This window comes from Aythya fuligula, chromosome 11, assembly GCF_009819795.1.
Source record: "Aythya fuligula isolate bAytFul2 chromosome 11, bAytFul2.pri, whole genome shotgun sequence".
NCBI classification, from domain to species: Eukaryota; Metazoa; Chordata; class Aves; order Anseriformes; family Anatidae; genus Aythya; species Aythya fuligula.
In genome coordinates, this window is record NC_045569.1 from 1 (window position 1) to 131,114 (window position 131,114).

General features: G+C 38.6%; 2 protein-coding genes across 2 annotated transcripts; both read right to left on the reverse strand.

The window, feature by feature from the left end:
• Positions 1-9,838: 9,838 nt before the first annotated feature.
• Positions 9,839-55,710, reverse strand: TNFAIP8L3 (TNF alpha induced protein 8 like 3). The gene is made up of 2 exons (XM_032195036.1): positions 55,501-55,710; positions 9,839-12,848 (listed from the first exon to the last, which is right to left on the reverse strand). Exons 1-2 carry the CDS (start codon positions 55,550-55,552, stop codon positions 12,286-12,288), a joined length of 615 nt encoding a protein of 204 aa, XP_032050927.1. The 5' UTR covers positions 55,553-55,710; the 3' UTR covers positions 9,839-12,285.
• A 32,640-nt stretch (positions 55,711-88,350) lies between these two features.
• On the reverse strand, positions 88,351-105,553 carry LOC116493626 (aromatase). The gene is made up of 9 exons (XM_032195143.1): positions 105,385-105,553; positions 103,712-103,862; positions 100,217-100,371; positions 98,228-98,404; positions 97,397-97,511; positions 95,485-95,599; positions 94,750-94,912; positions 91,728-91,969; positions 88,351-88,768 (listed from the first exon to the last, which is right to left on the reverse strand). The coding sequence occupies exons 1-9, from the start codon at positions 105,524-105,526 to the stop codon at positions 88,517-88,519; spliced, it is 1,512 nt and encodes a 503-aa protein (XP_032051034.1). The 5' UTR covers positions 105,527-105,553; the 3' UTR covers positions 88,351-88,516.
• Positions 105,554-131,114: the final 25,561 nt, after the last annotated feature.

The following is a 131,114-nucleotide window of genomic DNA, read 5'->3' on the forward strand; positions in this document are numbered from 1 at the left end:
CAAAGATGGAAACCACGAAAACAGGCAAAACCCTAGATACAAGCCCCAAATCACAAACACGCAACCAAAACGCTACAGAAAAGCCCCAGATGCAGGCCCCAAACGCTACAGCTAGGCCTCAAAAGCTCAAGATGCATCCCAAAGAAAAAATGCAGACCCCAAATGTTACAGAAAAGCCCCCACACCCGGGCTGCAGAAGTCTACAAGCAGGCCCCAAACTGCTAACAGAAGCAGGCACCAACCACACCCAGTTGCAGACCCCAAATGCCCACAAGCAGCTCCCACCCCCCCACCCCCTCCCAAGAACTAGACTTCACCCAGACACAGGCCCCAGACACCCCCCCCCCCCGATACAGGTTCCAAAGGTGTACAAGCAGCTCACAAACCGCCCCTTCAGAGACATGTCCCCAACCCCCCTCCCCCCCAAGACATGGGATGCATAGGTGTACAACCAATTCCCAACTCCCTCCCCCTCAAAGGGAGGCCCCAAAGACCCCCAAATGGAGGCCCCTAGAGTGTACAAGCACCTCCCAACCCCCCTAGGCACAGGCACCCACCCCCCCAAACACAGGCCACAAAGGTGTACAAACAGCCCAGACCCCCCTCCGAGACCCAGGCCCCTATAGTGTACAAGCAGCTCCCAACCACCCACAGATGCAGGCCCCAACCCCTCTCAAAAGAGAGGCACCTAGAATGTATGAGCAGCTCCCAACCCCCCTGAACATAGGTCCAAAAGTGTACAAGTAGCTCCCCCCGCCCAGAGACAGGCCCCAAAGGTGTACAACCAGTTCCCAACCCCTGCGAGGGAGACCCCTACACTGTACAAACAGCTCCCAATCCACCCCAATGCAGGCCCCTGCAGTGTACAACAAACTCCCAACCCCCCGAGACATGGGCCCCAACCCCCCGACATGCAGGCACCAAGCCCCCCCAGAAATAGGCCACAAAGTTATACAAGCAGCTCCCAACCACCCCCAGATTCACGCTCCGAATTCTACAAGCTGACCTCAACCCCCGCAGACACAGCTCCCTATATTGTATAAGCAGCTCCCAACCCTCCAAAATGCAGGCCCCAACCCCCCCCCCCCCCCCTCCAGGCCCTAAAGGTGTACAAACAGCTCCCAAGATCCCCCAGACACAGGTCCCTACAGTGTACAAGCAGATCCCAACCCCGCCGCAGATAGATGCCATCATTGTACAAGCAGTTCCCAACGCCCCCAGATGCAGGCCCTGACCCCTCCCAGACACAGGCCCCAAAGGTGTACAAGCAGATCCCAACTCTACTCCAAAAGCAGGCCCCTACACTGTTCAAACAGCTCCCAATCCTCCCCCCAACATAAACCCCTACAGTGTACAAGCACCTCTCAACCCCCTCCAGATGCAGATCCCTACATTGTACAAGCAGTTCCCAACACCTCCCCTCAAATGCAGCCACCTACCATGTTCAAGCAGCTTCCAACCCTCCACCAAAGGCAGGCAGGCCCCAAAGGTGTACAACCAGCTCCCAACACCCCTGAGACACAGGCCCCAACCCCCCCTCAGACACAGGGCCCCAAATTCTACAAGCAGCTCCCAACCCCTGCAAGGCAGGCCCCCTACCCTATATAAACAGCTCCCCCCTACCCCCGAGGGAGGCCCCAAGCCCCCCCAAACACAGGCCCCTACAATGAACAAGCAGCTCCGAGCCACCCCCAGATGCTGGTCCCAAAGTTGTACAAACAGCTCCCAACCCCCGCAGAAACAGATTCCTACATTGTACAAGCAGTTCCCAACCCGCTAGACACAGGCCCTGACCCCCCACAGACACAGGCCCCAAAGGTGAACAGCCACCTCAAAATCCCCCCCAATGCAGGCCCTTACAGTGCACCAGCAACTCCAAACCCCCCACCCAGAGGCAGGCTCCAACCCCCCATGGACACAAGCCCTGAAGGTATACAACCAGCTCACAAACCCCTGAGACACAGGCCCCAAGCCCCCCTCCCAGATGCAGGCCCCTACAGTATACAACCAGCACCCAACCCCCTACCCCTGATGCCAGCCCCAAAGGTGTAGAAGCAGCTCCAAACCTCCCCCCCAACCCAGGCTCCAACAGTGTACAAGCAGCTCCCAACTCCCCCCCCTCCCCCCCCCTAGGCTCCAAAGGAATACAAAGAGCTCTCACCCCTCCCCCAGATGCAGGTCCCAGCCTCCCCCACCCTAGAAGCAGGCCCCAAAGGTGTACAGTCAGCTCCCAACCCCCTCAATGCTGGCACCAGTGGTCTACAAGCAGCTCCTCCCTCACCCCCAGACACTGGCCCCAACACCCTCCCCCCCCAAGACGCAGACCCCAAAAGCCTAATCACAGGCCCTGAACTCTAGAGGCAGGCTCCAAAACCCATGACAAAGCCCTAGTGTTTCGAGACAGGTCCCAAACGTTAAACGTATGCCAAAAAAAGTATTAGTGCTGGTGCCAAATGTTACGGACAGGCCCAAAAACCCAGGCAAAAGCCCGAGATGCTCAAGGCTGAGACGTAACTTGGCTTTCTGAATTACTGGAAAGCAGCTTTCATTCTCATACCCTTTTCATACACTTAACCTAACCATTACGCTTAACCTTACCCAAAACCTAACCCTTACGCTAACGGCGCAGGAACAGTCTGTCCCCACGTGCCCAAAGACAAGCTGGTGGGGAAGATCAGCCTGGCTGAACAGAGAATTGTGGCTTGAGCTTAGGAGAAAAAAGAGGGTTTATAATCTTTGGAAAAGTGGACAGGCCACTAGGGAGGACTATAAGGATGTTGCGAGGCTGTGCAGGGACAAAATTAGAAAGGCCAAAGCTCATCTGGAGCTCAATCTGGCTACTGCCGTTAAAGATAACAAAAAATGTTTTTATAAATACATCAACACAAAAAGGAGGACTAAGGAGAATCTCCATCCTTCACTGGATGAGGGGGGAAACTTAGTTACAAGAAATGAGGAAAAGGCGGAGGTGCTCAATGCCTTCTTCGCCTCAGTCTTTAGCGGCAATACCGGTTGTTCTCTGGATACCCAGTACCCTGAGCTGGTGAAAGGGAATGGGGAGCAGGATGTGGCCCTCACCATCCACGAAGAACTGGTTGGTGACCTGGTACGGCACTTGGATGTGCACAAGTCGATGGGGCCGGATGGGATCCACCCAAGGGTACTGAGAGAACTGGCACAGGAGCTGGCCAAGCCACTTACCATCATTTATCAACAGTCCTGGCTATCGGGGGAGGTCCCAGTTGACTGGCGGCTAGCAAACGTAACGCACATCTACAAGAAGGGCCGGAGGGCAGACCCGGGAAACTACAGGCCTGTCAGTTTGACGTCAGTGCCAGGGAAGCTCATGGAGCAGATTCTCTTGAGAGTCATCACGCAGCACTTGCAGGGCAAGCAGGCGATCAGGCCCAGTCAGCATGGGTTTATGAAAGGCAGGTCCTTCTTGACGAACCTGATCTCCTTCTATGACAAAGTGACGCGCTGGGTGGATGAGGGAAAGGCTATGGATGTGGTCTACCTTGACTTCAGCAAGGCTTTTGACACTGTCTCCCACAGCATTCTCCTAAAGAAACTGGCTGTTCTTGGCTTGGACTGGCGCATGCTTCGTTGGGTTAGAAACTGGCTGGATAGCCGGGCCCAAAGAGTCATGGTAAATGGAGTCAAGTCCAGTTGGAGGCCAGTCACTAGTGGCGTTCCCCAGGGCTCGGTGCTGGGGCCGGTCCTCTTTAATATCTTTATCAATGATCTGGATGAGGGCATCGAGTGCACCCTCAGTAAGTTTGCAGATGACACCAAGCTAGGCGCGTGTGTCGATCTGCTTGAGGGTAGGAAGGCTCTGCAGGAGGATCTGGATAGGCTGCACCGATGGGCTGAGGTCAACTGCATGAAGTTCAACAAGGCCAAGTGCTGGGTCCTCCACCTGGGATGCAATAACCCCAAGCAGAGCTACAGGCTGGGAGATGAGTGGTTGGAGAGCTGCCAGGCAGAGAAGGACCAGGGAGTGATGGTTGATAGTTGGCTGAATATGAGCCAGCAGTGTGCTCAGGTGGCCAAGAAGGCCAACAGCATCCTGGCTTGCATAAGAAACAGTGTGACCAGCAGGGCTAGGGAGGTGATTGTTCCCCTGTACTCGGCTCTGGTGAGGCCGCACCTCGAGTACTGTGTTCAGTTTTGGGCCCCTCGCTACAAGAAGGACATCGAGGTGCTTGAGTGGGTCCAGAGAAGGGCGATGAAGCTGGTGAGGGGCCTGGAGAACAAGTCCTACGAGGAGCGGCTGAGGGAGCTGGGCTTGTTCAGCCTGGAGAAGAGGAGGCTCAGGGGCGACCTTATTGCTCTCTACAGGTACCTCAAAGGAGGCTGTAGAGAGGTGGGGGTTGGCCTGTTCTCCTATGTGCCTGGTGACAGGACGAGGGGGAATGGGCTTAAGTTGCGCCAGGGGAGTTTTAGGTTGGATGTTAGGAAGAACTTCTTTACTGAAAGGGTTGTTAGACATTGGAACAGGCTGCCCAGGGAAGTGGTTGAGTCACCATCCCTGGAAGTCTTCAAAAGACGTTTAGATGTAGAGCTTAGGGATATGGTTTAGTGGGGACTGTTAGCATTAGGTCAGAGGTTGGACTCGATGATCTTGAGGTCTCTTCCAACCTAGAAATTCTGTGATTCTGTGTGATTCTGTGATGCTGTGATTCTGTGATTTTTAAGTAACAGCCTTCCCCACAGGGGCCAAACATTACGTTAACCAGCCCAGGACAATATTCATGCAATTTCATGCATGACGATAACAGGGAAGATGCTATATTTAATTTCTAAAGTGAGCAAAAGAAAACACTATTTTTTATTTTTTTAAACAATGCCAGGGTTGCTGCTTTCAAAGGCCTCTCTATCTTCTCTGATGAAGATATCTCTTATGTAATTATGGAAGCTGCAGCTGTTTACACTGACAAGCTCTCCAAACCCTGGGTTGCCTAATCTGTGACGGCCATAATATCCAATTGCAGGTGACAGAATATTCTAGTTCTGCTCATTTCCTTTGAGGCCTAGAAAAGCTCATGACTAAAAGGACAAACAGGTGTTTGTGGTGGTTTTACCATGCTGGGCAGCTAAACACCACAACTGTTCTCTCACTCCCACTCCTTAGATGAGGAGAGGAAGAAGCAAAGAATAACTCACGGGTTGAGATAAGGATAATTTAATTAAAGGGAAATAATAATAATAATTAAAGAAATATTATTATGAACTAAACAATTTAACTAAAGGGAAAAAAAGGGAAAGGGGAGAAGAGAGGGGGAAAGGAAAAAAAAAAAAAGGAGGAAAACAAACAAATAAAACAAATGAAGGCTATGTGGAAGTGCAGAGGAAAGAAATTACTCTCTATTTCCCACAAATGAGCGATGATTGACCATGTCCTTGAATCAGGGCCTCAACGCACGTAGCTGGTGTTCAGGAGGAGGACCGATGTTTTCACAATGTGAGCCCAGCCCTACCCTTTTCTTCCTATTTCCACCTCTTATTGCAGAGTGTGACATCACATGGTATGGAATATCCCTTTGGTTGGTTTAGGTCAGCTGCCCTGGTGATGTTTCTCTTCTCACTTTTTGCCCACCCCCTAGGAGGGTTAGAGAGAGTCCCGATCCTGTGCCAGCATTGCTCAGCAGTAGACACAACGCTGGTGTGATAACACTGCTGTTCCAGCTACAAGTGCAGAGTACAGCACTGTATGGGCTGCTGCAGGGAAAGTTAACATCCCAGCCAGACCCAGTACAACCAGCCGGGCCCTGGGGCGGCCAGCCTCCCCACCGCCACAGGCCAGACCGCCGGGCCCTGGGATGGCCGGCCCCATAGCCGCCCGAGGCCGGCCACCTGGAGCTTGGGAGGGCCAGCCCCCACTCCACCTGTGAGATATGTTCATCTGATTCGTGTCAGTATGAAACAATCCTAGGGCTGCATGGTATGATGAATGTGACCTTCTGTCTTACATACCCTTGTATAACCACAAGTCTAAGAAAAACAGAGTGGTTAATGTATATAATTATTGTATCTTGCAAAGGAATGTTTTAGCAATTTGTGTCAGTAGAGAGCTTGAAGGGAAATGTATTTGTAGACTTTTCCTTGGAGTCTCTGATATCTGGGGGGGGGGGGGGTTCAGAATAACTGCTAACTATTATGACTATTGCATGGGACACTATGCAAGTCTCTGCTATCTGGCCAGGAGATTAAGGAGTCGGGAAGAGCTGAAAAACAACGAAAAGACAAAGCTTGCAGGGGATGTTGCACAAGTCTCTGACATACAGCCAAGTTGGACAAAGGAGAAGGACAAGAGGGAGGAAGACTATGAGCCTTCAGCACAAGAAACCCCCAGAGGGACCACCGGAGACTGATACGCATGCTCCAGTAGGAGGGTTTGGATTCCGGAAACTAATTATAATAACCCTGTTTTTTTTAAAAGTAGTAATGAATATGTATCAGCCTAGGAGCATAAAAATCAGCTGCTTGATGTAACTGGTGTGCATCTTGGTGGAGCAGAGACTCCCGGCGCACCCAGCGCTGTTTGCTTACCTTTATTCCTTTAATAAATTGTAAACTTTGATTATAGTCCTATTTTGAAGACTGAGCCATTTATTACACGCCCGAGGCCGGACGCCCGCACTCCGGGACCGCCGGTCCCCGAACTGCCCGACGCCAGCCCCCCGGTTCACGGCACGGCCGGCTTCGCGCCACCCGAGGCCGGACCCCAGGTGCTCGGGCCTTCCGGCCGCCGCACCTTCCGAGGCCGTCCCTCCTGGCTCCGGGATGGCCGGCCGGCCGCCGCGCCGCCCGAGGCTGAACCCCTGGACTCCGGGACAGCCGGCCCACGTGCCTCCGGACGCCGGCCCCCCGGTACCCGGTCCGGCCGGCCCCCATGCCGCTCGAGGCCGGCCCCTTGGTCCCCGAGTCATTACACACGAGCGCTGTCCAAGACCGGTCCCCCGGGCCCCGGGACGGCCGGCTCCTGTGCGCCCGAGGCCGGATCCCCGGGCCCTGGGACCGCCGGCCTCCGCTCTGCCCGTGGCCGGCCCCCGGGATGCCTGGCTCCCGCGCCGCTTTAGTCCGGCCCCCGGGACAGCCGGCCCCTGCACCGCCCGAGGCCGGCCCCCGGGCTCCGCGACGGCCGGCGTCCGCAACGCCCCAGGCCCGACCGCCGGGTTGCGGGAAGGCCAGCCCCATAGCCGCCCAAGCCCGGCCCACCGGGCCCCGGGATGGCAGGACCTGCGCCTACCGAGACCGGGCCCCGCGCCGCGGGACGGCCGGCACCCGCGGCGCCCGAGGGCGGCCCCACGGACCCGGGATGGCCGGCATTCGCGCCGCCCGAGGGCGGCCCCACGGACCCGGGGTGGCCGGCATTCGCGCCGCCCGAGGCCAGCACCTTGCGGCTCAGGATGGCCGGCACCTGTGCCGCCCGAGGCCGGACCCCCGGGTCCCGGGACGGCAGGATCCCCCGCCGCCCGAGGCCAGCATCTTGGGGTTCGGGACGGCCGGCACCCGCGCCGCCCTAGGCCGGACCCCTGGCCCTGAGAGTGCCGGCCTCCGGGCCGCCCGAGGCCGGACCCTAGGGGCCCCGGGACGGCCGACCCCCACGCCGGCCGAGGCCCGCTCCACGGACCCGGGCCGCCCGGCCACAAGGGCCCCGGGACGGCCGGCACCCGCGCCGCAAGCACCTAAATTAACAGCTGTATTAACACCTGAATGTATAGGTTTAGACAACGTCTGAGAGCAGTTCCTGGCAAAAATGCAGCCATGTGGAATGTTGTTTGCAATTTTACTAAGTAGTGGGCTTTGGCATTCACTTTCACCCCCTGTTCATGTCTTGGTAAAGCAGTGCTTCAATCTACTTGTCTAGAATTTCTTGGGTTGGGAGATGTGAAATAGGCAGGGAGTTTGTTTAAACTTTAAAAGGGAATATGTGTGTTAGTTTCTTTTCTTTGTGACTTAGTAGGTCTTGAAGGATTAACACATTTTCTGGGAAAATGAAATAAAATGTGTGGAAGTAGGCTAGAGAGAACAGAGCACATAATCCTGTTGGCATGAAGGATTTCTCTTTCAACAAGGATATAGAAGCTGTTCAGAGCCTACTGACCTTTCTGAAATGACAGTTGAACAGTGTTTTGCATAAAAACCTAGGCAGCAGGAGACTCCACTGTTTTACTGCTGTGTACCATGGGCAGCTTGGAGTTCAGACTGTTCTGGAGTCAACAGATAAATTATCATACGGGATCAGTATTTTACCTGTTTTATTGATTTCCTCATTTTCTCAAAGTATTTTCAAATATTTTTAATGAAACATTTTGGTCTGAAAATTGGTGAAAGTGCAGCAGGACAGTATGATGCAGTGCTTTTTCCTAAACGTATATCAACCCTCCCACTTCCACAGTACTTTCTGTTGGGTATTCCAAACCCCTTCTCATCACGTAAGGAGCCAAGAGCACAAACTTATGTAACGCATAGCACTGTTTGGAGGTTCTATACTTGTGAGTAGCTCAGAAATGACACTGACTGATGATTCTAAATATTGGGAAGATGGTTATCTCATACTAATATTTTTTTTCTCCAGCATAAAACAGCATAAAAAGCTGTATTATCTTTTCTATGTGGTAAGAATCTGTATTGTCTTTTTCTGGTGTTGCTTGTATTGTAGCAGGTAAAAATGGATCTGCTGAAGTCATCCAGTTAAGACTTGCTTTTGCAATCCTGTTGCTGTGATAAGAGGTAATGGTGTTTTACCTTTTGGTTCTTTTCAGGGTCAGTACTTTATATGCCTTCCTATGAGAATGTTTTTCTAACTCAAGTGAGATTAGTTCAGTGCAACGTACTGCTCTGTGGTATGTGTAGAATTTCATTAGGATGCCAGAAGTGGTTACTCTTGAGAGTTTCTTGAATTTTCATGTTTTTATCTGTAGTAAAGTTGACAGTGGTGAAGCAGAGAATATTGTGTCCTGCCATGGTATGATTAATAAAATTAACCTGAGAACAGTGTTTTACCAGCAGTGGTACTTGAAGTACCACTTATTAAGGTCGCCTTAAACTTGCCTTTTAAGGTAGTTTGCATTTCTATTTGTTCTACTCTTTAATTGCTTCTGGTCTAATTGCCATGTGAGTTGTTTGCAAATCAGCTCTTTCAGCCAAAACTGTTTGCCTTTTCTGGGAATAAGGACAGAGGAATATATGCTCGCTGCTGTTAAAACATTCTGGTAAATTCCAGTATCTACCTTGTTTAGGGTAGGGATTTGAAAGGTGCCAGGGATGTGTCTTCTAACTGAAGTCACAGCTGAACAGGAACTAAATAAATAATGGAAAACTTGCAAGAAGGTGCTTGGTACAGAGCTAGATCAGGGTGTGTTAAAACTGCTCTGGCCTTGACACAGACTGTGAGAGTATCTTGGGAATGCTCAGGCTGTGCCTGGGGACAGTCAGGGCCCTGGAGGCAGAAGCTTGTGCACTTTCCTCCCTGGGATTTGTGCGGGGGGGTTCTGAACCCAAAACCCTTGACCATAGCGCAGAATACATGGAGCCAGCATCAGCCCTCAGGTCAACTGCTCAAGAACTTGGTGGAAAACAGCTTTCCTTTGTTGCTGATGCATGTTTGTGTTATGTGCATGTAATGCAACAGAAATGGGGGTTTCCAGTTTTCTTTTAAACATGTAAATTGTCTGCATACCTACCGCCTACTTTCACAAGACCTGCCCTTCAAAGACCTTTTAGGTTGAACAGTTGAAGGTAGAAAAAGTTAGATTACATCCATTCCTTCATCTTATTGTTTAATTTGAGTTCACATTGGATGGTAGAAAAATAAATCAAAAGCAAAAAGGACAGTAATCACACATCTTTAATCCACAAATATGATAATACATCATATACTTAAAGTGACCTGGACATTGCCCATTAGCAATGTCGTTACATACCAAACTACTAGTACAAAAGTAAACAATGAATATACCAGATAGGCAAATATGAGAAATGCTCAAAAACATTTTATTTCATTAAGGCTACTCAGATTTGTAAATGACAGATGTTCAGCTGGCCTAAAATATCAGATTTTGGATATTGATACTTGCACAAAAAGGAAGTCATATATAGGATATCTCTTTCCTTGTGGATATCTTCAATATTGAATAATCTCTTTGTCTGGCTTTAAAAAACATCTTATATTTGTTTGCCACAAGAGAAACAAACACACAGAATCTGACGTGCACTGGGGCAGGAATGTTGGATACAATAACTACTATTCAAAAGCATCAGTTGACAAGTACATGCTCTGAGAAAGAATGCAGCTAATGGTGCATGTAAATATGGCTCTGCAAATGTCTCAACTTGCAACCTTGTAAGGCAAATCTTAATAGACTTTCCATCCCAAAAGTTCATACGCTATTACTGTGCTGTGCTGCAAAGGAACAGTTTACCTTCATTGCTACTAAATGTACTTTTATGGTTGAAGGAAACATGAGGGAAAATTACATCATTACAAACTGCCCTGGTAATGTCTTGTGCTGCCATTTTTAGTGTTCCTCCTGTGCTCCAAAATGCATTCTCCTGGGAACAGATAAAAAACGCTTCTTGTACAAACCGTAGTGAATACGTGATCTGGGTATGTGTATTCTTACCTGTATGAAAGTCAGTAGAATGGTTAAAGTTGTTTTTGCAAGAGATGAGCTACAGTTTTTCTGGGATGAGGAAAGACAGAAGAATGAAAATAAAAATTTGAAAAGTTTTCTCCACCACCACATTATTTAAGAGTTTAAATGGGAAAATATAATTTTTTGTTATCTTGAAGTAATGGGTGATAACCCTTGGATGTTTTCTTTAGAGAGGAATGGCTTCTTGCATTTTGTAAATTTAAAGTACGTAAGTCTCTGCATTATAATATATGCAATATGATATCTCCAGGTAATGGGATTGTCCGTTCTCTGTGTCCTAGTAAAGGACTGAGGTGAATCTGTGGGATAAGACGCAGAAAGCGAGGAGAGAGGAGAGATTTCTGCCCATGCTCCCCCTACTTAGGGACAGGCAGCACCATCAGCTGAGCTGCGAGATCCAGCAAGCTGGAGTATCTGCTCTGCTCTGGTTCTCCCTTTATCCCAACAAAACTTTCAAGAAACTAGTATCTCTTCAAAATGTTTTTGGTTTAAAGACATCAGTATATTTCATTTAAAAACAAAACAAAAGCTTGTTTATGAAGCTTTCCAGAGTCACTGGAGCTAAGAGGGCTGTGGATATTCTGCACTAAGATGGCACTGCAAGCATAGCAGATGGAGCTCCTTTTTTGTCACAACTCTATTTTACTGTAGGCACAAATTCACATCATGGATATGGTAAACCATTTTACCTAGGCTGAATGTTATCTTTTGAGGATATGAGATGTTAATGTTGCTTTATAGATCCACTGATTTCTTCACAAGTGCAATTTCAAAATCTTTGCAGAGTGTTTTGCTCTGCTGGGCAAAACAGTAAGAGCACAAAGAGCAGCATAACCTTCAGCCTTAGCCTCAGCTATGTTACCAAATACCCAAAATCTGAGAGAGGGAGAACCAATGTTGTACTACTTTGTCTAATTTTCTAATTACCTTTAAGCTTGAAACACTGAGCTGCTTTTCAAAATTAAAGTGAAATCTTCTCTTATTAGAAGGTATAAACCAAAAATCTCTAATGAGAACATTGTTTCATGGAAAAGCTCTTTAAATTTTGTACCACTTCTACTCAATTTGTATTACTTTTTATCCCCTAGTAGACTTAAATACCATGTGAAATCAGAGATGCATTCTCACAATGATTCCTGATCCTTTAGAAAGGAGAGAGCTTAATCCATGAGAGCCTTACCTTCTAAGACTTTTCAGTTAGTGTGGGAAAACATACACACCAAGGGCAGCCTAGGGGTAATTTCCATGCATTGCTCTTTTTCCATCACCTATTTTTACATAGCCATGCATTGGAGCTTACATTCTTTCATGTGCTCAGCCTTGACCACAAAGCTAGTAAGATCGTGATGTATAGCAATCTATTTCTGAACAATATACGTCAGCAGCCTTGTTCACACCACTCCTTGGAAAAGACTCAATTATCTGGAACAAAACATTAACATTGATAGCTTTCTGATTTAGGTGTTCCACTTCATCATGAGCCAAGTGAGCACCTTCAGGCTCCTGCTGGAGACTGTATCAAGAACGGTACAAAGGAAGCTCGCATGCTCACCACGGCTCATGAAGGGTGGCCAGTTCTAGACAGAAGTTTTTGGTTGGTTTCTTGTTTCTGAGCGTACTTTCAGAGGATCTTCTCATCAAGTAGTTTGTTGATGCCATCGCAGATCTTTTTGAGGTATGGCCGACGATCCCCATCAAGACTGTACAGGGCAGTTAGAAATTCCACATCTGCAAAATGATTGAAGACGTGGTTGATACGCCCATGGGATCTCGGTGTCAGGTGTCGATCTACTAGTTCATGCACAAGGTCTTTACACTCATTCAGAAGTTCTGCAAGAACATTCCTATCAAAAGTGTATTCTACCTCATAGAAACTGACAATTGTCATGGCAGTTTGGTTCAGCTTCTTCCTGAACTTGTCTACGATTTCCATTTCCTCTTGGTTGAACTGATTATTTCGATAGAGGATCCCAATTTTTATTGCCACTTTAATCAGGTCTTTCATAATTTTATGGGCTTCCTTTTTGTTTCTTGTGTGTTCCTTTGTTACCTTGTACAGCTCATCAAAGATTTCACTGCTTGTGTCATCAATTAGCATGTTAGCCATGGTTTTAGTGGCCATTTTGCTCAGGAGCTTTTTCTGGGCTTGCAGTGCAAGATTCTTGGAACTGAAACAATCAGGACCTGTTTCAGGATAGCAGAGAAAAGAGAAAATGTTAATTTTATTTGGTGAATCATTTTCACAAACAGGTAGGAAAAGTAGTACCCATGTGTATAACTGAGGTAGTGCTTATTTAATTGATCGTTACATATGGTCATGATTTGCAGTAACAGGAACATTTGCAACACTGAATTCCCAAGTATATCCATGGGCTTTCAGACATCCATGTTTCAAGTCTTGTCACTGAGGATTTTTGTTTACAAGTGAAGAATAGGACGTTGTGGTGGGGGATACCTATGCCACCTCTTTTCTAGTCACTGGTTCAATAACAAAGCTTTTTCTATTCCGTAGTTCAATGTTAAAGCTTTCTTGGCAGAAAGATCCGTTGGGATGTGTTTATGAAGGTAACTGAGCTATCACGGAGAAGCAAAAAGCACAATACTGGCAAACATGTACGTGAACCTGAAAGAATTATTCTTTTGGCCACTAGGAGACACTGTTGCTCCTTGGTCAGGCAGCAGCGGCATAGACAGGCTAGTAAATCGGAGTAGGGCATTTCTTTTGCTTTCATCGCCACAGTTCCAGTTTGTTACCAATTTACAAAACTCTAGGCTGTGATTTTTGCAAAACGTTGGTGCTTCAGTGCATGCAGTTCCTGCCAGTTGAAAATACCTCAGCTATTTGCTGGACAGTTGTCAAATAAACGTAAATATCTTGGATTTTTCTGTCTCTTACCTATCTTCGCAGGTTCCACTCAGAATAGAATAGTTCTAGGATAGGATAGTTCCTTTGGAGCATGTGGCTACTGTTAATGAACTTTATCCAACGAAGCTCTACTGGTAGAGCTTAATTTGACCTTCCTCTGCTTTTCATCTTAACGTTTTTTAACTGACCCTATGTGACCAAACTAAAGGAAACAGAAACATTTCATATGAAATAACCACCCAGTTTAGTACTGCAGCAGTGGAGTCTCTGTAGGAGCTAAGGGCATTTTGTCATCGTACCAAAACAGTGATGAGTGTGTGTGTAGCTGGGCGAGCTCAGTCTGATGTGAGGAGAATGGAGAAATTGTGCCCTTTGCCAGCTGCTGGGGAAGTGGTCCACTAAGAGATTAAAAAAAAAAAAAAAATCAAATCTTCCTGTGCTGATTTGATTTTGGAGCCTGAGTGGGTTTTTGGCTGAGGCTCCTTCCAGCCATCAGGGCATGAACGTGTGGCTGCAGCAGCCACGCTGCAGTTCAGTTGTGCAACAGGGATTCATCACTGTTGTGGTAGGGCCTGGGGTATTGCACTCTAAATGTGTGCTTGTATCACAGTACTCTATATGGCCTTTGCTCATGCTGCTGTGCTCTCACCCCAGCCTTCTTTCCCTCTTGGTGCTTCCTACATTGTCACATGAGGCAGCATAAGTAGCACCAAGAATTTAAAGTCCTCTGTTTAAAAACTGTTATCCGCATTTGCTAGTTAAAAGTTGTCATCACGTTAAAGTTGTCATCTTTCCCTGTGTGGTACATCTGTACCACTGAGCAACAGAAAAGAGTAGCATTTAATTTCAGCTGAACCACCACCTGGAAAAAATAATTCAACATATTTAAAAGAATTGCCTGTCCTTTGGAGACAAAACTGTGGGCCTGATCTGCTGACTGGAGGAAATAGAAAAACTTGGATTTAATCTAAAAATGATAAAAACCAAGACAAAAGCTTTCTTTCACTTTGCAGTACAGGGGTATATAAATAGTATCTGTGATGAATAATTATGTGCATTAAACACAGTAAAATGGAAGGTTAGCATTAGTGTCTGTTTCTGTAGCAAGCGTTTGCTATTAATCAAGTGGATGCGGTTGTTCAGTATCTGTTTTGATCAGAACCTGCAAATAACTGCAGTAAGCTTTTAGAATATTAATTTGACTGGTATTCATGCCAATTCAGCCGCTGTGTCATATTCCCCAGTTGCCAACCTGGCTGGGTCCCTCTATGCTCGGACCTTGCAGCAGGAGTTGTGCATACGCGCTGCTGGGCCATGGCGTGAGGTAAAGCGAGGCCTGGGGGCCTGGCCAGGCCCCACACATGCACCCAGCCCCACACATGGACACCAGGGTGTCCATGAGGGGAGAGGGAGCAGCAGTGGCCTGGCCACCAGTGGGCTCCCAAAGCCCACAGGCGGTTAGCCACACCATTAAGGTCTAGCTTCTGTGTGGACTGCACGTTTACAGTGGAAGACATTTCTTCCTGCAGCACATTTCCCTTTAAACGTCATCACCTCCCACAGGCAGCACTTGTTTTCTGCTTTGTAGCAAAACAGATCACCAACAGCATTATAGATGCCATTAACTTTCAGGAACAGTACACCAAATCTGAAGAAGAAAATGCAGCCTCTGAGCATGCCACTTCACTGGGTAGTGGTTAGCCTCCGTTACAGAAATCCTGGCACCTGAGTTTTCACTAAAGCAGTGATGGGTTTTGCCTCCAGATTTGCACTCCTCTCTAAACCATCTGAAGTGTCGTCTATGATAAAAGCTATTCCAAAAGCCCATATGAAGGGATCAAGGGATCAATCCCACAGCAATCTCCCACCCTTCAGAAAATGCAGCTCCCCAGACCCGTATTTCCACAGCGGTGACAACAAACCCTGGCTGGTGCCAGGCTGAAGCAGCTGGGGTGTCAGAGGGCCTGGCGCACACAGTCAGCACCGTGCTCAACTCGACTGGCCGCAACCAGCTCCTGCACGCAACGCCGAGCGGGACAAGGACACCTCCCATCCACTAACCTTAATGACAGGCTTGCCTAATAACAGGCTTGCCTAATAGCAGAAGTGTGGGAAGAGTTCAGTGACTCTACAGAGGGGATATCTGAGTTTTATAAGTGTTTTCAGAGTTTTTGAGATTAAAAGGCAAGAGTATCTGTAATATTCTCAAAATGATGGCTGTGCCAAGTACAAATGGTTAGAACTAAATGCTCAGCAACTGTATTTTCATGTAAATAGCCATTCACCCAGTATATACATGACAGCAGAAACAGTACAAGCATGGGAGAGAGTGTGGCTGACTTTCTGGAAGCAATGACGTGGATGTGGAAACAACTACCCTGAGCAGATGAATCCATTTCACTCTCACTTAGCTCCTTTAGCCAAAGCCTTAAAAAAGTCTTGCAGCCAGGCTATTTTCTCCCTGGCAAAAGGCTGAAAAATGCATTGCTGTGAGCTCTGGAGGGAGCGCTTGTTCACAGGTAAAAATCTGCAGGGAAGGAGCTGATCTTCAGATTTGGTAGAGTTTGCCAACCACAGATTTTCTGCTAAGTGTATTAACAGGCTTGCTTTGAAGATAAGGAGATAAGAAGCAATTTATCTGGTTTTGTCCCACCTGTGGAGTTAAGTTTGCTTGTCTGACACTGGGAGTTGTTACTACGGTGCCTGCTGCAGCTTGTGCCAGTTCATCAATCAGCTCAGCCACTGACTGCCTCAGCTAAAGCCAAATGACGCTTGCAGCTGTGTGTGTTATCGCCCATTGAAACTGGGAGAATAATGCTGTGATGAGTTACACTACCAGCCTGTGGCAGCTGGTGGGGTGCTGTGCTTTTGGATCCATATTGAAGTGCATGTTTGTGGGGCACCTGGTGAGCCTGCATGTGTCCCACAGAGGTGAGGGGGGCTGAGGGCATTGAGGGGCTGGGGGAAGAAGAGCGTCAGGAAAGGTCCCTGCCTCTGTGCTGCAGCTGTCCTCTAAGTTAGCAAAGAGCTGCCCCTTGAACTGAACAAGAGGCATACTGTACATAAGAAAACAAAGATGATGAAGAGGCTGAATTATTTTTAATGTTCCTGAATCCTCAGTTTTCAAATGCAATGCAGTATCTGCAGCAAGAAGCAGGCTTCAAGGAGTCAGCAAAGCTACTGGAAATGTGGGCATCCATCCAGCTGCTAGCAGTGCTTGGGCCTTGGGGAGATGGACTAAGCCAAAGGACGGATATACCCTCCAAGTCTGCTCCTGTAAGAGAGATTGTGTTATGGAAACTGCTGTGGGAATGGGCACAACTGTGCACAAAAGGGATGTGCTGTGTTCATGATCTCAGTGATTCATGTGGCACAGTTTGAATGCATCTGTGTGTCTTAAGATCGTGCTACACCTGCCCCAGAGCCTGGGGAGTGCAGGTGCTTATGAGAATGAAGGAGGCAGTGATATTATTGTAAGCCATGGCACTGTATGGGCTGTATCATGAGTTGTGGCACTGAGGGATGTGGCTTAATGATGGGACTTGTAGGTCAGGGTGATGGCTGGACGTTATTATCTTAAAGGCTTTCCCAACCTAGGTGATTCTATACCACTCCTACAGGGAGTTAAATGAGCAGTGGATAACTACATGGCTGATCAAATGTTGCTGCTGTTGCTGAGAGCTTGCTTAAGTATAGCCTGGTTGCCTGTAATGTCTCTTTCTTGACATAAATAGTTTATAGAGCATAAATAACACTTGTGGAAAATAAATGAAGTTTTATTAACCTGTTAAGTAAAATTATAAGCACAAGAACAAGCAAGTGCTATTTTAGAAATAAGAATATGTAAAATAAATAACAGAAACCTCTTATTGCTCAGTGTGCAACCATCAGATAAAACATTGAGAAGTAGGAAGCAGAAAACTTGCGCATTGTACTTACCCTTCACGTATCACTTGTGCCATAAGATAGGTTAGAAAAAGCAAATGGTGGAACTTGGGATTTCAAAATAGCTCTAAGACCAGGCAGGGAAAGAAGCGTAGAAGTACTTCTCCCACAGTGTTTTAGTACAGCTTGCTGGCTGTAAGCGTGCGTATTGCTCTTGGACAGCTATGGGATCACTGCAGAAGAAACATTCAGTGTTTCCAGTAACTTTAAGCCAAGAAATCCAATAGACCAGATGGAATATATCGGCCTTCAGGGAGGGCCAATTTAAACATGTGTAAGCACAGGGAGCCTGGCGTGCTCAAACTGTTAGCACTTCTAAATGGTTACCATGAGTGTAAGAGGGCTGCTCCATTCTGCAGGGGAATGGGAGGTTCAGGAGTGATAATTACACAGCCCTGGGGCCAAATACCAGTATCCAAAATTCTGAAGTCAGGCTGAAATGGCAGCAACAGCCCCGAACAGAGGGAACGTGACTGAATGGAAGGTGGAGTGGGGGAAAGAACACTGCTCTCAGTGCTTCATGCAAGCAGCAATCACTCCCCCCCAAAAAAAAACACTTTTTAGTGACCTCGGAACTGGAGATGCCTAGTGATAATCTTATTTTCAAAACACAAGCCAGCTGCTGAAATACTTTACTAATATAATGTTGGTGCATAATGGAGTGAGCCTTCCAGTGCCTGGCAGAGGAGCTGAGGAGCATTTTCAGCAATGAAAAGCCATGCAGATGGAGCAGCTGAGCTGCTGCCAGTGCCTCTGCCTGGCCTCTGGGCTGCAGCCAGGGAGAAGCAGCTTAGTTGTTGCCTCCACCTGATCCGCTGGGGCTGGCCAAGTGCTTTTCCTGCTGCCCCCCAGAAGCTGGATGCGAATCAGTCTGTGCTGCTCTGTCTAAAGGCAGGAGCTGGCAAAGGGAGTCTGGATAACAGTGTTGTCCCATTGCTGGAACTGGGCCTTGGTGTGGCGGCCTTCAGGAGCTGCCTGGGCTATGTGACAGCTGGTGTGGTGCTGTGACTGCTTCATCTCCAGACAAATCAGGTGTTTCACCCCAGTCATGTCCTGATAGCTTGTGAGGCAGGAGCCAATCCCTGACTAAAAGGGCTCAGTGAGGACCATCCTCATGTGCCATGTCCCAGGTGGAGGGATGCTGCACTGACCATGCTGCTGCAGGGGTGTCTCTGGGGGCAGGCTGCAGAGGACAAGCAAGGCATGTGGGCAGCCAAGTCACAGCTCTGAGAATGGCTGCCAAACCCTTAATTTTACTAATCTGATAGCATATCAGAACCAAGATCTAAAGCAGGCTGCTAATGTCTAATTGCAGTGTTGGTATCTTTGAGGACTGATTTTCAAACACTTGGTTTAAGCTTTGCACTTCCTGTTTGGTGACACACAGGGACGCTGTGCCAAGGCAGCAAATGTCTGGCTGACTTTTGGGAAGTGTAAGCAATGCAGAGGCCTTGTGTGAGCCTCAGGGTGCTGCACACAGACTATGAACAAGCTTTTTCTTATCTGGAAATGCATAGGTATTGCAGAGATGAGTAAGTCTTACTGCCACAAGTGCTAATAAAATACTGGTGTTTAAGCTTTGCTATACAACTGCAAGTTTTTGATGAATTAATCGTATTTTATAAACAGGTTTAAAGACTTTTGATGTTACTCACGTTGATAGCAAGTGTGAAATACATCAAACAGACTGAACATCCATACTCGACAAAGTTTAACTCTGGTTGATGCTGCAAGACGAAACACACACTGACAGCAAGCTTCGATAAGGGGGATATTTGCAGCAGATGGAGCCATAACAAACCAAGACTTTGCTGGGGCTGAGCTTTAGGGAATGAGACTGCAGGGGGAAACTGCTCTTACTGGGAAACCCCAGCCCTGCATGTGAGTAGCTCAGGTCTGGCTGTGCAGGAGGACTGGCAATCATCAATTGCCATTGATCCTATTCTTATATTTTGAGATGGAAATAATTTATGGTTATAATGGCAATGTTTTTCTTTAAATGGTAACTTCAGCCGAAAACCTTTTAGAGAAGAGAAACATGCTGATATATCCACAATGCAAGAGCAGGTTCCTCAGTAGATATGGATAGCTTGGAAAGCAGCAGAGAGCTCTGTGCAGGCAGTAGAGGGCATCTAGAATTACTGGGGATTTTTTTCACCTTCAAATTGTGATTTTTTTTAATATCCAGCAAATCCTGTGCATCAACTCAGCGTTTTTACTACAGTCTCTGAAATATTTTGTGCTTAATTGCATCTTCCCCACAATTAATCACATTTCCTGTGATTCCTACGCCCTCTTCTTTTTAAAGATGATGTACTTTTTGTTAATCACAAAACTACCTTATTTTTTAAAAGTCTAATTACACAAGTAATTATTGCTATAGAAAATTAAGTTTGTTTTAATGTTAGTACATGTGACTTTCATAACAGGACAGTAGTAAGTTCCTTCTTACGTGCTAAGAAACTGTTTCCTGCTTAGACAGGACATGTTCTTTGGGAGAACATCTTATTTATAAGGAACAGTAAGACAATTTTCTTGTTAAGGGGAAAAAAACATGTCAGACTTGTGTGGAAAAATATGTTGGTCATATCCTTCTACACATGTAATGATTACCTAGAAAAGATCTTCTTGTGAAGGTACTATTTGCCACCGAGACTCTTATAATCCATGATAAAGCTTTCAAGATCTGTAACTACTCTGTGTTTACATATATGCAACTATTGTGGCAACTACTTGTATATGACTGGCAGAACATGCTTGCAGTGCTACTTCATGATCAGTTTCCAGGCTGGCAGATTCCATGTTGTGCAAAAACTTGGAAAATTAAAATTGCAAGCACTGAAAAATAGAAAACCTCCCTGCATCATCCAAGCATGGGAGATGCAGGAACCAGAATCACCTCACCTAAAGCTGTCGAGGCTTTCTGTGTTCAATACGCAGTCATTCTTGCTGCTGGAGTGCAGGTACAACTCGCCTCTTCAAAACAAACAGCCTGCACCTCCAAGAGGAGGAAAGAAGAAATGGCCCCAGGACTGACAGTGTTGAGCAGTGTGGCAGGTGCTTTATGCCTTTTGGGTCTGTGCTTTGAGCAGTTGCTTGCAGAGGCCCAGAAACAAACCTCCTGATTCAATCTCTGGCTGCTTTCCTGGTGTAGGTGAGGATTTGGAGCCTGGGAGCACCTACACCCTGCTCTGATGTCTGAATGCTGTGGTGGTTGTAATGGGTCTTAAGGGAACTCAGCCCAATTTCATGAATGACTTTAGGTTCTTTCTTGCATGTTCATTAATATCCTCCACTGGTAGTGCGAGAGAAGATGAGGGCTATGGAGTTATTTGGGATCCTGTGGTGTTTGCATTCAGTCATTACCATGCTCGTAACTCCTCGCTAACAGGACATGTAGGCTTTGCAGAGCATCTGTAGCTCAGATGATTTTTATTCCTTCCCCAGCAGTCTCTTTATCACATGGGAGCCACTGATTCTCAGTAGGAATATAGTAATATGTTAGGAGAGCAAGGCTTGGCAATATCATCTCTAAATATTAAATGAGGCCTCCATGCAGTATGTGTGATTCAACAGGCTATTGGTTTCTGTTTCACTGATTTTTCTTTCCCCCACTTCTCATGTGCTCAGGAAGAAAACTGGGGGTTTATTTTTGTGCTTGAAGCTGTTTCTTGTTGCAGTAACTGCTCCTTCTCCAGAGATACAACCCCCTTGCCTTTTACATGGAGTAATTCTATTTTTGACTCTGATATATTAAGAATGGCATGAAAAATAACTACATCTACGCTCTAGGGATGCACAGAATTCCGTGAGAAAGCAAGCAATCAGGACCCCAAGGACGGCTGGTCCAAGGATGCTGTGAAACTCAAAGATGGCATTGCTCTATAGTGTGGTATGAGGCTGCATGAAAATGGAGGAAAATGTATGTCTGAACAAGGTCAAGGTGAATAACTGATTAAAACTCAATAGGCTGTGACTGCAGAAGGTGCCAAGCAGCTGCTGACCAAGCAGGCTCCCCAGGTAGAGGTGAGGGTGCGTTGATGGCACCATGTCCCTGTGGAACTGAAGCAGCTGCTCTGCACAGCATATGGTTCTCGTCACCGTCCTCCATCATGCTGCTCAGAGATATCCAAAATAGCCCACCTTGTCCCACATAAGGGCAGCGATAGAAGGCAAAATGTATTTTCCTATTTTTAAACTGAAGATATGTGTGCAGTCCTGTTTGCTTGAAATGTTTTGAGGACTTTGACACAGTGCAAACCCCAGATGGGCAGGAGGAACACTGAACATTGGTGCGTGCATAAATGGGAAGAGGCCAAGGGAAGCAGCAGGGGAAAGGCTGCTTCAGCTTGGGGTTGATTTTTGTGAATGGCATCAGCATATCTGGAGAATGAGGAAGACATATTTGTGAACACCATATGCTGTTGTTTTACTTCCTTCATAACTGTTTGCTTGATAACTAGGTTTTGAATTAGGAAGGTGATGGACAAGAGGGAAATTAGATAATGGCATAGATGTGGTATATCTGGGGAGAAAATACTGTGGCTCTCTAAATAAAACACCAATTAAACTGTTGATGTTTTTTTTTCCACAATTAACTCCAGACATGCTTCCAAACTCAGCTTAAACTAAAAGTCAAATGAGGGGAAGATATCAGGCAACTTTCCTAAGATAGGAGTGGACACTCCAGGCTGATCATAATGTATTTAGAATTGTTGAGTCATACAGCTGGAACAGACATCTCATGATGAGACCTATCATTAAAGAAAACAAAGGATACTAAATCTGCTGCAAGTGTTAAGGCTTGCTAGGGGTATGAAGGAGCTTGAAGTCAAGTCTTTCTTGTGGCTTTTTATTTAAGAAAATAAATAGCTTTGTTGGAAGAGACTCAGCAGGTGTGTAAGTCAATTAAGAAAGAAATATTCTTTTGAACCTATATCTTGAGTCACGCTTAGTGATAGTATTTTGTATGTCTCATAAGGTATGTGGGTGCTGCCTATGTCTGTGTATTTATAAAATCTTTTCCTTCCAAGAATGTGAAGGCCTAGGTTTGCAAAGACGCTTAATGTATTAATAAGTGTAGTCAAAAATCTTAATTCCTAGTCTGGGAATATTCAGGGAGAGAAAAGGACTTCTTAAAAAAAAAAAAAAAAAAAAAAAAAAAAAAAGCTGGAGAAATTATTGAGTTATTGTAACTACATGATTTTTTTTCAGGGTGAACAAGTGCTCCAAGATAATCGGCTGCTTGCTGTTGTAGTGACCCTCCTGGCTGCAGAACCCCTCTTGGTTTTTGCCCACTTTCCCTCTCAGTGCCTGCAGGATGGGGTGCTTTGCCTTGGTTACTCTAACCTATGCTTTAAACCCTTGTACTACCTTTTCCATAATAGGCTACAAGACATCAGCCCATGCTCTGCCCTTGTAAACTGCAGGGAGAAATTTCATTGCTATTTGAAGCAGAAAGTTTTATTTTGCTCAGCAGCAATTAGCTGATGTTCTGTGCTGGAGCTTCGTAACAAAGGTGCAATACCAGATGGGAATGTTGCTTTTGCAAGTCCCTGAGACCTGAGGGCATCCTCCCTCTCTGAGTAAGAACTGATAATATCAGTGCTTGACTGGTGCCCAGTCTGCTTTCTTTTAACTCATTTTAAGTGTTTTTTTTCCCTGTACTGAAAGTTTGAAGATTCACTTAGAAGTCTACCCTGTGCTGAAACAAAACCTGCTTGCTACGTCATTACGTTACTCAGGATTGATAGCATAAAGTTCATCTTTAATGAGACAGTTCAGTGGTATAGTGACAAATGAGCCAATAGTGTTGCAATTTAAAAAAAAAAAAAAAAAAAAAAAAAAAGTCCTGCTTATCCTGGCTGAGAAGCCTATGAGTAAATTCCTTTTCCTTTTAGTTCATTTTTTTCCTTCAGTTGAGACCAGATTAAGCACATTATACTGAAATAGCTGCCCACACACAAACATGGGCACTATGCATACCTTTAAAAGTAAGATCTAAACTGAATCTTTCAATACTGTCAGCTCAGGGATAAATCAATGTCTTGTTTTTAGACTGAAACTTTTAGAAAATTATTTCTTAACAACAGCAGGGCTGAAATTGAAAAGTCAAAAGACATGAATGCTTAAAGAGAAGCTGCTATGACTGTTTACTCTCTTTCCCAAAAGGACAACAGAACTAGAAGTTTCTCCATTCACTTAGTGCTTAAAACAATACTCTACTGTTTGCCTGGTCATTTTTCTTTTTATTTAAAAGTATTTTTACTGTTACAGAATATTAGGCTTTGTGGAATCCTTTACTTTTTTCTTTTTAAACTGTCTCTAGAGAAGACTAGCTGCTGGGGAGATGGCCAACCCAGATTCTGGATGGAAAACTTCTGCCTGAAGGAAAAATTAATACTGGTAAATGCAATGCAGCTGGGATTCATCACACTCTCCATCTCTTACAAGTCTTTGTGCAAATGACTGGGGACTTACTGGTAGGAAGAAAGCCCACAGTGCTGTGTGCCTCAGATGTGATCTATAATCCTGTTCTCCTTTTAGATGAAGTCTGATCTGGACTTAAATGTGTCCTCTAGGTGATCTGTTCTGTGCTGCTCACCCACAGCATGGGTCAGGTGCCCAGTCAAGATGCACAAAGCACTGAAATGGAACAGGAGATGGCTTGTGGGGTGTGTGTAGAAATGTATGCTGTTACGTATCTATCCACATGAACTACACCACCTGCTAAATTATCCTAATTGTTCTCTGAAAAACTACACCACCTGCTAAATTATCCTAATTGTTCTCTGAAATCCTGTTATAAAGAAGGACCAATTTTATCCAGCCTTTTCTTTAATGTAAAGGATGTGAATTGTTACACCATGAAAACCTTAGTACACCCAAATGAAAATAAAGCCAAATCTAACAATAAGAAGAGCCAAAGATTATTTTCTGTGGAAGGATACAAAGCTCAGAAAGGTGGATTTATGTTGTTTCTGTTCCTCCTTGGTTCAAAATCTGCATGAATAATATCTACCAAAAGCTAGTGTCTTTTCTTATTCTAATGAAGGAAAAATCCTGAGTCTGTACTGGAAAAAGTGGGAGGAGAAACTAGACTACAAATGATGGTTTTCTTGTTATGGCTTTAAACTGAAGTGATAAGCATGGTATTGATACTGTCACAGCTATGTAACTGGCCCAAGTAACATAAATAGTATCTTACAGTCAGAACTCCTTTAGAGGATAAATGCAATCTGTTTTCATGCTTTTAATTTGTTCATTGTCTATATGTTGTAAAACATCATGCCAAGAGGAACATCCCGGTAACAGGGATGCTTCTTCTCTCATCAAGGAGACTCTAATAACAGTTTAACAGCAGTAGCTGGTTGGAAAGCTGCCAGGCGGAGAAGGACCTGGGAGTATTGGTTGATAGTCGGCTGAATATGAGCCAGCAGTGTGCTCAGGTGGCCAAGAAGGCCAACAGCATCCTGGCTTGTATAAGAAGTAGTGTGGCCAGCAGGGCTAGGAAAGTGATTGTCCCTCTGTAATTCGCACTGGTGAGGCTGCACCTCGAGTACTGTGTTCAGTTTTGGGCCCCTTGCTACAAGAAGGACATGGAGGTGCTTGAGTGAGTCCAGAGAAGGGCGACGAAGCTGGTGAGGGGTCTGGACAACAAGTCCTACGAGGAGCGGCTGAGGGAGCTGGGCTTGTTCAGCCTGGAGAAAAGGAGGCTCAGGGGCGACCTTATCGCTCTTTACCTTAAAGGAGGCTGTAGCGAGGTGGGGGTTGGTCTGTTCTCCCACGTGCCTGGTGACAGGATGAGGGGGAATGGGCTTAAGTTGTGCCGGGGAGTTTTAGGTTGGATATTAGGAAGAACTTCTTTACTGAGAGGGTTGTGAGGCATTGGAATGGGCTGCCCAGGGAAGTGGTTGAGTCACCATCCCTGGGGGTCTGTAAAAGACGTTTAGATGTTGAACTTAGTGATATGGTTTAGTGGAGGACTTGTTAGTGTTAGGTCAGAGCTGCTGCCTCTGTATCTGGTTAGGAAGTAGAATAACATTTCATCAGTTCTGTTAAAGTGTTCGTGCTTACTCAATTCCAGCAAAACTGCTACCTCTGAAGGTATTTGTTCTATTTTGCTGTTTCTAAACTCCAAAATTTTTAGATTCTCCAGTGCATGCTAAAGAAACCAAGGCTTTCTAAACAAACTAAAAAGCCAAGCACAAGCTGCTTTTCCTCCTGGGTGATTCTAAGTGTAGGCACCTACTTGAGTCTGACCTAGAAAGCTGCAGAGTTTGACCTGCCTGGTCTCTCCTGGATTAGGTATGGCATTCAGAGTGGCCACCCAGTGTGGGGCTTGTTTAAGACATCCCAGAAGTCATCTGAGGGAAATACTACTTGGTTTCTTCTGCTTTCAGGACTTGGCAAATCCTTCTTTCCTAAAGACCTAAGCTGGCATTTCTCAGTTCTCTTAAGGTTCTGCTGCCTCCAGGGCTCATTCTGCCAGAAGTGGGGCAATGCCTGCTTCTTAGCTCTCACCCACCTGGTAGAAACAAACTGTGTTCTGCCCAATTTCATGTTTCACCATCAACTTTCTCTACAATGAAGAAAAATACTGCTCCCTTTCTTGAAGAGGGGATTTCATGGTTCTGCTCTGTACTGCCAAGTACAGGCACCCTGCGTGGGGGGACTCTGCCAAGTAAGAATATGCCAGACCATGTGGGCCCTAATTCTGACAAAAGGCCTGATGCTTTTTAGCAGGAGGGTCTAGGGATCCATATGATTTGCCTGTCTAGAGAAAGAAGACTACCATGTTCATGTGCTTTTGTAGGTTTCAGCTTTTTGTGAAACGGCGTCTTTGTAGTTCCTGTGGTTGTCATAGTGGGATCCAAGGCCATGCAAACCTAATTACATAAACAAGGAGTAGAAAGCAATCACCGCCTGAGGAGCCTTCAATCAAATGATATATTTGTATGCTTTTAAATGGTGAATGGAACATTAGGAAGGAATGGCCACATAGGTGTCATTCATCACTATGAATTCTCATACCAAAATCTCAAGAGTTTCTTATGTTTGCACCACCAGTCCTGGAAAATAATAATCCAGCTCTTGTGCTCCACATATAAATATTTCTATATAGCTCATAGGGAATAAAATGTTAGCAGTAACATTTAAATAAACTATTGAGTAATCAGGTTGACTGATATTCTGTAATATAACAAATCACTTAAATAAATGACAATTGCTAGGAAAGTTCAAGAAACTTCCTAGGATGACATAGGCCAAAAAAGAAGCTTGCTGCCCTGCTCATACAGATATAGCACGCTATATATTCAACATGAGTTTAATGTTGGTGTGTAATAGAAGTCCTTTTGTTTTTTCTTCATTTTAATTATTGCTAATTTGTGCTACTAGTGTGATGTTATTGTTCCCCACCCTGCAATAGACTTGAGGTTTCCTGTGGCAAAGTGCTAAGCAGAAATATATCTTGGCTCCACTGAGGTGAGGCCAGCTATATTTGCTGCTAAACTCAAGAGCTAGCATGCTTTATTTTTATCCTCCCCCCACCTTCCAAGTCTACTTAGATGATTTCTTTTTGCAGCAGTCTGTTCTCTTCCTCCAAGCCTGGTGGAGCTGCTGAGGATCTCTGCCTCTGGGGTGAGCTCACCTGCATTTTGGCTGCTGGAAGCATCATGCCTTCCCCAGCTACAAGTGTCTCACGACTGGTTGGGTTGCTGCTGCCATGATGGTGCTCCCCCATCACCTTGGGGGGGCTGTCTGGCCTTTCCTCAAGCCAAAAGCCTGCAATCGATTTACCATTACCTGCTTTTCCATGTCCTTTCCCCAGATGTTAAACACTCCATCTTACACAGAAAATGCATGCAAAGCTCTCCATATTGCTTCACCTGTAACAACCTGCCCTCCTATAAGAAATAAGCTCATGATAAAGTGCACGTTTTCTTATGGCAAATGGGCACCCCCATGAGCCTCTCAGAGTAGCCTTCCACTATGTGAACTCTAATTAAGCACTGCCCAGTGGTGCTGGCATAATGTAGCATCAGTTGACGCTTACTTGACTTTAATATGTGTGGTAAAAAACTTGTGGCAAGTTTTTATCAGAGAAATAAAGCTCAGTGACAGAATGTGCTCTCTTACGTAGCGAGAGACTTACACAGTAAAATCCAAGCAGCGTGTTAGAGCTTGTGAGATTTCTGACAAATGGCATCAGTTGGGGTGAGGGTTAAAAAGAACCAAGACAGTTGTCTTTGCTTAAGTTTTGGTCCATGTTTGTGCTCACAGTTGGCTGACGCCTTTTTTTCCCCCTGGAATTTGCAAACAGGATACAAATGGCCCTTCAGTTACTGTCTTGGGATGTACTTTTGGTTAACTGTAAATATCAGTGCTGTTTATAGCAAATCTATAAATGTGATACTCCAATAATTTAATTGGGGCGGCACTGATTTTCTTAATTTGGACAGCTGCATTAATTGCATTGCTTTGTACACTGGACAAATGCAGGCTGATAAATCTTACTAACATTGTGATAAGTATGGTCCAGAAACTTCCAGCGCTGCTTGGCAATTCTATGACTGCCTGTTTTAACACAGACTAAAACCAACAACAACAACGAAAAAACAACAGACCAAAGCCATAAAATAATTTGGCAAATTTCAATACTGGAAAAATATACATCTGAATGTTTAGATAGGCCTATAATGCATTCTTGTGTTATTAAATTACCCTATTTGCATTTACATGTAAAGGATGTTTATTTAAAAACAAAAACTCAGCTCCCCAAGCATTATGTAATCCTATTTATTGACATAAGAATCAATGAAACTATATGCATCTGGAGGTAGCGCTCTCCTTCATTTTCTTTATGAAGATAATTTTAGGAAAATGGAAATAAATGTCTAAGATGCAATAAGACAGTTATCTAGATATCTCTCAGATAAACAACATGCTTAAAGAAAATATTTGTTCTTATTTTCTGTACAAAGGTTCCTTGTATATCATGCAGCACTTGCTGGATGAAATGCTTCCGAGGATCTGCTTCTGAAATACCTGTAGATTCTACAGCTGCAAACTAACAAAGAGATTTAGAACATTGTTCCACCTCCTTTTGAATGGACCAGAACTGTTTTGCTGTATTCAGTCTTTCATGAAATAGTGCTTGCTCTTGTCAATGGTAATAGCCTAAGGTGGCTATGTAAAATTCTGATATATGATAATAGGGAGATTATTTTTTCAAGGATGCTTCCCTATTTTCCATGGTGTGCTCAGGCTTGACTCCAACCACTTTTCATCCATGACTGATTTAATACCCATCTGGTGCTCTTCCCTAATTCTTTTAGAGGGAACTTGCTATTTAAAGGGGAGGCATTTCAACCAGTGTGTGGTTTATGTTTGTTATTCACTGCACCATATTTCTCAGACTATATCATCTCTACAGGATATTTGGTGTTCTCATTCTAATCTCCCACAGCTACCAGAGGGTAACCATGCATTGCACAGTGGCTTCTGCCTGAATTTATGTCCTGAATTCCAAAATCTTGTCTTTGGCATCTTTGGATTCTGATCCTCCAGACTGGGGACTGGATCAGTAAACACAGAGAAGGACTTTCTGGTTTCCTTTAGTTATGTTTACTTTTTACCATGGCAACTTCTCAAACAGAACAATCTTAAATTTTACGGTGCTTGTTCTTGTCTCATTCTTCTTGTTTTAATAAGATTATAATGCAATTAATCTGGAATACAGGACTATACATTACTTGTATCAGTAGCTGGATTAAGAGTGACTTTTAATGTTGTTGTCCTTCCTTTAGTTTTAAAGGCAAAGGGACAAAAGGCATGGGTGACCAACACAGCAGCAAATGAGAAAACTGCCTGAGAGATAAGAATGATGAAATGTCTTCAGTGGGTGATTTAAAACCAAACCAAACCAAAAAAACAACCCCAACAGCATAATAACAATTATAACAAATTAACAAAATAACATAAGGTAATTCCACCAAGCTCTCATGATTTACAAGATCTCTGGAACTCTTAGTTCTATGTTATTTCTTGGCTGTCATTCTTAACCCATATGTTAGTTAATATGTTTTGGTTAAATATGGGTGACTGTAATCACACTCTTCTTAAAGTCCTACTTGTGTAATCTTCTCCCCCTTTCTTTGTTGTAGAAAAAAATGGACTTTTTTTTACAAAAAAAAAAAAAAAAGTGCCAAAGCTAGTTGAGACCTCTTACAATGTCTTGCATGATCCAAATAATAAGGTTGTATTTCTATGAAATTCAGTATCTTGTAGGGAGTTGAATGTGATTTTTTTCTTCTATTTTCCTACTTGATTGTAGGACCACACAGATATTTGTTTGACCAGGAAAACCTTAGAAGCAAACAAACCGAAAACCATCCCTACTTGGATGAGGAAAGATTAAACAGTACTGAACAACACATAGTGCATTAGCTTGCTCTTTGTTGAATAGACATTTTGTATTGCATCAATAGAAGCATTTCTTGTTTTATTCATCCCCTTTGCAAAACATACCTGCTTTATTTTCTTTAGCTGCAAAGATGCAAGCTAAATGGATTTCTTCTTCCCATAGGCTTTCTACAAAATAATGTTCTTTTAGATTGCTTGTTTAATATTAATTATTCAGTATACACATAGTCCCCTGCTTCAGCTTTGATTCATCCCGCGATACCTGAGCAGCAGTAGTGCAGAGGTGGAAACAGTTCCAAGGTGGGTTTACAACTCTGACACCACAGCTGCTGCTCTTGTGACCACAGGAATGGGCTGTGCTACTGCTCCAGGGGCCAAGGTCAATTCAAGTGGCCAGGGACTGCTTTTTGGTAATTGGCAGCTAAATACAGGGCAGTTTGAGGCTTGTCAGTAAGGTATCTTTCATGAGGACCTCCTTATGCCATTTAAGCACTAATACATTGGCTGCTTCAGATAAGCAGCCAAGATATGGAGACTGCACAGAATTTAACAAATGGGGCTCGCAGTACACTTGTACCTTGATCACTGACACAGCAAGAAAATGCTTCGTTTTACTGGTAAGTAACTTGTACGGAAATGTTGGCATGGGAAACAGCAGATTTATAGATGCACCTTCCATCCTTGGGTTAACAAGGAAGTACAGCTCTCAATTCAGAAGGGTCATCACTTCCCTCTAACAACTGCATCTTTCTTCTCATGCAACACAGAGTGTGTGGTTTTCCCCTCAAAAGTGTTTGTAATTATAACAATTCCCAAAGTGTCTATCTATTACCTCTAGTTGCTGTCTTTTGCTGTATTTTTGGAGTTACAGGTAAGATAGCCACCACTGCCTGAATGTTTCAGACTTGATGTTTACTTGGGGAAGTGACAATGCTCAACTCAGTTTTATGGGAAGATACGTCTGCATGGAGTCTTTAAAATGCTCAGTGGAAAAAAAATTCCTCTGATTCATTGCAGAGTTTGCAACATTTGGGAGCAGTATGCTGTTAATGACCAAGTTCTGCAGAGTAAAGCTGTTTGGTGTGCTTTCCCTAATTGAGATGTACAGAACTGAATGGAATGAGCTGAGCGTGAGCGGGGCAAACCAAGGAGTGATGCTTTTGCAGCCATGACTAACTGCAAGAGGTTAGTAACACCAGCAAAGCCACCTGCACGTGGAAATATAAAATCCTTCTCCCCCAAACAGGTACAATAATGAATGTATTGTACTCCGTTAGTCCTGACTAACCCCCCTGAAGCGGGAAGAAAATGAATGAAAAGCCATTTATTTCTCCAGTGCCAGAGCACAGCTCTTAAAACCCTGCTTTGCAGCAGTGCCCTGACTGGAAAGACTGGCGGCTCAGGGGACTCTGGGTTGCCAGCCTTGGCACCTCGCTGATTTTCGGTAGTATTTGTTTCCTTTTTTAAACTGAAAGTTGAAACTAATCAGAACATACTGCTTTAACAGCCAGCGACTTCACAGCCAAGCCCTGCTTAAACTTACTCATGTAAATAGCTTTGTCATTTATAGGTTACTCTGAATGAAATGAGTAGAATTTAGTGTAAAATAGAATTTAAAAAAAAAAAAAAGATTTTTGTTCCCCCCATATCTTCCAAACGTGTCTTAATTTTTTGCCTGCACAAAGGTAACTCTTCATGCAAGCTAATGTTTAATTGTCATATTGACTAATATCCTGAAGATGAGTCAGAGCATTGCTGAAATTTGCACTGAAGTTGTAGGAAAACATAAACCCTGAATCAAAATGCATTTGCAGTTTTTCTTTTTTCTCCTGCCACAAGGTGCAGTCCCAGTCTCTGAAATTGTTGTTTGCTCTTCCTAAAATATGAAGCCAAGTCCTCTGATATAAACTGGCATGCTCGCATCTGTGCTGATAAACCACTACAGTTGTATAGCAAGGGAGGGAGCACTGCCCTCATCAGACTTTTAATTGATTCACTGAAGAATGGTAATTACTCTGGACCTAAAAGGACTTGAAACTGGACATACGTTATGGCTGTAACTACTTATTCAATTCAGCAGAAGGAAATTCATAAATTACAGGCTATCTTTAATATAAGCAGGGAACTTTCTTATTAAACTACTTTGAAAATGTGGAAGGGTTGACATATTGTTGGAAATGCATGTCTTTTGGACAGAATTCCATAGAATTTCTTGACATTCTCCCAGGCTGTCAGACAGCCCTTTCTTCCTGTGCCTATTGTTTGCATTAGCTTTGCTGCATAGATTTTGGCTGAAAAAGTGAGTTCATGTTGTGCAATTGGGAATCCAGCTCTTTGCTCCTCTTCAAACTAATAGAGGTGAAGAGCTGATAGTGACCTTGGTTTGAGGACTCAATGCCCTTTTGGCACACACACAAAGCTGTGCAGGTGTACGTACACATTTTATTTTGAATACATATGTATTTTAAATTTTCTCAGGAAACTTTCCATTCTTAATCAGAATGTAGTAGCATTAGATTTTGCTAGTTTTTCAGCAGTGTAAAGACTTTGCCTTTTAACTGTGTCTAATCTTGCAAACACTTCTGTAGATTTCCATAATCATATAATAACTTCATCTCTGTGCCACCACAGGACTGACAGTAGTAATTGCTTCAGCATTTATTATCCACTGTCCAAAGCCTTTGTCACCTCATAGGATACCAAATGCATTTATTGGGTTATCCTACTTCTAAAATAAACAATGGATAAATTATTGTTGTCATAAAATGTTTAAATGGCAGAAGCACTAAACATAAGTCCTATTTCTCAAGTACTGCAGGATTAAATCACATATTTTGGAAGAATTGTTGCTTATTAAGAAATTATTTATGAGTTGCATTATATCATTTCTAAATATATAAAGAGTTGGGATGGCTTCCAGCAATTACTAAAGAAGCCAGCCAAGTGATGCTTTCCAATTAAATCGGACTGACTTTTCCTTATTAACTTCTCAGTGTTCGGTGTTCATTCTTCTGTTGTTCATGATTCAAGTAGACAATGCATTAACCTTGTACAACAGAAGTCTCACACATCTCCTCTTTGGTATTCTTTCATGCAGTGGTGATCAGTAGCAGTCTCTGTAGGTGCTCTCTACATGAAAGGTTTCTTTCTTGTCCATATAACTGCTGCTGGTGATGCTTAAGTTCTTGCTTTTAGTTAGGACCAGTTATACAGAGCTTCAAAGCTTATAACTTCTGATGGCTCATTTATATCTGCATTGTTCAGCCTTTGATAATGACTGTGTTCAAAAAACTGCAGAACACAGAGCAGTGCGGAGGTGCTACCTCTGTGGTAGTACCTATACTGCTTAAGTTATGGAAGGAAATAGGTGTAACTCCATGACCTAATTTATTAGCAGGGGAATAAAGACTAATTAATTAAAAACAAAAGTGCCAAACACTAAAAAAGGAAATCCATTAAACCACAAAGCACTTCACAGAATCACTTCATTCCCACTTGTATTGGATGAAGTTCAGATGTTTACAGAGAGGTTTTATATCACCTATGCACCACAGCTCATGTGCTGTATAACACTTGTACCAACTCCCTACAGAGTAAAAAATAAATAATAATAAAAAAATCATAACTTTCTGCAGAGGTTTGGGTTTCAGTAAAGACTATTATAGAAAGTTACTTACCTAGGTAGAGTCCTAGACTGTAGACCTGAGTGGACATACCCAGACCAGAGCAGCTCGTGAACCTTTTCAAAGGTGTCTGTGAAAAAGGTGACTAAGAAATCCTAGCCAATTATTGGCTTAGTTTTACTATGTAAATGCTCTCAGCTGAAGAAAGGTTAAGTAATCTGCAAAAATTAAACAAAACATTGAAAATCACTGCAGTAGAGAACTGGGATGTTAGTGTTTACTCCTTGGCAGATCAGTCTTCCCATAGCTGGCTATAGTCATTGCTGCTACAGGGATCTTTGTTCTAGCTGAAGGAGTTTGTCTCCTCTGGCGTACATAAGGCCTGTCTTTATTGCTGGGTTTAGCCCATTTTAAGTTTGCCACTCAAAGAACTATCTCCCTTTTCCAGCACTTTGGAGTAGATAGCAGGCTTGCATGGGTACCTGGCACAATTACTTAGCTGCATTACTGGTTCATCTAGTTACTGACAATTGTTTTCAAGACTTAAAGGTTTCTCCTCCATTTAGCTGGAAAATGAAAACAGACTATGTTACTTGGAAAAATGACTTAAAATGATGGAAACAATTCTTGTACAAGAATGACAGAAATAACCCACCACAAGTGTATTTCTCAGTTGTCCATTGAAACAGCAGCTTATTTTGTGCTTTGCTTTTCACTGACTCGTTTCTGGGGTTGTTCTTTAAAAAGAATCTGCAGTTGGTGGGTCTGAACTGCTGTTTTCTGTCTGGAAACCAAGTGGCTATTCCATAGCCTGTTTTCCAAAAGCTCCTTTTGAAAGCTGAAACACTGGACCACAGAGACCTGCCAGAAAATGCCACTGGGAATGCAGGAATGTGGTCCTTGCCTAGTGTCTGTATGTCCTGCCAGCTCCTCCCTTTCTGCTATGACAATTCATCTGCTGTAACAGCGGCTATCGTTGCTTGCACCATACGTAGGAGTTTTAGCCAGTGGATTCAGGAAGCCAAATCCATTTGTCACACATCCACATCTCCACCAGCCATTATGAGAACTTCCCTGAAATAATGTTCAACAGTACTTGGACATGCAGGCATCGCACAGGTTTACTCAAACTGCAGTTCCTACTGACTGGAATTATCCCCTCCTGCTGTTCTGTGGGACCATATATTACAGGGTTGGAACTCACTGAACAATCTACTGTTTTCAGCATGTGCTTTTTAGGTTGGTTTCAGAACCTCAGGATTTCTGAGCACAGAACTACCACCTGAACTGATGCTTACATAAAAATGCAACTGTTTCCATATGGAGATTGTAAGTTGGTAGGCCTTGCAGAGACTGATGGAATTATGCTTGTGAAGGATGCACCCTGAGCAGGGGCATGGATTCTGATCATGTGCAGAGCACCTCTACTTTTCCCTTATATTGCATGTGGATAGCACAAACTATGGCTGTTCCCCACGAATGTAGTTCTTACCCTAAAAGAGCCTAGGAGCAAGCCAGAAGACAGGCGGTCTGTCAGGTATCACCAATTAGCACGAAGTCAGTGGATGAGCCTGTAATTATTGCAGCTGAGCTACTCTGACTCATAGTTAGTTTTGTTCACAGATCAGTCTCACAAAAGATATGTTAAAGCCACTATGTTAGGCTCAGTTAGGGCTGTCAGTCCCTTAGGTAACATTCCTTACAATCAAGGGATGCACAGATTTGGGGATCAGCAGCAAAACTCACCATTCCATTGAATTGCACCACACCTCACTACATCTCCACAATGACATTCACAGGGCAATGACATCAACATGCATCTCTATGTACTTTAAACACATGCCCTTAAGTGGAACACCCATTGTGCTTTTTCAAACTGCGGTCTCACAAGGCAGCAAGTTTCCATAAAACTCTTACCAACCAAGATCAACCAGAAACAGTCATTTATAGATAGAATTGAAGGTGTTTTTTTTGTTTGTTTGTTTTGTTTTGTTTTGTTTGTTTTTTCACTTTTTATTTTTAATACTGTATTATCTGGCAGTAATGGAACATGTAGACAAGCCCTGCAAAACTTCAAATTGCTTAAGGCCAACTTAAGCCCTTACTAGTATACGGACCTTAGGTCCTCACTGAAGCATGTCTAACAGAGAACCTTTTTTACCCCTATGAATTTCATGGTCACAGCTGGGACAAGATAGAGGAAGGAGTGGGAGAAGGGAAAGCCTTATCCCCCTCTCACCCCAGTTCTGCTCAATTCACTCATTTCATTATGTGCTGGGCCTGTGCAATATATCTTCCTCTGCTACCTCTAGGGCTGTAGCTATCCCATTGATTGTATGGTTTTACCTTCCTCTGCTGCTTTGACAACAGCTAGTTTTTCAGCTCACTTCCAAAATAGCACTCAGCAGCTCCAAAAATTATCATAGCTTCTTTTTGGGTCACTGCCAATGTGGCCTCTGTCAAACTGTTTATTTACAATATATCCTAAAAGCCCTTTGACATCCCAATCAGTAGTAAAATGAAATAATCATTGATTTCTTACAAGATGCATCAATCTTTGTACCTTTATGGAGAGGAAAGAAAACAGAGGCTTGACTGATAATGAATGATAACTTTTGAATAAGGATTTAAAACATTTTCTGCATTTTTATAATTTGAAAGCTCTCAAAGCATACTGCCCACAGATAGCTTTCATTTCTGGCAGAATGCATCCTGCTTAATAAGCTGTCACCACACAGCATGTTAGCTCTAGTAGATAGAATGAAGGCTAAAATGAAGGCTATCTAACAGAGTGGAGACCCAGCCAGCTATTAATGTTAACACTTAGCACCTAGATGATCTGAGTCTCTGCTCAGTGAGAACTGAGAAGTCCACTGCATTTGTGTTAGAAATGTCGTTCCGTACTAGCCCCATTAGGAAAAGAAAAATGAAACATAAACAAGTGACCTCCCTCCTGCCCTTAGCAGAAGTTATAAAAATTGTACACAGCAGGATTTCTTGTTTGATATCGTAGCTGGAATCAGAGCTACCTGCCTCTTCTACATTCCAATTTCTCAAACATTGGAAAGGTGATGTCCTAATTAAAACATTTCCTATAGGATTGTCCTTAGATAACATCTAAGATGAAGTGATTCCGACCTGTATTTTGGACTTCGCCCACAATCACTTTAGAAAATAAGTTACCTATCTTTACAAGCATTCATGTACAACACCTAACTTTTCTCATTTGGTAATCTCTCTGGACAGTAGCAGTCTGACACTTTATCACTCTTTTTAGATGCCATTAGAGACACCCAAGAAGTCCTTTGTGGTTGCTGCAGGCAGAAATCTGTCTGGCCCACAAGCAGCTATTCATTTTGCAGGATCTCATTAGACAAGTTTCAGTATTTTTTTGCAGTATTACAGTTATAGAACCTAAAGTCTGATTCACTGTATATGTCTTCTTAATGGTTATCTTTAAAGGCAACTGGTTTCTGAGGTATTTAAAATTCCCTTACTTGACTTAGTATAAAAGTAGTACTGCTGCTGCCACAAGTTTTTTAGAAAGATAATGAGAAGTCTGTCCTGAGCCTTAAATAGCAGGCACTTGTTCATTCTTCTTTCACAATGAAATACAAAGTTTTCCCTCATGCTTGGAAATCAAATGATAAAATCCTTTATTTACAACTATGTATAACAAAAGCACTAGAGGAAAATTTCCTAGCAAATGAAAAAGCTAAGCTTCTGTTCAATACCATGGTGTTTACGTTTATTCAAACAAATCAGAAATGCAGATGACAAGGATAAACAGGTATATTTATGTAACCTAAACATTTGTATCCCCGCATAATTTGTACTAGATTCTTTATTTCCATACAAAAAATATACCTTCAGATTTTCTTAAAAAAATACCAGCAGCATCTTTTACTTCTCTTAAGCTGTAAACCTCTTTATGCTGTACCTGCTATCCATCTCAGAGAACAACCCCCCATTATTTTTTAATTTAACCAGTCACATCATCTTTGTCTTTGTAGCCACTGGATTTCACGCTCAAGCTGAGAATTTTCATTAAGGTTTGCAAAATGACAGATTTTGGGACACAGCTAATCACAATTCCTTTGTCAGACACAAGTATTATATTCCGGTAAACGTGAACTTTCCAAAGCTTTACACCATTTGAACGTTTTACTTAGCACAAACCCTCAGTTCTCTAGTTGTTTTCTGTATGTAAACACAAAGTTTTTCTCTCATGCTCGGAAGCCAGCTTTGCACAGAGGCCTATTAACCACCCCTGAGAATGGAGGAGGACTGATTGCTGTGCCGGCACACTGCTGTTTCTTAGCAACCAGCAAAGATGTGGGGAAAGATGTGCAAGAGAGACCCAAACAGCATCATTTCTACATTGAGAACTTCCACCTAGATTACCTGCTAATGTGGCAGTAATTTAAGACTTCCATTTTCCTACTCCACTGCTATGTCCCTTGCAGGCTCCAACAGTGTGATTTGTATGATCCGAGATAGCACTTACTTAAGAATTTAATTTCCACTGAGATGGTATCTGCTAGCTACTCGTGACTCCAGAAACCTTGTAAAATTTCATTAGAAAAATATTTTTCTGCTTTCTTCTCAGGTAATGACTTGTCTATCACTAACTGCTCACTTGATGGGAATTTTACCAAAGTAAAACTGCAAGGTCAGGCCCTGTTCCAGTACCACACAAGAAAAATATAATTATTAATAGGAAAATTAGTAATTATGTCTTTTCTCATGATGTTAATAAAGTATTTTGAGCACTTAAATTATTTTACTGTATTTTGAAGGTACTTATTTTATATATTAAGTAATTTTACACTGCAAGACAAACAATGGTGTGACTAGTTTTCAAAAATATTAACAGAATTCAAAAAACAGTCTGACAGCTGGAACTCCAATTTCATGGAGTTTCTGCCACAGAAGGAGGGAAGAACAGTGAGACCAGTATGCAGTGTGGGCATTTATATTCCATAGGACTTTATTTCTGCACTGGGGCCATCCTGGGATGATGTCTGGGCCAAAGGGGATTGCTGCCAACCATAGTACAAGGTGCTGCCCATCAGCACAAGGGCATCACTGAACAGCTGCACATGGTCCTTGAAATAGAAAAGGTGGGTGGGCGGAGGGAGGAGAAGGTGGCTATGGAAGATTTGCACTTGGGATGCACAACTTGTGAGCTGGGAGTGTGGGTCCTTAGTGCTACTGGTGTGGTGCTAAGCTGGGAGGTTTTGGGGCTCTTAGTTGTTGGAGGCTGTGTGAGTGTTTCTGTGCAGGAAGCATGCATGATGTTCTTGGGGTTCTTTCTGTCCTCGTGTTTGGTGCTGGGTCGGAGGGGGCCCTGGTCTGACTTGGTGTGTGTTCTGTGCAGCCCAGAATGGCTACCGGGGTGTGCCCTGAGAATGTTTGTGACAGAGTGACCTTGCAGAGCTATGGAAAGTAGTGCGTGTGTATAGAGTTTCTATGGTCTGGCTATGTTGTTCTGGCTTTTGGATCAAAAGAAGAAGCCAAGTGGTACAGGTGGAGCTAGTGTTTCGGTGGCCAGTATAGCTCTGTTTCATTATCTCATGGTACTGCAAATGGCTCTGATCGACTATGTAAGCTGTTGCTTTTGCTGAAAGAAGCCAACCTAAACATACAAAAATCTCAAGCTGTAACTCTTTAGTCACAAACTGATAGCAGCATCCAGAAGGGCATTCTGCAAAGTCCTGCGTGAACCAAGGAGTGACCTCTGGAGACATTATGTGTCTCACACATCCACTAAGCTTTTCGATTACGTATGTGAAAAGGAGTAAGGCTATGTATAATTCATAAGCTCTAACATTCTTTTTTTTTTTTGTTGTTGTTGAAAATCAGATTTCTAGGATAGACTAAACAGACCATCCATCTTGAGTCACTTTAGGAACAGCTCTGTTTTGTAAGACTTTTTCCTACCATATATGGTTTTGTTGTAACAAGATGAAAATAATAATAATAATAAAAAGACAAAGCAGATGTTTAATGTACAAAATGACACACTCAGGTTTGCCAGAAAGTGTATCTGCTCTTCAGCAACTGCACTTGGTATTAATTTGCTTCTTGGCCTCACAGTAGTGTTATACTGTAAAACAACATGTAATCAGTCTCTAGGCTTGGAATAGATGGTGTACATCTAATTGAGCAGAAAAACACACTTCTTTTTTAAAGGTGTAATTCACACCCACAAAGTGCCTCTAGGCACTGGGCAATTTTCCCTTACAGCTACCTATAGAAAGATAGGCTTCTCTTATTTAAAAGTGTGTGCGTGTTCATCTAGCTGTCAATAATGGCTCTTATGCTCAAGGCTACATAATATGCAAATAGAAGATATTATTGACAGACTTCCAGGTATAGTTTGCTGATGACTTAGACGAGCTCCTTTTCTGCTTTCAAAGCCAGCTGGCACAGAAGGTGGCTGCACCTGGCTTTCTGAAGGAACATTAGCTTCTGAACAAGTGAAGGCAGTCTATAGGGCAATGCCCTATAGGGTAGTGTATCAGTTAAGAAACAGTAATACCTGAGGTGGTGTTGGGAGTGAGAAGGGGGAACAATCTCAGTTGAATCTAGTGAGGTCAGAATGGATTATGTATTTAAAAACTCATATGAATGTGGCCTGATAGCAAAAGATACAAGGGATGCACGCTTGATTTCATAATTTAACATAATCTATAGTTTTCAAGCTAGCTGCAGAGGAGGAGAGAAATCTCTGGGTTGGTTTAGGGGAAAAGAAGAATCAAGTGGTTTTCCTTAATCTTTTTTTTTAGCTGTGTCTTGATGAGCCTATGCACATAACCTGTCTGTATTTATGTTTTGGAAATCAATGTTTGTGTTAAAATCACCTGCAATTTGGTGATTTAGGCAACTGATCAATCAACAAGGTTCAGAAACTCTGAAGTTAAAGCCAGCAAGGGTTGCTTGGCTGTTGTCAGGACTGGTGGGCTATCTGCATAGATACTAACTGGAGTAGTGATCTTTTTTCAGAAAGACTGGAGCTTGTCTCTAACAGGCTGCCAGTTTTGAAAATGAGGTGTTTAGGACATCTTTGGTGAAAGTTATTGCCTGCTCATATAAAAAGTAAAGTGAGGATAACAATTTGGTTTGGTGTAGAAAATCTTTGTTTCCATTGCTGAACTAGGCTTTGAATCACTGTGTATTGTTTCAGTATCTATTTTACAGAGAAATGTGAGCTTGAAAGAAGTTATCAATCATATAATGCATTCATTTCTCTGAGATAAAACCAGCAGGCCAGATGAGAAGGTGTTTTCATCTTTTATTATGCTGTAGGTGGACTTTGGGTTTTATATGAGAAGTCCACTCAAACTGTGGTAGAACACTGTGAGGAACTCAGGTTATGAAAATGGAGTGAATCTAGGTGCTCTGGGAAACACTTCTTGCTCTGACTTAGAGTGGGTTTCTTGGGGAAGCTACAGACTTAGACCATGGTGTGTGCATCACAGTCATGGAAGAAAGCCTACATCCTACCACTGATGATTGTGATCTCATTTTTTGTGCTTGATCCCACCCTGTATTTTGAAAGAATTATACTCGAAATTATGCCAGCAGTCATGAGCACATTAATTTTGGCAGACTTCTTTTGTTCTGGTAAGCTCTCCTTAGGTGAAAGGCTTTCTTCATTTCAGTAAGAGGCTCGTGTATTAGGAGGGGGAGGAGAAACACTACTACTCAACAGAACCCACAATTTGGAGCTATTTTTATTCTACACATGCTTTCACTGCCAGAGAGCTAGATGGTCTAAATAGGAAGCAATGGAAAGCTGAGGAAGAACGTGTTTTCTCTCTAGCTAACTTGCTAAAAATGTAGTAAGATTTTTCTACTTTGGTTTGTAACATTCCTCTACTGTCTCATGACATGCCGTAGCATTAGTTCAAAAAAGAAAAGTAAAATTGCAGGTATCTGCTTAACATAACAAAGTCAAGTGTGGTTAAGAAATTAATTATCAAACTGCAGCCTCTTATAAAACATTTCTAAAAGACAGTGTCAAATGCATAGTCGAATGTATTTTTCATATTCAAGTTGTCAACTTCAGAGGTGTTCTTATGGGCTGAAGCTTTCTCATTAGATACCTGTAAATGTACTTGCAGTGAGCATGAACTGCATTGGTATTAGTTTTTACTAGCTTTTAATAAACCATTGGGATCCTTACTGCACAGACTCATAACAAAAAATATTTCTGTCCTAAAAAGGACAAAGGTAAATGGATGAAGCAGACCAGAAACAGGAGGAGAAAGACGCAACTGAAATACTTCCCTAAGGGTGTGATTAAGACCCTGCTGTCAGTCCAGTAATTTATCATCCGTATGCACAACCTCCCATATGATATCCTTTCAAAGGGAAATTAGACTGATGTCTTTGCAGTATGTTAATACATGTCTTTAAATTTCAAATCCCTTTCACTTTGAAATTCAGGAAAGTGTTACTTAGAAAACCAAAGCAGCAAATCTTGTTTTAGAAGATATACAGATGAGTTAACTCCACCAATGCATAAAATTGGTAGCCAAACAGTTAATATCTTTTTAAAGTCCAGGCTTAATGTGAGTGTAGTATCACTAGTACACACTCTTACTGGGACATTACATGACGAAAGGAATCCTGCCACAATTTTAATGATGAAAAAACAAAAAAACCATATTTGACCATAAATATTTTCTTCTCTTTCCAAATGAAAGACAGTGGAGTTTCTTTAATACTTGCCTTTTTTCCTGTTACTCATGCATATATCAATGTGTACTCTTATAGAACAACTCTAAATTATGTATACCCCAAATCAACATCCCAACTGTTGAGATCTGACATCTGCGTGTATCCTGGGAGTATCTCACCTACGGCCTCTAACTGTAGCCATCTAACGCTTCATCTGTGATGTCTCTGTATGTGTCTGACTGTGGTATTGCAGAACTCGCCACTTCTATGGTATTTCAAATACCTATATTACATGTTTGCATGTGTATAAATACTCATCTGCTAAAAATAAAACAATGCCACCAAAAAAAAAAAAAAACACAACAAAACAAACAAAAACAACAACAAAACAAACAACAACAAAAAACAAACTCACCACTAGAATTTACTTTAACTCCTGGCAGAATTCAGACTCTCAAGGCCTGAGAAATAGTTGCGAAGTGTCAAGGTGCAGGACTTCCATGGCATAGCAGCAGTGTTGTGTGTAATTCTGTTCCCCCCAGGAACGCAGCTTCCCAGCCATAAGGCTCCTCAGAGGCCAGAGTGGGGAGGCAGAGATTAATCCCCACCAGCAGGGTGCAATTTTGATGGCAGAAAAATGGTCTGTAACATTCTCTTCTTCTCCAGAGCTGTTATTCCAAATGTACCTCTTGAGAGATGAAGAACCTACCCCTTATTTAGGTCTAATGACTTCTTAAAAAGTACTTAAACCTTGTCTTAAACATCTGATTTAAACTATGTGCATCTCCCAGGGTACGCTCATTATTAGAGTAAAAAATGTGAATCAACAGGAGAATGGCTTCCATTTTGCAGAGCACTGTTCTCTTTAATTACTAAGCTGCTTCTGATGTTGTATGTGTTTTTATGAAGGAGATTGCTTTTATATTGTTTACTGTATTCCTCTTTAGACTTTAACATGAAAAGCAAAATAAAGAACTATTGAAGCCCATGACTTGGAATTACTTAGTTTTTCTTCTACATATAGCATTTCGGTAGTTGAAGAAATCACTTTTGCTCACTCTAGGGGAGGCAAAAATAAAAGGCCTACCTATACTCTGTCACATGCTGTCCATAAAAAATATTTTTAGCCTCAAAAATTTTTAGACCAAGCCAAGTTTCAAACCAAATGAATCAAAGCAGATAGTTATAAAGCTTTCAACAACCAAAGTTGTGAGTCTTTAAGTTCTGTGATGTCATGTGTATTTTTATGACTTTCATGGTAAAGAAGCAGTATTGGTTTAAAAGAAAGCTAAGTACTTATTTAAAGATTCACTTTCAACCTCTTTAATAACATATGAACAGAATTGTCCTTTGGTCACTGATAAACTGACTAAGAGGTGTCAGCTGTCCCTAAATTATAAACCCTATTAGGAAACATAACTACTGCTTTATCTTCTGTAGAAGTGAGGGAAGAAATGAACCATTCCACAACTAGTGTTTAATATAACTGCACATATGCTATCTGAATTTCCTTCAAATGTGGCTATGAGGAAAAAGGAAATCAATAAATGTAGAAAAGCTGTTTCAGTGATGAGTATATAATCAAAAACCCTCCTATAGTTGTGGCTGCCTGCACTGGTTATTTGGTATGTCTAGTCAAACTTCATGGTGCAAAACCAGAGGCGTTTCGTGTGTAGCTTTTTACTTCTTTGTCACTGACTACAGTAACTTCAAGGAATTAAGGAAATAATTCAAGGAATTCTATTCAATATTTTTCACATTTTCATAGAACAGTGGTTTCCCAATTACCCTAAACTCCCTTCCTGCACATTGCTGTCTTAGTATTGCTCAGCTGTTGCTAAGGCAATATTTTTCTAGAGAAGAACCAAAAGATGATTACACAGAGCTCTAAGCAAGGCAGAGCAACTGTTACTTGTCTTCTGTGTATGGATGGGAAAGCATGGACATGGTTCTTGTGGGGATTTCGAAGCTGCACAGATCTGAAGATATGAACATGATATGATTTTACAACCTTTCTGTTGTGCTGGAACATGTAAATGGGGAAGAGATGCTGTGTGGGGCTGCCCCAGGGCAGAGCTGTGCTCTTCCTGCCTGCTGGGTAGGACCAGGTATCCTCCTCTGTGCTGGCAGGTCACTTGCAAGATGCTCCTGACTGGGGACAAAGGAGGGTGGGTCTGGCATTTGAGGTACATGATCCAGCAAGATACCCTGGTGCAAGGTAAGGACCCTGTTTCCAATCACCCTTGTGTTGGACGAGTGGGAGACAGAGAGTAGCTTCTTTGGTCTCGGTGCTTGACAATGCTATACGTGCGCGCTAAACTTTGCTAACCTGTCAGGAGTCACATCTACTCCAAACTCAGTCTCAGGCAAAGAAAAACCACAAAGATAAGGCAGTCTCCAAAGTAAGAGTGAGGGACTCCTCTCTGCTGAAGGCAAAGACTAGTTGTCAGGGTGACTGCTGGCCCTACAAGGGGCAGATTGAGCTGATACTTGTTTGGTTCAGCTCAGCCAGGTCAGTGGTAGAGAGAAAAAGTGGGTGCAGCTGCTATACTGGTGTTCTGGTGAACCTGCTCCTCCTTGACAACTTCCCTGCTTCACCACCTTTCCTTAGTACATCCCTTGCGTCTGTCTTTACTCTCCTCATCTTGATGGCAAAAGAATTTTGCTTCCATAAGCATCTCTTGCCTGCACTGCTTCTTAGCAGCTGCTGAAAGTTTCTGCTTGCTTCCTGGAGGCAACTTCTGAATCCTCTCACAATATCTATTCAGTCAAACTTTTTCATTAAAACACTTAAGAATATGTTGGTAAACGTGGGAGTGGTTCTGCTCTGCTTTTCTTTATTCCTTGTAATTAACCTATGTCACTAGAAAGCAGTGTCCTCCTTTGACCTCATTTGATCAGTGACAGCCACAGGCTGCTGTCTGCAGAGAAATGTAATTCTGCCCCTGGACCTTCTGTTCGAGCCCAGTGATCTGATCTTATGGGGTAAGAGTGTGCTGTTTCTTCAAGTAGGTGTTCAGGAATGCATTCTGGAAGTAAGAGCAAAGCTGCTGTTTTCTGTGGAGGTATTATTGTATTCTCATTTTCTAGCAAACATCTTATTTATCTGCTCCAATATTTCAAGATCAAACTTTCCTTTACTTGACATGCCTTGTTAATCAGGATGACGCCTATCTCATTTGCAAGCCCACTGTCTGGGTTGTTTGTTTGCCACAGGAGGCAGGTTAGTTCTGGCACAGCAGATCTGTTTCTAATACCTCTAATTAAGACAAGACGATATCCTACTCCCATCAGTTTTCCCTTTCATAGAGGGAACAGTATTTATCCTATTTCATAGTGGCAGAAATCATAAATCCAAGAATTTTTGAAAAGAAATTAGTTAAGCATGAGGAATCGGGTTGAGATTGGAGGAACTGAGGTTTGTGAAAGTAGTGTATTGGCTGATGTACATGTACAAGGGAAATCACAGAATCACAGAATTGAAGGGGTTGGAAGGGACCTCAAAAGATCATCAGGTCCAATCCCCCTGCCAAAGCAGGTTTCTTAAAGCAGGCTGCCCAGGTAGGCATTCAGATGGGCCTTGAATATGTCCAGAGAAGGAGACTCCACAATCTCCCTAGGCAGCCTGTCCCAGTGCTCCGTCACCCTCACCATGAAGTTCTTTTGCATGTTGGTGCAGAACTTCCTGTGCTCTATCTTGTGGCCATGACTCCTTGTCCTGTCCCTGCAAACCACTGAAAAGAGGTTGGCCAAATCCCTCTGTCTCCCACACCTCAGGTATGTATACACATTGATGAGATCCCCTCTCAGTCTTCTTTTCTGCAGGCTGAACAGACCCAGGTCTCTTAGCCTTTCCTCATAGGGAAGATGCTTCAGGCCCTGTATCGTCTTTGTGGCCCTCCGCTGGACTCTTTCCAGGAGATCCCTGTCTTTTTGTACCGGGGAGCCCAGAACTGAACACAGTACTCCACATGAGGCCTGAATGCGATCAAATGAGATCAGTAAGGCTAGAAAGTTGTGGATATTTGGAGAAGGAACACAAAATGTTAGCTCAAGAGGCAAGGATGGGCAAAAAACGAAAAGCAAAAAAGATTCCAGAGGTCGGAAGTTAAAGAAAATATCCAAAAAGTTGTTTTTCCATTTGTACAAAGGACTTAACCTCTTCAGTAGCATGTGGCAGTCAAAGGGAGGGTGTAAGGTGGCTTTTGACCTTCCTTCCCTTCTGTGTGCATTAGCAGGCTGCATGTGCTGAGCTTTATTTCAAGCCCTGTATATCCTCCCAGGGAGCAGTTCCATTCACTGTTGTTCATGTAGTCAAAACATCCCCTTTTACTGGTACAAGCTATTGCAGGTAGCAATTTTAACATTGAAAGCATTTACTTTCTAACTGTTCTTTAATACATTTTTAAACACTTAGCACTGTGCAAAATCAGCAAAACTTTCTTGTAAGCTTGTTGGGCTAGATAACAACCCATTGAAAAGAAACCTAATTCACAATCTGGAAATAGTCCGCTGGGCTGCAAGAGTGTACTGGCTGATTAGCAACTGAGTGCTGGGACTGCTCTAAGCCCTTAGGAATCTGATTCAATCCAAAATTTAATGTTTGAATCATGGAATTATGCTGAACACTGGTATTCATCTGTCCTTAAAAAAGATGATTTGTTCTTGGCTTTCCTTCAATTCTGTATGACTTCTGTAAAGGAAGTACTCTGTGGAGAAATACCAGTGGTGGCTGTTTTGGATGAACATATTGGTCTCTTCTTGGAGAAAGCAGGGAGCTGGCAAGAGTGAAATCTCAGATATATCTGCTCTGAGGATACAAAGTGCTATGTCATTCCTTCTTATGCAGGATGATACCTGACATCAACCTTTAAGAACTGACATGAAAATACACTTTCACAAACAAATACAGGTGAGGAAAAAGCCTGAGCCTGGCTAGGAGTTCTCTCTGGCTAGATTTACATGATAGAAGCTGGCTTCTGATAGAGAACAACTGCTGAACAAACATTTCCTTTTTTACTGTTACAGCACCTGGTATATTTAAAGGGCACCAACTAGTCCAAGTTGGTAAGAAAGGGCATACTGGCACTCCACAGAGTTCATGGAAGTAGTCTTCATGTATATTTAGGCTTGTGAACTTTTTATTCCATTCCTAAATCTGTAATCCAAGCTAATATTTTCCCCTCACTAATTCAATAAAGAATTCTAAGAAATCCAGTAGCTGCATGTCGTGACTGTACTGGTTATTTTTGCATCTATGGTTAATAGTCTCCACTGTTAGGAGAAGCTTTTAAAGAAAAGATGCATCAAAATAGTAATGAGTATCAAAATAATGAGACACCAACTATAACTTGCTTTGAAGTGACCACAAAGATAATTTGTGATACCTCTTGCCTACTTCCCTCTGTTTTAAGAGTGAGGGAGAAATAGTGCACAAATATACAAAGTTTAAAATTAAACGCAAGCAAACAAAAAGCATTGACATTTGTCTGACATAACACTGTGGTACAAAGTTTTTATTGGAAACATCCTCTGAAAGTTCGTCGTCTTTAAAATAAATAACCTCCCGAAGAACCTCACTTTCAAAAGTCCAAGAAACGTGCAATTCTTTGATCTGCATCTGTCAGTGATTTCACCACATAAATTAAATGCTGTAGAAATTAAGGAAAACTATTTGGAGAGAAAACAGTGACACAGTAATAGTGTTAATATATGTCTTCAAAGAGAGGATTTTTTTTTCCCTGTAACACAAGCTGCTTGGATAAACAAAATTAATGCCAGAAATAAAATGTTTGTTGGTGGTAATTAGGTGTTCTGCTAATTTATACTGTTTGTGTTTCATAAGATTACATTTCATATTAAACAGCACCAGTAAGAAGACCAAAGGAATGTCTTTATGGCAAAATATCATAGGTTGAAATAATCTTCCATCTGTTATTATGCTGATGGATGTTAGTCAAACCTCGGCTAGGGAGGCTAGACAGCATACCAAACTTTGACAGACAGCAGAATCTCTACCAAGGAGGAATTAATGCCCACTGGAAAGGACAGAGAAGTAACTTTTACTCTTTGCAGTCTATTTCATTTAAGATGGCTGCCTTTAAGAATAGAAAATCATTGGCTACCAGGCAGGGCCTGAGCTCAGCTTGGCTTCTCAAGAGGAAGTTTTATACCACAGACCCAAATCATAATTACCGCAGCAACTTTGTCCCAGCTTTCCACAGGTCTCCCTGAACTAAACTTCTGTCAGCGTATAAGATGCTGACAGAAGCTAACTGGCAAAGAGATTTCTGCGGGGAAATGGCAAATAACTCAACTCTGACTGGGCAAGGCTCCAAACCCTGGTTGTAGCCCAAGGTAGCTGCTCTGAGAGAGGCCCACAAGCAACCCACCAGCCTGGACACCTACAAGTGGTGCACCAGAAGTCACTGTCATGGCAAAGGCTGCAGCCTGCTCTGACCACTGGGTCTACATCTGTAAGTAAACTGGGACAGAACCTGTAGTACACACTAGAGTACGGCCATCTGGATGCAAGCTGAATTCTTTCCCACACTGCAAATGTTTAATTCATACTGGCCACTATTATCTTCCATCTCATGCCAGGACATTTTGTGGGAGGCTATCTGGCATGGGCTGGAACAGTGACAAAAGATATATTAATAGATGAACAGTTTAGTGTACCACTGATTGGGCCCACAGCCAGGCTTTGCTTAGCTTATGAGAAATGACAGTAAGTGCTTTTAGGAAGGTAGAGGGTTCACCTACTTTCCTGGGACCTGACCGGGCCTGTCACCCCAAGTGATACCAAGTAAAATGCAAACAGCCAAATGGCTTTTCGGGAAGGCCAGGTCTTTAGAACTCCCTCCCACCTAGGCTGATGTACTTGTGAATCCACCTGGCCTACCATCTTCCTTTTTACCTAGGGCTTATAGCTTTGTTCTTTTTTCTTTCTTTACCAAAAAAAAAAAAAAAAAAAAAAAAAAAAAAAGTGACCTACTCTTCCTGCCATGACTTTTTAGACTTTGGTGTAGATGCAAAGAAAGATGAAAGACACATCTCTTCAAAGTATGAGTTATTTTTGAGGAGATATGTATATAGCTTTATACAGCACATATGCTATTGCCAAAATGTCCTATGAAATGAAACCCACTGTCATTCGAGGCTTTTGGCAGAGCAGACAGGAATAACCACTGACTTCTGTGACAGGGTACAGCTTCATATTCCCATCTATGAACTCGTGTCAAATGTTTGCTCCAAGGTTTGTCCATATCCACTTTATTTTATTTTATTTTATTTTATTTTATTTTATTTTATTTTATTTTATTTTATTTTATTTTATTTTATTTTATTTTATTTTTTAAAGTAGAGACTTTCTGTTCAGACTGCTAGAAACATATATTTAGGTATGAACACCTCAGTTTAGGGCCCTTCATACATGTATATTCATCTAAGTGTAAAGTCTATTTCTGTGCCTGAGAAACATGAGCTGTTTGATTTGGTGAAGTCATGGCTGGCTTTTGTCTGCCATTTGTGTGTCTGTTTGGCACTAGCATGCTCTGCCCTGAAAGTAAGTAATTCTGATGAAGAATCTCAAATATTTATTCAGTAAGATAACATGAGATCCTTTATGTACCTGTTCTCACTGCCCGAGAGTCAGTCTGCTTCATGGTGACTGGTCCTTCTGAGACCGCATGGTTCGATATGCCATCCTGCCAAATGTAGGAGGAAAATCTTGAAGATCTTTGTTTTTCATTTTTGGTAAGTGCAGGAAGGATGAGTTTTTCTTAAGGTACAAATTCCATACTGGAGCACATCAAAGCTACTGAAAAAGGGTATTATTTCATATGCTATCCACTGCTGCTGCTTAGCAGCCTGGTCCACAGATGCTCAAGCAGGTGACCTTTGGTTTCAGTGAAGTGTTTCATGAAGTTCGTATTTCCACTTGATTTTAAAAAACAGAAGCCTGAACAGGTTGACCTACTCAACCATATTGTCTATTCAGCTTAACAAAAATAGGATTATTTGTGGTTTGTACTAATGTACTAGAACACAGCACGAGTGGATTCTTGCCTTTTGAAGGTGTTTGTTTGTTTGTTTGTTTTCCCAGTTTGATAAGGCACCCAGTCTGACAGTCATTTTGCTAAGGAGGGGTCTGTATGTAAATCCCAGAAAGCCCATGTTTTTCCTGGAGGGAAGAGTAGAATGGTTCGAGAAAACTTACCCAGTCAGGCTCTCAGGTCATGCGCCTGCCCTGGCTGCTCCTCTTTCGTGGGAATTGCCTTATGACCCTGAGGTGTCTCTTGCCTGCTCTATCTTGTATCTGAGTGTCTCTGCTACGCTTGCCTTAGTTGGCAGTTTGATCTAAGCTCTTTAAGAAGGATTAGGGTATGGGACCCTCAGACATGCTAGTTCTTCTCTGTCCATCTCTTTTCAACTAGCTTTTTTTCTTTTTCAGCAGAAGGGAAGGGAGAGAGAGTCCTTTGTTAGCTGGTAGAAAGCACTTAATTCAGAAGCATTCAGTAGAGTCTGCAGCTTCTACTAAAAAATAGTGAGTTTTGTTTTGTTTTGTTTTTTCTAGCTTCAAAACTTACAACATGCTGCTATCTACCACTTCTGCTTGCTTGTCTAAAGTCCAGTAAATTTTTTGGCATATGTGACTTGGACCTTTTACATAAAAAGTGAAACATTTTCTTAAAATTCTCCCTATTCAAAGACACAGGCATTCCCTCAGGCAAAGGATACTTTGTCATGATTTAAATGTAAAATAAAATAAAATGACCAGCAAGATACTGTGAAGAGAATTACAAAATGCCTATTTGCACTTATGCGATGTCTTCAACAGTTTTTGCATAGTGCCACATATCTTATGGAACTCTCTAATTAATCTTCTGTTTACAAGGGTATATTATATTAACACTTCAATGGCATTTATCTGTGTAAAATGGTGTTAAAATATGCAAAAGGCTCAAAAGATAAATATCACAAATGTACAGACAGTTTACATACCATGATAAATTATTTCCAGAAAGCATTATTTTCTAAGCATTGTGAATCAAATAATATTACAGGTCCAAAAACATTATTCACGTCTGCTGTGGCTGTTTTACAGCATTAAGTAATGTTTAAATCTGTTGTTGTTTTTACTAAGAGCATGTTTATTCATCAGGGTAGAGTTCAGATAATTGATCAAATTTAAAATGTGTTAATCTTTTTGCGCTGGGAGTCACAGGGTAAGATCTTGGCCCTGCTGAAGAATATAAAACTCCCACTTTCTTTATGGATGCCAGGCTGGTGATAAGGTTGTTTTCATCTTGTTCTCCCTGGCATCGCACAAACCTGTAGGCTCCACAGTGTTAATGTTCCAAAAAAAATCCTATCACCACTTTAGAGCTCTACTTGGAGCACAAGTTGCTCTTTTTCCTAGGACAAATTTCTCTTGACTTCAGTGGGAAAGAAGGCACTGGCAACAGTTCATTCTCTGGGATAAGGTAAATTTATTAAAAATAAAAACAATATATTGGTTCAGAGACAATACAGGTACTTAAGCATCTAGATATCATATGCTAGTGTAGCATAATAGTTCATTAAATAAGCATGGAAACCTATGTTCTGACCTAGTAGCTTGTAGAAAGGCTTAAAGCAATATTGCATTAGAACTATATGGCAGAATTCCTGCCTGTTTTAGCTGAGGAACCTAGGACAATGCACTCCAAATGAAGGTCTGTTGCCTTTCACTTGCATGGAGAATTCTCAAAGCCACTGCTAAATCATTGCTGCTGGAGATGACCTGGATTTTTGTGAAATGTTAGTTTAAAAGATGGCACAGAGAATCATACTTTCATGTGGCAGGGTGCCTGTGAAAGAACTAGAAAAAAAATCCACTGCTCTTCTGAAGAACTTTTTTTAAAAACAAAAACAAAAACAAAACAAACAAAAAAAACACACCTCTGAATAGGTGGACATAAAATGTGAACAATGTTCTGTTCTAGGATTACTCATTCATATTCTGAAAGCTTATATTTAGGACAAGAAACACTACTGACACAGAATAAAATTTGAGAAACTTTACCAAAGGTAGTGCTAGTAAGCATATATATATTTTTTTCTTATTTTTAATTACAAGGTACAGATTCTGGAAAGAAAAAAAAATCATGAAGATCTGTTTATTTTTTATTTATTTATTTATTTATTTTTAACTAGGGGTCAACTCATGAGTAATTTTTTGAGGGGGAAAAATGTGATCTTTGGCTATACAGCCAACTCAATACAAAGCAGTAATGGATGGGTGTGAGGAGTCTGGTCTGATGGAAGCCAAGGTTGTGGAGCTGAATGTTCTTGTGTGCTGAGGTGTGGGGTTTTTGTTTTTGTGGTGTTTTTAAGTACAGCTAGTATTTTAAGATACTCACATATAAGGAACATTTTGCTTGCACCAAAGAAATATAAAGATGCTATCATGACAACAGATTCAGAAGACATGAAAAAATACTTCTGCTTCCTTGGAGACTTAGCTTTAAGTGGGCTATTAAAGGAAATGAGGCTGCTGGGATCTCAGAGCAAGACTCCAGCTGGCTCTTGGAAGTCAAGCACGTGTGGCAGATGGTGGGGGTGCGCAAGGAACCTTGCTGTCCTGTCCTGTTCACGCTGCCCATGTCCCAGCAATGGTAGAGGGGCTGTTCCAGCAGGACAGAGCAGAAAGCTCAGTACGTACTGTAGGAGGAATGCAAGCCCTTAAGTGGGATGGATGTGCTTTTAAACATCTGTATTGCATTAGCATCGTGAAGCCCTAGAGAGAAATTACCGTACTGGGTTTGAGCAGTTGGACAACTTGAAAAGTGGGCAGTGGCCATAACAGGCTTATAGCTGTGCAAGGTGAAGTCATTGCTTTATGTACTTTAGGTGTGGAGGCTGGTTAAAGGAGAATAAGCTAGACGTTCAAGTTGATGTGTCACTTCCAGTACAAAACCCTAGCTGTTCCATACTCACTGCCCACAATCAGACCATTACTAGGACTTCATCTTGAATATTTATCCAAGGCTCTCTGCTTGCCCTATTAATCTGCAGGCAGAATGCCCCTGGTCACTAGGTCTGTGGGGTATGACAGTTCCCTGAGCAAGGTGGTGACTGAAACCCATGCTGCAGCCCCTCTGTTTCCGTGACTGCAGCAGTGACTGACAGCAGGATGCCTGAACACCCACGGCCAGAGAGATACAGCACTGCACATATGTCAGAGTACAGAAAAGAGACCAAATGAAATCTAAAAAAAATAAATCAGAAGGGGATGATGGGGGATACAAACAGCATGTAATAATTCTTTAGTTTAGGAAAGACTGATTGCAACCCGTTAAGACAAAACCACTAAGTTCTCACTCTGTTCCAGTTTTGTTCTACTGCATTGGCACATGCCACGTATGGCCAAAATACCAAATTTTTCTTCTCTTAGTACAAGGAAGGAAAAGGTGTAGAGGAGAACAATGAACATCAGTTCTTGGCAGCTAGCAAGTGATGACATAAAAAGCACTTATGGCAATCTATAGTTATTTTTAATTTATTTAAAAGGAAAATCTATTTGCAACAGGAGCAAGTTGTTGGCAAGAGCTATATCACATTAATTTCTCTATAAATGTAATGCTTGTAATTTACACTCCATGCACTGCTTTGTATATTTGGATGAAAAGTGCAACTGTTGGTGGTCTTTGTTAGTACTTTCAGCATAACTGAGCTCTGTGACCATAAGAAGTTGTACAACCTCTTAATAGTCTTATTTCTTTAGATTTTGAGTAAGAAAATAAAAAACAAAATGCCAAGAACAAACACCATTAGTAGTTAAAACTGGATTGGTCTGAAGCGTATGTTAGGCTAGACAAGATGACACCTATTTATTTTATCACAGAATCGTAGGGGCTGGAAGGGCCCTATGGAGATCGAGTCCACTCCCCTTGCTGAAAGCAGGTTCCCTTTACGATTTCCTTCAGTTGTTCATCACTCCTGCATTAATAGGACAGTTAAAAGATTTCACAGATTATTTGGCACTTTTTTTTTTTTTTAATGGGTTAAAATGTTTGGTGTAGAAACCTTTTTTTTTTTTTTTGGAGGGGATGAGGAAGAGGAGGAGGAGATGACAGCTGGGATAAAATGACATTTTCATCACGATCTGTCTAGCTTAGATTTTTCTCAAAGATGATCTCATGATGTAGCGCAGTAACTTTCTATCTGTGTTTACGATGATCTCTATGACAGCTCCTGACACTATTCCAGTTGCGCTTGCTTGTCTCCTGCCAGTTAAACACCTTCAGAGAAGGTACCCGTGACTTCCCCTCTGGGAAGCTGGGGTCACATGTGTCCCTCCTGCTCCTCGTGCCCGTTCTCGCCCAGTGCCTGTCCTGGGCCAGCCACGTGTGACAGTACCGCAGCCCCATCCCGACGGTGGTAATGCCGCCGACTGAAGGTATGTGTGGAGGGGCAAGGGGTGGCCCTGAGCTGGTTGCCAGTGCTGGTAGCACAAATCTACTTCTATACATACAGGGCTTGAGGCAAGTTTGGCCCCATTTACTGCTTACATGGGACACCCTTTGATTACAGCACATCAGCAACGGTTTGCTGCTGCTTTGCGTAGGACTTAGGAATGTGGAAATTTGGAAATGGCAGAAAGATGTTTGTTTTTATTTTCTCCTTCTGTCTCATCTAAGAACTATGCAGGCTGCAGCAGAACAGCAGCACTTTTATGTTTTTTTTTGGGGGGGACAAGTTAGGACTCTTGAAACCAGAAACTGAGCGGCCTGGGGGCCCGGCATGCCTGGTCTCTGAGGAGCAGTCCCCCCCTCCTGCACACAGGCTAACTGTAGTGGCAGCAAGAAACTAGCCAAACCCGGAGAACTTTGCAGCCTCTGGACATAAGGCACAATGGATCGGATTGATGCCAGCGCTGCTAATTCAACCGCCCGGCACGACATGCCTGAACTGCACGAGCTGCAAGGCAGCTCTCTTCCCTAGTCGGGGCAGGAGGCAAGGAGGAGCCAGGCCGGACCCCTCCTGAGTGGGGCAGCGGGACGCTGCTCGCCTCTGCCCGGTGCCTACCCTCCCGAGAGGCCGGGCGGCTGGAGGGGCTGGTGCCGGGCGGCAGCCGCCCGTTCGCCACAGCGGCACCGTCCCCGCGCGCAGCCCCTCGGCACGGCACGGCCGCTGCCGTGCGAAGTGCTCCGAGGCGGCGGCGGCGGTGTGGTGAACCCCTTCCCTCAGTCATACCCCGGCCGGCCGGCAGCGGTCCCGCAGGCAGCATCTCCCCCCTTACCTGCAGGTGAGACCAGCTCGCCTTCGCTGAGCTCCCCGGAGTCCGAGTCCATGCTGCGGGTACCGGCGGGGCGGAGGGACCGAAGCTGGCCGCCGCTGTCAGGAGAGCCCGGAGCGGGGGAGCGAGAGACCAGCGGCGCCTGCTGCCTCCTCCTCTCCTCCCAGCCCGGGCGCTGGGTCGGCGCCACCACATGCAGCCACCCCGCTCAGTGCCATTGGCTGCCAAAGGGGCGCGGAGACGGGCGCGCTCCGGCGAGGGGAGGAGGCAGCGGGGGCGCGGCGGAGAGCCGGGCTCCTCTTGCAGCCTGTTACGCAACTTCGGAACCGCCCGTGCCTCCCTGGCCTCGCGGCTGTGGCCGCGGCCTCGGGCCCGCTGCCGCCTCAGGGACGTGGAGTGGGGCTACCCGGAGGCATCCCGGCGGCTGTGGTCTCCCCTTTGTGGGCTCGGGGTCGGCTCCAGAGGCAGAGCTACGGGGTGTGGGAAGGACCGAAGTGACGGTCCTTCACACGGGCTGTCTTTGCTTGTGGGCATAGCCCCTACCTTCAGTCATTGCTTTCTCTCTTCACAGCTCCCTCCCCTTAATCTCTCTGTTTTCTTTACAATCTGTCATTAGAGCGGTGGAGGCCAGCAGATACATAGCACTCAGCAAATGCCCGGGGGAGTATCGAAGTGAATTTTGGAGCTGCCAGTTCGCTGTTGCTTGCTGGCAACGTTTGGTAAAGGCTATGTCAGGAGATCATTTTGAACTCTGAAAACTTTATAGTTTAGACCACATTGCACACTGCACATGTCCCGCAGGCTACTACAGCCCTGAGCCATCTCCTAATTGAGGTGGTTGAGGACACTTGATCAGTTCTGACAAGCTCGGGTAGGTCTCTGTCCCTGGCTGCTCTTCTACTTTTTTTTTTCTTTTTTTTTTTTTTTTTTTTTTTTCTTCCTACTTCTTTGTTTTTTACCTTAATTCTAATGCAAAAGTCCCAGGAAAGTAGCAAGACAACTTTTCTATCTGGGAACCAAATATCAGCCTAAAACAGGCCTCATAGATTTATCTGAGCCTCGGGTATGCCATGTCATGAGAGCCAGCCAGTGCCCTGTCTGTAGACTACCAGTCTCCAGCCCAGGGAGTAGTAGTAGTAGACCAGTAGACCACAGATCCTCCCTCCCTCCCTCCCTCCCTCCCTCCCTCCTTCCTTCCTTCCTCCCTTCCTTCCTTCCTTCCTCCCTCCCGCCCGCCCGCCCTCCCTCCCTCCTTCCTTCCTTCCTTCCTTCCTTCCTTCCTTCCTTCCTTCCTTCCTTCCTTCCTCTGTAACTGCTCTCAAACATGCACATCTTGGTGCTGCTGGACAAAATAATACCTGGACATTGCTTTGAAGCTGTGTATATGTAGTTATCTATTGTCATCAGACTATGTCTAACATTCTTAATAAAGACTTTCTCTGTTACTGTGTACTGTGACAAAAATAAACAAACAAAAAAAGCAACAACAAAACACACCTGCAACTTTCAACACTGGGACGTCAAAAGTTCTAGAATAACTCTAAAATGGTTATAGAATGGCTCTGGAATACGCCCTGGTATCTTGAATTTAGGCAGTTATCTTGAATTTAGGCAGTTTTCAAGATTTAACTTGGTATAAAAGACTTAGTTTCCATTTGCTTATTTTCTTATTTAGCAAATTTTGACAAAAATCTTCAATGTCTAGAGTGGAAAGTAGATGTAAAACAATTTGGCAAGTTGCTGTCAGATACTGGGTCTGTAGTATTAAGAGAGTGCCTTTGTTTTCAGTTCCATGGAAACAAACTTTGACTTTTGTTTGTAATTGCTTTCATTAAATTTTAAATGGCATTACTGCTGATTACAATCCCATAAGTTAGTATGAGAAATAACATTTAAATTTTAGTGAATCTGTGATTCCATTGTGAGGAAGAACAAATGCAAAATCTGAATTGTTGTGCACAATGTATTGATTACAGGGAATCTACACGCATGATGCAAATGACATAGCAGCAGGAAAACACCTGCTGCTTAACAGTTTAACAGTCACAAAAGTTTAACAGTCACAAAAGATAATCCCAAAGTCTGCACCAAGAACAGAATCTGAAAGCTGGAAAGAGTTCAATCTGTGTCTCTCTTGCTTTCTTTATTTGCTTTTTACCAGTAGGAATTGAAACTAAAATCCCTCCCCAGTAAAAGAAGATGGTGGTTTAAGTGTAATGGGAAGAGTAAGTTTGTATTTAAATTCAATTTATTTTTTGGACTGTCTTGGGTTGTGTGAAATTCTAATGGTAATTTCCAACCTGGACAAATTCTGACTTTCTAATGACAATCAGTGTAATTTGGTAAGCAAAAAACAAAATGGTTGCTGCAGGGGTGTATGTGCAGTGGAGCACATTCTGTCTCTCCAGTAGCCAAGAGGGCTGCCTGGTATGATGTATTCTGTGTCATGTAATGAGCTTAGCACAATGCAGCTGTATCTGCACTTCCAAGATATTATAGGCACTAGCTTTACCCAATTTTCTGTGTGGACTTTTTACTGTAATTGTGCTTACATGTTAAACTCTTAATAGTCTTACTTCTCTAATCATAGTTCAGTTGGTAAAAGGACAGATTGTTTTTCATGATCTTCTGAAACACGGAAGTCTTGGCCTGGGACAGTTAACGTGAAAACTGAATCCCACATATTCTAATTCTTGTCATTTTTATTTATTTATTTATTCTTGTATAAGCAAACCAATAAATATTGTGATGGAAATGGTATAACAGTACTGTATTGCGTCAGACTTGTGATATATACATTGGGCATTCTCATTTCTATGCTGTAATTACTTTCTATTCCACAGCAAATGCTATTTCAATATTACTTTCCCTCTTTATTGCTGGTAATTGTAAAGCAGTCATTGAAGCCTTCAGCTGTAACAGAATGAGTATATTGTTTCATTTCAAAACATATGGTTAGAATTCATTTTTTTTTTCCCTTTTAATGTTGTCTGTCCAGCAGAGTCCAGCACTTGGCTTAACATGTGACCTGGAAAATTCCATATACTTGGATCTTTGAGTTTCATAGTTTCCACTTATTACAATACTAATGCAGAGAGAAACACAAAAGCTTTATTAACAGCAATATATGTACTAGCTAGATGCATATTAAATGCACTAAAAAAAGCTCCACATGGAGAAAGTTGACATTTCATGATTTTTTTTTTCCATTTAGTATAATTTGTGCAATTACATACTCATTGTTATAAGCTAAAGCTCCGACTGTAGCTCTGCGACTGTTTTCTTATTACCAGGGTAGACGTAAAAATTGTTAGGATATTTAGAAATGAGAACACTTTTTTCTCCAGACTCAGTTAATACATTTGCCAGCAGAGCTCTACAAATACAACATACCAGGGGAGCTGGTAACGTAGTCGGCTGCAATGCCCCCTGTGTGGTGGGTATGCCCAGTTACATGATGCTGTCTGTAGCGGCTACATCACAGTATGGCCCCTCCATTCGCATTTCAGCTCCATCTGGTCTTGATCTTCATTCCATATGGAACTTATCTGAAATCCATCTTTGCCTGCTCTTTGTAACTGAGTGCTGGAGATCTGCCTGTGAGAGCTTTTAGGTTTCATGCTTTTTTCACTGTTCTGTCTGTAAATTATGCTTGTATGTTCATACAGATACAGTTTAATTGTATTATAAATACTTAGGTAGCCCAGCTATGATAGCATCTATATCTAATATATTTATTCATACAGGGCTACTGTATGAATAAATGTAAGAATGGTATTATAATGCTTATTATTATTATTTATTTATTTATTTATTTATTCAAGTCAAATGTGAAGCACAGACTTCTACCTGTATATTTTGATCCCTACCTTAAGCCCTATCTGAACTCGTTTTCTGTTTCTGCCTAGTAAAAGACTGGCCAGCTTCCTCTGTGACTTGCTGCTTAACCTTTCCTCCTTCAAACTAGCCTTAAAGCCTATCCCATGAAGCAGTCTCTCATTTCTTTCCGCTATTAAATCACAGACCCTCCTCTCCACTACCATGTTTGTGTTTGACTTGTCTGTTTTAGACTGTGAATACTCATGGGTAGGATTACATCTTTGTTTTGGTTCTAAATATAGGAATGCAAAATCATATTCTTTGATCTCACAGATCACTTTTTAACATTGTTTAAACATTGTGTCTACCCTCGGATGTAGTGTTTCTAAAACTGGTCCCTAAAGTTTTGCTTCACAATTTATGGTATTGTCTTTCATAACCAAGTGTTATTGCTACTGTGTGTTTTCAACAGAGCAGCATCTCCCACAGGCTGGTGTACTCATGAAAAGCACTGTAATAGCTATCATCATTTAATAGATACGTGTGGGTTTGTGAAGGGTAGGTCCTGCCTAACTAACCTGATTTCCTTTTATGATAAGATCACCCGTATGGTGGACCAAGGGAAACCAGCTGATGTGATTTTTTTGGACTTCAGCAAGGCTTTTGACACGGTTTCCCATAGGATCCTACTGGACAAAATGCCCACCATACAGCTAAATAAAAACATCATACGATGGGTGAGCAATTGGCTAACGGGCAGGGCCCAAAGGGTTATGGTAAATGGGGCTGCATCAGGCTGGTGGGCGGTCACCAGTGGGGTCCCTCAAGGCTCCATTTTAGGGCCAGTACTTTTCAATATTTTTATAAACGATCTGGATGTAGGAATAGAAGGTATTTTGAGCAAGTTCGCTGATGACACCAAACTTGGAGGAGTTGTGGACTCGAATGAGGGTGGAAAGGCCTTGCAGAGGGATCTGGATAGGTTGGAGAGCTGGGCGATCACCAACCGCATGAAGTTCAATAAGAGCAAGTGCCGGGTCCTGCACCTGGGACGGGGAAACCCTGGCTGCATGTACAGACTGGGCGATGAGACGCTGGAGAGCAGCCTAGAAGAGAGGGATCTGGGGGTCGTGGTAGACAGCAAGTTGAATATGAGCCAGCAGTGTGCCCTGGCAGCCAGGAGGGCCAACCGTGTCCTGGGGTGCATCAAGCACGGCATCGCTAGTAGGTCAAGGGAGGTGATTGTCCCGCTCTACTCTGCGCTGGTGCGGCCTCACCTCGAGTACTGTGTGCAGTTCTGGGCACCACAGTATAAAAAGGACATGAAACTGTTGGAGAGTGTCCAGAGGAGGGCTACGAAGATGGTGAAAGGCCTGGAGGGGAAGACGTATGAAGAACGGCTGAGGTCACTGGGCCTGTTCAGCCTGAAGAAGAGGAGGCTGAGGGGAGACCTCATCACAGTCTGCAACTTCCTCGTAAGGGGGTGTCGAGAGGCAGGAGACCTTTTTTCCATTAACACCAGTGACAGGACCCGCGGGAACGGGGTTAAGCTGAGGCAGGGGAAATTTAGGCTTGACATCAGGAGGGGGTTCTTCACAGAGAGGGTGGTTGCACACTGGAACAGGCTCCCCAGGGAAGTGGTCACTGCACCGAGCCTGTCTGAATTTAAGAAGAGATTGGACTGTGCACTTAGTCACATGGTCTGAACTTTTGGGTAGACCTGTGCGGTGTCAAGAGTTGGACTTGATGATCCTTAAGGGTCCCTTCCAACTCAGGATATTCTATGATTCTATGATTCTATGTATGCTGACATCACAAAGAAACCTTGGCCACATCAAACATGGTACTACCCTGGCAGCTCTCTGCAATGTGCCGTCAAGGAACACCGCCAGCTATGTAGCAGGGCCCGGCGAGCTCCATACTTGTCATCATTCAGGCTCCATTCCAGGCATTACCCTGGAGCCACCTGGCAATAAAGATCTTTTGCCAATTCTCAGGGGTTGTGTGAATGCTTCTTTCCCATCCCCTAGCCCTTGAGGTGTCAGCCCTTCAGTGCAGAGCCTCGAAGAAGAGCACATGCTCCCTTTGGGCTGCTGCGCTGAGGTGGCAGGAGGAGTCCCCAAGGACCACCATGTGCCTTTAGCATTTGTGAAAATAAACTGAGGGGTGAAAATAGTGGTGTGTAAGCGATTATAGGTGTCTAATTTCTTATATTAGGAGTGAGATTCCATGTCTAAGTGGTAATGACAGACATGGAGAAGACTGAGGTACTCAGCAACTTCTTTGCCTCTGCCTGCACTGGTAGACAGGCTCCCCAAGTCTTTCATTTCCCTGAACCCGTAGATGGAGGCTGGGGGTCAAAGTCCCACCCACAGTAAGTGAAGAGCAGGTTCAAGACCACCTAATGAATCTAAACAGGTACAGGTCTATGAGGCCTGATGACATGAATCCCAGGGTCCTGAGGGAACTGACTGATGATGTTGCCAAGCCTCTCTCCATCATAGTTGAAAAGTCCTGGCAGTCGGGCGATGTCACTGTTGAGTGGAAAAATGGAAACGTCATGCCCCTACTCTTCAATAGTTAAAACAAAGAACTGAACAAAGAGCACTACTCTTTAACAATTAAAACAATTAGGAGACATTTATTCTCAGAAAGAGTGGTCAGGCACTGGGACGGGTTGCCCAGGGAGGTGGTGGAGTCACCGTCCCTGGGGGTGTTCAAGGAAAGGTTGGATGTGGTGCTTGGGGACATGGTTTGGTGGGTGACATTGGTGGTAGGGGGATGGTTGGGCCAGATGATCTTGAAGGGCTTTTCCAACCTTAATCTTTCTATGATTCTAAGAGCTGAGGAAGAGCTGAGGAAGCAGTCAGAGACTGAGACTGCAGCCTGGAGCTAAACTATACTGTGATATTTTTGGTGTATGAAATTTAAAGCAAGGACTGAAATTTAGCTTCAGTGATCCCAAAAGAAATAAAATAGATTTAAAAAAAACATACTCTTGTCCAATTTATAATCATGCTGAAATGCATTACTCTTGGTAGGTTACCCTTGGTAGGTAGGGAAAGGATAATTTTGTCAAGTGCTGGTATTTTTAACCTGTTTAAAACAGGCTGTGACTGTGAGTTAACTAGTACAGAAAAGTTTGTTAGGAACAGTAAGAAACTGACCTACCTAAGAAATCTGATCCAAATTTTGACTGTTTGTACTAAGAGAGAAAGAAGGACTTTTCTCATTGTGCTGATGCAACACAGTGCAAAGAAGGCAACATTCAAAGAAGGTGTAGTTAACTTGGGAGGCAAGCTTGCTAACATCTATATTTTGGGTTAGAAGACCAGCACAATTTGATTAGTGCCCGCTTTTTGTCTTTTTTGTTTTTACCTCCTTCTTCCCTAAAGTAGTAAGTTATTCTTATTCTGTTTCCTTTCACCTTATAGAAACAAGACTCCCATCAGAGCTGAATGGCATAAATGTTCATGTCCAGACTGTCCGTAACAGTGTTACTTTTCTACTCCACTAAGTAGAAAATAGGATTTTGCTTGTAGAATATGGTTTTCCATATTGAGCATTAATTAGAATTGCCTGAGCATTTTGTAGTCTTGTACTACTTTAGTGATTATTGTTATTTTAAAGATACTTTACTGCTCTTTTGGGGATAGCAATTTGTCCTGTGCTTAGAAGGATGCCCAGCTGACAAATTGTGTATGCAATTTGCTATAGATTACAATGTTATGAATGCAAGAATTTGCAATTCTAAGCAATGAAGGAAATGAAAGCAGTCTTCTAGAAGTGAAAATGCACCTGTTAATTCTGTTGGTGGAAAAATTCTTCTGAGGAAATCATGTAGAAATTTAATGGGTAAGGCCATGATCTTCTCTTGTTTTAATGAGCAGGGAGTGAGGCATTATTATTTCAAAGCTCTAATAAATTAGTTGCTTATTTTACCTGTAATTTTAAATTCCATTACAGGTAAGACTCTAATAATATTAAAGGATAAGACCAGTTAGCCAAAACATGAATCTTCTCCCTCCTTTCTCTGTTCTGCACTGGCAAAATGAAGGTTTTTTTTTTTTTTTTTTTTTTTTTTTTTTGTAGGAGTCACTGTAAAGTACAGGATATATGAGGGAATTGGCTTTATTTTTTTTTTTATTTTATTTTTTTTTACTTTTTTGGGGGTGTGGGAGGGTTCTGATGCTATCTAGAGAAAGATAGTGGACAGCTGCCAGCTGAAACCACTTTCCCCTCTACTACTCTATCTGGAAATTACTTAATTACTTTTCATTCTTGGGGTGGTCAACGAAGTTATTCTAACATCCCATTCTTTTTCTTTCCATGTTTTGTTGGATTGTGTTATTACTTACCAGAGCTGATTATCTGATTGCTACATTTAAGTATTTGACCATGGCTAAGATGCAAGTAAAATAGAGCTAAAACAGCATCAGATGCTGCTTGTTACTGAGCTATGTTTCAGTAGGCTTTGAAAGTGTTTTCAGCTTCTAGTCTGTAAGATGGGTCATCCTTGTTTTCATCCCTGTTTTCAGATTATGTGTAGGAGGAGGATTCCACAACTTCATGATACTCTGAGAAAGCAGAGAAAATCTTGTTGCTAGGAAACTGAGGTGGACCTACACCATGCTGTCTCTTCAGGGTGTTTTTGTAGTTAGCATCAGTTATTTCATTAACGTGTCCAGTTCTGTTCTTTGTGCAAATATCCACATAGTTTATGATTATGACTTTTGTGGTATATATAAGTGCCTAACAAATTATTTTTATATATTTTTTTTCTGTTTTTCTTTTTTCTCCTCTCCAACACAGAAAGAACAACCCATCGTACACTTCATAATGTGGTGTTTTGAAGGCTAATATTTATTCACATCCTAGTGTTGCCTAGACACCCTAAATTGTTAGGATCTGGTAGGTCATGCTTTCTTACAAATGGAAAACACCAAGGCCCACAAAGAGCTGCACATTTAATTTAGTAGAATTTTTCAAATCAGGTATTATTAGGAAAAGTCTTAAAGTATACGGTGTTTTGCACCTGACTAGATCTGGTGCTCCTTTATGCTGGATATTGTGACTCCTGTTTTAGAGCCATATGACTTATTTAGACATTGGAAAAATAATGGACTTCAATTCAGGAGTGATATACCTGTGACTGAAGAAGTGAAACAGCAGCTGAGATCAGTCTTGGTACAGAACTTCTGTTAAACACTGTAGTACCCTTTGGACTAAAGGGAATCATATTTTGCAATCTATGATTGTCTCTCGGATTTTTTTTATTTTTTATTTTTGGAACAGTTCACTAAAATCCACGGAATTGGCTGTAAGTGATGGTTTCTGTAGAGCTTGATGTGATGTTTAGGACAGTATGGAAACATCCTCATCTGACAGTGTGTGCCCATTACTTCACGACCATTTTCAAGAGCATGGAAAAAGGCATTCTGCTAGCCACCTACCTATAAATAAGAAAATATCATCAAGCGAGACATAATATTGCATTTTATGGGTAGTTTTAGGAACATGCAACACAGACAATTGGATTACATGTAGTCCTACAACATTCCCAGTAAAGAGAATGAAATTACTTAGAAACTTGCTGTCCAGACCACTTCCAGGTGAATTATTTTTCTTGCACACATGTTTGAGGGACTCTGTACCCATAAATACAATATATAAATGCCTTGAATTCAACTTGGACTGTACTGATTTGTCTGTAGATATATAGCCCTGCATCCTTTACTTTTGTATGACTAAACTTTTGGATTATAGCTGTTGGGGCCTCTGTGCTTTGCAGCTAAGGTAGCAGGGCTGGAAGGCTTGAGAATATGCATAAAGGGCCTTTTTGGTACTGCTGGGATCTTGAAGGAAACAATTTAAAGGACTGTGATAAATTCCCCAGTCTCTCAGTGAACAACAGACTATTTACTCTTAGCAACCCCTAAACAAAGGAAACCTATCGCACTGTGTCCTTCTTTTTATTTTTATTTTTATTTTTATTTTTATTTTTATTTTTATTTTTATTTTTATTTTTATTTTTATTTTTATTTTTATTTTTATTTTTATTTTTATTTTTATTATTTTTATTTTTATTTTTATTTTTATTTTTATTTTATTTATTTATTTATTTATTTTAAGTAGAGCTGCTCCTGCAATCATGATGGCTCTGTGTTTTTAGGCAGAATCATTTCTTCATCTGACAACTCCATTTTTTCCTTAACAGATGATTTTATGGAAAAACTTGGATTAGACATGGAAAGTCTGTGCTTTAGTATGACTTGAATATGAAAAAAAAAAAACAATCTTGAACTAAAAAAGGTCTAAAGCAGACCTATAGAGCTTTTCAGCATGCAGTGAATCATTCTAAGGATGAAATCTTGGTATCTACGTTGAATGAACACTTTGAGAGTTCAGCGTGGCCTCCATCTCATTTCGGAGGTGTAAAAGCAACACACAGAGATGATGACTTCATGTTGCTCAAGTAGGATGACTGAAGCCCTCTTTCCCTCACATTTCATGCATTAATCTGTGGATGCACTGTGAGGGAGTCTCTTAGTTTTCATGACATCTGATCAGTTGAGATAAAAACTAACGGTCTGGGTCGTATTACCATGTCACCTAAGCCAGTGGTGGTGAAGCGACAGGGAAGGAAAGACTCGCTGGTAGATTTTCTATTATCAAGGCTCCCTTGAGTGCAGAACATCATTGCAAAGCCCTTGGACTGGGAGAAATGCTGCATTCTTGCTTTGGCCTTGTGTGCTCCATCTGGCTCATGACTAGTGGAGGAGCATGTGGAGTTTCCTGCATTACACTCCCAGTGTATTTTGCTCAATGGTGAGGCAGGGAGGGCAGGGTGCTGTGTTAATCTCAATTTATTTGCTCGTGGCTCTGAAAGAGCACATCCTAAGGAATGGTATTTGGTTAAAACCTGATGAACTCTGAACAACTTCAGTAGGTGAAAGTGCTCTGGGAGGTGGATATTGAACTAGAACAAGTATTGTAAGATTAGTGTTTGCATATGACAGTAGAAGAATGCCATCAGCTGTTTTGACACATACTTGGAAAGAGAAATCTTGACTATTGAGTCTTGCTTATTAGGTTCTCTTCTGCTGCTGATGTCTGGGTGTCTGGGGAAAAGAGAAGTGTTTGTTACTTATCTGCTGCTATGAGTGTAATTTGTGTGAGGGAAACAAAGAGATCGTGACTACTGTTTCTGCTATTTCAGTGCAAAGAAATCCTAATGTCCTTTCTGAAGTGAAGGAAAATACCTGGAATTCCTGGCTTTCCTCCCTGCTCCATGCCAAAGACCTATAGTGAGTGAGGTGGGGCTTGATGACAGAACTGCAGTGCAGAAACTTAACACTAATATGCTTGAAGTCTCGAATTGCTTTCACTGCATGATGGCTTGCTTTACTCTTTCACTGCTTAATTTGTTAAAGATATACAAAGAAAAGGACCTATAAAACAATTATACAATGCATTGCATTACAACAGTGTTACAATTAACTAGTGCAGCATCTATGGTTGCCAGTCAGCCTGAACAGTCTGTAACAGGAAAACTATTTTAGGATTATAGGATATTTCAGGTTGGAAGGCACCTCTGGAGGTCAAGCACTCCATTGTCCTGCTCAAAGCAGAACTATGCCAAAGCTTCGTCTATGCTAAAGACAGAGGTTGTAATGTTTGTCAGAGGGGCATGTTATGCCCCTGTTTTGGGGAGGGGGAAAAATAGACAAGAAGTTGTAAGCAGGGGAGAATGAGTTCCATTATCTGCAAGGCAATTTCAAGTCAAAGATAACAACCCAGCCATTACTATAACTTTTCTACCAAGCATCTTGTCAGATTAAAATTACAGTGTCTGGTGGATCTGAAATGAATACCAAATAAAGATCCACGCACAGCAGGGGCTGAGCATTTCCCACTTTGAGGCAAGCAACTAGAAGCAGAGGCTCAGCATCTCATCAGAAGCACCGAATACCACAAAGGAATTGCCTTTTGGCAGAGGAACAGTGCTGATGTGGAACACTCATGGCCTGGTATGATTTGATTGGCAGCACGTGAGCAAAGTCAGATTCTGAATGGATCTGAACACTGTGTGTTTCAGAATGTGAAAATCCAAGCCCTCTTTCTCTGTGCAAGGCTAAGAAGCCCAGTTCATTACTGAGATATAACAACGTACAATGTTCTTATATAACAATGTTTCAGCTCTGTATCAACAGTTAAATGTGTGGCAAATTGAGTCACTGTAGATTCATTGTGGATAGAACAAGCCTAAGGGCAGATCAGCTGCTACAACAGGTGCGATAATGAAAGAATATGAAGGAAAGTGTGAAGACATCAAAAAGTCTGCAAACTTCAATGTTTCAGGAGAACATCGGTGTCCAAAGCAACCATACTGGTTGATTAGGTAAAGAAATAAAATTCACATGACTTTAAAGGACAATGAACTGTGATTGCACCCCATAATTACCAAGAAATCATGCACAACAAACCTCAGTCCTTTTAATGAGACCACATGTCCCTATAAAGCCTGTTTAGGGCTTTGGTAAAGTCAGTCAGGTACTAACATGCACTTCTAATGGGATAGTATGAAGAGAAAGAGAAAAAGAGAAAGATATATAGCAGGTGATGATGTCCTGGAATTAAAAGGAATTAAAAATGTTTTTAAAAAATGTTTTATCTGGGGTAATGGTAGACCTGGCTAATCCTTTTTTTTTTTTTTTTTTTTTTTTTTTTTTTTTTTTTTTTTTTACTGAAGGACTAAGTATTCTTTGTTCTAATGAGTTCTAGGAGTGCAGGAATTCTAATGAGCAGCATTTAACTACATAAAGGAGGCATGGAGCCTGTGGTGTTGCTGTCACCTCCCCACAGCATCATGGAGTAGGAATAAGGACTGATCCAAATGTTCAGCTGAGACACTGGTGCAATCAAATCCTGATGCAAACTACAGGAAATAGTAGAGATGCAAACCTTGGTTAACTGGTAATGTAGCTTTTTAATTTTTTTCCAAAGTTAAGGATGGACTTTAGAGGTAGAAGTGAAAATATATACTCTTGCATTTCTACAATTACCATTGTAGAGAAAACAGGATCACGATGAACACTAGTCCAACTTACTGTAGGAAAACAGGTTCAGTTCAGGAAGTGGACTTTTGTTTAAATGAGATATTCTTGTTATTGAAAAATACATACTGTATGAAAAGGTAACCTTATGAAGCATTGGACAAAGCATATGTAGGCTGGATTTAAGCAGGCCATTTGTTATATCCCTGTCACATGCTGTGATAAAATGAATCCTGAAATACCTTCTATAATGACTCATCTGATATTAAGATGTGTCAGTATTCATAAACAATGCTGTTCATCTTCTATGTGTATGTGCATGTGTAAGAGGTGTAGGTGGAAGCTGAAGTTTTGGTTATGATGACTCAGCCTTTATTCACTGTTTCTCTTTTTTTCTGATTTATGAAGAAATTCTCTCCTTTCCTGTGCCCTTAGATAGGTGAAGTTCCAGGAAAAAATGTAAAAAATATAGGGTTGAGTGAGAAATGTAATGTTTCCTGGAATAATCCTGAAATTGTTCCAGATACTTCATCGTTAAAAATTCAACCTCCTGCCTGTTATAGGCAGTGGTCTGTTTTTGTTTGGCTCTTGTTTTCTCACTCCCTTTATTAATCTACTCAAGATAATGGGGAATTTTTACCTACCCTCTTTGTCAGATTTTACCTGTTATTATTAAAGTGCTTTTGTAGGTATAATTCAAGAGAAATATGCCTTTTATGAGTTTAATATTCTCAAAATTGGTATTCTCATTTTGCTTTATTGCCAGACTACTTTGGTAAACTGGTAACCAACTGGGGTACAATGCAGAGTGCTTATGTAAAAAATGTAGGGAAAAGAGCAAATAGTTTTGTTAGTACCTTACATCTTGGTTTTTAAATTGCTTGGTCTATCCAATTTTCCAGCACTTTTTTCTTATACGGAGCAGCATTGTTTATAACTTCAAGTCTTTAATTTTTATAATCTACCAGCTGATAAAAATCTCCTTGAATGAAGTATGTACAAATGTGTGTTATCTCATAATAGGACTAAATTGAGACAATGAGTGTTCATACTTAAAAATTGTATTGGACTTGCACATTGCATATGCTAAATTTAGCCAGAAGGTGGAGGGCTGTACTAGTGGCTTAAAACTGTAATTTGGCTATTCACGGCAGACACAAACTGGCTGAAAGTTTTTATAGTTTTGATGCTTCATATTATTTACAAAGTAAAACTGATATTTTAAGAGAGTTCTTGTTATGATTATTTGGACTACATTTTCTTCACAATGATTTATAGCTCTGTTTGTGACTTGTAAACCTTTGTGGGTGCTGGTATTAGCAGCCCTTAGAAACCAAGTAATTGTTGCACGGTCAAGGTGTGGGGGACTCCGCGTTTCTTTCTAACATCATCACAACTCAGAGGTCCATAGCAGAAATATATCTGATAAGCTTGACACAAAGCGAGGGTACATGGCCTTTTTTTGTTTCAATTCTGAACAGTGTAATTTACCATGATAAATGAGGTTTCCATGTACACCATGTAGGATGTGGATTGGTAACAGAACTGAGCTGACATCATGTCACTGGAAAAAGCAGGCCTGGCTGTCCTGTCCTCAGCCTCTCTGTATATGCTGAAGCTTGGCTTTTGTCCTTATTGACACTGTGCTGTCCGATTCAGACCCACCCTCTTCTCCCAAAAGCCAGTGAAGAGAGCTAAACTGACAGAAATATAACTTGCCAAAACAAGCGAATAGGTCTATGCTGTCTTAGTTCCTTGAACAATTTAACATGAGATGTACACCAGCAGATGCAGTTCTCCTGTAATGAAAGGTGACTTGTTGTGCACAGCTTCTCAAGAACATTGTTATACCTGGTCAAATGGAGACGTGTTGAAACAGTATCTATTAAGGCACAATTGGCCTAGTAATTTCTCTTATCTCTTCTTTATTTTGTTATCTGCTTACTCCTTAAATGGCTAAAATAACTTCAGTACAGAAACCTAGACAAGCTTACAGCCTAAGCAGTGACAATGGCCGTGAGGAAAGAGGTGCTTGTGTCAAGTGCTGTTGGCACATGAATGGACTAGGGCTGCCATTTTTTCCTTTGCCAATTTTCATTCCGTTCTGACCTCTTGCACTTCAGGGAACAGGAGGAACAGAAGCAAACTGTGCACGATACCCCCCAGGTTTTCCCCTTTTCTTCTCTACAATGAGTGTGCTGGACTATCTCCCTCTGTTTCATTTTAGCTGCTGAGGCAACCCAGCATGACTTTTCCCTGGCTGCCTACCATCTGCCTGTACTCTTCTCCTTTTGTTCCTCTTTAAAAAAAGCTCAATTCTGCAAGGCAGTAAGATTCTGCAGTGAAATCCTGAACATCTACGTATCCTACTGATATTTAGGGCAAATGATTTATCCAAAACAGTTAAAGAGTTAGCATCTAAAGAGAAAGTTACATGACTTGTAATACAGCTATGCAAGCAATGTGAGCTCAGTTTGAGTCATGTTTTTCATAGCCTTGTAATGATGTCCTAATGAATATTTATCATTATTTGTGAGACGCTATTTTCAGCAGTTGTGTATTATAGTAACAGCTGACAAAATGTTCGTTTTAGTTTGTAATGAAATTGTCTCTATTTTAGCTGTTTATTATGATGGGGATGTCACTCCCGTTGCATTGCCTGCCATAGTAACACAGCTGAATTATTGGCAGAGTAGCAAGTTTAAAAGTATATCTGATTATTTATTTATTTATTTTTCCTCCCAGATGAAGGTCTCCCAGTGGAAATGTTAATACTTCAGACTGGTAGCAGAGGAGAACAAAGTCCAGTAAGGTTTGACAGTTTTTTTAACTTATTTTTATTTATTTATTTATTATTATTATTATTATTATTAGTCTAAGAGAATTTCCTATTTTTTTCCAAGCTTTTGCTTTTAGTATTAGTTGCTAAAATAAAACTGTTTCAGTAATGAGCAATACAAAGGTATTCTTTGATGAAGTTCAATTGCATTAGATCTGTATCAACTTTAAATCAGTTCAAATCATCTATAAAGTAAGTAGTGCAATAAAGAATGCTTGCTAGCATTTTTTTTTATGTCACAAGAAAATTCTATGTACTGTTTGTGTCATAAAGTTGTAATTTATTTTGAATGATAACCAAGCCCATGACTCATGGGTCAGACTGTTTTTCACCTTCCCTGTATCATTGCTACACTGGATTGATCAATCCAGAGATCTGGTGACTAGCACTCATTCTGTACATCCATGGCCCAAAGCTCTCAGTTGTTCTCCAGTCTCTTCTACTTCCTTCAGACCCAGACAGTGCATTAATTCAGGCAATTTCATTATTATACAATACATTGCTTAGTTTTACACTTGTTAAAAATATGTTTGAAACTAATAAAAAAACCCTTTAATGTTCTCTTGCTCCTTACATTTTAAATTAACTTGCTGTATTTTCTTTCAGTCACATTAGATACTTCAAAAAACAAACAAACAAACAAAAAAACCCCTAAACATTCATTTTGGTAAATATCTGTTAAAATAAGTGTCTACAGAGGCTGCTTATTAGTAATAGCTATTGTACTTTAAAGCCAAGTATGCTTTAAGGCAACATACTGCACTGATTTCACTGCTACATTTTTATTATATCTGACACAGTAGTATAAATGTAAGTTTTTACCTTTTAAGGTAATTATTGATAGTGTCTTCAGGCATTACAACACATGAAACAAGGATGAGCTTCTGCCAAAGAGGTAGTGATCTAATTCAGTGAAATATTGCTCAATTTTCCACTCTGTTTTATGGAGGAAAAAAAATTTAAAGTTACTTTTAAGTGTAATGATGTTTCTTCTGCAGTTATTCATTCTGTTGGTCTGAAAAGTAAGGCTTTTTCAGAAAATAAAATCTGAAATACTATGACTTGCCTTATTCCTTGGAGTATCATTCAGATGGCAAATGCTTTGTTACCTCATGACAAATTTGTTTTAAAAAACGCTAGTCCACTAGTCAGTATTTTTTATACCAACCCAAGGTTCTGGTGCTAAAGTTGGCATGAATGGCAACAGTACAGTGCAAATGCTTCAAGTGTTTATTCTGTTTCCTTTAAAATCTACAGTGGTTATTTTGGTAAGGACATTTCATTTAATTTGGCACACAACCTTGGGTTTCAGCTACTAATGCAATTCTTCCAGATTTCATCAGTGAATTATGCTTGTAGTTTTATAGTAACATTTAGGAATCTGGTTAAGCTGCTCTTTTTTTTTTTTTTTTTTTTTTTTTTTTTTTTTACCATGTTTTAAATTTTAAAAAAATTTGTGTTAGTCTGGAAACTTTTTTTACACCCATCTTTTTTTTTTTTTTTTTTTTTTTTTTTTTTTTTTTTTTTCTCTCTCCCCTAAACTGTGAAATAAAACAGAGTGGAAATGTTCATTAAAGTAGAGGCTTCAACCTAAGTTTCTGCCAACAGAAAGAACAGCTTTAAATAAACCAATCTTACTTTTGGGATCAGTCTCTCCCTTCTGTCAAATAATGCTGTTGGCCTGTGGATACTTTCTTGGCAGAAAATAGCTTCTGGGGAAGATGTTCAGTTTCAGCAAATGGCATTTCCAGATGAAAAAATATTTTATTAGGAATTCCCAACCAGCTCTACAAATACAATGTTACATTGACTTAATGGTGTATGATGGATTAAACGATAAGCTTGTCTTTACAGTGTTAATTTCAAAGCTTCAAATAAAAGCTCTCCAAAGTTCAGCCTCAAATACATATACTCATTGAAATTTGAGTGGAAAAGCAATGATTGATTCCACCCTTGGCCAATCTCCCTTTTGTAAAAAATGGAGAACAAGTGCTGATTTTGCCATAGGAAATAGTGCTGCAAATGGGTGTTGGCTCTTAAAAGAAAATATCTGGAATGTTTTGGAACTGGATCCCATTTATCATTCACTAATTCCAGGGAGTTAGCAGGGAGAAAGTATTTCCTATTTGTTCTGCGTAACAGACTGTTAAGTACCTAAGTTTGTCACTGCAGCTAGTATAGCACTACATCTGTTTTTTTCTTACATCCTCAATTTAGAAATAGAAACCCAGCTGGTACTGTAATGAAGGGAGAGGGTTGTGCTGGTATTTTTAATTATTAAAAGACACATTGTAGAATACTTAAGTTAAAGCAGGAACATTGTTTCAAAATGATTGTCCTGTAAAAGTATTCAGAAAGTGTTAATAATATAATACAGCACACAAGAACAGGTGTCCCACGGCAAAGTCTAAATAAAACTGGAAAAAATTATCATCCAGTTTTCTAACATGCAGCAATGGAAACTCTGTTCTACATACAGGGGCTCAAGTTTGGATACTGACATTCCCTCCTCTCCCCTCCATTAATGAACAGAGAAGAAAATAACACTAAAAATAGAAACAGGTTAACAAAAACAAAACAAAACAACAACAAAAAACAAAACTCAATTAATGTGTTCATTTTTATCCTGTAGCAGAGTTTCATTTTCTGATCCGTGTTCTTTGCATAATTGCCATTGAATTTTGATCACTTTTAATCTTTGAAGCACAACCGTCAATTGCCTAAATGCATTGTATGAAAGGATGCAATGTAATCCCAGGGCCAGTTCCAGAACAGTGTTACTTTGATCTTTCCCCGGGACATTATTCTGTCACTAATGTTTTATCTTAATTAAATTGTTTGAACCCAATAAGGCTTGGAAGATCAGAAAAGTGATTTCATGTTTGGCCTGTTCTGTTTTAAGAAAGAAGAGAAAACAGGATCAAATCAAGTCCACTGTATCCAGTCCCGGAAAAAATTGTGAGTAGTATTACACATAATAGCTTTGTAAATCTACAGGTTTTCATCTTCTTCAGAGATCAGAAATAAATCCATACTGTATATTTATCATCTAAATCTCTTCTTCTTGACTTATTCCAAGGCAGCAGTGTCACAACACAGTGCATAAGAAGAGTTGCCAAAATAAGTCCTTTCTTCTTTTTTATGTGTAGATCTTTGTCAACTGGTTGATCTGATGTGCATGTGTAAGCATGTGCATTTGTGGGTGGAGAAGCAACAAACCAATGACTGCTCTCAGGTCAGAGCTGTCTCTGAAATGCAGGAAGTCTTTCATATGAGTTTCATTTTTTCAGGTGAATTAATAAAATATGTATATAAGTTGCTGAATTACTCCCAGCTGACCAGTTATTTTGCTGCCCAGTAGGTAACGAGAGTTGATTTAATGTTTCTGGCCTCTATATCAAAGTAATTGTTGCGTATCAGCCCTTTTGGACTTGCAGGTCAAGAAAGTGTGTTTAATTTGGCACTTCATAATAAATTCTTCTTTACCTATAACAGTCTAGGATATCAGAATTATACAGTTTGTCTTCTACTTCATGGATTGTCTAACTAGACATTAGTCTGAGAATCTGGTATTTCAACTGTATTTGGTAGGCAGGAAAATGCCGTGGTGACTGTGTTGTGATGACTGACCAAACAACAAATACCTTTAAGTAGATTATTCAGGAATGTAATTTAAAGATTTTATATTTTAAAATTGACCTTATAAAGATTTTGTTTTTATAACAAAGTTTGTTGGAGTTTTACCCTCCAGTCCTTCCAAAATTATGATTCCTTTTGTGAGTGCCAAGTATTAGTTGTTCTTCCTTCCTAAAATAGGTTTTAATTGCATTTGAGTCTTAGGGAAAGTGTTGTTGAATAGGGCTTGGGAAAGGACAGATTCAGGCTAACTAAAAGATAGGCATGGCTGAGCAGCATATATCTAATGCACACGTGATTTACCCCTCGAGTATGTTGCAAAATTGATTTTACACAACTTTAATAAAGCAGTAATTAAGGCTTTATTATATACTTTTTATGGTAAATAACAAGATTAGATTGTATGATTTTTAACAGCTCTTAGTCAGTATTTAAGTATTAGTCAATTAACACAATGATTTAAAAGAATTTGTTACAATAGAAACAGTTAAAGATCTGAGAATGGTAAAGGTCTTCGTGAGACTTACTGCGGGGTCTCATGGTGCGGGGTGGGTGTTCTGTACTAAGTCAAATGCTTCTAAGGTTCCCCCTTCTTGTCAACATTTGTCTGCAGCCAAGCTTTGTTCCTCAAGGAATCTGCTTCCTCTGAGGGATACCTTATGTTTATGAAAGTCAACAAGGGGGGAAGTGCCAAGTCATGCACCTGGGAATGAATAACCTCATGCACCAGTATAGGCTGGGGGCTGCCCAGCTGGAGAGCAGCCTTGTAGAAAAGGACCTGGGCTCAGTAAAGTGCCCTTGCTGCAAATGTGGTTAATGGCCAGCTATGACCTTGAACAGCGTGAGAATAACCCCAAGTCTAGAATGCTATTATATAATATATACTTGTTTTAAGTCCTATTCATTATTATTTTGTAGTGATTTTATAGATTATTATAAGATGATATGAACATGCATTAGTGAAGGACTTGGACGAGGAAAATCCTCTCGTTTTTACTCCCAGAAAAACCTCTACTGAAATATTAGTCTGATCCATGTATCGTACATAATTTCAGCTGCAGTGAATACAGCTGCAGTACTTTGATATCTACTGAGCAGTGGAAGTACAGCAAGTAACTAAATATATATCGACTCCCTGTTTAATCCTTAGAAACAACCTTAATATAGACATAAAATAGATTAAAACATAATACAATTGTATTATGAAAAAAAATACTGAAACCTTACAGAGTAGTGGGAAGTATATAATGCTGGGAAGAAAGAGAGTACAACAGTGATTTGGTAATATAGTATGGGAGTTTTGAAAGAGCAAAAATGCCAAATGCATAAAATTCCCACTAAAAATAAAATACCGTTTCAATAAGCCTTTAATTTCAATCAAAATGCAGTGGATTAATGGTCTGATTCATTATAATTCAGTAAAACTTTGACTTTAGTAAGGTATGCATTGGAGTTTATCACTTATGTGCAATAAAGGGTCTGATTTTTTTTTTTAATAAAGTATAGTATTTGACAGAAAAAAAATTATTCCCCACTACAAAAACTTCCTTCAACTTTAAGGCAAAATAATTCTATGTTATGACAAATATGGTAATAGAGGTGGCAGAGAGAGAGAACCTATTGACTACTGTATGTGATTCATCAAGCATTTCCGTAGTCTAATCAGTGAATTCTATTTATTTTGTTTGTCTTGTCTACTGGATTCTGTAGAATTCTACATCTAGTTTGAGTGAAACACTGTGGAGAATTATGTGAAATGTAGTCACTTATTACTTGTTGCTGAGATGGGGCAAGCATCTGAGGTTTGATGCAAGACAAAAGATTTTTGAATAGTCATATACCAACTTAAATGAAAAGCACAATCCATAATAACTTCTCAAGAGATGGAGATGGAGTAGGAACAGGCAGTCAGGAGAGAAGGAATTTCTTTTGTTTCATTGTTTTGTAGGACCATTAGGCCATGTTGTTCCAATAGGACTCGTAAAGGACATCTGTAATCTTGATAAAAGAATATTTCAAAGCTTGCTGTGGTGATGTAATAGCTCCAATTGCCATCTGACTTTGAGATCAGTATAATATGCCCTATGTGATACCTAGTTTTAAGAACTGCAATATCAGAGAGGCAAAAGGGAGCACTTTGATAAGAGAGGAAAGAGGACACTCCACAAGACTTCTTAGTACTGTTAAAGCCAGCCATTGTGTCCAGGCAGCTAGCTGACTTGAACAAAGCAAAATGTAGATGGGACATAAAGCAGTAGACCCTCAGGTTTCTACATCAACAGCATGTGTGAAATAGGAAAAGATCCTGATGAAAGTTAGAGTGCTGGTTCTTGAAACTGACAGGGAGCTTCAGGAGAGCAACTGACTCCTGGAGTAAATGATGTTAAGGTGCCTGCTTCTGCAAACAACACTGTGGTGATGGTGGAATTTTGTTCAGGCTTTTTAAACAGCTTTTGGTAGTGCAGGAAGGATTCAGATTTCTAAATGTCTTCAGTCTGATATGTTTTTCCATTTTTAATTTACCCTGTCACTGATCAGTCTTTTTTAATTTTTATAAAACGTAAAAAGCTTGAGCTAAAGTGCATGAAAGAAAAACCTTCCTTTGCCTTCAAGGGGCTTCATGTAAGTCCTGTAGTCAGCAGTATTCAATTACAAAGAACAAGGGTCATTAGAGATGGAATTTATGATCTCTGGTTGTACTACTAAAGCTAGTTTTTGTAAGCTTTTGCTTTTACTTAGGATTATGTTTCAGGTAACATTTTTTTTTTTTTTCTGTTCATCTAAAAGCATAATTAGTTCTCCAGTCTTTATTGGAAACATACAGGCATGGCAATGAAATATAAAGTGATATAAGGATCGTATGAAGTGAAAGTGAAGCTGCTTTTTCCATTGAAATGATTTCCACTTTTTTGTTTGTTTGTTTGTTTTGCTTTTAGTATAACGTAAAAGGATTCTCTTCCCTCCTCCCCCAGTGGAAAACATTTTGGAAAGCAGGAACCTGACATACTGCTCTACTATTGAATGGCTTTCAGTTGTCATGGTTGGTGTATTCTGTAACAGCAAAAGACAAGAAAATAGCAATCTGATGATGTTACTAAATCTGATCTCTAGTTTGGACTATTTATTACATAAACGTCTTTAGAATATTGTGTGGATTGAGGATTGGTCTTTTAATAGATATTTTTGTGAATCACTTTGTGCTAGACCATAACAGTAGAACTACATGTATAGATCAGTCTAGGCTCTAAAAGGACGAAGATAAAAGTATCCCTGTTCCTAGTGTTCTTTTAAAATATCTGTTACTACTGATCAGCCTGTAATCAAGATGTAGAGAGGCTGGAAGAAAATAATTTAAAATGTGACTCCAAATGATAGCAGAAAAAATAGTTAACCGTGGAATTGGATGCTTCCACCACACAATTATTCACGTCTTTTTAAAGAACTAATGGATCAGACTTGGTAGTTTGATAGTAATAGCATTAGTTTGTTATGATGGGATATTTATTTAACTGACCTACGTTTAACTTCCTTTATTTCTTGAGGGAAACTGAGACTGCCAATGTGAAGTATTTTCATTTTTACCTGGCAGGAAATGACACTACATCATTTTGTTTTAACAGTAGCCTATTTATCCTGTAGTGGCATTAACAGGCTGACCAGATAAAGTGAAATAAACAAAGTAGGTCATATACCTCATAGTACAACACAATAATGCTGGGGGAAATGAGCTTTCATGCAGAAAATCTTGCTGTGGTATACCGTCACATTGCTATTCTGCAAAAAAAAGAATAATTCAGGACCCTGTGGGAGCCTAATAAAACTGAGTGTCAAGAATCCTCTCACATCCATTCCAGATGGTTTAGACGTTCCTTGGAACTGGATGTCTCATGTAAAATTAGCTCACTGTTTATTCTCAGCTAATAGCAGTTGCAAAGGTGAAAAGAAGATTAATCTAGCAGAAAAGTCATGAGAACAGCAAGATGTCTTTCATGTAAAATAGTTAATACTGAAAGATACAATTCTGGCGCATGAGCAGAAGGAGATGGCTGCAAATAAGCAGTTCGATTTACTACATGTATTCAAACATATGATGGCATGCAAAGAAAAGGAATTTCTTAGTAAGACAAGGTTTTAACTCCTTAGAGGAAAAAGTAAAATAAAAATAGAGAAAAATAAAGAAATGCAGATTCATGTAGCATTCCATGCAGACTATAAAGGGATCCTATGTGTTTTTCTGTACCTATGGTAAATGCTATGGTCTAATGTTACTTTTTTTTTCATTTAAAATGTGAGTGACTTTTTTTCTTCAAAGCCTATCTTGACACTGAATTCAAAATGTGTTTTATTGATGATTAGATCTGTGGGTTTGAGTTGGTGTTGTACTTTACAACAATGGTTCCTGCTTTGTCCATAGGCTGGCTGCTGTACTTCTGTTATGAAGATTATGATAGCATAAATTTATTTATTTATTTATTTATTTATTTTAAACTCTTTATCCCATTCAAAAACCAGAGATATTTTTCTTCTAACATACCAGCAACTGGAAATGAATGAGGTACAACATGTGATATTACTACATTAGAGCAATGCAAAATCAGTCTTGTTTTCTGTTTTCCCTCTTCAAAATATAATGCATCAAATAATGAAAATTTAAATTATAAATGTTGCATCTTAATAAAAAAAAAAAAAAAAAGAGAGAGAGGGAGAGACCTTGTGCTTCCTTTTAAATGTTTTTATGCAAAAATGAAATGGAAAGCTTTGCTTCCTAAAAAGGCTGAGATTATCATAAAGCCCAATGACTCCGGAGAATAGGACTGCTGTTCTGCACAAATGGAATGTAACATTTCTCTCCGCTATGCCCCACTCCCCAAACTGCAAGGAAACTTATTTTAGGTGTTAAATTAATTCAACTCATGCTGTTGTTTAATGAGCTGGAGAATATATGTAGTTTTGTTTAGTTTAGCAAACATTTTCAATTAAGAGTATTTGTAAAAAAAAAAAAAAAAAAAAAAGTAATTCCTTGTATAGCTTGCATGCAAGCAATGTTGCTATATAGAAATAATAAGAAAATAACGGAATACTACTGTAGAGGGTGATATTAATGCATGCATCCATCCCAGTACTCATTATTAAAAGGTCCAAGGCAGTCATTTTAAAAAATGTTAGCATGAGCTGGTAGAAGTTAGCAATTACTGTGTATGGGTTTGCATTTTTCAGGTCAGCTAGTTAGCCCTTCCTCATTTGACTGCCTAGTTAATCTTCTATTTTTTAAAATAGTTTTAATAACCAAAATTATTTAGTAATAAATAATAAATTATTTCAACATATAACACTTATTGATCCTGAATATTTATGAAATAGCTCTCTGAATTCTGTAAATTTTTTTCTACAACTTATTTAACATGTCTGAACAAAATTATTCAAGAAAACTAATTTAATAGATTTTTTAAAAAAAAGGAATTCAAGAGCGAACTGTTTAACTGTTAAAAGAAGTCTTCCTGAACAGCTTAGCCAGCTGAGGTCATATCCAGTCAGTTAGGTGAAAATTTCCTTGGTGAAATATATTGTCTTATTATTGGAACTTTAACAAATTTGATTTTTGATTCTACACTCTTTTAACCTATGCCAACAGGCCTTGCATCTTTCATGTGACTTCATGTTTATCTCAAAGCATGCATTAAAACCTTTGGTTTCATGTACTTTTATGCTATAAAAACACACTGCTTTGGAGAGCTCCAGTACAGCAGTCGTGTTACTTCAGATATTTACTAGTGAAAAAAATGTATGTAAAATGCAATAATTATGATACAGGATTTCTACATGGAACTTAGAAGAGATCAAAGACTAAATGTTACGTAGTATGCAGCATAATACTGCTCTGTAAACTGTCTTTCTTCATAAATCAGTTAAGCTGTTGTAACTGTATTTCTTTGTAATGTTACTGAAAATTGGGTGGATAAATGTAAAGTTTCAGAATGCTACAGAAGAATAGATAATTAGTGTAATGAAATAGCACAACAAATCTGCAAATAGGAAGTAGCTATAAAATAGTAAAATATGTATTACAATGGAATACTCATTGCAAAAGTATTAGAAAATGTTTGGAGTTGGTGCGCAAAAACAGATTGCACAAAGTACAGCATTAAGATTTCAGAATTAAAATACTACGGAAAGCAATAATGACACTGCTTTGCAGATGGGGTTAAGCATAAACTAGGTAACAGGCTGAAGGAAAACTTGCTCTAGAATTTAGGCTGTACATAAGTATTGCTGTTTATTTCTAATATTAGAATAAAATTATGCCTTTGCTAACTTATTTTTTTTGAACTCTAAAATATATTTAGAATTAAGTTTTCCTTGTTCTCAGAAGAAACCATAGAATTTATGCAGTCAGTGGGATTTGTACCTCACAGTTCATTAGATTTGCTCAGGATATCGAAATCAACAGCTATAAACTGCAAGTGCTAAAAAGCCTTGGTGAATAAATGTCACACTTCAGTTTATTTTTTGCCTTTTCAAACTGTGGACTTGTATATAAACAGTTATTGGACTTGTGAAGGCTCAATTGCAATAATATTCATTATGGGTTTTTACTCTGATCCAAGTCCTGTCTGTGGTATTTTGTTTGAAAGACTGTGGTGACACAAATACACCATGCTAATTAATCAGCCTTTTCAGAAGCAAAAATGCTGAAACAGCATTTTGGATTGGTTTAATCTTCTATTGCTCTGTTCATGTTCTGTCCCTATGCTCTATTCTACAGAGAATTCCTTGAATACTCAGAGATAAGTATCTCTTCCTGCCCCACCACCCGATAAAGAAGTGTGAAAATAGATTAATGTTAGCAAACTTCAAACAGAATATTTCATAATTTTATTATTATTATTATTATTTAAATTTGAACAGGTCTAATAGTATGCTTTGAGAAGCTCACAAGTTGATAATCTTTAGCTTCGTAACTTAAAGAACATTGCAAACTTGGGCCTCCAATAGATTATAATGTTTGGAGACTATTCCTACACGTCATTACTGCATCATTTCCAATTCTTCCATGAAATACGGTTACACTGTTATCTGTACTTGGATCCTAGTGTTAGTGATGACAGCTAAATTTCAGAGCATGGGTCTTCTTAAACTCCAGCTCTTCCACAGGGCTTTTGAGGACAAGTGTGGTCTCCAAAGAGCACAGAGCAAGCTCAGGAGGCACTACTCACTAGGGAATATATCTTTATGTAGCCTGTATAAAATTCCTTGTTCTGTGAGTTGCAAATGTCACTGTCTTTTCCAACCTAAATGATTCTATGATCTCATGACAATGTTTTGGGTTATGGTCCCAGTGTCCTTTGGTCAAACTTTTTGACCAAAGTTTGTCAGCTAAGTGACAAAGCTAAGGTCCTTGAGCATTTAGCTTTTGAGTTACCTAGTCTATTGTTTTTTATTATAATTTCTCTCTGGAGAGCATTTAGCAAGTTAGTTCTGTCTTGGAGACTTAATTGATACTCAGAGTGTGCGTTGAAACCCTAAGGTGAAATAATATAATGGAATGATAACATTTCTATGGTATGAATCTATCTTCTTTGCATTATCCTTCTTGAAAGAAGGAAGATGAGATCAATGAATATAATTTCAATTTTACTTATACTTTGGAGCTGATGAAATTTCATTTGAAAGTGTTTCTGTTCACATCAAACACAGAAAGATCCATTTGCAGCTGCTTTAGGATTCATGCCATAGCTGGATCTAATCCTTTTATAAAATTTAATTATGTGCTTTCTGAAATGGAAGTAAGTGGCAATTTTCTTAATGCAGTTAGCACCATACTTAATATTATAGTAATACTGATTTATAATGTTCTCATGTCTCTGTTATATTTTTTCAGTGTTGAATAATAGTTTCTTCTAATGTTTGCTGGAGTGAATAAGGGGGAATATAAGTACAAATATGCTTACAGGTGTTAGAAGGTGCAGTTTCTGAATACAGCTGTTATGATATGCCAAGAATCTTTCATCTTTATGACTTGCAAAGAATCTTTCAATGACTGATAAACAGAGAATGAGATTCAGCTCCATCTCCATATCATTATAAGGTAAAGATACGTTTATAAGGCATTGAGTGAGATGCTAATCAGCTCTTCTAAAACTAAGAAGGAATGAAATGGTTGAAATCCTATGGGAGGTATTTTCAGTGCTAATCAGGCAGCTTGTGCATATTGTGCCAAATGTATCCTTTTTTGCAGCTGAGTTCACTGATCTTGATTTTGTCCAGCAATTGTTTAAAGAATAAAGAGTTATGAAGATCTGGTGAGTTCTTGGACTGATAAGCTTGTAACTATTTGTATAAGCACGGTGAGGCCATAAGAAGTGTTAGGACCTGCATTACTTATTGAAGGATCAATCAATACACAAAAATCAACTTTCCTTCATAGACTCTGTTTCTTTAGAGATTCCTTTTATACTGTGGACTATGGAAGAATGCCATAGAGGCACTAAATTAAATTAACCAAGCAACAGAGTAAAATAGCGTATAAAAACATCAAATTAAGGGAAAGGGAAGTAGTATGAAGACATCAAATTCAGTTAGGCAGAATTATGTTTAAAACCCCAACAGACACCTGCAATTTCTCAGAAATCATTTTGGAACTTACTAAGCAGGTTTCTATCAACCTTGATGCCAAATGATGCATATAGATTCCACTTAGGCAGACTGGGAGAACAGTTTTAGTAAAAGCTGATATGTGAAAATAATGCTCTAATGGCAGTACTAATTGGAATAATCCTAGTAAGCTCTGTCCACATTATTGGTGGTTAGTTTTGTCTCCACCTGTATGTTTTCAACGACTTTGGAAGGACTCCACCTCTTCCTATAGCAGCGTTTAGTAGCTGAATAAGACCATAGAAGTCTGGCTTTTAGCTTTTGTACATCATCAGGGACTTTGCTAATATGTGGATTTGTTCTTGTTGTATGAATAAATTTTCTGTGTGTGCCATCTGCTGGACCTTGTTCAGAGCACAATGTTGACTCATGGCTCTTTTAAATAAATTTAAAAATAAATTTAAAAGATCAGTTCTGTAAGATTTTTTTAACACATTTTTGCATTTGAATGACATTATACAGTGTGTAGAATTGTTGATATCTTGTCTACACTATAAAACTAAAGGTCTATGTTCAGAAACATTGGACTTATAAAAACAAGTTTGTTTCTGCATACAGTTTTAATGCCTCAAAGTTTAACGTTTACAATAATAGTAGACAGATAATGTTTTGAGCTCTCACATTCTTAACCTCTCAAGTCGTGGGTAACTCAAAAATGTCAGCAGAAAATTCCAGTCTTAGAGAAGTATTTATTTTGCTATGGATCAGGGCTTATATAGCCCAACGCATCCATTGTTTTCCTCTATCCAACAGTATTACAATCCTTCCTGCTGTAAAGTTTCAACTGAGATTTTTAGTTTATTTAAAAATGAAATTTAATGGGCTATTAACTGATTGGTATTCAAGAATGCAAAAAGTAGACAATCTAATAAAATGGCAATTGTTTATTCATGTTTAAATTACAGCTAATAGAGCTTGTAAAATTATAGGATAGATTTTTTTTTTTTTTTTTTTTTTTTTTTTTTTTTTTGCTGAGAGTGTCTCATGATCAGATTGCTTTTAGAAAAATATATTCATTTGCAGCTATTTTAAAGAGTTCTTGCGATTTCTGTTGTATGCCATTTACTACCTTTGTTTCTGTAACTTATCCAAATACAAGAATTAGCTCTTTTAAAGCTTTCATTCAAAAGCAAAAGAAATTAGTTTCACAGAAACGAACTGAATTTGTCATGCCAGCATATGAGTAGAAAAAGATTTTTTTTGAATCATGTATTCTGTTTATTTCCTTGTTCTGTTTCATTTTTATTAAATACTTTTCTTACAAGTAGCTGAGCCCCTTTATATTTATGTTGTCAAGTCAAGATTTTTTTTTCCTTTTACATCCACAAATCCCTTTCTTCAGAATCACTAAAATAATGTGCCTTCTTTTCAATCTTTGAAGAAATGCCCTTACAGACAAGAAGTCTCATATGAACTTAAATTATTTACTCTATTTCTGCCATTGTATTATTAAAATCATTTGTGCAATTTTAGATCCTTGGAACTTAGTGGAAAATTTGATTTTAGCAGGTTTTGTGTTTCATCCACTGTATCTAATATTTTAATAATCAGTTTATGCAGCCATACATATTCATAAATTTAAATACTTTTTTGTGATATATTTTTTTTTTCAGATTGGAAAAACATGATGAAACATAATTTTAAACTTTTTTTTTTTTTTTGCATACAGATTTTATTTGATGATTGTTTTATTTTCTAACAGCATACCACATTTATGTGCTGTGAACAGCCCATAATCACAGTGATGTATTAAACAGTCTTCAAGTTTGTTCTGTGTGAATAGATTGAACATTAATAGAATAGTCGCTTGATGATAGTAGATATGATGTCATTCTAAAAGTCACCTACATTTTTACAGTGCCTGATAATAAAACACCATTTAAAATCAGAGTTATATACAATAGGGTATATATATCTAAAAGATTTAAGTTGTTTATATCCACATGGTAATCTCTGAAATGCTGCTTCATCAATTACTGTTTTCAAATTTAAGTATGAGGAAGTGAAATGGGACTTAGCATGCAAATACTGATGCAAATAGACCACTGCATAACAGCCATAATAAAGACACGGAGAACTGGGCTCAGATTAGCTAACAGCTCAGATTAACTAACAGCTCCATTGTCCAAAAGTGGACAAAATAAGGTACAGTAGAAACTAGAGGACCAAAAACACTATTTGCAAAGAAAATGTAATTAAAATACAATACAAAATAATTTTGCAGGCTTGTTTACAAAAGGTAAAAAATTAAACTGCTTTATTCCTTCTTTATTTCTTCTGTAATTTCTTCTAATTACAGTAATCATGCTTATGAAATTCCACCCTATAAAGCCATCAGTATATAATATATTAAAGAAATCAGAGCAGCATGCATTTTCCTGTCTACATGATTTCATATAATTATTTTAAAATTTGAATGATAAACATAGTTTATTAGTTCCAACCTTGAGAAAAAAAATGTTCTGAGAGACCTATAATTATGAGATGGAAAACCAGAGAGTAAATTATCACTATTCAAAATGCTTGTGTCTGAAATGAATGAAGATGCACAGTGTATATAAAGTGATAGTTTATTCCCAAGCAAAAGAAGGTTCAGTGGATTATTTTTTTTTAAAGTTCTTATTCAGATGAAAAATTCGTGGCCATCAAAGCACTCCTTTTGGTGTTTTATGATACAGAATGAGGAAGAATGGGGTTTAATTTGGATGCTACCCTCTACCCACTTCTTTTTTCCAACTAACTGTATTTCTTAGTTTAAAACTTGCAGTGTATGTAGAAATAGAGGTTACATTAGGTATTCCAAATGTTCACGCCACTAAATCACTTAACGACTAAAAAACTGGAAATCCTATTTATATGCATGTTTAATTTTGTCTGTAATTACAAATAGTATGGGACTTCACTGTTGTGTCATCTTTGGGTACTATGCCAATGCTGCAGAGAAAGCTTTAAAAGTAACCTAGCTACAATAAATTATTCCATTTTCAAGTTTGATTAAAAAAACAAAAATCCTGTAGAAAGCTTCCATGATGTTTCGAGAAATAACCTAGATGTGCAGCTCTTCTTGATCACCAATTCCAACCTGACCTAATTCATTACCCTTATCTGGAACAAACATTTATTTGTTGGTTGTGTGTAGTTTTTATATGCTACAGAATATGTGGTCTTCTGCCAGACCTGTACCTGAGAGCAGTGGTCTGAGGGATCACACTAGTTAACATTAATAAGTTTTCTAAGCAAGGACATAAACAATTTATTTAAATAATTTATTTTCTGTTTATGGTTAAAGTGTCTTTGGAGGAAAAGATTAATATAAACCTATTGTTTGTTGGTTGGTTTTATCAAGAGGCTTTACCCTGAAACCCCCTTTTTTTAAGTTACACAGCATGAACACTGAAGCTTACCAAAAATGGAAAGTTTCTTTCAAGGACTATTGTCAGTAAACCAGGAAGGTCTTTTCCTTCTTCACCAAATAAACAACTTATCATTAGGCTAGTAATAAATGTCAAGGTATATTTCGCAGATTTCAAGATATTTTAATTTCCATTTTCAAGAAGAAATATAGGTAGTTATCTAGTTCTCCTGTAAAGGACCATATATAAAACTAAGCCTAATTTTAATATTAGTAATAATATTAAAAAAAAAAAGTAAAAACAAACAAACAAACAAACAACAACAACAAAACCCACAAACTTTTAGAAGTGTTTTTGAAAAATCTACTTGTTGCTTCAGAACTTTCCTCCTTTGCCACTACAAAACGCTGAGCAGTACCCTGTGAAACTTGCATCTTACCTTGAGTAGAGGAGTACAGCCCACTCATTTGACCTCACTGTATTTAAAGGAAAAAAAAAAAAAAAGACTGGCTCTTGAGCAAGAGTATATGGAGCAAGATGCTTAGATGCTTTAGAACAGGAAAAGCACTAAGAGCTATGTGGATAATTAGGGAGGGATTTTCATTCCTGCTTTGTGGTGTGGGGATATGGGAACAACTCTAAATCTTACTATGAAGTAGAACTGCAATTAAAAATAGATTGAAACAGGATTTGGTACTACTTAAGCAGTTTAGGAAGAATTTGAACTTCTCCAAACTGAAGCAAGATGGGAAGTTTTGTCAGAAACAGAGCTGTGGGCATTGCCCCACTCCTTCTGTATGATACTAATGGTAATGTTTCATAGTCATTACTTTATTCTAAGGTCATTCCTAAAATGTTCTGTTCTAAGGTCATTCCTGAACTGTTTACAGACCCTCTTAAACATAATCTGTAGCAGAACACTGGATTTTAAAAGTACAGAACAGTTTTCTCAACTGTTAAATTTCTTGGTTCTCTGAAAATTACAATCAGTCTAACACTAAGTCCTTGGTATCTGCTTAATATAACAGCAAAACATGGTAAATAAATGTTTTGAATGACTTTTTACAAACTTTTTTCAGAACTTAAATATATTCTAAATATTATAAAGGACATTATTGTAGATATGTAATACATGTATATGTTTTTAGTGTGACAGCTTTATGCATTTTAAATTGTTTCATATTCTTAAAGTCAAATTTAGTATTATTCAGATGTGTTTGAAAACAGATGATTAGAACTTTCATGGTAAGTAAGTACTGCTAAGTCCAACTTGGGGACAGAAGGTAACAAACCCAGAAATGAGTCCTGGAATTTAGCACACACCAGGCATGTGATTTTGACCCCCAAGGCTCTGACTTTGCACCATTTGAAAAGTGACATGTGATTTCATCTGAACTTGACAGTTTTAAAAAGGAGTCAGGAGTCCTGTGTATAGTGCGGTGTCACCCAACAACAGGACTATTTTGCAAATTTGATCTTATTTTATTACATTGAAGTTATGGCCAGAACTTTAGTTCTATTATATGGGCTGAACAGGTGTTCACTTGGAGCTGTAGTGATTTAGGGGCAACAAAACATTTTACGTTATATCTTTACCTAGGAATGAGGAACATTTCTTAAAGTGACTGGCTGAGAACGCCCTCTAACTTTAATGCTGATCCATTTTAGTCACTCTGCTTCTTATTTGTATTTCTTCTTGGTGTAAAAACCATTTCCAGCAGAGGCTGCCTTTCTATTGGGTGCATGGATAAGTCATTGTTTTTCTGGATGTTGTTAAGTCCTCTTCCTTTCATTGTCTGTACTCTGCACCGTCTCAGAAGAGTCACCAGAATTGCTTTCATCATTACCATGGCAATAAACTTTCCTACACAGCCCCGAGGGCCAAATCCAAACGGTTGAAAATAGCGTGAAGGAACCTGCACAGAATAACACGAGGAATAAACTTTAAGGCATTTTTTTCTTCACAAAAGTAGCTAAAAAGATTATGGAAATCTATAGGAAATATATTCTTTGGGAAAAAAAAAAAGTGTGAATCTCTTAGGAAAATTTACTTATTTCCTTGTACCCAAGCTATGTCTTTACCTCATGTATTCTTTCTTTTTCTGTTACTCTTTACGCTGAACAGTCCTCCTGCTCAAGTCAGACCAAAATACAGAAATGACTACAGAAATCCAGGAGGTATGCCAATTCAAATACTGAAGTAGTAGCAAATGTAAAATTTAAGCATTTGAATTCTGCCATTTATTTCAGTCTGTTCATCCTGTGAACTATAGGGATTTTACCATAGGCTCTGAAGTAGTGAAGGTTTCACTCTAATGTACATTAAAGTTCATTAAAAACTTTTTCAGAAAAAGTTAATTATAATGTTCATAAATGTCTAAGCTAAATACTGATGCCTTAACTAACATTAATCACAGCACTATACACCTACTACAATTATGATAAAGCTAGTGTTTCTGAAAATCAATGTTTCATAAAATGTACTGTCATTTTTATTTGGCATTTAACATAGAACATTTTATAAATGATTGTCTCCTGTCCTATCAAATAAAATGTAAAATGTGGGATTCCCACAACTGTTGAAGAATTCACAGCCAGTTTCTGTTGTCTTTATCAACGTTGAATAGATCAATTATCCAAAAAGACCCCCTAAAACATGAAGATTACTGATTATGACATACCAAGACACCAAGGAAATAAATAAATTATTTTTCATCATTTGTGCAGTTTAAAAAAAGAACACACTAGCTGTGTTCTGATTTCCTATTTAATCCAAGAATAGAAAAGGCTGCTTTATATTGAATTTTCTAGAAAAGTGTCTTTTTTCCTCATTTCCAGACTAAAAAATGTTTACTATTTAAATTATTTCAAAGAAACAGCCGTACTTTTTGAAGAATGATAGGTAAATAGAAATGTTTATAATACAAAGCAAATGCAGCAGCTGGCAGCATAGCACAATGGCAAATGCACAGCTGAGGAAAATGGAAAAATATTTAGATTCTAACAATGTCATCCTATAAATAATGGTGTTGGTTGCTATTCACTTAGAGAACTGTGTGAAAATTGTACTTGCTAGAATAATTATGTGGCAAATATAATGCATCAAGTCAGTTAGAAAATGTATGGTTAAATATTTGGTCAAGGGGAAATATTTTTAGAAGCAAAGTGTGCTTGTTAAATAAGCAAGAAATGCATTTTGATAGAAATATCTAGAATGAAGACAATGGGTGGCAACATGAAATCTATTCACAGTGAATAGTTATTTCAATAAACTTAATCACTTATCATTTTCTTGAATTTTCTAGTGCCTTTTTCCCTGATCTGTTGTTTTTAGTACTGTGTGCAGAGTTTGCTGTGGGTAATCAGCTAGCAGTTTAGAAATGTTATCCTGCATGGTTAGTTCTTGTTGTGTCTATGGCATATGTAGTACTCCTGGATTTTTGATAGGGAGAATGTAAAGCTTGGAGACATATTTCTAGCTTGAACATACATATCTTTTGTGTCTTTATTTTCTTAATTATTTATTTGTATGCCCATTTTGGAAGAACTGAAGTGGATCTTCTACTTATTCCTTTAAAACTGAAATCATTCTCTATAGATGCTTATGGGTGTAGCTTCTAATATCTTAGGAAAAAAAGTTTTGCCAGGTAATAAAACTTACTTCCATTTGTTTTTCGGTTAGTCAAAATGAGAGTTATGACAGCTGCAGTGATCATTAACCCTTTAGCTTTAGCCCTATGCAACCTTAGTATTTGACAGGCCACTAGACAATATAGTTTGTATACAATGAAAGCCTGTGCACCTGTGATAATAGGCTAATGTTCTGTAGTTGAGATTCCCTTCACAGGGCTAAGTTGACTATGCCTTTCACTCTTACATGGCTATTTGTTCCAGAGATCTAGCTAATTGCTCCACAGGAGTGCTAACCAAGCATTAATATTTAATATTTTGTGCCATTTCTTGGACAGCAATATCTTTTATTTCCATCTGCACTGGTTAACAGTCAAAAACAAGGAATCAGTCTTGCCATAGAATTGGTCTATCTTCTTTCACTGTGTTTTTAATTTCTCCATGTGATTATTGCTGAACGAATAAATTTTTGGGAAATGATTTATTTCATCAGTAATCAGAAGAGCAAAGTTCTGAATGAAAACAAATAATCTGAAGGATGTTTCCCAATAGTAGGAGTCTACATGTAGAAAACAAAAAAAAAACAAAAGTTCACATAACACTGTTGATACAGGACTTAATGTACGCTGAAGAAAATTCTAATTCTTTTGGGAGTAAGACTAAAACCTAAATGCTGTGCTGAACTTGAAGAGAATTACCTAGCATTTTCAGTACTGAGCTGGTTAAAGCTTAGGATTGCCACTTCAGCCTAAAAAAGATGTTTATTTTTACTTAGATTTTTTTTTTTTTTTTTATGAATAAAATGGGAGCTAGATTCTCTGTCTTAGAAATTGCCATACTGCTCCACCTCTCCAGAGATTTCTTGATTCCTTACGCTGTCTCAGCTCTGCGTACTTGTGGCATGGCTCTAGCTCCCCAAAGCCTCTTTATTTTGTCCAGTATCAGGGGAGATAACTGTGTGTGCGCCTTGGACATACTTCAGAATTTTTAAATCGAGATTAAGATGTCTGAGAAACTTTTTGTTTTCAATAACATCATTATTTCTGAATTAAAAGGAACTTTTGATAGGGAAATGCCCACCTAGCTCTAATAATAACAGTAATAAGCAGGATGTATCACTAGCTTATGCACTTAGACAAAGAGAAAATGGACTTAAGGTCACAAAGGTCTTGATTGAAATAAGAGGAATATACATTGTCAATAAAAATACCCAATCTCCTGTGAGAAATAAGATGGCAAACTTACATTCTTCTCAAAATTTTCAAGAGAAAACTCATTTGGTTTTGGGAAGAATTCAAGCTTATGCATACGTCCAATGTTGAGAATAATGTTTGTTCCCTTTTTCACAGGATAGCCATCAATCACATCATCTTGTAAAGCTTTTCTCATGATCAAGTCCACAACAGGCTGGTATCTCATGCTCTCATAAATAAAATTCTCCACAATTTTCAGGTTTGGTATGTCATCACTCTGTACATCTCTGTCACCTTCAGGAATAAAACAAATGGTGCAAAAGTTGGTTATGAATTTAATAAGTTCACCATACACCCAAAATATTTTGAAAGATTCTCAACTCCTGAAAAGGTGGGAAGGATCCAACATCATCTAAGTAGTTTTATGCATTCTTACATATTTGGGAAACATGGTATATCAGCATAAGCCCCGATTGTTTTTTTTTGTTGTTGTTGTTGTTGTTGTTTTTTTTTTTTTTTTTTTTTTTTTTTTTTTTTTTTCCCCTGAAAACTGACAGCAAGTAGAATCTGGGAATAGTTTATGGATGGGAGATGATAATTTTGTAGAGACCTTACATTTTCATTGTGTTGTTGGGTTTGGATAGATGTACAGGTAGGTCCTAGAGTGAAATTAATAATTTCAATTACCATGAATAACATCTTCCTAGTTGTTTTTTAGCAGCAGTTTCAGTACCACAATGTAGTCCCAGTGGGAGCCTTGAACTTTCAAGCCACAAGCAGCTGAAGACCTAAAGCTTGACCACTGCAATGGTAGGTTTCCCACATAAAAAGGACCTTTGTTACTCCAGTTAGTCATTTGCTTAAGGAAAAGTCAGCAACATACTACTGCCTTCCTAAAATCAAGGCTTTCAGAAAGAAATTGTGAGGGTGAATATTGGAGTACACAAGTCTTCCAAACAGAGTAAAATATGATTTATTGCTCTGAAGGGAAGTAGCAATAATGTTCTGCTATGCCAGCTCTTCAGAATCACCCACTTATAGATCACTCTTAAGCCTACACATTGATGTGCTTCACATCAATATGCATTACATAAATCTGGCCATTAATATGCTTTACATGCATGTCTCCCTGTAAGATTTGTAATCCTTCCAGAAATTTTTAGTCTCTTTCCTAGTGAAGGCTGAAAAACAATCAGCCAAACACCTTGCTGCTAAGTTTTCTTCTGAAAATTTCTCAATGCCTGCCTTGTCCACATTTGCATTTCTAGTGGTTCTATCTTATGTTTTTATGGGTTCTGATTTCCAAATACCAAACAGTAATTCCTTTGTATTGGTTACTGAAAATACCTTTTGTTCTGAATCAGAATTAAATTAAAACTTGAAGCATCTAATTAATTCTTTAAAGTCCCACAAATGTAGATAATGCTCTCCAGACATCGCTGCTGTTTTAAATTCAAGGAACTGCAATCTTAGCTATTTTATAGACAAAATATATAGAATTGTGGATGTTTTGTAGCTAGTTGATGAATTTGTGACATCTTGTACTTTTCCACTGCTGTGTTACCTTTCATCGGGTTGTGAAGTAATAATTTTCAAATACAAAGAAAGAGTAGAATGTATCTTGGTATTTTATGGAATGTTTTGAAATCTCAACTTGAAAAAAACAACCAGAAAAAACCTTCTGTCTGTTACACAGTGATAGAAGCATTACTTGGTAAAAATAATTTAATGTAATCTGGAATCAATTGTATGTTCTCTCAAATAATATTTGTAAAATCAGAAATATTTTTTCATCAAAGCAACAGTACACTAAAGGCCAGATATTACTGTGGGAAGTTAAATGTTGAAGACTTGTAACTTAGTAAGTTAGTGCTTGTCTCTTCAAACTACACAATACTTGATGAAGAAAACACTCATTTGTAAGGGTAAATGGCTGTTTATTTTAGCAGACTTCAAGATTGATAAACTCTGGCACGTAATGATTTTATGGAGGTTTTCTTTAGTGACAGATCAGAGGCTAACCTCTTGCATTATATTCTATCTAGGTGCCACTGAGAAGCCAAGTATAGTTGTGGGAAAAAACCCTTTGAGTTATATATTAGTGGAAGATTTTGCTATTTTTATGGCTTATAGGATTCAAATTTTTTGTTAGTCAGTAAACTGATACCAAAGCTCACTGTTTGCTCAATTTATTTAAGTTGCAGTGTTTCAGACAGTCAAAAAAATGGCCATGAAGAAGACAAAGAGAAATGCTGTCTCCTAGCTTGAGGCGGAAAGATGCCAAAACATTTTTTAAAAAGTTTTGAAACATTTTTTAAAAAGTTTTGAGATAACATCACAGCTCTTGCATTGTATTTAAAACTTGAATTAAAAGTACCTTAGAAAAAGAGCAAAGGATTTGTTATATGCTTGCCAGTGTTTAACTGTTCAAAGTAAATGTTGAATAGGAGTGGTTGAAATTAGTTTCTATATAGTTTAGTAGGATTGAGACTTTGAAAGCTAGAGAAAGGGATGAATATAGATATGGAATATTTTGATTGTTTTTGAGTGGCTCATCATTAATACTAAAATATTATAGTTAATATAGTTTGAAATCAAAATGGATGACAGCAGAATAATAAAACAATTTTAATTTTCTTTAATATTTTCTTTCTGCAGTCGTAGTCAAACTTAGTTAAGTTCTATACACGTGTAGAGAACTGTCGATGATTAGAAGTATTTGAAATGAGTGTCTCCACTTGCTACTGAAAGGGAAATAGAAAATAATTTCACTGGAGCTTATGAGGTGAGTGATGATTTGCATGGCTCTTGTTGAGGGGTGAATAAGTGCTTTTTTTTTTCCTAATAGCTTGTACATTCTTATAAATCCTGTTTGAATTTGTCTTAAAAATATTTAATCTTTCACTTGACCTTGAATAAAATTGCTTACATACAGTAATAGTTCATATACTTTACAACAAATACTTGTGTTGGAAAATAATCCTTAGAATTTTTAGACTTTGAGTAATGGAAATTAGATCACTGCCCAAGCAAAATTATATTCCTACATTAGTGACTTTGCAGGTCCTGCTTACCCATAACAGTTTCAATTTCCCTCATCATCTTCTCTTCCACTGTGGGGTGCTCCGCAATCAGTATTAGCATAAAGAAGAGAGTCACAGACAGAGTATCAGGAGCAGCAATCATCATCTCCAGCACACACTGGTTCACATTCTCAGCAGTCAGGTCTCCTCTGTTCTGGAAAAATTTGAAATGTTGGGGAAAATGTTGATTGCTGAACTGTGATGCCAACAGAATACTGCTTAAACAGAATTCAAGATCCTGACAGTCCCATATGCATTTATTTTTTTTTTTTTTTTTCAGAGAAAAACCAGGAAATCCGTGTTTTAGGGGATGTGTATGATCTTCCAGAAAAGCATGGGTTTTTTCTTATCTCAGATTCTTGTTGACTTATTACCTTTCCCCACGGAGTCTGTGAGCTGTCAGAGATTATGCAAGATACGATTTACACAGCTTTTGAAGCTTTTGCATACAAAAGGTAATATATACAGATAAAATTTAAGAGTTAGGGAAAGACTGAAGAATGTTCAGGGGTAGAGTTTTGAGGATGTTGTTTAAGCCATGAAAAACAAAATCATACAAGCACCTGGGGGATTCTCCCAAGCCAACTAAATTGTTTCTGTTCATAAGACTTTGATAGTTACATGAAGTCTGAGTTGTAAAGTCTGTATTGTTAGTGAATGGAGACATGCAGAAAAAAAAAAAAAAACAAAAAAAAACTTAGCAATAATTTGGTACATTGTCAATACCTGTGCAAAAATCAGCTGGGATGCAAAATCCATGTGCTCATCTAACTTTTCAACGGTGGAAAGCTGTTGTCGCTTCTGTTCTATTAAGATTTCCATTGCGCCTTTCAAATCCTTGCTGAAAGTGGATAAAATCCAATATATTGATAAATATCTGCAGCCTTTTAGTATATGACTAGATATAGGTAGATAGGATATGTTTAGAAACATGAAGATTATACTAATGAAAAAGCCTAACAAAGGCAGAAATTTAGTCTTCATATAAATGGCTATATGGTTCTATACAAAAGCAGCAATACTTTTCTTATAAAAATATTTTCTTCTTTGTTTGGCCTGAAATCTTATTCTCTTCTTGTAGAACTGAAAGGAATGAAACCCGTGAATAGAGTTTTTAAAGATTTATTAATATTTCCAAAGATTTCTGTTCCCTTGCATATTTACACTGCAAATGAACTTAGCAAGAGGAATAATTGTTTAAAAAAATGCAAGAAAAATTGTACTTTCTTGATGGTATAGTTGATCTCACTGTTTTGTAAAGCTGTAATCAGACATACTGTGTCAACAGTATGTATTTCTGTTGGAAAAATAGTGAAGTTCAGTGGTGTTTAATACTTTATTTGGCATTTTAAATTAGCTACAGATTTGAAGGTAATGTTCTTTTTAAAAGGCTGGTTTTATAGGGGGAATAAACCTAAAATTAAAACTTGGTAAGGTTTTCATATATAACATTTTTATGTATTAGAAAGAGCAACCCAACTTTATCAGAAGTGGTGATAACCTGTGGTTTTCCTCCTCGTTGCTTTAAATTCAGAGATCTTTATCTTTTTTTTTTTTTTTTTTTCTTTTTCTTTTTTTCCCAGTATAGATTTATTAATATGGTTATTTTAATGAGATTGTTTATGTCCACTAATATTTGCCCACAAGGACTTTCTGGTAATAATTGGGCCACTGCATTTAGCTATTATTAGAATCACAGAATAAAGCACTAAGCACTGCCATAATAACACTGGTATGTATCTAGTTTGTAAGAGAGCTGTTGGTTATGAACCTCCATCTTTCCCTTAAAGTCTTTATACTACATATAGTATAAAGCATTATCAGTATAGTATTTAGTATACTATATACATTATATAGTATATAGCATTATCAAAACTAATTATTACATATGCTTGATAAAAAGTATTTTTCTCTCCTTAAATGGACTCCAAATCCAAAATGAACAAACTCATTGCCAGTTCTTTTTATAGCTGGTCTTCCTTTGACAGAAGACAGAAAATGAGAGCATCAAAATAGAAGAGGGATCATGTGCTTTTACAAATAGGAAGACAGCAAAAAACATTTATTCTTGTATAAAGGAAGAAATAATCTTGAAATAGATTATCATGCAAAACACAATTTTTAGCTAAAAAAAAAAAAAAAAAAAAGGTTGTTGACACAAAAATGCGCATTATGGACACCAATAAGTAGAATTATACTGAGGGGTTAACGGGGTTAACTCTTTTTTGGGATAGTTCTACGGATGTAGATGTGATTTCTTATGTCCAGGAACTGACAGTCTGTGGCCTAATATTTGACTGTCCTTAAACAGATAAAGTAATTTCTCCCCATAAGACGGCTTTTTCTTTCCTCTTTGAACTGAACCAATGATTTCAACTCAGTGTCATATCTGAGATGGCATTAACTAATAATTTGGTGAGTGAATATGGGCCTTAAATATTCCCCTGAGTTTAGCCACTTGTAGCATCACTGACAGATCTCATTCTGCTATCTTGGGTCTGCAGATAGTGGACTTCAACCAGTCACCTTTGAAATTCTCACATTTTATTCTCTAAAAGGAAGAGAAAAATGAAAGGAACGTTCTTCCTAGAAAGAAATAATCTTATGCAAAAGATTTGTAAAAACTATGGATACTTACGCTGCCTCTTCGTATTTCTTGCACAGCCAAGAAATCTTAAAAAAGATGTCAGGCTTTAATAAAAGTGCTTGCCAAGCATCAAAGTAGTTCTGAATCTTAAGTACAATGGCACTTTCTGAAAATAGATGTTACAAACAGCTGTATAAAAACTAATCTTCAATAGTCAAATAACACAAACGTTTCAGGAAAATTAATAATGAGGCCCCACTCCCTACTCCCACTGAGTTGACAGGAATTTGATTACCATTTTGTTTCTAATGTGTAGTAGATAACATTAGGAAACAGTTGTGGCACACTGCAGACAAGATACATTTCTTTGTAAAAACTCTTGATAGCTAGCTAAAAGGAGATCATGTGTCAACCAGAGCCAGTTTCCCACCGGAGAGAAGGAGCAGAACTCTATTGCACTGTATTGATATGGGATAATTTGTACATCAGGATGTTATTTCTGTCAAATGGTTTTGAAGGTGAAGAAGTCATCAAAGTTCACCTGAAAAGTTGTCAGGTGAACTTTTCAATGCAATCATTTAGTTTGGTGGAAAGATTTCTGTTTCTTACATGTATGTAATGTTGAGGCTGTAGCAGCCTAGTACATAAAAATGTTTTTACGTGTTATTTGCTTGATTGTGACAAGTTAAACATATGTATTTGATCTTATAAAATTCTCATAACTAGACTCACTTATTAATCAATTTCAGTTAATTATTTAGTAATATAACAATATGTTCTTGTTCCATTTTCTGAAACAATATTTCTGAGTGATATAACTAAGTTTTTCTTGTTTATGCACTTAAGGTTCATCATAAGTTATAAAAATAAGGCTGTTAGTACCATCCAAAGGGATCCCTAGAAAGAGTTTGTTAGATGTGTCAAGCATGATCCGTCTCATAAGATTCAACACATTGATGTTTCCTACTTCAGTGGTCACTTCTTCTAGTTTATCCAGGTGATCAATTGTTGATTCAACACAAATGGCTATCATACGCACAAGACCAGGACCAGACAGGGCTGTAAATAGGTATATGCAAAATGATAAAAAGATTAGCTTTCATGCCTTATTAATAACTTATTGGCAATAATAGCATCAATAAAAATCTTTATAACTTAAGTGACTGGAACAAAATTGTTTTGAGAGAAAAACGTAAGCATTTTGACTTAGAATGGCAATGAACCCAAGGCCCAAACTTCCCTTGCATTCAGTCACTCTGTATTTCAGGCACACATTTCATGATAGGTTCACACAGCGTTAGCACAGATGAAGCCAAATACATTTCACTATCTTTCAGTGTTGGAGGTGTATATCCTCCATATCCTCATCTGCAATATAGGCACTGTGGATGTCCTGCCTTGCTTGCAAGGATGGTGAGCAGGGAAGTTAGACTGGAGATTCACAGGAAGGAGGATAGGAATTTTTGGAATCATAATCCCTGGGTGTTCTTAAACAGCATGACAGCTTTCCAATAAGCTCCCCACAGCCTATAGTGTCACTGCGGACATCCTGAGGCTTAATCTAGTAGTAGTCTAGATGTGTTAGCCAATCTTAGTCTGTCTGCCTGTGGACATTGGGAAATAGTGTCATTATGCATTTTTAACATTATAAGAAATTAAAAGCAAGCAAAAGCAGTGGTCAGTTCTGTTGCTGCATAATTTTTATGATAGGATCTGTCTGGAACGAATTCAGATAATTTTGAGTGACTTTGGAAATCTTGCCTTCTATTTAAATTTATTCTATGTAAATTACTTTTCCATATAAGAATTCCTCTAATTGCCTAAAGGACAATATTTTATCAAATATATGTTGAGAGTAATTGTACATTTATAAATGAGAAGAGAGGTTGTCTGTGTTGTAAATACAGAGAATTAGTAGTTCTAGGAATAAATAGAAAAAAATTATTTATTTCCTGTTATTTTTAACCAGTACAAAGTTGCTGGTACTTTTCAATGGCAAGATCAATTAGGAAAGTCCTAAGTGTCATACAGAAGTACAGATATCAACAAAATGGTAAGGAAGACTTAACAGATGATTTCTTAACTGTAATGCTTGCAGAACAACAAGGCAACAAAGTGTGGTAGTTTTGTTAGGAAGGCTGTAAGATCATAACTAGTTATAATGATATACAAACAGTGAAAATTTTGTATTTGGAAGGAAGGTGAGTCCAAAATTTACAGACTCTTAAAACAGTAAAATTTGAATTTTCTTATTTTTATTGTATTTTATTATTATTGTATTTATTATATAACTTATTTTATTGTATTTATTTTATTTTATTGTATTTTCTTATTTGATTTCAAGCTAATGATACTAATTACAACAACCTTTTTCTCATTACTACAAGAGGAAAAGATTTTTCTGTTTCTACATTGATTCCTAGCATATTAAATGGATTAATATATAGTTCTGCTTTGCAGATCTTCTAAATTAATTTTGAAACTATACACACATTATTTTCTTTTAATTAGAATGAGAAAAGTTTGAACCCAATTAAAGCTGAGGTTGGAACTTCCAAATACATTAATAGAAATGCCAGTTGAGCTAGCGTGATTGTTGGTCTTGAAATTTAAAAATAATTTTAAGTATGGTTTGTGGGTATTTTTTTTTTTAAGCAGAAGAGATTAAGCATCTGTAAAAAGATGTGAAGACTGTTTCAAATACCATACCAAGCAGAATAAGTGTGAAGGAGCATGTGTAAGAAAATATATTGAGACATAAAGAGAGAACTGATTTTTCTAATTTAATTATGCAAAGGACAAACAACATTTCAGAAAAAAATACTGTGTGATAGAGTGAGGCAGTGTGTTAATGCACACTGATTTATTTACCTTTGGTGAAAAAGGGTCGAATTTCTTTCCAATGTGCTGGGTTGTTATTAAATATGATCCCATTTTCATACATGCCAATGCACTGTAATCCAAGCTTGCTCCCAAATCGAGAAACATAGTTCCAATGTTTCATTACATGGAATACACTTGAAGATCTGGGAAGGAAATGGGGGGAGAAAAAAATCTAACTAAAATACAGTTTCAAAGATTATACACAAAACTTTTTTTCTGACATTCTCTGAAGTGCTGCCTTTCATTCTCAGATTAGCAAAAGGTACTGTGCTTGACACTAAATGTTGCACCTATTACATAATTAAAAGCAAGATGATAAAATGGCTTCAGAATTTGTACTAGAGCAATAATTCTGTCTGGATTTAAACCTATTTTTCAATTAAAATGCAAATGGTGACCAAAAGTCTTTAATCTGAATAGTGTATATATATATATAGGGACACACACATATACTCTCAGGCAATGACCAATGTCAGATGTTTCAGAAGATGGGGTAAAATAATGAGTTACATACATTCTTGTATAATATTTTTTTTTCTAACTTTAGATCAATTATATAAATTGATTTATTATTTTGATATTTGATTTTTGTTTCCTTTAAAAATTTCTGACATACCATGTAATACAATCCTACTGAGAGTCGGTGTGTGCTTTTTAAAATCACTACAGGAGTATTCCTCAGACTCTCAAGTTCATACCAGATGCAGGAAAACACTGCCCTACAAAAATTTCAGATTGTAGTTTGAGCAAAACTATGAGGGCTAAGGTACATATCGTAAAGAATGAAGTTGTAAAACTGAAGACAATGTGTTTAACATCCATGTACATTTCTAATCTGTCTATGATAGCACTCATTGACTATTTTTGCCTATTTTTTCAGAAGTATTAATCATTGTATCCTACCAATTTCCACAATCCTTGGCAAATATTTTGGGAAGAGATGTATATCTCTGTCTGCTTGTCTATCCCTCCCTCCCTCCCTTCCTCCAATCATCATTCCATATAATTCATACACTTGGATTTTCTGTAAACAGTTCAACACATCCACCCCAAATATGATACCTCTTACTTCATTATGTAAGAAAAAATATTTTTCTTAACTTGAAGAAGTTAACTTTTTAACTTAACTTGGCAGATTTTAGGAAATATAATTAATTCAAGTATGTTAAGGAGGGAAGACAAATTCTGCTTATTTCAATGTATTTAATATTTTTTTATGGAAGACTTCAGTTTTCCTTTGACGCCTTAAAAATAACCAGACAGTTGACAACTTCATTATGATGTGTGTTAAATTTCACGTATACTTTGGTCGTTCCTAAACACACCTGCAAAGTATTAATATACTAAGTACTTTTGGTTATGCAGCATCATAATTTTATCAAGGATAATTACTGATAGATTAATCTATTAAACTGAAAAAGAAATTTTATAAAATCAGATGTGTGGGATGAGTATTCCTAAATCGAAATATAATGAAATCCAGCATATACATACTTATCTTTTACAGTTTACAAGATTTATTTACACACATTCTGGTGAACAGGTTGTGATCAGCTTTATTGCTTTAAGATATTTCCTTTAGAGGGAGCTAGCATTTTAGAAATGGTAGTGTGATGAAAACCTGATTAAATATAAGCTAACAAAAAAGAAGGAAAATCAGAGCACAGATTGAAATGAAACAATAAGCTATTTTCTATACAGTCGTACATTCTTTGTGGACCAAATTGCAGATTTCTTACATGGGCTAATTATTATTTTTTTTTTTTTTCAGTTGAGTAAAATAAATGGGAATTATTTCTTCACAACTTCATCAGTGCTAGGTTTTCACCAGCATTTTGCATGAGCAGTGGTAAATATAAGATGTTATGTTGTGCAAGCAAACAAGCATGGATTATGCAGCGTGCATGCAGCTCCAGCCCCTCCAAAGAACTGAGCATACCCTTTCCTATGTCCCCCCCCAGTTGCTCTCTTTGCTAGTTTCCCTAAATGTTTTTCATGCATCAAGGAACATCATCTATGTTTCATGAACATGAAAAGATGGTGTCGAATTAAGATAGTTGTGCCCAGAAATAGAAAGGTGCAGGAAGCTCCTTTTGCTCATTCCATTTCATGCATCTACTCAAGAGACATAGAATAATATTTTAAGGATAGGTTTTGACATATGACCTTGTATAAGCAGATTTTCTTTATAAAACTATTTACTCCAAAAGACAAAATCTCTTGTAACCAAGATTGCAACATCTCAATATAATTAGATTTGACAGTAAAAATTCAGATGACAACAGTGGAAACACTATACTTTTTCAGTACTTGGGATACATCTAGTTTTGGAGTGAATTTATGAAGCACTCTGAAAAAAAAAATAAATATATATATATATTAAAAAAGTTAAATTCTAGTTTTCCATACGATATCTATGATTTTAAGTAAATATCTTCAGCAAAACTGAAGAAAAGTGATGTATAGACTGTAAAGTGTAAAGTCTGATGCTATGGTATGCTAAAGTCTATCGCTTTGCTTCTTACCAGCACTACTGATTTGTTTGTGAAGAACTGGTAATACATACAGTGAAAGACAGCAGTAAGAGTTCACAGCATGTTATGTGATCAAAACATTATATACAATGTTACGTGAATTAATATTTACAATATCTACATAGGGTAGGAATGTAAATAGTTTTCCTGTAATGATTACCTCTTTTTACATACATAGAGATGAAGCTGACTTGCTCAAATGGAAAATCCTGTAATAGTCTTCCTTACTGCATTATCTTTCATAAACTTTTACATAATGAGAGGTGAATATTCATTGATTGATATTGCTAATAATATTGTCATTTATTATCCATTTTGCATGGTAAATTTTTTTTTTCTTATTTTCTCATGATCATCCAGAAGATCGAATGTAAGCAATTGGCTACTGGAACTAATAAAATGATAGACTGCATTTTAGTATTATGCTTAGTACTGTGTGTAATTGAACTCTCTGAGTAACCCCAGTAACTGGAGTGGAATTACTCATGATCCTGTAATGCTGCATTTGCTTAATTACCCTGCTGAACTGGAGCCATAATCTTCAAGCATTACTCTCATTTTAAGGAGAATCTTAATAAGAACACAGGAACTAAAATTTGATTTAATCCTGCACTGCAGTCAGGGTACTATGTAATACTAGTGTTAAATGGAATAAGAAGAAACTGTAAACATTTTTTTAGGATTGAGCCATAATTCTTGATCTTTCTTTCAACTAAGAAAATGAGATATTCTATTCAGTAGTTGTCTCTAGTAGATACCTCAATAGTAGAGTCCTTAAAGAAACAAAAGATTAAAAAAGGATTTGTGAACATTAGGAATTAATACTGTTATGTTAGGATAAATTTGTAAAATAATAACTTAAATTCTACTTTTGAAAAAAATAGCAAAAAAGGTTGTAAAAATATGAAAAAGCTCTTCATATTATTAAAGATAGAAAATAAAGATTTACTTGCTGATTATAAATGTTTCTTCACCGCTGATCCAAACTCTCACAAATTCTCCATATGTCTTATTGTAGTAGTTGCAGGCATTACCGACTCCCATCCAGAGAAATCTCCCATGTGAAATGAGGGGGCCAATTCCCATACAGTATCCTGGCCCTAAGGAAAAAAAAGACGAGTTTTGTCATCAGTGCTCTCTGACAAGAATATATCACTCTTTTGGAAAGGACATTTTTTTACATTACATCAACATCTGCAATGGGCACCACATAAAATCCCATTTTGAAATTCTGTCTTACAGAAACTTGCATCTACATCATTGAAACCTCATTTATTATCCATGAAAGCCTGCGATTCGTTCAATATGGGTACAATAAATGAAATTCATTACTTTATACAGCTTCAAACTACTGCTTTGAGATTGTTTATATTTGAAAGAACGGTGGCTAAATAATAGAAGGAAGAAGCAATCTAGAAAAAATGCATGTGGTTTATTCATGCATGCTTTTAATAAAACCTTTGAGTGATCTTGGCTAAATTTGTGCCAAAGTGTCATAGTAACACCTACAAAAGTCAACACCTTTTTGATATAATTAAATATAATTAATCTCTCGTAATGTAATCTAGTTACATTTCTCTTAGTCATTAACACCAGAGTAAGAAAATAGATATTTAAAGGAAAAATTATTTTTTAGTGCTGTGAATTTACAGAAACAGCATGCTGCAGTAGGAACTAAGACTGGATTAATAAGCATTTAATCAAAGCTCTCAACTAAAACCTTTTGCTATAACTCATCATCAAATGTCCCTCTTACAAGAAAAAGGAGAAAGTGGAGAGAACAGGAGAGAATTTGCATAGTCATTGCATTATTTTTAAAAGGAGGTTTTCCTTCTTCACTGAAACCTTAACTTGCCCTTACAAAGTCTGTAAAAACATAAATCGGATTCCATTAAATGAAACAAGTTAAGTGTTTATAAAATCTTTTGTATTTTATACTGTTTAAAAGATTTACAAGTTGCTTATGACTCCACTGTTTACTAATAGAAATCACAAGAACACAGATTATTTAAATACCTGTAATCTTAAAGCAAATTAATTTGTATCTTTTTGTCAATCTCATCAAGAATTCAAATAGAAAGCACTACCTTTTGTGTATAGTTTTGCCTGTTCTCTAACTTTTGGAGAGATTTAGCACACGGAAGGAAATTTGGCAAATATTTTTTCTCTGATGTTGCTCTGTTTTGGAGGGTCTCCAGTGGCAAACATGGTGAGGAAAATTAATAATTTACTAAAATGTAAATAATTTCTGAATTGATACTGTTTGCCTCTACTAAAGACAATTCAGGAAGCTTTAAACTTACAACATATAAAATGTAGAAGTTTATAATGCACATGAATATATGAACATCTAGACTTCATAAAATAGTATTATATCTTTCTAGCATATACACAATAAAAGGAAAACTGAATATCATATATTTATATAGCTAAGCCAGGTTTATTATGGAAGTACTGAGGTTAAATAGAGCCTGATTTATTTTATCAATTATTTTAAAAACTTGTATTATTAATAATAATACAGTATTCATTTAGTATTACCCTCTCATTTAAATCTGAGAAACACACACACACACAAATATACTTTGACAGCTTTTATGTGATACTGCAGAGTTAGTTTACCTGGTATTGATGATGTTTCTTCATGATTCCATATTAGAAATAGAAAGCACATAAGAATGACTATGGGCACTGTGGCCATTGGCATCACATCTGGTACTAGGCTGGTGATGTAGTGCATTGGATTGAGAGTTTCCAATATCATCTTTTCCAAGAGATTCTGCTTTGCTTTAGATAAAGAGAGAATGGGAAAAGAGTCAGAGGTTTACAAAGCTTAAAAATATATACTTTAGTTGGTACCTCTCAACCCTCTAGAGGTCCTGTAAATGAGCAAATTACTTCTTGAGGTAGCTTTATTTTATAATGAGACTGACTGCTGGGACTGCTTGCCAGGACAAGCTACATCAGAAGTTGAAACAGACGTGCAGCAGACACTCTTTTGGCTTGGAAATAAGTAAGCTTTTCTGACCTTGATATTGAAGCATAGTTTTAGATGCTTTGGCTGACAGACCTCTTATCTTTGATATTGTCTTGGCTGGCCAATGCTGAGGTTTACTCCTTGCAAATTTCTAACCAAAACACAAGAAATTAAACTCTCAGCACATGTAGAAGCATTGAATGAATTCACTTGTAAGCTTTTATCTCTGTTACTTAGCCTTTTTCCTTCCTGCATGCCTTTAGTGTTAGTCCTCGAATTTCCAGAATACCTGCATTAGTTTTGCAGATACTGTGTACCTTGGGATTTTGTTTGACGCAATGTACATTTTTATAGTCAACCTTTGAGTCTAAATTCAAAGGTTGACTATAAAACTAGTGGTGCTTCTGCTGATGAACACTTTGAAAAAATTAGTGTCTGCTATAACAAACACGATCATGAATTGTCTGGTACTTCAGGTAGTAACCAGGGCTTGAAACAGGACAGAAAAAACAAACAAAGAGAAAGGTCTCTTGTGCATAGGGGGATCAGAAGGATTCCTCTGAAGTTGTTTTGCATGCTTTTGTAAATTCAAAAATTAAAAATCTGTAAAATATGGGAAGTGATTGTACCTGAGAAGGAAGATGTTATGTGAGTGAGGAAACCCACTTAACCACAGAAAGATACTGCCTGCATCTGCTCAGCAGTAAAGTAATAAAACATGGTCTTAATTCTGCTCTGACATTAAGCAGAAATAGATTTTCTTTTTTCCTTCCCGCAGCATTTTTTCAAAACTGAATGAAGTAGTTACTTAATGGTACACTTTTTATTGCAGCTTACTTTCAGCAAATGTTTTCTCTTTTATCTTGTGATTTGGTCTCGCAGAAGAAAGTACAGTTTAATTTGTAGTAACTCTTGGTGCTGTAACTGTATTAAACTATGTTAAGAATGTAACAGATGCTTTCTAGATAGTGAGAAATTGGTGTTTTCAGTCACAATAGAAAACGTATAGGCTACAGACAAAACCACAGGGAAGGGAGCAAGCAGTGGCTCAAAATCCTGTAAGCGTTTGTAATGCTCCAGTGTTTTGGACCATTGCTGTGAAAGCACTCTGGTATTTTTGTGATCCAAAATGACTGAAACACAATATGCTAGGTTATGTACATGGATACTCTTGTACATGTTCAGCTGTTGTACCATTTAGCATGTTTTGAAAAATGATTTTGTAATCATCAACTTTTTTATCAATAACAGTGTTTATTAGTGAAATTAACATACTGTTAAACACTAATGGTAATGTTTCTGTAAAGATAAATATGAAAGTGCTAGCTTTAAATTGCCTTGAGTCATTGCCACAATGTGCCTGTATGTATATGTAAATATTTTTATTAGATTCAATCCCTTGCACTGTACGAGCTTACAGTATACAGAAATGACTACACTTAGGGAATATTATTTTAACTTCTTATACTCTGAAGCAGTCGCTTTTTTAGTAAATGTGGTTCCTATAGCTCTTAAAACAAAACAGACATTTCTTGTTTTGAAAAGTTCTTTTTCCTATGTTAATAAATACGATCCAAGCAGACAGGTTTGGCTTTTCTAATACACTGTTGCTGTTGGAAAAGCCACCTTGAAAATATAAGTTCAGTTCAGCTGAACTACTCATCCTGCTTGTACCCATTTTATTTTTTAAAGAATTTTCACTCAATAATAAAATAAAAAAATGGCATGTAAACATTGATAATAAGTAGTTACTGAATAGACTGAAGATGTTTAGAAATGGAACAAAGCTGTGTTGCATGGAAGAAACATTCCCTATTCTTGCTTATTTCATCTTGAAATCTTCTACAAGTTGTTTTCCTTGCAGCTGGTTGAAGTGTGTGATGAGTGATCTGTTGGTTCTGATTGTTACTTATATGGTGGGGTGCGGGTGGGGAAGGTTTTTAAATTAAAATAGGAGGAGGAAAGAGGCTTATAAGGAAGTGGTTTTTTAGCATAAATTAAATGGATACACACAGGCCTCTTGATCACGGATAATTGTAGTAGATCTTAACAGCTGGGAAAGCATCTGCCAGCAGAGGGCACTGTAGGTCACAGATCTTTGAGACCTGACCGAAGTGTGAGAAAGTTCTAGGTTCTGTTAAATGCTTTATTGCAGAAGGTGTTATGATGAATGATGACAGGGTCCCACAATAAAAAGAAGTCCATATATCCAAGTGACAACTGTGTTGAACCCAGTCCTTTCAGCTAGAGCTTTGTACTTAATGGCTATGTCACCAGAAGTGCCAACTACATATATAGTTTACAGAATATAGAATGTTATATATCCAAATAGCTGAAATTTACTGATAATTTTGAGCAGGAGCTAATAAGACAGCATGAAAACTCTCAAAAAAACTCCCATTCCTGATTCCTGGATTTTTTTTTTCTCAGCAGCATTTCATTTGTCAGGAAGGGCATGGGGAAAAATCTGCTGCTTGCTATAAATCTCTAAATATTACTGCCCAAATAATAGCATCTGAATCAGCTGACCTAGGTTAAACTAAGCAGTTTGGAAAAATGAAATTTTAAATAGACTGATTTCACACAAAAATAGCTATTAGATTATACAGTTCGAGGAAGTACTCATTTTTCCATATAAAACATTGTAGCCTTCCTCTCTTTTACTAGACGCTGATTCTAGTTGGTTTTCACTCAGTTAAGATTGACAATTTCATACAGACTGTAAACCTTCAGCCTTCTACATATAAGTACATACTTAGCTTTTGTAGTGCATTTCACAACTAGAAGGCTAATGTCTAGCTAGCTGAGTAGCGTTTGTCTTTTTTTCTGTGGATGCTCCCGGACTGTGCGATAGTCAGGAGGATGATGGCTCAAGGTATGTCTCCATTGGCATTTCAGCACTTTCAGGGGTTTGCTTTGATAACGAAACTGCAGATCATTCCCATTTTCCATACTTGTGTTTGTATCTCAGAGCATGCAAACTTTTTGGATGCCATTTGGGATGAAAATAAATCAGAGCATCCCTAAGAGCATATCAGATTTCTTTACTAGAGCACATGATGAAGGAGTTCATGTAACTATTTTAACACTGCCTTTAAATTGTGGGTTTTATTGCAAAATAGTAAATTACTAGCTGTTGAATAAAAAGTCATTTGTGGAACTATTGTAAAATGAGCTGCATTTGCAGGGAAACTATTGTAAGAACCACTAAAAATAATCCCCCTTTTTGTTGCATGGCTGTGTTACTTCTGAAGAATTAGTCTGAAGTAGGTAATTATCATCAGATGTGTAACATATATAACATACACAAACCTTGGTACAGGGATTGTCTTGTTCTCTTGAAAGGCCATGGAGTTTAAAGTTGAGAACACATTAAAAGATGTTTTTAAACTTGATAGTGCTTACTCTTCCTTGTAAGCTGAGTTGTAAAATTATTCTGTAAGCTTCTGACTGCATATGTTTATTTAGTGCCACACTAGAAATTTTTCCCTGATATTCTGCACTTTCCTAATTCTGTAATTCTTTCCAGATGCAGTGGGGATGTCACTGACAGATTTTCATCACAATTCATTGGATGTCTGATGCTGTTACTCTTGTCCTGACATTCTTTATCTTCGATTATAATATTTTTCCTTATTCATTTTCACTTGCTTTGAATCTGTGCTTCAGTAATCCTCTGCATAAGAGATACTCCAGATGTCATCTGTCCTATTACAGTTGACTTTATTTCCGATTAGAATGCGTAGAGCAGATCTTTTAAAGTTAGATGTGCTTTTGAAAGCACTCTGGCTCGTTTAGGTATGTCTCCTACTTTTTATTCAATCCTTTTGAACTACAAGAGAAAGATAATTATAGTAAAATGTGCATATCAAGAAATGAATACATAGCCTACAGTTACCTTTTTCAGCCATTTCTAGAGTTTGAATCAGCAGGCTAGAATTTGTGCAGTCATAGGGGTCTGTCACATCTAATTGCTATGGAAATGTATTCTAGCAATGTTGAATGATTATTGCAGTCTTATAGACTAATCCTGTGCCACTTGATTACTACATAACCTAATCTAAATGGCACTACTGAACTAATCTGTTGTTAAGGTTAGAGAAGGAGGAAGAGGTTACACTTTCAGCAGAAGCTTGGAAGTGGAAATTTAATAACAGTCATCCTAGCTATCTAAAGGGGCTCTTGACTACTAAGGGAGCCTAATGTTGTTGTGTCTGAGGATGAGAGAAACAGGAATGCAGAATGTGTCCATGATCTAGTGGTGTTGAAAGAAAATACCTGTGTACCAAGAGGGGAGAAAGATCATTATATTTGATGCCTCTGCTATTATTTGGAATTGTGGTTTTCTTAATCTCAGTAAAACTTTTTATGACAATGTTACCTTGTTTCACAGCTGAATAGAACTAGATTCCTAGAGCATATTTCTCTGATATTTTAAGGTTCTGTCAGCTGCCTTCAATATCCTTTCTAAAATGTTACTGTATGTTGGTTATGTTAGTGGATGCCACCAAAGACTTGTATACGACCATAAATGATACTTGGCTTTTCTTACCTACCTTAGTGAGCACAGAACTCCTTTGTTGTCACCCCTCCTACTCAGTGTACTGTAAGTTTGTGAAGTGCAGAGAAGGTATTAATTGAAGTACTATTGTAAATACCGACATTCCTGTTATTTTAGGTCTGTTTGATCAATTACTTTTCTGAACACTGGGACTGGGTCTTAATTGGTAAATGCAGATTGGGCAAACATTGATAGGGAAAGAAGTAAGTTAGAAATAACATGTAGCATTTTTATTTTAATATTACTATGTGTTTGGATAACTATGTGAAAGACAACGCTTCTTTTATGAGCCTTGATATTGTAATTGTATGCCTTCATTTTGTGAGCTTACTATCTTTGTGTTAAATCAGAATTTGTCTTGTATCAAATGGCGTCACTGATGTTTAGGTATCATGGAGGAGATGTTTGAAGCCACTGTATTGAGCTTGGTATTGTGATTTCTGCAAAGTGATTGTCAAATAGTATCCTATAGGCTGCTCTTCTCTTTGTGATTTATGTAAATGACACTTCTGGTACAACAGAGCTGTAAGTCCTGCCTTTAAACATCCCAAAGAATCCTTTTAGTAGTTTTTAATGCTGGACATCTGATGTTGCTGTTATATAACTAAGTACTGACCAAGTTGATAAGTTATTGATGAAGTAGCTATCTGAGCTCTTTGAATTGCTATTGATCACAGAGCTTAGTGAACTTTACAAATAAAGTCTTTATGATATACTGTCAAATTAGTTTGGATATTACCTTTGGGGCAAGGTATGTCCTAATAATCTGAAAATCTTGAATCAAATGCATCCTTCTAGAAACAGCTAGTTACTTTGGATGTCTGAATTGATCTCCAGAGGATGAATGCTCACGTCCTGAAAAATCACTTTCCACTAGTGCATAAAGAATTCAAAATAACTAGCCAGTTCTAAAGCTGTGATTGCTTTGTGGTGGGCAATACTTGAAGTGATAACCTGTCCTGTGTAACTTAAAGGTCAGGAGTTATCTTTCTCCCTCTTTCTGGCAGTATGCATACTATTTTCTTGTAGCTATTTATACAACATGAATATGTGAAGCAAGGTACACTCTGTGCTGCCCAAATGACTGTACAATGAGGGTTTCTGCTTTCCGAACAATCTGTAATTATTTGAATTGTGATTTTTCTTTTAGAAGAATAATGATCTGAAATTAGATTTTGGACCATGTCCTCCTCTGAGGTTTTAATTGCAGTCTGACATATGATTTGGAAAAATAACTTGCCAGTTTTAGTACCTCTCATAAAGGGTCTCATTGTTGCTTAGGAACCAACATAATGTCCATGAAATGTACTATCCACAGTAGACAGTAAAAGGGTTTCATCTGAAATATACATCTCCTGAGGGAGAATAAGTATGGCAGTGCACCTATGCCATCAAGAAGAACTATGGAGATAAACAAACTTCTGCAGTATTGGTAAGGCTCTATTTTACTGCCTCTACCTCAAAAGTTTTCTAAAAACACTATAAGCTCTAATTAAACTCAAAACTAACCAGAAAATGAGTTGTAGGCAGACAACTTTTTTCTCTAACATGCTTTACATGTTACAAGTTTTCTCTAATGTGCTAACACATCAGATGTGTTATAACTATGGGAAAGCAGACCTACATGAAGACTTTTTTTTTGTATATAACTATTATCAGGTTGCTATTACTGCCATGTGGGAGGTATTGGCTGTGATTTGGCAGATGGAAGACAGCTCTCTCTGCTATAATTACGTTTTTGCTGTGGTACCTCTATTCCTAGCAAACACTTTGACCAACATAAGCAAAAAGTTGGCATAGAAGGGACCACTCTGTAAGAAAAGTAACTATAATTTTTGACTTTTTCAGGCTATAAATACCAAGCATTCTATTAAAGTATGTCAATTAATCCTGAGGAAAATTTAGGCTTTTGAAAAAACAAGAATGCATGAATATTCTCAACCCATTTTGCTTTCAAATGACTTCCTTTGCAAGAAATAATTAACTAAGATATACCAGTTTAAAGAATATTGCACTTCCCCATAGCAAGCACTAACTGAGATACATCAAGTCATGATAGAACAAACCAATTTTCTGCATCATTTCCTGACTTGTTCCACTTGATGACCTTTATATAACTTCACTAATAATTCTGTCTTTCCCCTGCTGTGACAACAATGCTTGATTTGTCCAACATTTGTTTTGTTGGACATAACATATGTTGGTTTGTATTGTATCTTAAGTTTCTTAACTTGGTCATGACACTTCAGAGTAGATTGAAATCAGAGACCACAGAAACAATGGAAAGTTTTTTCATTCTTTCTTTCTTTTCATTTTCATTTTTTCCTTCTTTTCATTTTTTTTTTTTTAAATCAGTGATGCTTGTATCTAAATAACCTAAAAAGTTTTAGTGTTTCTTGACATAACATAAACACTTTGAAAGACTGAATGAAGTGAACCTTTTATAGTTATTCTGCAAGAACATTGTGCCATTTTTTAAAGAAACTTTTTAAAATAATCACAAAATATATAACAGTTTGTTGTTAACTTTATGTCAGGAATTTGGCTTAAGACTTACAGATCTTCTAATCAAAAATATCTATTTAGATACCGACAACATATCATTTACACAAAGTTAATTACAGTCATTCAAATCAAATCAGCTCCAGAAAACATAATTCCTCCACAAAAAACAAAATAAAAGAACATTTCTGTTATGTCCCAGTAATACTATCTGTAGAAAAAATGTAGCATATGAATTTAAAAATTACCTGTGTTCTCCTCTTGATTTTACTGGAGAAGAGTGTTATCTTTCTTATGGATGTGCGTCTTTTAAAGATCTGGATAGGTTTTCTGGTGATCACTCTCTGTGGCATCTTTTATGCAGGTGCTTCTTGTTGCTAAGAGATCAGTTGCTTAGAGATGGAAGTTTGTTTTTTGTAATAGATCAGGGGCCATTGCAATTGAAAAGAGAATTTTGTAATTTTACCTCTCATCTCAGTATATCAGCTGCCAGTGATAGAGATGCACATGCCTAATGGTGATTAGAATTGTAATGGGATAGCAAAACAGAAAAGTAAACAAAGTTTAATCATGTTTGAAGTCTTTAAATATCAAGAAAATAGATTTGGCATTTAAATGGAAGTGCAGCTATCAGAAACGATACTAATTCTTTACCTATCATGTTTAAATCTATTATTGATTTCCAACAGAAAGGAAGAAGAAAAGTCCAAGCATTTTATTCTGACATTGGAATTGCCAAAGTTGTAGATGACCTTTTGTAAGATACAGCCCTGCACAGACATTACAATGGTCTTAATGGCTGTCCTGTATATTTTTGCTTATAGGTGCTGATGTTATCAAAAGATGAGACTAACTCAGAAATATGAATAAAGTATATGTGCCTGTTACTGCTTTAAAATACCAAATTATAAATTGTCTCAGTTTCTGCTATGGCAAATCCTGACTCAGCTGACTTTTCTGTAAATTTACCTCTGTGATTTGCAGTGTAGCATTTTGTGGAATAAATCAGAATCATCTTTTTGCTCAATGCTGTCAAGTTTAGAAAATCCAGTCACAAAAGTCTGTTTTCAGCAAGGCTGTGTTATGTCCTATGGTGGTAAGATGTTATGCATCCTTGTCTCTTGCTGTCAGGCCACAAAAGTGAAATTTTCTCACAAAATGTTTTCATTCTTTTTATGAATTCACTCAATGCATTAGCATTTTAAAGAAGTAAGCAAGCACTTTTACTAAGAAAACCCATCAACTGGGTGGAAGGGACTTATATATAAAGGACTATGATCTCACTTGGAACAAAGGTATTAAAGACTTATGTACAATAGTTCTAGTGATAGAATATTTTTAACTCAGGGGAAGGCTGGAAGAGGCCTAGAATTTTATTGAATGCGAAATCTCTTTTGAGAAGCCTTTCTTAAATAAATAAATAAATAATAATGAATGTAGACATTTTGGGGAAAATAAGAACTGAATTCATAGGGAAATGCTTCCGGAATGACTGTGACCTCATTGAAGGTACACAGCTTACACAACCAGAAGCCAAAATAATTGCAATCTGAAAACTGAACTCTTGTTCTTTTTCCATATGCATACACCCTTCCATATCTATTTATTATGCAGAGACTTGTTTACAGAATGATTTCACTGTATAATTTTCCTGGAATCAAAAGTACAAGCAGAATGGGCAGAACTTTAGTGTTTCTATTGTGTCCTGTATTTAGAGTTGGTCACAATAATGATTAAATTCTGGTGCATGGTATCTTATGTTCTGAATATGTTTCTTAAAATTATTTTATTTTAAAAAGAGATGACATCTGTTTTCAATTTTTAAGCCTAATTAAAAATTCACAGGGAAATCATGAATTAATATATATTTTTTTGTTTTGTTTTAACAAGCTGATTCTATGTTCTTACCATTTGTAAACTAAGTATATTTACATTCTGGAGGAGATAGGTTTTGAGTCTGATTTTGATCCATTTTATGGTATATTTCCTGCACATTGTTAATGTGGATGAACTAATATGAATGGTCAGTTTTGAAGATGATGGATTATTCCATGGGTACCAGGTGAAAAGAGCTTTATATACCAATACAAGGAAGTTACCATAGAAAGTTTCCAGCTCTTTCCCATGATTTTAATCTGTTTTACCAACTTCAGTGTTGTTTTGTTTTAGTAGCCAAGAAGAAGAACAACTTGTGTTGAACTTGCTAATTTTATTACTGTGTTTTTCCTTGAGTTCCCCATGTATTTTAGCAAAAGTCAAACTCACTATTTGTTGCTAGTGCAAACACTTTTTTTCCATGAAGGTAAGCTTTAATACCTCACCCCTCTTGTATGGTTACAGCTGTTGCTCACTGACTTTGAAGATAGCATGTGGTTATGTAGGTCACTTTGAAGCATTGGAAAATAACATGGCAATTAGAGAAAGTGCTCAGGGAGGCATTACAATCATTATTGCTAAATCACAATTAAAACAAAGATTAACTCAATTTAGAAGCACATATATCCTTAGATATTCTTTATTATATGTGCAAATGATAAGAATAAACCACTTTAGTATTAATATATTTTTAAAAGCCTCAGAATTAAGAGTTTGGTGCAACAAGAAGTGAATGCAAGGAAGGTGAAACCAATACAATTTATTTTTGTTATCATGAGTTGCTTGAGTTTTAGGGGAGTCAAAAATGATTTAGCCAGGTTCCAACCAATAGATGTTTTGATTCCTTGTACCACGATCCCTTTGTTTAATCAAAAGGACTGCTTTATAAAAATTGAAAATCTGGTAATTTGTTGGGGCTTCTTCTTCTGACAGAAGTGTGGATCTACTTAGTAATAAAAAGAATTAGTATGTAAATCATAATTCAGGAGCAAGAAGCCTGTTGAATTGGTCATCAAGAGGGCACAAGAAGGGTTGAATTTTATGTAAATACTTGTTTATATTTAAATTAGGTTTTGTCAAGTCCGACTGTGGGATATATCTTTAAATCAAGTATTACGTCCATATACCAGAGAAAATATATTTCAGTTATTTCATGCCAAAGAATTCCCAGAACTCCGTATAATGCAACCAGAATGATTGGACTTGTTGTTCACTACAAAGATCTATAGTTGAATACTACAAATTCTTCAGTGCCTGAGTAGGCATTCAGTGAATTAACAAAGTTCTTTTTTATACAATTAAAAATAAGGCAAGGGCTTTTTCTAAATATTTTACAATAGCCTTTTGTGAAGAGGATGCAAAATGATCTTCATAGTTGAGCAGAAGGGTCCACAATCTTGTAGGGTCCCTGTGGTTCATATGATAACATTTATTAGAATTTTGTTTCACTGGGGACTTGGATCTGATATAGCAACTTTATACATAAAAAGAAAATAACTTCGATTAAATCAGTGGAAACAAAAATACTGATATATATATCAATACTGTGAAACGAGTAGGATGGGATCAGGCTCAGATCTTAATTCTTCTTATGGCCTGATGGTTTCAGTGCACTTGTTAGGGTATGAGGTAAATGCTCTCCCTATACCAACAGTGCATAGCCACTGGTAAATCTGTCCCTAATCTACTACATGTTGTTTTATGATAGAAGGAAACAGAGATATCTGTATGAATGTATACTGTCGGGGCATGGCTAAAGAACTACCTAGCTCAGCGCTCCACCTCACAGAGTGGCCCAAACCAGCTGCTAAGTGCAGAGTATAAGCATTGGACAAATGTATGTAGTACTTTCCTCTCCTTTTATTTAAGGATAAAAGAATTTTAAATGGCAGTCCTTTCCATCCCTGTGTTTGCAGTAATGGCTACCTGTCTTTTCTAGACACTTCAAGAAAGAACTTGAATTTAGAAAGACCTAAATTCTTTTATTGAGGTGTTTTACTGCCACCTTCTCTCTTAACTTCTTATATGTACTGTTATCTTAAACAAGTTAGTTGTCAAGTAGTGCTAAGAGAGCTAAGACTACTGCAAGTATCTGTGTGCTCAAGTGCTTCCTTTGTTGCTTTCTAATTTAAAAGTATGTATCGGCCACGAGAATATCTTATATTAAAACTGTGAAGTTCTCTCTGGCGAGGAAATGTTTTTTCAACAAAACATACTTTGGATACAACAAAGTTTATAATTCCCTAAAATTGTATTGAGTGAATCGATTGAATTTTTAGTTTCTTTTGATTTTCTTTCAGGACACTGTTGAAGTACGTGGTACTAGTAAAGAGTTTTTCTTTTGAGACTATCTTCAGAAGACCTGTATTGTTGTCAGTTCTAACACCATGGTTAATTTGGCAATTCTGCTTCTCAGTTCTTCACAACTCAGGTATCTTCCAAAAGCCTCAAGTTTCAGAGTAACTTTAAGGTCTAAATTTAATTGCTATCCCCAGCTTCATGTTGTTAGAACCCTGCTGGCTTGAGGGAGAGAGATGAGGTGCTTTGGCACTGGGAACAGTGTTCAACATCCAGAGTGTCATGGTTGTGTTTCTTTTTCAGCAAAGTACTTTAGCTGTTATTCTGGATGGCGGGTACTAGGAAATGAATTTTATCGGTTTGTTTGTTTGTTTGTTTATTTTTAGAATAAAATAAATTTTATTTTATTTTATTTTATTATTAATGTATTTATTTATTATATTTTAAAATTCTGCTGGGTGAACAGAATAATACAGGCATGTATTTTAAAGCATAACGTAGCTGTAGGGAATTCCATCTCTCAGTAAACTCCAAAATCCCCAGCTGGGGCTCTGCTGAAAAGAATTAGGGTCTCTGAATTGAGGCCAGTTCGTGTGGTAGCTTACTCTAGATTAAGGAATGTATTGCTTTGCAATATTGCCCACAAGGTCAATTCCTGTCAAATCCTGAAGGAGAGCAGGTGATCTGGTAGAAAGCCAGCAGAGTTCTTCTTGTTCTGTCAAACATGATCAAAATCAAGCCACCTGCTTTAATGCTACTGAGAAATTCTGATGGAAAGCATTCTTGGTGGAATTTCTCTGCCTCCCTTACTAAATTAACTGTGAGTGAGTCACATGTAACCACCTCTTGTCAGGCCTTCTGGGCAAATATGCTTTATTTTGGGAATGCAGAAGATGAGCTTTTATAGAAGTCAGTTAAGAAAATAGTCACAGGTGTGTAACATTGATTTGTCATTTGTTCCATCTCTTTTAGACACAATGTGCATGATTCCAGGATGTTGTCCTGGAAATTTAGGATGTTAAATCCAATTTTTCTGTCAGCCATTATCCAGGACTCAACTTAGTCAAGAAATTTGACTTCCATGTCATAATCCTACCTTTTAACTGAGAAAGAGAAAGTCTGTGCGTAAGCTTGTATGCTAAATGCTCCTATGCAAGGTGGCTAAGTAAATGGGGTGGATGCTACTCCGCTAATATGTTACGTGTGAAAATCAAACATCTGTGTCTTCAGTGCATTTGTTCTTAAAGAGGTCTTCCACATGCTTCCACCAGCTACGGGGTACTTCCTCAGAATATCTGCTTGCTGCAACTTCCTCAGAAATGTTGGAGATATTTTTTTATCTACCTAAAGATAGAAGAGCTTTGGGAGAAGCTCATTATACCTTCAGGTACAGTCAAAAAGTGCCTCTGTTTGTACTGCTATCTTGAGATAGATACGAATCTTCAGAGATTATGACCTTTGGAAGTCTTTTTGGTTTGGTTTATGTGTTTCATTTATTTATTTATTTATTATTTTATTTATGGAAAGATCTTTATGAAAGTAGTTCTATGTGGGCTTGAATACCAAAAAAGATCTCTTCAGTAATTTTTATTGTCTGTCTGGAACAAATGTACGAAAAGCTCACTAGTGAATGCTATGGCTGACTGCAGCTTCTTCAGGAACCGTTTTCATTTGGTCTCCGTTGATGTTTGCATGCTCTGTGCTTCGTTAAAACCACTCCTTCCCTGAAGAATATATATGTCTACAGCTGCATGGGAGAGGGTGGACTAGCTCAGCTTTTCTTTTAGGGTTGTCATCACCCCAAACCTTTATCACTAAGCCTAGAGGAGGAGCTGCACACACCAGTTTGTGGTTTTGGCACAAAGATATTTTAGTTGCTGATAAAAATATGTACTTTACAGTTGCACTCTGTAAATATCATAATGTTAGCTGTTACATGACAATCGTCTACCTCAGTAGTTACTGTATGAACTAGGGCTAAATGGATGTATTGGCCTTTGAGATCCTTGAAGCAAAATAATAATAATAATAAATGCAGGGTTATGTTGCTATTGTTGTTCGCAATAGGCATTAGATAGCTGTTATTAAGTACTACTTTTGCCTGTTAAGAGGATTTAAACCTTGTAAAAAAAAAAAAAAAAAAAAAAAAAGAGCTGTAGTTTCTTGGTGACTTCCCACCAAACCACTCTTATTCTGTCCACATAAGACTGATAAAATAGCATTAAAAAACAGCCAGTGAAAGTCAAAATGGAAAGAGTTAACAGTATGGGTATTTTTCTTCTATTAGTCTCTCTTCATAAGTTCAGATCTTCAGACTATGGTAGGCTACACTTGTTAATTCAAGAAGTGCTACTAATTTTGAAGATGGGGACAGTGTGTTCTTGTCACACGCAGAAGCAGCTGAAATGAAATATAACAGGAACAGGTCATGGATGTGCCATCTAAAACTAAGTCTGTATTAACTATCTGGGGATCTACAGTTCCTTTAGCTTGTTATCTATTCAACTTATGTACTCTTTTTTTTTTTTTTCTTCCCCTCTCTTGAATGGGTATTGAAGCTGGCGAGAAAAAAAATAGAGGTATGTGAAGACTTCTTTGCCCCTTCTGGGTGTGCAGGAACTAGGGAGGACTATCTCAGATTTTCTCTGTTTGCCCATGGATATAATGATGTAATTTGAGAGCAGCTTTTCAGGATGGGGTAAAAGCACCTCAAGAGAGCATCTGTTTCCTTGTACCTGAAAAATGGGCAGGCTACCTAGAGTAGTTTAGCATGAGTCTTCAAATTTCTATAGACTTATCTGACAGCTAAATACTTTTTATACTTTTTTTTCTGGAGTTGTCTATTGCACCTTAACTTTTGAAAAGCTTAAATTGTTAAGCACTGTTTCTGTTGTTCAAATTATTCCTACTTGAAGGATATTTGAAGAAACCTCCTCTCTTCCCTAACTCCTACCATTTTTTCCCCTCTCCCTGCCACCACAGTAACTCCTGTAACTATTGTCACAACTATCCTCAAACAGTTATAGGACAATGATAAGAAGAAGGATTTTCAGAAAGTGAGTTTTAGAGTTATATAAACTCTCCTGTGTATCTGTCCAAGTTACGGAGTGTTTTGTGATCCATTTCTCTTATAATGTCATGGTGTTTTTTTCTTTTTTTTTTTTCCTTTTCTTTTGTTTTTCTCCCTTTTTTTTTTTTTTTTTTTTTTTTTTTTTTTTTTTCCAAATACAAGAAACAAATGTTTTGAAGTGATACATGGAGAAATAATACCGTAAGTCTTAGCTTAAACTATCTTAGAGCTAAGTAGAATTTCAGGTTGGAAATGCTGCTTTAAAATATTTCCCTCTGTGTTGAAATATATTGTTCTAAGCTTCTGCATTTCCTCCATCTTGTAAGGCCCACAAGCCAGTTGTGTAAAAATGTAGAAACCATGCTATTTGTTTAAGCCCTCTCATGTAAGTGTTTGATGGAATATTACAACTTCATGCTACATGACACCAGGCAGTAATTGTAGTTGTCTGCAGAAGAAGCTGCTGGCAAAAGCAACATAGTTGTGTGTGATTATGGACTAAAGCAACTGAAATTCCTCTTTGGCTGAGAGCTCAGAATTCAGGAGTTCTGTGGGAATCCAGCATGTGACTCAGAATTTTTCCCTAAAGCTGTGATCGTTAATATTATTTTTGACTTTTAAAGTTATGAGAAGTAAATATGCTTAATCTAGGTACTTCCTAATAAGCTGTGAAATGCAGACAAAGCAGAATTTGTCATAGCCTACAAAGGTAAGACTTCTGAATTATCTGTAATTATGTTTTGGGTAGACCTGTGCGGTGTCAAGAGTTGGACTTGATGATCCTTAAGGGTCCCTTCCAACTCAGGATATTCTATGATTCTATGATTCTATGTTTAGCAGCTGGCCCTAGAATGAAACGTTAGCTTGTCCGTTATGTAGCTGCTCACAATTAGTGTTGTGTCTATACAAGTAAAATGCAATGTATTTTTAAGAGCAAGTTACAACAAGCTAAACCCAAATTTAAGCAGTACTGAAATTTATTCCCCTGAAGAGACATGCTTGCTGAAGATTGTTTCAGAAAACAGCATAATGGAAACACTTTTTTGCAGAATCCTCTCAGATTCAGTGTTTGGGATTAAGTCAATTTTAATATCTGAAACACTGAGGATTATTGGTAGTTCTTGATGAAGTTTTTGTAGATTGTCTCACATCACTGCAAAGTCCAGTGCCATACTCCTCAGTAATACCTAAGTTATCTGAAGGAAATATCTTGGCAACTGCTAGCAGAATGACCATGGTAGTTTGGTACTCTGCCTGGGGTATTTTACTTTGTTGTTTAGATCTTGGAAGGAAATTTCTCTGCTGCAGTTGTATGATGGAAACCATTGGCTCTGCTGTTAAAAATCATATGGCTGGTATATGTATTCAAGAGGAAATCTGATCCTTATTTTCCTTCATGACGTTGTTTATATTTTTAGGCTCGGGAGATGTCAAGTTCAGGAGATCTTCTACTAAAAAAAAAAAATAATTGATTAATAAGCTTGAGTAATAAGTAGGGAAATCAGGTTATGAGTGTTGTAAATGATGAATGTTCTTTTATAATGAATAAGCAAACCAGCTCTATTTCATATAAAAATTGTTGAGTAATCCTCATCTCTCCATGACATCTGGTTCTTTACTGACCTTTAACAGACTCTGATTTAATTCTACAAGACAAAAATGATAAAATCACTCATGCATAAGATCATTAATTAAAATAAATAAATAAATAAATAGACAGCTTTTCTTAGCATTCAAATGCACTCGTCAACTTCCAAATTTTGTCAATAAAAAAATGATGAAAATAATCTCAGAATTAGCCCAAAATCATGCTGCATCTGCTCTATGCTGGAAGAGTAATGTATTGTGGTGAAATACTTTAGAACTGTCAAAATACATAAATAAACCAATCAAAAAAAAATCCAACCTAACAAAAAAACTACCTCAACAGCTATTTTGCCTGAGGGAATGCTACAGTTCTTTCTCACTGCTAAACCTCCTTTTTCCAAATAATTTAAGTACTGATACCTGGCTTTCCCACCTGAAAGAAACTGTATAATCACATTGAATTGCATTGCCATTAAACATATGCTAACGTTAGTCACAAAATCTGAATCTGAAATACATTAAATTCCGTGCTTATTTCTGTTATGGAGGAAATGCTACAACTCATTTAAGGAAGTGCAGTGATTTTCTTCTTCTTTTTTTATTTGATTTTAGCCAGTGTGTAACAAGAGGAATATAATCCAAAACTTTCATGGAAATAAAAATCAATACTGTTACAAGTTAAACTCCCATTTTGCTTATTTTTGTAATATTCATGTGGTTATGATATGTGGAGACAAGGATGTGAAGTTTTTTTGCCCTATGGGCAGTTGAGTCAATTTTGAATCAAAATGTCCCCTGACATTATTTGAAGTTGAAACATAACAAAGAGTGCAAATGAATGGCAATGCATTAAGAAAGATGTCTCCTTGTTCTGCTAAATCCTTAGTTATATATACTTGGTCTGGTTTCCTAGCACTCCTTTTAATTGTCACGGAGGAATTCTTAAACTCTCCTTAAGGTATAGCTGACACATAAATGCAGGGTTCTAAAAAAAACTTAGTCTGAATAGGCAGTTCAAGTTGCTTTCTTTATAAAGTGCAGGATACAAATACAAGGCCATGGGTCAGTCAGTACTGTTTATTTCTGCATTCTTAGTAATGCTGCTTTGGTATGACAAAAAGTCAATACCACATCCTGTAGAGTTCTCTTTATTTTTTATTATTTTTTTAGGGTGGGGTGGGGGTGAGAATACATGAGGAGAAGCTTGTATAAAATATAATTTTTTTGAAATAGGTCAGAGGTTGAACTCGATGATCTTGAGGTCTCTTCCAACCTAGAAATTCTGTGATTCTGTGATTTTGTGAAATATGTGACTAGACTAGTTAATGCAGGAACAATACAAAATTTTCAAAGGGACAATGCAAAAATAACCACAGAGTAATAAAGATGGGAAAAAAAAGGAAACAAATAGAAGGGATGAATGTCCTGGGCACTTCTTGTTTGTGATGCAGTTTCTTTTTATGCACCTTCAAGGAAAAAAAAAATCAATAAAAGACAAGCAATAAAAAAGAGCCTTGGGAATTCACAAAGTGTTTTTGAGAGCAAAATACTTTTTTTTTTTTTTTAGGTCTACCTGTCATTGTGGACACAAAGATCCAGATCTTGATTTAGAAGGAAGAATGAAAGTGGACTGAACATGAAATTTCATGTGACAAAAAACTGTCTAAGAAGAAAAGGCAAGTTACCAATATGTTTCTAAACTTACCTTGCAGTGAGCTCTACTCTAAAGGGTTTCCTGAATGTCCTACTAATTGGCTAACATATTAGAAAATACATAGGTAGAAATCAACATAAACTGTATTGCTGTGCCAGCTGCACTTATTTATCTGAGATTAAATCCGTAGTTTATAGCTGTTGTTAAACAGTAAACACATTCATTTTACATATTGGTTGTTGAGATGCTGAACTACAACCGGCAATTATACTTAACTCTATGGTTCATCTTTTTTGGAAACTCTGATATTAACATAATATAGATGACAACAAAAGTTGTTAGACTAAGGCTGGGGAAAAAAAAAAAAAAAAAGTAAAAAGCTGTATAGTAGAAAAGTTAGAGCTCAGCTGCCCAAATATACCGCCTGCAATATAAAATGTACCTGCCAGTAGAACATCTAACATCTATGAAGAATATTAGATCTGATTATTGCAAGACCTCTGCACCTGCAGAAGGTATAGTCAGCACCTTAGAGACTGCAGTCCTATAGCATCCAGTCTGTCATGCACACTCAGAAGTCTGATAAAATTACTCTTTTTTATCTATTTTTAAATATTTCTTCTTTCTGACTTAATCTACTTGTTTAGGAAAGTACTATTTCTCAGGTCATGATTTGTGGCATTTCTTGGCCCTTTGTTGTACCTTCAGATCCTTTTCTATGGAGACCAGGAATAAAAATTCAGACTGCAATCTGAGAGGGTTCTTCCCAGATGTGGAATGTGCCAAATTGCTTGCTGTTGATGTGGGCAGTAGCTATAATGCCTGTAAAGGAACTAAGTATTCTGCCAGAGTGCCCCCTCCATCCTGTATTCCCAGAACAATTTGAATGTTGTGTCATAGCCATGTGCCATTTTGAGACCTGCACAGGCTTGCAAATTTTTTATTCTGAAAATGAAGAGGTATACAGCTCTGAAAGTAGGGGGTGGGAGTGCCCTGTTGCCAGTAAAACCTCAGTGCCTTCTGCGCTTTCTCCCAAAATAAGGCAAAATATTCAAAATAGTTTTATGAGCGTACATTCTGTAACTAAGTTACATGAGTAGCTTTACTGAAAATTGTAGGACTAGATAATTTATTTTAAAAATCCTTAAAATCTAGTAATAAAGCCCTAATAAAAAAGCACTCCATCTCTATGTTCATTTGCTTCCTATTCCTGTTGTGTGCTGACTAGAGATGAGATTATGAAATCTTTGAAATAGCGATGATCTTTTATGAAGTCCGTCTGAATAAGGACTACTGTAATATCCCCCCCTCCCTGAGTGGCAATATTACTGTGTGCATGGTGTGTTGTCCTTAACCTCAGGCAGGTATGTCTGGACTATCTATATCTGCTCCATTAGCAGTAGAGGAAAGGCAATCATTTCTAGAATGTAATTCATCTTGTGTAGAAGTCTGTGTTGTGACTTAGTTTCTACATCCCTCTGTAAGAGGCACTCAGGTGCCACAGATAAGTTAGTTTAAAATTCCTATTTAGTTGGTCCAGTGTACATGATTTTGTCCTGTTTATAGGTAGAAATGTAGTTGGTAATTATTTGGTTACTAATAGAAACTACACTTCTGACTAAAGAAAATCATATTCTAGGATACTGGTAGATTTTGAAGATGAAAACAGCACATTATATTAAGACAGTTGTTTTTTAGTGTCATTCTAATGTATGATTTTACAGCCATGTTTAATATAACCTTTCAGTTATCCCTCTTAATCTTTAAAAGTGCAGTGTATTTTACTATAAAGACTTCAAAGGATATGTTCTGTGGTTTGAACTTAAGCTAATATATAGTGCATATAATAATCTACTGATACACCTAGCAGTTCTTTACTTGCAAATGTTCTGAAATCACATTGCCATCTCCTCCACTTATAAAATCTTCCAGTGCAGTTGGTGCATTTCTCTTGCAGCTGTCTTTGTGACTATTACTGCGATCGTATTTCTGAAAGTAGTAGATACATGCAGTAAATACTTGATTTGAGATTTCTTCTGTGATTTGTTAAACAGACTATTGAGTGCTCTCTTGGCTTTATAAATAGTCTTAAGATACATGTTTAAAGTGTGTATAAAGCTATAACAAATGAATAAGTAGAAGTGTTCAAATAGGAAAATGCGGTTTTAATTTCCAGTGAATCACAATGGTAAATAAAATTAATGATGAAATACTGAGAAGAAACAATCCGGAATTCTGTTGGTTTTCAGTCCTTTCTGACTGAAAATTACCAAGAGATACAGCTAGCTATAAATGGCTTTTTGTAAGATTGCACTGTGCTCAATGTTTAGCAGTAAGAGGAATGGATGCAATGTATACCCAATCTTGTGTGGACAGAAAGAGAAACGTCTGAAGTAGCGAGGAAACCTTAAGGCTGCTCTATTTCATATCCAGCTATTTTTCTTCTTCCATTCTGGTACCTTTGGGCCACAATGACATTCACTTTGGATCCCCCAACAGATCTGTGGGAAGTGGATGGAGTGAGTGTCTATAGCATACAAATCAGAATTGGGTTAAAGTTCTGGGAGTCGTGTTGTTGGAATACCTTTACCAGAAGATGTTCTTTGGTGGTGTTTTGTGCGTCACTCTCAACCTAGACACAATCTGATAAAATTTGTTTGGTAATAAATATTCAGTACATAATTCTTGGCAGGGTTTTGGAGTGGCTGGGGAGTTCCTCTTCTTCCTTTGATAGCTTGCTGAACTGCAGGATCCTTTGCAAAAAGACAGGACTATTTTTCAATGGTAGCTATCTTGTGGATATTTTCAGCTGTATTTATTGTTTTCAGATCCTGGTGGTATTACAAGAATGTGATAGATCTGTTGAGTCACTTACCATTTGTCATGCGTTTTGTGATCAGTTGCTTTTTATTCCTGTAGTTAAAATTGTGAATAAGCAATTGTAGCCATGGTGTTTGAATTGCTCTGTTTGACTTGCTCCTTAAGTCATCTTTGTCTATTCAGCTTTGATTTTTCTAAATGTGTGTCAGAGGAATTTTGAGCACTTTTCTGGGAAAGTCCTCTTTAGCTGACAGTGCTCTAATGATGCATCTCTAAGGCATCTTCTGCCAAGGTTATTGTAAGACAATGAAACATTCTGCTGGTGCCATTGAATAGTACTCTTTGTGTTGCACTACTTGCAGATATTTGTGGATTTTATTTTGTGCTTTAAACACCAGCTTGGCTGACCTAGTAATAAATTGATTTTGTTGGTTCTAAATTTACTTTTATAATTGACTGAATATTCCGAAGTAGTGGCTGGTATATCCTTTGCATAAATTTATTTATTTTTACCACTCTGTAATAAGTTCCCTAAAATCACGGGAAATTCCTAAGGTATCTGTTGCTGATGCTTTAACGAGTTTTATATTGGTTTGCCACTAAAATATTCAGTGGAAGCTGGAATGGGTTGGGGTATAGATCCAGCTTTTATAGATGGTAATTTGTTGAGAATTAACTATCAATCCCAAATATTTCCTTGCAGAATTTGTATATTTAAAAAAAATGTAAAATACTGCTTAAAATAATGTTACCCTAATCCAACTAAATACCATTTGTCCTTCGTGTGATTAATTTCACATAGAATCATTGAATGGCTTGCGTTGGAAGGGACCTTAAAGATCATCTAGTTCCAACCCCCTGCCATGGGCAGGGATACCTTTAGACCAGGTTGCCCAGGTCCCATCCAGCCTGTCCCTGAACACTGCCAAGGATGGGGTATCCACAGCTTCTCTCAGCAGCCTGGTCCAGTGCCTCACCACCCTCATAGTAAGGAATTTCTTCCTAATTTCTAATCTAAACCTGCCTTCTTTTAGCTGTTATCGCTTGTTGTGTCACTACACTCCCTGTTAAAGAATCCCTCCACAACAGTACTTATTCCAGTAGTGTTCAATCTGTGATATTTTTTAACTGGTTGCCATTTTGGTAATAACATACATTTGTTGAGGGTTCATCCATTTGCTGGAACTGAATGCATGAAGTCATGATGAATCCCGCCAAAGTCTAGCAGTGAAAAAAAAAAATTACACACATTTCTTTCTACTACTAATAAAACTGCATAAAACATTAACCAAAAAAAAAAAAAAAGAGGGGACTTATTTTGATACAAAATGAACACAATTCTACTATTTACTGTATATATTTTGTTTGTTTGTTTGTTTGTTTCTCCATGAAAGGAAGCTTGTGTATCCAATATGCTACATGCATGTAGAATGTACGTACAGAACTGCAGTGGGCTGCGTTCTAGTGTCTGTCACTGATGCAAGTCTGGAGTAATTCTGTGGGGTAAGGTTAATCATGAAGCTTAGTGCAAAGTCTAAATTACTCAAGTCTGCCATTGTAGTTGACCCTACAGTTATTGCACAAACATTTCAAACCTACATATTCAATTTTTTTCCAAACATGAATAGAATAGAACCTAATACGAATTTCAAAATCAAGCCTTTCTTTTTGCATGTGGTCAGAAGCCTTGTAACATTCTAATGCTAGGCTTTGGCTATAGTGAAATAACATTGGTTTCAGTGCCAGTGTTGAATTGCAGTTGTGATTTGGATGGAGGAACTCTACAGCTGTTTGGCTGCTAATGTGTCATGTGATTTGAGCAGTGATAAGAGACAAAGAGAAAGGGCATTCATGGCTTACAGTGTTGCTAGCCTTCCTGACTATATCCATGCTGAGCATACAGTTGCAGTGGTTGTCAATATCAAACGTCTCAAAGGAAAGCACAGCACAAAGAACTCACTGAAAAGCATAACTCTCCATGGGTTTGAGTTCAAAAATCCTCTTCCCCTCCTATTTTGTAAGTTTGTAAAGTAGGTTTGGAATCCTAAAACATTTAGCATATACCATATTTCTTGATAAGAAGAGGATTCAATATATGTCAGATATATGACAGTTATCATAGGAGGCTATGAAAGCTTTTAAAAAAACTTTCTTTCTTTCTTTTCTTTTTTTTTTTTTTTTTTTTTTTTTCTCCCCTCACTTTAACTAGTTCAGGGAAAGAGGCTACTTTCTTTCTAATAGTGCTTATAAATATTTCAGTCTTTTTTAGTATCTTCATTGCAATAGCATCATTGGAGGATGTTTGGTTATCTGTCTTTTAAGAGCATCATCCTCAGCAACCTAGTCAATCTTTCAGCATTAGTTATCCAAGTGCCAATCTGCAAAGACGTCTTTGGCATGCAAAGACATGCCAATCTCCAGTGTGCTTCATCACTGTGAGAGCTGCCTAAATAGTTGGGATTTCAGTTATGAGAATTTTTTGCAAAGTTAAAAATCAGTGGTAGCATTACTTAAGTGTGACACCATCCGAATACATTCTCTGCCTTGGAATAATCAAGTGATATTCTTTATTACACACATGGTCTGTAATTTGGATAAAAAAATACCTGTTTTGGTAAGGCTTTGTTTTATCTCCTAGCAATTTATTTCAACTCTGTGACTAAGCTGGAATTGTGAACAGAATAAATGTGATGTTTTATCTGCAGTTTGTGTATATGTTTACGGAACAATAGTTTTCTTATGTTAGTCTAGATCGCTTCTGAGCACACTTTTTCTGTCCTTTTGATAAGCAAATTGCAGTAATGTCTCTAGAACTTATCAGCAGGATTCCCCAAACTTCAGTCTGCTTCACTGTTCATCAGTCTACCATAGGGATCTTTGATTTTCATCATGAAGAAGGAACAGAGTCATCAAACATGAGGATGCATTGCAGTTGGTGATGAGTGCTGTACGGATGGACCAAAACTTCAGGTGTGTTATCCTGGGATGGGAGATCTAGATTAAGACACAGAATGAGCCCTGAACTGGGGGTAGTAGAGCATAAGCAGATTTGGAGACCTTTAGATGAAGTGCTGATTATATGGTATGGGTACAGATACAGTAGAAAGCTAGGAAAGGCATGGCCACAGCCCAGTTAAGATGGCTTGGTCTGCTAATAGGACTTTCCAAGCAGCCTATGCTTGGGAACCCTCTTTAACCGCAAAGCTGTGCTTTCAGCTGATTCCAGACTTTCAAAAATAGGGCATTTTCTCGACAGAGGTGATATTCCCTGTGTCCTAGCAAGATAAGCACTATAGCAGCACAGACTACTGAACAGCCCGTGCTATGGATAGCAGCTCTGAGCAGCTAACAGCATGGGGAAGAGTCCTGCAGCTCTGCCAGCTAAGCAGCTTTCATACCACGGCCTTGGATAGGGTGTTCACACTGATTCAATGGCCCACTATTTTTAATCAACAATGTTCAGCTTCTTTTTGTTCATAATACAGAGAAAATCCTACAAGATTAGACAGATGGAGAAACAGAGTGCTGTATTACCCCTGTTATTCTCCAAATGGTAGCTCATTATATTCTTTTTGCTTGATCATTATACTTTGGAATGGACAATAAAGAGGAAGGATAACTGTTATGCTCTGTGGTCTCTGGAGTGCTGTTCTATTTATTTTCTAAGACAGAAAAATGCTTTAGTTTGCTCTTATGATAGATTATTACTGGTTTTATTATAGGTATGAAATTATAAACTAAGCTTGCTTAAGATATAGCGTCTTCTGAGAATTTCTGTGCAAAGTCATATTTCTCTCTTTCTCTCTCTTTTTTTTTTTCCTTCCCAAATTTAATAGTATAAGAAAAACTTAAGAAAGTACTTCTATAATAAGCTAGGATATCAACTGCAGAGTGAACGAAATCCATTGGCATCAGAAACACTTTATGTATGTTTAATTCTCTGATAGCTTTAGAATAGTCTGCCAAGGGCCAAGGCCTCTGAAGTGATTTGCAGGGGGGTTATGAATGTTTGTTTGTGCTTTTATTCCTTAGAATGTCACTGTTTTACTGATGGAGCACATTCTAAGACTCTTCATCCTGCATAAAGCTACATGTATGCACATCTGTATGATGCTAATTGTCTTTTCTACAACGGACTATCTGCAAAACTAAGGCAGAGCTCAAGCAGTAATTTAAACTTCAGTAAGATTCTTTTTTTGCTGAAAGCTCCATTCAATTCCAATGTTAGTAGTAGGAATATAAATAGAATCAGATAGTGAAGCTGCAGTTCCATCATAGTATTTTTTTTTTAATGGATTAATTAAGTTTTAAATAGTGTACTGGTTTCTGAAAATACCTGTTCATTAAGGGGACCAAATTCCTTGTTCTGATTTGTCAAACAGAGAAAGCTGTAAAACTTGTGATGTGGAAGAAGTTGAGCACAATGGACGTGAGGTGGTCTAACCTGTTCCTAAATCACAAGGTAGGAAATATTTACACAATACAGTAAGCCCAAATTTCCAAATCTGCCTGACCTACAGGGATAAAAAGGCATTATATTTATTTATTTATTTTTCCAATATGTATGAACTACCAGAGAGACCCCTATTATCCTGTACTATGGCACAGTAGACTTCTATGATTGTGCAGTGATAGCCCAGGAGAACTGCTCAAAAAATTGAGAGATTAGCGTGCTGGTGGGCCTTGCTCCTTTGGCTATATGGTAATTTTTTTTTATGTCTCATCTGTCATTGTGGAATGAGGTGGAATGATGTTTTTGTCCCCTCTACATTTACCCTTCTCTACCTAAATCCATCAGTATAGTTTCAGACGAAAACTGTCTCCAATGTGATGCTTGAGGATACCAATGCTTTCTGTAGTATTTCTTTTATTTCAGAGAGATGAGGACTTTAATATATTAGAGGTGTTTTCCTCTCAGTATTGCTTCTGTGTTTAACTGGATGGAACAGAACTGCATACATTAAATTCAATTTCGATTTGACCTAATAGTTTATTCTTTAGTGCACTA

Excerpts from the sequence above, each read along its gene's own strand:
- TNFAIP8L3 (XM_032195036.1), bottom strand. The coding sequence starts at position 55,552 with ATGGACTCGGACTCCGGGGAGCTCAGCGAAGGCGAGCTGGTCTCACCT. Across the intron at positions 12,849-55,500 it reads CGAGCTGGTCTCACCTGCAG|GTCCTGATTGTTTCAGTTCC; the intron begins GTAAGGGGGGAG and ends ATCCTGAAACAG.
- LOC116493626 (XM_032195143.1), bottom strand. The coding sequence starts at position 105,526 with ATGATATTGGAAACTCTCAATCCAATGCACTACATCACCAGCCTAGTA. Across the intron at positions 97,512-98,227 it reads TCTAGGGATCCCTTTGGATG|AAAGTGCCATTGTACTTAAG; the intron begins GTACTAACAGCC and ends ATCTATTTTCAG. Across the intron at positions 95,600-97,396 it reads AAGAAATACGAAGAGGCAGC|CAAGGATTTGAAAGGCGCAA; the intron begins GTAAGTATCCAT and ends ATCCACTTTCAG.